The 120495-nt window shown below is 41.6% G+C and overlaps 3 protein-coding genes across 4 annotated transcripts; 2 read left to right on the top strand and 1 right to left on the bottom strand.

The window, feature by feature from the left end:
- Positions 1 to 30506: 30506 nt before the first annotated feature.
- Positions 30507 to 51448, bottom strand: LOC105025951 (BTB/POZ domain-containing protein KCTD16). The gene is made up of 3 exons (XM_010897035.4): positions 49959 to 51448; positions 30918 to 31136; positions 30507 to 30762 (listed from the first exon to the last, which is right to left on the bottom strand). Exons 1-3 carry the CDS (start codon positions 50785 to 50787, stop codon positions 30518 to 30520), a joined length of 1293 nt encoding a protein of 430 aa, XP_010895337.2. The 5' UTR covers positions 50788 to 51448; the 3' UTR covers positions 30507 to 30517.
- Positions 51449 to 58498: 7050 nt separating this feature from the next.
- nr3c1 (nuclear receptor subfamily 3, group C, member 1 (glucocorticoid receptor)) lies at positions 58499 to 102661 on the top strand. Of its 2 annotated transcripts, none has more exons than XM_010897048.3 (10): positions 58499 to 58829; positions 59598 to 59927; positions 60119 to 61119; positions 98666 to 98847; positions 99616 to 99732; positions 99833 to 100108; positions 100362 to 100506; positions 100838 to 100968; positions 101740 to 101897; positions 102215 to 102661. In XM_010897048.3, the coding sequence occupies exons 2-10, from the start codon at positions 59736 to 59738 to the stop codon at positions 102365 to 102367; spliced, it is 2355 nt and encodes a 784-aa protein (XP_010895350.2). In that variant the 5' UTR covers positions 58499 to 58829; positions 59598 to 59735; the 3' UTR covers positions 102368 to 102661. The 2 variants fall into 2 exon arrangements, with proteins under 2 accessions (XP_010895350.2, XP_010895358.2); XM_010897056.3 differs by having other exon boundaries at positions 58499 to 58845.
- A 9270-nt stretch (positions 102662 to 111931) lies between these two features.
- On the top strand, positions 111932 to 119681 carry fgf1a (fibroblast growth factor 1a). The gene is made up of 3 exons (XM_010897082.3): positions 111932 to 112282; positions 117526 to 117629; positions 117941 to 119681. The coding sequence occupies exons 1-3, from the start codon at positions 112108 to 112110 to the stop codon at positions 118139 to 118141; spliced, it is 480 nt and encodes a 159-aa protein (XP_010895384.2). The 5' UTR covers positions 111932 to 112107; the 3' UTR covers positions 118142 to 119681.
- Positions 119682 to 120495: the final 814 nt, after the last annotated feature.

The following is a 120495-nucleotide window of genomic DNA, read 5'->3' as shown; positions in this document are numbered from 1 at the left end:
TTTAAAAGGGTATAGTTATTTCTCTCTCCCTTCATATTTTGTACGTGGGAAATATCTTAATTTGAAATGAACAGAAGCATTGTGGAGTATTTAATATAATTATGTCGACTAGTAAAGGCTGTATCTGTTATTAATAAAAATGCATACAGGCAAAAATATATCTGGATAATGAATAGACAAGGATCATGTTTAATATTATGTGAATCGTCAGACACAAGACTGTCTTTCTGTGTCATGTATCATGTACGCCCTCTGGTGGTGCGCAGTAACCAGAAGCCTGTATTATTACCATCTCTTAAAATATTATCATGAGAGAAAAACATATATACATACAGCATATAACATATATATATAAAAACTCAAACACGCTATTAAATATGTTTTCTTAAAAATAAATGTCTCTATCTGTAGTTCTAATACGATTACGATGATTATGATAGAGACATCAAGGGTTGTAGATGAGGTAAAGATGAACCTCATTAACTTATAATAATACATTTAATTCAACTGCAACTTTGTTTATTTCCATGGCTTCAATACCATTCACACGCTTAACTCCAAACCCCAAAATTCCCTTTCTTTAATCCAAAGGATAAATAATTTACACATATTGGCTATGTACTGAAAGTTCAGGACATCCATTTAAATATTTGAAACAACCATAAAACTTTTATCTCTTCTGCACGTCAGCAGAACACCATCATGGTAAATTCTTAAAATATAGCTTTTAAAAAGAAAGAAGGTGAGTGAGACCGAGGCAGGGAGATGGACTGAGAGAGGTGGAGCAAGAGAGAGGAACAGAGAGGAATAGAGACAGAGAGATGGGAGAGAGAGGAATAGAGAGAGAAATAGAGACAGAGAGATGGGAGAGAGAGGAATAGAGACAGAGAGATGGGAGAGAGAGGAATAGAGAGAGGAATAGAGACAGAGAGGTGGGAGAGGGAGGAATAGAGACAGAGAGATGGTAGAGGGAGGAATAGAGACAGAGAGATGGTAGAGGGAGGAATAGAGACAGAGAGATGGGAGAGGGAGACTTGCCATTACTTATTCACATGTTCATCTGTGTGTGGACGCAGGACACAGTGAATGCATTACAGCATGGAATGGCCCTCTAGTGAAAAGCTATACCAGGTATCATCATCATCATCACCTATACCAGGTAGAATGGGATAAATGTAAGACAGATGCGTATATTCTTTTCACTCAACACGTTGACTGTTCAACTGTATCCATCTTCTGTGCCCTCCTTGATTATTGGGACAGTAATCCTTTTTTTCTTATTTTAGCTCTGTACTTCAAAAGTTTGGATTTGAAATCAAACATGTACTTTGAAAGCTCAAGTAAGATTTAACGCTTTTTTTAAAAGTTATTTGTGGTATTATTGGTTTCCCTATTTAGAAATGACAACTACATAGTTCTCGTATTGCAGGGCACCAAAAGTATTGGGACAGTTGGCTTGACAGGTACTTTATGTTAGTCATGTGTGTTCTGTCACATAATTTGATCAAGCTTAGGAGAGCTGTCAATGTCTAGTCTTGGTTGTGGGATATGGCATTTGGAGTCTGCTATCAGTGTCTTTCAACATGAGTTGCTTATAAACATCGAGGCAGAAAAATCATCAAACAAAAATGAATCTGAAACATTGCCAAGAAGCGAAAGTTTTTCTAATTTAAAATCCCAACTTATGGAGTATTGAGGCAAAAGAAGAAAAAAAATTATATGCTATCCCAGTACTTAAAAGGTACCGTTGATGTACATTGCCTGTATTTGTAACACGTCTCAAGTGATAACTGATGAGTCCCCTCCTATATATATTTACTACACTGATATAATGGCCCTTAATAAGGACAAATCAGTAAAGCCACTTGACTCAGTCCAGCACAACTGGACAGACGAAGCTAAACTACCAGTTAAATGTTTTTAGTGTGTTGGGGCATTAACAGTCTTGATGATCTGTCTGATAGAACCCTAGGCATACCAAATGGTGTCCTATTTCCCTACACAGTGCTAGGGACACCATAGGGAATAGGCTAGCAGTTGGACGGCAGTCCTGATCTGCAGTCTGATACAGGGTGATGCTGGCCATGGTATCTCCAGGGGTTCGCTGTGAGCTGTGAGCGCTGTCTCAGGAAATATCAGGCCCTGTCACACACTGCAATATGAGGAGGAGAGGATGAAGAAAGGATGAGAGCCTCTGACTGGCTTTCTTTTCTTTCTCTCTCTCTCTCTTTCTCTCTCTGACTTTCCTCCCTGCTGCCTCTCTTGTTTTTTCGGTCTCTGGGTCTTTTCGCTCTCTGTTTCTCTTCCTCTTTTTGCCCCCCCCTCCTCACCACCACCACCACACACACACACACCTCCCTCCCTCCCTCTGTCCCTGGCCTGCATGGCTTTCATGTTTTATTTAGCCTCCTGTCTAACTCAGAGAGTTCTGCTGCTAACTCATTGAATGTAATCTGTTTTAGCAATGCCTCTCTTTCTGTGGGAAAGTGTGTGCGTGTGTGTGTTTTAAATCTTGCAAGGTGTCACTCAGGCACTATAGCTAATCCTGCAGCGGCAGTAGTCTGAAGGGGATTAACAATAAACAGCTCTTTAGGTGCACGAAGGCCAGGCAATTAACTTCTCCTGTTCTGTTCAGATAATCCCTCAGTCTCAAAGTGACATTCCTTCCTCTGACAGATCCGAATCATTCTGAGGTATTCGCTGCTGGATCAGATGCATTGTGATGCTCATGTCTCCATTTCCCAAGATCACATCTGATTTGCTTTGATAGGAGTCACTCCATATAAATAAGATATTAAAACTTGCTGTCTTTCTCTCATTCTCTCTCTCGCCCAAAGTAAATATTTTGGTACAGGCATGGTTAGGGCTCTAAGGAAACTGGTTTTACCGCACCAACCCAACCTGAATATCTGCATTGTACATAGTGTGTGTCTGTGTGTGTGCATACGTGTCTGATGGTGAGTGCCAGACTGCGTTTACATGCTCATGTGCTGTGTTCATTCCCAGGTGAGCACTCCCTTGCCCCTCCCCTGCAGAAGGAGTCAGGTTCCTGTCTCTGCCGACCAGGATACAACAGAGCATTGTGCTGAGGGTTTGCAGTAAGTTGAATAGTCACTCCTGGCCCAGTTAATCAGGCCTGTCTGAAAGCCATGCCTGCAATCTTATTTGGAAAAGAAAGATGTGTCAGGCAACGGGTTGAGTGGAGGGGTGTGTGTGTGTCTGTGTGTCTGTGTGTGTGTGTGTGTGTCTGTGTGTGTGTGTCTGTGTGTGTGTGTCTGTGTGTGTGTGGGGGGGTGGGGGTTGGGTGGGGGTTGGGGTGTGTGTGTGGGGGGGTTGGGAGGTGGCTACATCCAGCTGCTTCCCAATTTAACATCAACCTGGAGTGGAGTGATGCAGAGCTGCTCCTTAACTGTTTCACAGTGTGTTTTTTCTTTCTCCTTGAAGTTGCTGAGACAGGTAGAGAGGGAGAGAGGGAAGCAGGTAGACAGTTAGAGAGGGAGGGAGGGAAGCAGGTAGACAGGTAGAGAGGGAGGGAGGGAAGCAGGTAGACAGGTAGAGAGGGAGGGAGGGAAGCAAGTAGACAGGTAGAGAGGGAGGGAGGGAAGCAGGTAGACAGGTAGAGAGGGAAGGGGGGAAGCAGGTAGACAGGTCGAGAGGGAAGGGGGGAAGCAGGTAGACAGGTCGAGAGGGAAGGGGGGAAGCAAGTAGACAGGTAGAGAGGGAGAGAGGGAAGCAGGTAGACAGGTAGAGAGGGAAGGGGGGAAGCAGGTAGACAGGTCGAGAGGGAAGGGGGGAAGCAGGTAGACAGGTCGAGAGGGAAGGAGGGAAGCAGGTAGACAGGTAGAGAGGGAGGGAGGGAAGCAGGTAGACAGGTAGAGAGGGAGGGAAGCAGGTAGACAGGTAGAGAGGGAGGGAGGGAAGCAGGTAGACAGGTAGAGAGGGAGGGAGGGAAGCAGGTAGACAGGTAGAGAGGGAGGGAGGGAAGCAAGTAGACAGGTAGAGAGGGAGGGAGGGAAGCAGGTAGACAGGTAGAGAGGGAAGGTGGGAAGCAGGTAGACAGGTCGAGAGGGAAGGGGGGAAGCAGGTAGACAGGTCGAGAGGGAAGGGGGGAAGCAAGTAGACAGGTAGAGAGGGAGAGAGGGAAGCAGGTAGACAGGTAGAGAGGGAAGGGGGGAAGCAGGTAGACAGGTAAATAGGGAAGGGGGGAAGCAGGTAGACCGGTCGAGAGGGAGGCAGGCAGACAGGTAGAGAGGGGGGAGGCAGGTAGACAGGTAGAGAGGGAGGGAGGCTGGTAGACAGGTAAAGAGAGGGAGGGAGGCAGGTAGACAGGTAGAGAGGGAGGGAGGCAGGTAGACAGGTAGACAGGTAGGGATGCAGGTAGACAGGTAGAGGGGGGCAGGTAGACAGGTAGAGGGGGAGGGAGGGAGGCAGGTAGACAGGTAGAGAGGGAGGCAGGCAGACAGGTAGAGGGGGGAGGCAGGTAGACAGGTAGGGAGGGAGGGAGGTAGACAGGTAGGGAGGAGGGAGGGAGGTAGACGGGTAGGGAGGGATGCAGGTAGACAGGTAGAGGGGGGGCAGGTAGACAGGTTGGGAAGGAGGGAGACAAGTACTAAACAGGTAGACAAGGAGGCAGAGAGACAGATGGAAAAAGGAGGGAGGGAGGCTCTCTTCTGGCAGTGTGTTAAATGTGTGATCAATATTTTACTAATAATGATATGATGTGATGAATAAATGGGACAACCAGTATGAAAGAGAAACAACAGACCCTACAGTCATTCTTACATACTTGGATCTTTTATCCCAAATGGCACCCTATTCCTGATGTAATGTAATTAAATTGAGTGTACCCTGTAGGGAATGAGTTTACTCTACAGGGAATGGGTGCATAGCTGTGGGAAGATGTTTTGATCAGGGACAGTGATGGGAAGTTCGACTCTTTCTACTGACTCAGATCTTGCCGAGTCGTTCAGTAAACAGTTTGAATCTTTCGAGTCATTTCATTCGAGTCAGTAATGCCTACTGAGCTGGAAGCCAGCGGTCGTGGTAGAAATCCGCTGGCAGACGTTCAAATGAACGAAACAACTGTTCAATTGAACGATAAAACTGACAGAGTCAGTCGTTCACAAGTGTTTTTACTTAGGCAAAGGCTCGGTGCAGGATTTCATCTGTTTATCATTACAATAAAAAACAACTACCAAATTAATTCTTTTTGACCTGCCATGTGTCCAATTATCTGTTACAAACATATCTTTATTATGCTTCTGCCTTGATCTATTTTTCTTTGCGAACGTAAAACTAACAGCGTATTCCGTGGTTGGGTAGAACTCCGCTGGCAGACTTTCAAATGAACGAAACAATCGTTCAACTGAACGATAAAACTGACCGAGTCGTTCACAAGTCTTCCTACTCAGGCCAAGGCAGCGGCTCCGTGCTTGTTTTCCTCTGTTTTTTTTTCCTGACATCAGTAATCAACTAACTATATTAATTATATTCTGCGTTCAATTATCAGTTATAAACATGTCTTTATGATGTTACTGCCTTGATCTATTTTTCTCTGCGTATGCACATGGAAGTTGATCAGAGAACTGAGCTGGAGGACCGGGCATGAAGGAAGTGATCATGTTGTAGAATGAACGATACAATTGAACAAATCACTAGAAAAAAAAGATTTGTTCAAAACATACAAATCATTCACAAACTGCACGTCACTAATCAAGGGGTGCCGACAACGGTCCGAGTATGCCCATCGTCAGCATCGGGCCACATCCCATCAACGATTGGACTGAATCTCATCAAGGGGTGCTGAGGGCTACGACATGTTTGGTGGGGCTGCCCTACCACTACTTCTGTGGGTGCCATTTCGGATGGAACTATCACCAATCGGTGTTCAGTTCAGTCTATCTCCTTCTAGCTTGGGGGACACATTTCACACAACCTGCTCCAGATAATGTTGTTGGACCTTTCCCCAAACGGCACCCTGTGTTGAGCATAGAAAACGGTGCTATTTCAAGCCCAACCTGATTCATCATGTCTCCGCGGTGACCTCCCCCTGTGTGCAGGGTGTCAAGCCATTGTTCCCTGCATCCATTACTCTTTCAAGCATCGTCAGGACAGAGGCCGTTTACATTAACGCTAACGTGACTTAACGCTAATGCGGCCAAACGGGACACCTTGGCTCTGATCTCGCACACATGAGCACACAGACACACACACACACACAGACACACAGACACACACACACAGACACACAAACACACCCACAGACACACACGCTCTCTCTCAACCACCCACACTCAACGTTCTTGTGCACCCACCCATCTCTAAACTCACTTTGAACGCAGTACAAGCCTTAGCCCGGTGTGGACCGCGGTGCTGCAAACAACCCCCCCCCCTCCAGCGATGGCTGTCTCTCTGTCTCCGAGCGCTCCAACAGCTGTCTGAGTGGGAGACGTATGTGAGGGAAACTAAAAATAGGGACGGCACCTCAGAGCCTGCCTGCCTTTCTCGGCCTCTGGGACCGCCTCAGCTCCTCTACTCTGTGTCCTCATCCTCCCTGGTTTAACCAAGCTGGGCCTGATCCTGGATCAGTGTTGTTTAGTAATCCCGATGGGCCCATTTTGTGTTAACCTTTCGAAGATGTTTCCACTTCTATTTTGTTCATTCTGTTTTGTCAGTGACTGATATAGACCTGGTACACCTAGTGGTGGGGGGGGGGGGGGGGGGGTTATCAGGTATTAGGTGGACCTAAATAGGGGAAAAATGCGCTTGAGCATGGACGTCGCCGCCGACAACATTTTGATGATGTCAGCTGGATAGGAGTTCCGACTTCCATAGACGATCCATCCTGATAACCTAATTGGTTTTGTGATCACGACTCCAACCAGGTCATTTGGACAAATTAGTAAGTTGGACTATTTCGACATGGAGGTGGCCTCTAATGCACAACCCATGATGCTACACATGGTATAATCTGAAATGTGCAGAGATAGGACGTCTGTCCAGGGTAGAACAGAAAACCAGAAGGCTTTCCGTGCCGTAGGATCGATCCAGGGCTATCAATAACTGTCCTGATCCTAGCTCATATAGCTGTTTTGTCCTAGGCCAGTGTTCTCCATCGCGAGGCCCCTGGTGGACGCCTGTGCGGCCATAGATGTGTCCACCATTACATTAAGGGTTACATTATTTTGTCTTGTGGCGTCCCTCCAACTGATGTTTTATCAACCAAAGTGGCCCCCGTTGGAAGATTTGTGATGATCATTTGACAGCGTGCAAGGCTTTATTATAAATCTACTGTTTCCATCGCTTTAGAGGAAGGAACCTAGCACTTCAATCCAACAATGATTGGCTGTCTTCACACAGGCAGCCCGTGTTTTATATTTTCTTCAGTGCGGCTCCGAAAAAGATATATAAAAATACCAATTAGTGGAAAGAATACCAGAATACATCTTTCTGTGTGAATGCATCCTGCAGTACGTCTTCAATAACTTTTCCCCCCAGCCATTCCTGACATGCCCCTCAAAGCTATCTTTGATTGTGTTTCCTAGTACTACAGCCTAGAGAGTAGCAGTCAAAGGCAGCATGGGGTGATGTGATTAGTGGCATCTTCAAGGGCTAGAAACCCCTCAGTGGCAGAATGCAGTACTGCTTATAAGAAAGAAGAAAACACACCTGTTTGTCATTCTACAAGACATTCTACCACTGAACAACGGATGCTCTTTTTGACTGAATATAAAAAGAGGTGTAACACGATTATTATGGCCGGTCATTATGTTTGTGTTAGGAAAGTCGCTGTTTCAATCCCAAGTGGCGCTCTACTCCCTATGTAGGCACAACTATTTACCAGAGACCATACAGGGAATAGGCTGCCAATTAGGAGGACAAAGACATTAGCCTGTGTAACGACTGGCAGTGTTTCCTTCACTCATCTCCCATGGAATAAACACACTCAATCACCTCCTTTGATGTGTTTTGTGTGTCTAATTCCTTTTCAATGCGCAGCTTGGTGTATTTGACTCTACTTTGCTTCAGTGTGGGGGTTTGGGAGGTAGAGGCGACAACGAATCAGGCAGCTCGTTCTGCGTTCTCCATGGGAATCTGTGGCACAGAAGATACACATTACATTCTGCTTCATTCTCTCTGCTTCTTTGTATAGGCGCATCTCTCTCTCGTTCTGCCAATTGTTTCAGGCACATATACTCAGTAAATGAAGATAAAAACACATCGGCCTTTTGTTGTAGACAGACACGTAGATGTAGTTGTGAGCTTTGATACTGGCGATGCCATTCACAGCAAGGCTTTAGGTCCGCCATCAACACTCTTCACTAAGTGCTGGCTGTGACCCCGTGGTGGTGAGCGGTTTGTCATGACAGATCATGGTGATGCAGGGTGTCATTCAGAGTGGGCCGAGGGCGTTCTGTCGCATTGAAACACATCTGTATGTATTGAACACACACACATACACATATAGTATACACACACACGCGCACACTGTGACAGAAACAAACCAGGAAGTATATGCACGTAATACATATCAAAGGTACTTTTTCACTTGAGATTTCACGTACCGAAAATAAATCGCAGATTTTTCCGACACATTGTCACAGTCTACTGAAACCAAAAAACACGCTTATGTTAAATTGCAACTCTGGTCTTGGCACGTGCACTGTAGCCAACAGCTTGCAGATACTGTATGAGTTGGCTACATAATGAGATTATTACAGATAACAGGAAGATTATTTTTGTTTGTCAAGCAGCAGCCAAACAAGCAGTTATAATCGTGCCCAGAAAGAAATTGTCAATATTTATCAGAGAGCAGCGTCAAGCTCATCATCTGGCGCTTTCACCACCACCTTTTGAAAGTAAATCAGTTCATCGAATCTCTATGCTAATGAACTGGTTTGCTCTCCCAAGTCGTAGTGGGAGGATCACACAAATAATTCTGTAAGTTTACTTCAATATGATGGATGTTATATGAGAATTTCTGCATTTAAGGTGTTTCGTATTACATTTCTCACATCATCTATTATCTTTATCATCTTCATTGACAGTTTATCCTGAACACAACAGCTCATGAGTGGGCAACAAGGACCAACCCATAACCTTGGCATTGTTTCATTTGGCTCCCTACATTGTGAGTCTCGTCTCTGAGTATCTGAAACCTGTCCTTGTTCCAGAAGACACACACACATACACACACCGACTCATACTTGGAGTCAGGCTGGTCATCAGATCTCCTGACTGCTCCATCTAAAGCTAATCATACGCTAAGCTGTCTTCTAGCCGTGGGCTGGAGCCCAACTCTATGGATTAATGCCTGGCTCCAGCTCAGAGACGCTCAGCCTCGCACCCTTCTGAGAACCACGTCCTTCAAATCCCCCTCTCCCCCCTGTTACTCTTTGAAATGGCTCCCCTTGTCAATACACTGGAGCGCAGTACTTCAGACCCATAGACATAGTCTGTGTAGCTCTGGCCAAAGGTGGTGCCTTATTTAGGACATACAGCATATTCTCTCTCTCATAGAAGGAGGCACTTGTAAGGCAGCCCCAGTGTGTGGAGACTCCCAGTCTTATGTGGAAAGAACAGAGTCCTATATTCATTTGTGGAGAGACTGAGACTCAATTGAAATATGATCAGTCATCCATTTAAAATGAGACATCCAGTTCCTCTAATAGTGTATAACAACCATCCCCCATTATCTAAGGTGTGACATACACTACGTCCAATAGAAAGCTCTATTTCTGGGTGTTCTGGTCAAAATTGGTGCACTATTTAGGGACTATAGAGTGTCATTTGGGTCTGAGTTCCTGTCCCAAAGCTTCAGGTTCTGGCTTTTTTTGGAATGTTTGATGAAAGGCATTAACACAGTGATTGTTCTATTCCATTCTGGATGCATGGCTACTGGCTACTTCCTGGATGGATTCCAAATAGCGCTGTAATAGGAGTCACAGGGCTCTGGTCAAACGTAGTGCCATACACAGGGAGTAGGGGGCCATTTGGAATGCAGGGCAATTCTGCTGTAGGATGAGATAAAGACTGATTGCCCGGATGGTAATGTCATGGAACTTGGTTGAGTCCTTCTCCATCTCGTGCTAATGGCTACCTCTGTTCCACGGTGAGGGATGATAGGCTCTCCTACTGTTCACTGCTTCCAGAAAGTGGTCTGAAGATACTCTGATGAGTTTCCCCACCACAGTCCTTCTCACTTCTCACAGTCCATTAATGTTCAGTATATAAACGTACAGGCACAGACACTCAGACACACAGAGTGCATAGACATGCATTTGAGAGCTTTTTTTTTAAATCCTCAAATAGGATTCAACATTACAAACAGCGCACACAGGCGTTTGTTTTCGTACAGAGACACAATACACACACACTCATATACCTTCAGTCCACTTAACATGAGGTAAATATCATTTGTTTTCTGTCTGTTTTCCCGATGGCTGGACTATGGCTCTAGGCAGGTGGGTAAATGAGGTTCCTTGGCCGGTGTTGTGGTAATCTAACCCTCTATTCCTACCGGTGACATGCACCAATAGAGATTAATGTGAGTGAACGGGTCTGAAGCTCCTCAGCACCAGATAACCACTGAAGGGCAGCAGATTGGACCCTCTGGTTTTTGCCTTGTAGCATTACACTAGCGTAGCAGTCTTACAGCACATCTAGGGCTTATTAAAGCAGGAAAGGTGTAGTAACAGTGTTTGGACATTGAACGATGTCCAGACATGGCACCGACAGTAATGTGTCTGTCTATGCGTTGCAGTAGCCGTTTCCCCTTATTAATCCCTTAAACACTAAGATTGATAATGTAGACGCTTTATATCTATATCTACGACGATAATGAGATAGATAATGTAGACGCTTTATATCTATATCTACGACCATAATGTGATAGATAATGTAGACGCTTTATATCTATATCTACGACGATAATGTGATAGGTAATGTAGACGCTTTATATCTATATCTACAACGATAATCAGATAGGTAATGTAGATGCTTTATATCTATATCTACAACGATAATGTGATAGATAATGTAGATGCTTTATAGCTATATCTACGGCGATAATGCTTAATGGTTTACATTGGAGTGATCATACATAACTAATTATTACGACTAATTATTGGGCTGTACAGTATATCCTCTAACTGGTGGTAAAAGCCACTCCAACAGGGTGCATTTATGTTATTGATAAGTTGGTTGTATTCTGACCAGAGATATAGAAAGATACATTTGAACTGGGAGGTGAATAGAACATTTTCCACTCGTTCTAATCAAATTCTATGAACAGTATAACCCATATTGTGTATTCAAATTAGAAGAATCAGAACCAGCTTTATTAAATATATTTACAATTATATTCAGTGTTATGGTGTTGCTAGGGGTGACAACATACAGACAGAATATGCAAATTCATACAATTCATTCAATTATATACAAATGGGAGGTGAGCATTTAAGATCATATGAGATATAAGGGGCAAATATATAATATACAAGGATCTACTACTGCAGTGTAGAGCAGCCTCTGCATTTGGTTTAGTGGACAGTTTGAAAGAGGCTTCATGTGGTGAGCACAGTCTCTATTATCTCTATCATGATTGGTCTCTGTGGGAGTAAGGGCCAGTGGCCAAAAGGGCATAGAAAGTGTTCAAATACCAAGATTTCTGGATCATGATAGAGTTGTGTTGCCCACATGCCCTCTGTCTGTCAGAAGATCACAGGAGTGGAGGGACTAGGAGGGGTCAGCGATGATTTTGTCTGCACGCTTTCTCACCCTGGAGCCGTCGTCGGTCCTCGATGGAGGCCAGGTGGCAGACGACCACGGTTTTGTTCATTATTTAAAATTTAAAGAAGGCAACAGATTGCACAACACCCATTCAGTTCACAAGAGGACATTTTTCTAGATAAGAATGTGTGCCCATTTATAAAAATAAACTGAAATATCTCATTTACATGCTGTTAGTATTCAGGCCCTTTGTCATGGCAACCCAAGTTGAGCTCAGATGCATCCTGTGTCCTTTGATCATTCTTGACATGTCTCTAGAACTTGATTGGAGGCCATCTTTGGATGATTTAGAAAGGCACATACCTGTTTATATAAGGTCCCATACTTCAGTACATGTCAGATCAGAAACCAAGCCATGTAATCCAAGATACTTTCCATAGATATTCAATATATAATTCTGACGAGGCATGGATCTGGGGAAGGTTAAAACAAATTCTAAAGCATTAGAAGTTCCCAAGAGCACAATGGGCTCCAACATTCAAATTATAATGAAAGACGTTTGGAACCACCAAGCTGAACTAACCTAGAACTGTCCGTCCAGCAAAATGTAGCCAGTAAGAACACAATGGTCTCTCTAACAGAGCTTCAGAGTTTCTCTGCAGAGACTGGAGAACCATCTCTGTAGTGTTCCATCAATCAGGCCTTTATGGTGGAGTGGCTAGAAGGAAGCCATTCCTGAGTAAAAGGCATCCAATTTTAAAGACTCTGAGAGGAAGTGGGAAAGTCTGGTCTGACAGAAATTGTACTATTGGGCCTGTCAAACTCTGTATCAGGTGAAAACAAGGTACTGCTCATCACCTGGCTAATACCATGCCTAGGGTAAAGTATGGTGGTAGGAGCATTATGCTATGGGGATGCTTCTCAGTGGCAGCGACTGGGAGACTTCAGGATTGAGGGAAGGATCAACAGCACAAAATAAAGAAAGCTCTTTGCAGAAAAATTCAACTTTCAGTACAACAACGACCCAAAGCACACAGTCTAGACAAGGCTGGGATGGCATGGGGGAAAGTCTGTGAATGTCTTTATGACCCAGCCAAAGCCTGGGCTTGTACCACGTTAAATCTATGGAGGAGGCCTGAAGATCAAAACACTTCCAATACAATGAGACAAAGCTTGAGTGAATTTGTTTAAAAGAATGGGAGAAACTGCCCAAATCCAGCTGGAAACTTGAAGCTGTGAAACTTGAAGCTGTGATCGCTGGTTAAAGCACTTTTACAAAGTACTGAATAAAGGGTCTGAATACATACTATATGAGATATTTCTGCTAAAAATATTATAAAAATGATTGGGAATTGTGCGGCAAAAAAGTTATCAGTTATAAATTAAAGCTGAAGTACGTATGTTTTTTGTTTTAACACCTCACTGTTCTATTAATCTGGATCGTGGATTAATACCTACCATATCACAAGGTCCCAGGCCTGCATCTGAAAAACCTCTGTGTATGGTGTACTGCCCCAAATGAATAAAGTGGTCAGCTCACACAGTGGCGGTAAACCTTTTCCTGCACACAGGAAGTGATGCAATTGATGTATCAAACAAAGAGCTGAGGCTGATTTTTATTTTATTTTGTGGATCAAGCAGCAAGACACGCTAGCCAATTTTATTTAAAAAATGAAGAAGTTCAGAATGTAATGGTACCTAAAAGAAATAAAAAGAAAGCAAATAGGCAGATAAATACCGTTCGAAAACACGAGTGAACATTGGTGCAACTGCCTATCCAGGATGGATGGAACTCAAGAAGGAAAATGGATTACACTGCGACGCTGACGTGGCAATTCTTTTGTTAAATAAGTAAGTAAAGTTAGCTAAAACACTAGCTACCTTGCTAACCTCACACTGTTGTTAGTAATTGCCCTATTTGTGTTAATGTGGCTAGCTATACAGACAGAGCAGACATGGCTAAAGTTACTGACTGTACATCTATCCAGCAGACATTGGTTGCATTTTTGCTACTACTAATACTACCAGCTTCTAATAACGGCAGCTTGCCAGCAAGGACAATGTTAGCTGCCTAGAATAACCTCATACTGTTGTTAGTATTTGGCTATAACTAATTACCTGGCAAAAACAATTGGCCAATTTGGTTAACTAGGTAACTTTTTTTGGATAAAGAGGCGAGATGCCAAGGTAATTATGTAGCCCTCTGTACATGCTGTTTGTTTGCCAGCCCAGCTAGTAGTATTGTAATCGGAAAACATTACCAGGACGAGTATAGACTAGTAGCTAGCTTAGGGTGACCAGATGTTCCGGTTTGTAAAACACTAAAATGTCCCGGTTTCCGACATTCACTACCAAATTGTCCTGGTTTTCACCACAATTATAATAATAATAGTGTAATGTTTCCACCAATGAGTTGGAGCCAAACAAACCACTGCGTAGAACAGCATAGCAAAGCAACAATTCTCTTTAAAGCTCAAAGCGCCACCCGCTCCACCAACCACAAGCACGCAAGATGACCAACATGCGCATGACGTGTGGTTACACAAGGGTCCCGGTTTGAGGGTTTGAAAATGTGGTCACCCTAAGCTAGCTATTCTTACGTTTCCTTATTTATGCTACATCAAATACATTTATTATAATTAATTTTAGTATAAAAGATGATGAGCTGAATAAAGTGAATAGATAACGTGTGAGGCTTTAAGAGTGAACTAACGTTACCCCAGAGACAGGCGAGGGTTCTGGGAAAATTGAAATACCTCCAGCTCTTGAAAGTTACATATTTCAGCTTTAAGTGTGTAGCATAACTAAATGTGGAGAAAGTGAAGTCTATACTTTCCAAAGCCACTGTACCTTATAGGTGTTTTGGGGTGCATTTACCTGGTTAATCTGATAATTATTGTGTTGTCTGTGCCGAATAAACGTCTCAGTCATTGATTAATAGATACTTTCAAACCATAATCACATTATGATTGGTGTCTCATTCAAACGACTAAATTAATGTTTTTTTTTTCTTTGTTAAACATTAAATTAACTGGATCTATTACTACTTCTAAATAATTGTCTACTATTAGGAAGCCAGCCATAAACAAATTTCACTTTGAGTCTCACCCTCATCAAGTGACTAGTGTGAAGGATAATTAAACCTGAAACATTAGGCATTACAAATTTTAATTCCGCCTCCGAGTCAAATTGATGGTTCTGTTTCGGTGTCCAGGCGACTTCCCTTTTCCCCTCTACGGTAATAACTCAGTAATGCATTCCGTTCAGGACATCATAGGGAATAGCGTGCCATTTGGGATTGAGCCTTTAGTTTCTCACTAGGCGCTTATTAATGGCCATGAAAGAAATTTACAGCAAACGCAGTCTTTATCTCTATCACACACTGCAATGGGCTAAACAGCAGAAATTTCTCTGAAGCTATATAAAGCAACATTTATTAAAATGACGACAGCTTTAGGTATGGTTCGGGAATGCAAGTCTTAATTGCGGAGCAAAGAGAGAGTGTTCAAAGGAATTAAGATCTCGTTCTGCTACTTGGGTCTTAAATACAGCCTAGTCCTAGTTTATTTGCTTCTTTACAACAACACAAGTGAATATGATGTAACTAGCGCTCTAACAATAGGCCTTATAAACTCTCGTTCAATTCACTGCATTGTTCAAGGCAAAGCAGGTATGATATTCACAAAGCTCGTACTAAAACGAGACAGGCAGTTACATGCAAAGACACACATACACACAGATGGTCAGTGGTAGGTGTCAGTCCAGCTTGCTGACTTCAGCAGGTGTTGGGTGCTCTGTGGTCTCCTTTTCTCAGCACTCCATTGACACTTCTTCTCTTCTCCCGTCACCACATTCCGTTGGCGCCAGGCAGAGTCTAGGGGTACGATATAGCAGACAATCATTCATCTCCTCAGAGGGCTTGGACAGCCACTTTGCTGAGCTGTAGTATGTGACATGCTGGCTGGTTAGAACCGGAGTGGTAGATTGACAGACTGCTTATCCAGCACGAGGACTAAAAGGTAGAACAGACAATCCCTCAGATCCTCTGCGCAATCAGACAGATGGCCAATGCACTAGTGTAGGAGCAGTTTGTCTTGAGTTATCGCTCAACGGGAGTTTGGGACTACTCAGACTTCAACTTTTGTGCAAACATTTGCAAATGGCAGGAAGACTTTGAGATGGCTACATGAAAATCTGTAAAGAATCAGGCTACATCACCTTGACCCAAAACACTGAACGTTTTTGCCCAACACAATGTCTAGACTTGACTGTGCTGCTATACACCTCCCCAACTTATATTATCCCATGAACCTTTGTACTGTAAAGAACTGTGCACACAATTCATCCTCATGAATAAAAAATAATGACCACAAATGACAGTAAATGTGGATATCAACTTCACCACTTTATTTTATAGCACAGTTGATGCCATTGAGTTGTGGGCCAAAATGTTGAGGGTTATTCAATCGCAATAGAGCTCACACGCTCTGCACCCTCTTTACATGATTTCTGGAAGTAGAATGGCCTAATAGACATTTAGTTAACATTGCCGGTTACAGTGCCTCTTGGAGTTGAACAGGTACAAACATCTTTGTGTATCATTAATTAAAAATATTTTCAATTGCTTAAAAATCATGCAGGAATGGAGGAAAGTAGTATAATTTTTCTGGAACCTTTCTTTTTGATGAATATGCAATTACTCATCTTTTAAATTAATGGTTCGCCACATGCATTCTCGTATCTTTTATGAGTTTGAAAACACTATAACCAGCAATATTTCACAAACCACTGAGTGGGCGGAGTTTGCGAGCCCTTTCAAACTGTCTTGTTTATTCGCTTGCAAGCTCACTAATGGTGCTAGTTAAAACATGAGGAGAGGAGTGTAGAGTTGAGAAGGAGGAGGAGGAAGAGAGGAATGTGATTTAAAGCCCTAGCGTCTTTGCCTCGTCATTTTCCCCCTCATTACCTGATCCTTTCTCAAGGACTGCCCTGGAGAATATACTCAGTGAAGCTTTCTGACCACAAGTCCCTCAGGTCGTAAATCACCTCCAAGGGCTACTGATCAAGCACTGCCACAGCTCATTGTATAGTCACCCACACACACACACACACACATACACACACACCCTGTATAACAAGGAGCACAATAACTGAGAGGGTCAGTGCTACACTAACACACACACACCAACACACACATGCTGAGAGAGCCTATGCATCACAGCTGCACAGAGGTCAAAGGCTACAGTGCATTATAATCAAGTGGGTGGAATACAGATGCTGTATCACAGATGGGACCCTATTCCCTATAGTCAAAAGTGCACTACAGGCCCAGTACAATGGCATTTGGGCAATACTTGGTGAAAGCCAGTAGAAAATGAAATATGGCAGAACAACCCAGGGCAATACATCCAGGATTCATCACTGCGGTCATTAATGGCAATTCTCTATGATATCAGACTATAAAAACAGCCTGGACAGGACAGAGAAAAGCAATTAAAGTAGTTGACAGGTGAAGAGGAGGCATCAATTTTTTACATTTCAGTCATTTAGCAGACGCTCTTATCCAGAAAGATGTACAATTACAGTATTTATCATAAAATAGCTAGATTGGAACAACCACACAACTCGGTAGAAGTATGTCCTACTCAAAAAAGTAACCATCAGCAAAGACAGTGGTATTTTTGTTATAATTGAGTGAAATGCAAGGTAGAAATGTAAGGGTTAGGCCCCTAAAGCAATAATAACCCATTTAATATATGTTAAAAGGGTCTTTTCACAATCCTTAATTGGTGCAGACATGTTTTGGAATTAGTCAGATGACTGTCTCTGCTTAAAATCCATGGCTTTACTCAGTAAATGAGTAAAGTCATTACAATTTGTAGATGATCATTTGTTCTTACTCCAACATGTACACTGCCATTCAAAAGTTTGGGGTCACTTAGAAATGTCCTTGTTTAAGAAAGAAAAGCATATTTTTTGTCCATTAAAATAACATGAAATTGATCAGAAATACAGTGTAGACATTGTTAATGTTGTAAAACTGGCTTTTTTAGGCAAGTTCAGTACCTTAAGTATCAGCATCTGTGGGTTTGATTACTGGCTCAAAAATGCCAGAAACAAAAAACGTTCTTCTGAAACTCGTCAGTCTATTCTTCTTCTGAGAAATGAAGGCTATTCCATGCATGAAATAGCCTAGAAATGGAAGATCTCGTACAACATTGTGTGCAACTCCCTTCACAGAACAGTGCAGACTGTCTCTAACCAAACTAGAAATGGGAGTGGGAGGGCCCAATGCACAACTCAGCAAGAATACAAATACATTAGAGTTTGAGATGCCATTCATAGGTCCTCAAATGGCAGCTTCACAAAATAGTTCCCGCAAAACACCAGTCTCTATGTGAACAGTGAAATAGCTAGGAACAAGGATGCTGGCCTTCTTCTTCTGTCCAGTGTCTGTGTTCTTTTACCCATCTTAATCTTATCTTTTTGTTGGCCAGTCTGAGATAAGCCTTTTTCTTTGCAACTCTGCCTAGAAGGCCTGCGTCCCAGAGTTGCCTCTTCACTGATGACATTGAGACTAGTGTTTTGCAGGTACTTTTTAATGAAGCTGCCAGTTGAGGACCTGTGAGGTGTATTTGATGTTGTTTTAGTGGACCAAACATTTGCTCTTCTTTCAAAAACAAGGACATATCTAAGTGATCCCAAACATTTAAATGTTAGTATATGACAATATTCTGTCTGTATTGCTGAGCCTGACCAACTCAATGAACTTGAGTAGCTTAATTTCTTCACTTCTATCAATACATTAGTTTTGCTAGCAAATCTGCATATGTTTATCGCTAAAACCATTGATTATTTACAGTCAGTGTAAATATTTAATTCAGATGGCAAATACATTACCTTGTCAACCCATCTGACTGAATCAAATCAACTGAACTGAATCGACTCTAAGCTGTGGCTTCCCCGTTAAGCCCCACACTCTTCAATCCCTCCATCCATCTTTGTGTCATTTCCACCTCTGGTTTAATTTGAATCCCTTCTGTTGATACTTTCACACATCGGACTTGGCAGAATAAGGCCACACTAATGCCCCCATAGTGCCCATAGGCTATGGGTCTAATCCTGCATGTCACCATTAACAGCTTGGCCGCATGTCAAATGACACCCTATTCCCTATGTAGGGCACCCAGCCTGTCTCCACTAGCTACAGTTTATTTCTCATATTACTTGTAAAACAGAGTGCACTATGAAGGGAATAGGGCTAATTGTCCCTTTGAATGACATAAATGTTTATTCCCTGGAGGACAAAAGAGCATTCCTATCCCTTCTCAAATCACTCCCATTTTCACAGCCTCCCTTTTTAATTGGGAGCCACGAACAAGGAAAGGAACCCTATGTTCTGTTAGTTATAGGCTGCGTTCGAAAGGCTCGAAACAACTCTAGGAGAGTGACGACTGACTGATCTACAAATCCCCATACGCTAGAAACGACTTCAAACTCAAACAATGCATTATTATTTGTAGATCAGTCAGTCGCAGTTTACCAATGATACATTGCGGTTTTGATACTCTCAAACAGCTGCAGGGTGTGTCACAAATGGCACCCTAACCCTATTAAACTACGGAGCACAGGCCCTCTGGGGCACCACACAGTGTAGGGAAGGGGGCCATTTGAGACAGTCCTTTTCTGGATAAAATTGTTTGACTTTCTGTATGATGCAGCCTCCTGTAGGCCCCGGAATCATCTAAAATTAGATTTAGTACAAAAACACACACACACTGCATACATATGTTAGTCACATAAGACTAGATGACTAAGCACCAAAATAGCATGCTAGTTTTTATCTCAAATGATTCTATAATAGATAGGGGGCCGTTTGGGATGTTATTTCCTCCTGTCTATTTATGTCCATCCTGCAGGCTGCAAGGCCTCTCCTCATTATGCAGTCAACATTCAAGATGTTTTTCAGACCAATTTAATGAATTACATAACTGTTGATTTGATGTTTTTGTAAAGTGTGTAGCGTTTTTGCCAGTAGTTGATGACCTCTTCATGTTCCGACAGCAACAGCATTATGGTGCCTGAACAGCAGTCGGAGGGCATCCCAAACTGCACCCTGTTCTGTATCAGTGGGCCTTTAGGTTCATGGTCAATGTTAGTGCTCTGAATAGGGAAGTGCTACCGTTTGGGGAGTATCCTATGACTGACTGCCCACTCATTTTACATTATAACCTAACAACAAACTGACACAGGAATAATGGGGTAAACTATAAATAGGGTTGGGGTCAAATCAACTAAAATATTGTTTCTATTTCAAAAGCATAAAACAAGAAAAAATGGATAGTTGGCATTGGAATATAATGTTTTCCTGAATTGACTTGGAATCGATCCCAACCCAGATTGTTAGTTCTGTAGCATCCTTATCCTAACTTTGTTTTCTCCTATTTTTATTCCCTAACAGCTAAATCTGGTACCACAGGAATAGCATGTCTTCATATTACATAATATGATGAATCGTTGCTAGAGTACACCTAGAGAATATGTACAGTAGTATTTTGTAGGTTACTTTGCTATTTTCATGCACTAGTCATTAATCTTCCAGATCCCTTTCGACTCCGCACCCCTTCATTTGTTATAAAGTACTGTGTCCCTCCATTGTGGAGCCTGGAAATGATGTCCATAACAATAAAATGCTACACAAATAATTTTGTCATGTTGGCACTGACATAAAATGTGCAGGGCGAGGCCGGGCTACTGCAACACCCCAGACTAGATGATGGCATTGTAGGTGATTAAATGCAATACCAAGGAATATTATGTCCTCACATAGATTTATTGACATCTCAATCCAACCACGCCAAATACCAAGCCGTGCTAATGGCCATACTGTATGAGGTCAATGGTTCTGCTGGTAATATACTACATGGTGACAGTACCAGAATGGCTATACCAGAATTCCCAGCGGGCCTGTAAAACTATGGGCTGGTATCAGGCCCGCCCCTAAGCATAAGCGACATAAGTGGCCGCTTAGGGCCCCCGACTGCCAGGGGTCCTCGGACTGCTAGTGAGCCCCACTAGGGGAGAGAGGGCCCCCAAATAAAATGTTGCTTTGGGCCCCAAAAAAGGCTAGGGCCGTCACTGGCTGGTGTTTATTGTTTGTCCTGGCCCAGGTCATTTCACTTTGGCAAGGACTGAGGGCTCGCTGGGCCAAACCAATTGACTGACTTTGACTCTGGTCCTGGCTCATTGGACCATTCCTCCCATGGCAGGGTCCCATAGGTTTTACCAACTAAGAAAAACAGCACTTCTAGGATGATCAGACACAGGATGCATCTCAGCTCAATATGGATTGTCAAGGAAAACCGGTCTGAATATTTATGTAGATGAGATATTTGAAATTCAGCGAACTGGCACACATTCCTAAAATGTGTTTTTGCTATCGTCATTATGGAGTCTTGTGTGTAGCATGAACATTTGGCCTTTTCCTCTCACATTAAAGCAGGTGGTGAGTAGAAAAACAAGACCAGACTGATGAATGATTTCAGTTTTCATGCACATGTTTTCATGCTATATTATTCATTGGGGAATTTGTTGTATTCCTGTCTTTTCAAAAGCAAACATAAAGAGGTGAAAAGGTAAAACAAATACTTACATGGGCTCATGGCCCATCAAAAATAAGATTATTAAAACCAAAACGGAACTCAAACTGTTAGTGTAGAGCAGTTACAAAAGTTTGCTCTTTTCCAGTGTGTGTGGATGGATTCTGTGCAGCTCCCAAGATCTCCAAAGTTTCTTGGCTTTCCAGCCTGAGGGTGTTTAGATAGGGCAGAGACAAGACAGTTGTTAATTTACAACAGGTGAAATCAATTGTTCTCTGCCCTGCTCACCCCTAATCCATTGTCCCCGGGAAGCCGTTTCCTCAAAGTAGATTGATAAACATAATCAATTATAAATGGGCTGGTTTGGCTCAAAGTCTAGGGACGTTTTTGGTCCCAGTCCATCCATAGTGATATGAACTGTAGTGATTAATAAGTGCAGGAACAAGGATGAAACAATATAAGGAAAAGCACTCCTAGGGCCAGGGGACGGGTTTGTGGGAGAGGCCAGTGGGGCCGTCCAGTCCCATTGTCATACCCAAGACATAAGGGATCAAGACCAGGTTTTTGATGCTGATAGATGGGTGTATTTGTTATGCAAAATCAGAGGCATTGATTTTCCATCATGGCACCCAGGCTTGGAGTGAGGTTGAAACAGCACTTGTGATGACAGATTAGATTAGATTCAACTTTATTGTCATTGAACAGTACAAGTACATAATGAAATGCAGTTAGCATCTAACCAGAAGTGCAAATAGAGGAGGGCAGGAAATGTACAAGTATTAAGTATAGTATGTGTTACAAATGGAATGTAAAGATGTGCCATGAAAGCAAATACAGCGCAAATGGCAATGCTAAACGAGCAATGAAGGCAAAAAGGGGAGGGCAGAAAAATATACAAGTATTAAATATATGTATGTACAAGTGGGAAATAAATAGTTTTGCTATGAGGCAAATGCTAGTACAAATGACAATTCTGACTGTGCAGAGACCCGTACCGCCTGCCTGATGGTTTGTGGCATGAATGTGAAGGGTCTCTGTTGATACTGTCTGCCCTATGCAGACATCACTTGCGCTAGATGTCAACGATGGCTGGGAGCTGGGCACCTGTGATATGTTGGGAGATTTTCACCACCTGTTGTAGGGTGTTTGGATGGAGATATAGTTTCACAGATTACATCAGAAAATGATGGTTTCATCTGAGTCACACTGGCATTCTAATTAATAGAATTACAACTTGTTTCCAAAAAAGTTGGGATGCTGTGTACAATTTGAATTAAAACAGAATGCAATGATCTGCAAATCATTTAATCCCTATGTTTAATTGAAAATAGTACAAAGTAAAATGTTGAACCAGAGAAATGTTATTGTTTTTGGAAAAATATATGCCCATTTTAAATTTGATGACAGCAACACTTTTTAAAAACGTTAGGACAGGGGCATGTTTATTATTATGTTGCATCTCTTGCAATGCTCTGTAAGCGTTTGGGAACTGAAGAGACCAATTGCTGTAGTTTTTGAAAGTGAAATGTTTTCCCATTCTTACTTGATACAGGATTTCAGCTGCTCAACAGTTCGGGGTCTCCTTTGTCATTTTCATTTCATAATGTGCCAAATGTTTTCAATGGGTGACAGGTCTGGACTGCAGCCAGGCCAGTTTAGCACCCAGGCTCTTTTACTACAGAGCCATGCTGTTGTAATACGGGCAGAATGTGGTTTGTCATTGTCTTGCTGAAATAAGCAAGGCCTTCCCTGAAAAAGACGTCGCCTGGATGGCAGCGAATGTTGCATATGGCTGCTGCTACAGGCTTCCTAATACTGATGTGAAATATCTCAATATCATTTATAAAATGTTGGATACGGTATCAGTTGAAAACTGGGAAATATACTGTATATGGTTGGTGATGTGAAAGTTGATTGGTTTAATGCAGAATCTTTTTTTAGGGATGCTTATTTGAGATGAGGGGGTTAAATCCCTGCAACAAACAATTGTTTATTTTGACTCATCGCCATATCTGTGATTAAACTCCTAGGGAACATTTGTTTTTGAATAATAAAAAAATATTGCACCCCTTTTTCCTCCGTTCTCCAGTTTTTTCCTAACTAATTGTGTGTACTTCCCTGACTGGTTATGTCCATGCCAAGACACAATGCTTTTCCGCAACCCGGAAGTCACAGATGTCTGAGGCTTTTGATGCTTGATTACAATTAGAACAGGACATTTGTAATGAAATCCCCTCCCTTGCAACGCTGGCCGATTTCCATCATCCATGAGTCTTCCCAGCATCTCGTCAGCTAGCAGCAGAGTCCTGATGGTATAAAAGAGTGCCATAGACCATTGCAACACTTGGGAGGTCCCAAAACTGAGATTATGTAAAGCCACCAATAGAAACTAGCAGTTAGCATATCTGACCAGTCAACACATTTTTGCTGGATCAAATCCCTGAGCTAGATGTGGAAAATTTGTAATTCCAATCTTGAGCAAGACAATTAACCCTCATTGCTCCCAGGCATTCAATCTGGCCGCCCCCTGAACCTCTCCAATTTTGAGGGATTGGGTTAAAAACAGAATTACATTTTTACTTAACACCAGACCTTTTTGCAGCCTTTGGTAATCAGTCATTTCAATGTCCTTATCCTACATCAAACTATTTACCCACCCAGGCCTCAGTGAGAGACAGAATGTTAGGGTTTGTTTGCATCCAGACTTAAAAAATTGGCATTGTGATTTGTATGTTTAGTTCAAACCTTCTATGTGCTTAAAATTCAGCATGGGTATGTATTTGAAATTAGGCAGATCTATGTTTGTGTTTAGAATTTCCTGTGATTTAATGTGTTGACTGCAACGGTCCCAAAAACTAGTGAGAGCAGAACAGACTAAGCATTCGTTTAATCTCAGGTGGAAGATGCTTTGGTGTAAATTGGCCATTCTGATCTGGTTAAGCGCTTGGTGTTGCTCAGTCTGCCATGTTAAGATTCCTGATTCCAAGAAAAGCATATGTCAGGGGGCAAATGTGGCTGTTCCTAATACACTTTCTAGGTGAAATAGATATTCCTGTTATTGAGCATTTCTCCTTTGCCAACATAATCCATCCACATGATATCTGATTAAACAGCATGCTCATTACACAACACAATACCACATATGTCTCAGGGAGTGTGCAACTGGTGTACTGACTGTAGGAATGTCTACCAGAGCTGTTTCCAGATCATTTCAAATAAATTTTTCAACCATAATCTTCCTCCACCATTGTTCTAGAGAATGTGGCAATATGTTTAACCAGCCTCATAACGACAGATCACGTGTAACCTGGCAACCCAGGACCTCCACATCTGATGTCTTCACCATAGGGATTCGTCCAAAACCAGCTACACAGATGGCTAGCCAAACTGTCAAACTGTCTCAGGGCAGTTCAGCACTCATCCACCGGACTCAAATTAAAGACTTGATGATAGGTTGATTACGTCAATCAGGTGTGTCAGTGCTAGGGCAACATTTTTATCAGGTGTGTCAGTGCTAGGGCCAAAACAAAGACATACACCCCTTGGCAGCCTCTGTGTATGGCATCAGGAGAGCAAAGGTTTTGCTGATGTCAGCGTTGTGAACTGAGTGCCCCAAGGTGGCGGTGGGGTTATGGTATGGGCAGGCAGGGGTGTAGCACAACATTCTGGGCCCTGTACATAATCGGTCTCTGAGGGCCCCTCCCCTCTTTATTCAAGATTCAAACATTTTCGAGGGCCCCTCTACACGTTAGGGCCCTATATACTTAGTACCCATGATCCCCCTGGTCCAACGCCACTGTGGGCTGGCATAAGCTATGGGTGACCTTAAGGTGAATTTAATTGATACACAGAAATGTAGATCCTGAAGTCCATTATGATGCCCTTCATCTGCCCCTGTTACCTTTTGTTTCAGCGTGATAATACAAGGCTCTTTACTCAAATCCTAGAAACTGAAAGTATCCCAGTTCTTCCATGGCCAGCATGCTCACCTCACATCACCTGTTATGAGAATGTATGGATCCCCTGGATCAATTTGTACAATGGCGTGTTTCAGTTCTCGTCAGTTTCTAAGAACTTCCCACACCTTGAAGACGACAACATACCACAGGCCTCAATCAACACTCTGATCAACTCTTTCTAAAGGACATGTGGCGATGCATCAAATGGTGTTCACACCAGACTGACTCATAAAGGTAAGATAATTATTGATTCCAAGACATGACATTTCATTTTGTAGATTTCTATTTTGCTCCTTGGGGTTTCAGGCTGGGTGTTTTGTAAAAGCACTTTGTGACAACTGCTGGTGTAAAAAGGGATTTATAAATACATTTGATTGATTGATTTTTACAATTTTCAAATTAATTTGTCATATATTTTCTTGTATGAAGATTTCTCATAAAAACCTCTGTAGGTGAACCTCTGTAAAACTTCAAAAGAGCACCGAACATATACTAATCTTACAATGTTGCTTTTTACTACCAGTGGAAACCAAAATGAAAGACTACAACCAGAACATTTTTATTTCTCTAAAGCTGCTGTGAAAACAGAACTGTTTATTATAAAATTTGAATGTATTACAAAATCAGTCTTTTTTTTGCATATGATGTTAATGATACAGTATGTTTGTGAAAGACCCACTGAATCATTCTTAAAATTTTAAAAATGTCTATCTTGATAAAATTTATTGAATAAGGATGTGACATTTTATCACCAATTTATTGGAATTTCTTTAGCCTTTCCTCCATCAAGAAACGCATTCAGGACATAGCAGTAACATAATCAAGTATGTGTGGGCAAAATGTGTTGACTGCGGGGGCGGAGCTTAGCTTTCACCCTCATGGGTGCAAGGCCAGTGTTCACCTGTGTGTACATTCTGACTGTTGCTACCTTATGTACCACATCAAGCAAAGGGAGAGGACATTGCTTGTTAATTGGCAAATTAAGTTAATTCTACCATGACGATCAGAAGCTTGTATTGGGCTACAGAAATACGTACCTGCAGTTCCAAGTTCTCACCAATGCTTTGGCCCCTGGATCATCACTGTCTTCCCTCCCTTTCCTCACTTGATGCTGCCATACTGCCGCTGTCATTGTCACTGTTAGTGGACATACTAACATTAGGCCTATCAATCTTCTCATGCTGCTACTCAACAGATTTACTGAAGACATTTATCAAGGGCACATACTGTCTTTTCCTGTTTTGAGTGCCAGATATATCTACTTATACAGTGTCTGTTACGTTACGTTAGCTATCATACTAGCCAGCTAGATCTGATGGTACATCCCGGGGTTCACAGATAGGTCAATCCTAAACATGCATTATATCACTTATCAATAACCATTTTCTAAACTAAATACCAAAATAACAAAAAACCTGCATATTGCATTTTCATTCTGTTTGAGATATTTCTTTTAAACGTTACGACAAATGTTTGGCCTCTCTTAATTGGCGGCCATTGGTGCCAATCACCTATCGTACACACTGAATCTGTGCCTCTGGTTGGCTGTTCAGTACTTCACATACTCCCTAGATGAACTAGCCTTGGCCATTCACATAATAATTGACTAGCTTGTTTTAAATTAAAAGTGGGTCTTCCCTAACTCTATCTCCCAAACTGCTATTTATTTCCTGAGTTCATTAAAGATGGAATCCACAGTAAAGAAAAAAGTGCAACTGTCAGAGTTATTGCCATGGTTATAGCTATAGTTCTTTGACAAGGAGCATTTCATAATTTGGTAGAATATTTTCTGGAAATATTCTGTTGTTCTATCACACATGCTATGAAGTAAATAGTGTTTGTTGTTGACAGTAACATATTTTCGGTTGTAGTGTTGCAAATGTTACCGTTGTATCTTTACCGTTAAGGATTCCAGCTTTAATGGTTTCTGCACATCTCAATAAGGGGTTCAGGTTTCCTATTACATGCCGTGGCAATTTACTGTTTCTACTTATCTATTTAGATTTTTCAACAGGAAAAGTACAAAAATAGCTGAAGAGGGACTTTAAGACATGGTTTATAGCCAGGAGAATACGATTCAATATTCCTTTTGTTATTATCCTGTATATCTCAATTTCAATAGAAGTTCATGAAGCACAACTAGGAGAATTAATCCCATGGAATATATAAGATGATTTTTCCATTTTCCTTCAAAGCATCTGCTGCATATAAAACAGATGTATTTGTGAATCCTTCGTCTTTTGTGACTGGGCGTACGTGAATCCATTGAAATGTATCGTATGTGTTAAAGAAAAGAACCTTCACTCAAAACTTCCAATTTATAAGGCTACAGAACCTCTTTTTAGCTTTTGTCCCTTTATAAGTGTAGCTTTTGCCCCTTTATAATATAAGAAAAGTAACAGAACTCATTTAACGTAACATTTATTTTATGAGACCAGAAAATAATTATGCTGTACTTTCTACTTTCCATGTTTGACCTTAAATAGCCATCAAACAAAAAGCTTTTCTCCACTGAACTTTTGTTGGAGGACAAACATTGTCATGGTTTCCCCAAGAGAGATACAGGACACACACATACTGTATCCATCAAACACACCGTTTTTGGGGCTGCGGTTCTGGGGTCTCTGAGTCTCTTCCTTAGTGGAGGCAATGTGGCGACACTGCAGAATCTATTACCAGCTAAAAATAGTCCCATCGTAGAAATGAGCTTTGTGACGGATCGTCCTAAACCGTCCCCTGCTACCTCTGTAGTGCACCACCCTAAACCAGAACGCAAAGGGCTCAGGTTAAAAGTAGTACACCAGCCTAGAGGGGAAAGTGTGTCATTTGGGATGCGGCCTACATCTTAATGTTTCCCTGCAAACCTCTCAAAAGTAAGAGAGAGTTAAGATGTCAGGAACAAAGGATCTGTTCCACTTCCTCAGAAATAAAATGTGGAGGGAAGAAGACAGAGTGCAAGTCTAGGAAGGGAGTGGGCGGCAGTTCGATGGGAATCCAATGGCATAACTTATCAGGAGAAATTAGGGAGGAACTTTCCAGACTTTGCCTCATTGTCAGGGAAGAAGCCTACATAATCCTCCTCGGTGCATTTTCTATCATCCCAGCTAATATTTATTCTGTTAACTCAAATCTGACAGTAAGAGGGGGAGCACAGGGATAATGGAGAAAAAGACTCTGGAAAAGGTGCTGATATGAAGTAGACCCTGAGCTGTATTTGAAATTACATCCTATTCCAGGGGTGGGCAAAATACAGCCCGCGTGGCTGAGCCAATTTAATCTGGCCTACAGTAGGTTTGAGTAAAAACATACAAAAAAATCACACTTCAGGCCAACGTTGAACCTCTGAAACCAACTTCACAGTATGTAGAAACAATAACGGACCAATACGATTTTCAGGCTTCTCAAATGGATTTTGAAAATGAAATAAAAACATTTGCACCCCATGAATTGCAATATCTGATGTGGCCCTCAAGCCAAAACATTTGCCCACCCCTGTCCTCTTCTTTCTATTATTGTACACTCCTCACAATAGCCGTCACAAATAATACCCTGGAGGGAGCAGGGGGCCATTTGAGATGCAACTCTGTACTAAACTCTCACTGTAAACTCTAAAAACACAAGTACCCAATCACCTATTTAGTTCAGTCACTGATTGTGTCACTGGGTCAAGAGAGTCACACAAGTGATTGCATTTTCAACTCAGCTCGTTTAATTAGATTTTTTTTTGCACACTTACAATCAGGGGATCTTTGAACACCCATCAGCATTAAATACTGTAGCCTACTTACTCGACATGTCTATCCTACCCTACAAAATAAATGGCATAATGACACATTCAGACAAAATGTTTACAATAGAAAACCAAAAATCCAAGCAGTGCTCTCCTCGTTGAAGTTGGCCTCAGTCACAACGACGTACAGCAATGGGTTGGATCCCAAAATGGCACCCTATTCACAGTGAAGTGCACTATATAGAGAATAGAATGCCGCTTCAGAAGAACCCTTGGATTTTTTCCAGCACAAATAACAAATTAATAGCATTTATTTGATAGTCTTACTCCATCTTACTCTAATCCATTTTAAAGGGGTGATATGACATGCAGTGCTGTTGTTGGATACAGTGAAGTTTCATAACGAGACGTGACCTTCGCGAGTCCATAGTCTCTTTGAGAGAAGTTCGATCAGCACTAAATCACAGACCCATTCAGAGCCATGCATTTAGCGTGTTGTGCCAATGCAGTGTGATGCATTTATATGAAACGTAAACATTCTATGGCAGCCTTTTTTGCTCCCCATTAAGTCCCTGTAGACATTAAAAGGGGAATAAGTGAATGTATAGAATGAACATTAGGATGCATTACATGACACTAGAACATTCTATTGCAGCCATATTAAATCCCTATTAACATTACATGGGGAATATTTAAAGAATGCTTTACAACTGAATGTCTGCAATTATTACATCATTCGATATCGAAATTATTAATTTGGTCATCTCTCTGAATACTTGACTCTGGATACGTCTGTTGAAACACTGTGGCTAAAAATGAATGAAAGTTGCTGCGATGGTCCTTTAAATGTCCAATAAACACTGATATATATATCCATAAAAAACAGTAACACTGTGGCGTGCTAACTCGTCCACTTCAAACGCTAGGCTAGCTTTTACTGCAAATGTGACCAAGCTTTGTGAGTGGATTAAGGTGTACCTTGTCACCCCTGAGTTTGGTTTCGTTGCTTGAATTGGTTATGTAGCCTTTAGCTTAACGCGGAAACTATTACTTTCTTTTGAAGGAGTGGGGCTGAAGACACACAGCAGTGACCAGGATTTTGAACCCCTAACAGCAGTGACCGGGTTAACACGTGCTTATCCCACAAACACACAGTGCACATTTCAAACAATTGTGTGTTCCGGTTTTGTGCTAGTTTCACTGTGCACTGCTATTCATGCTGGCAATAAAATGTCCTTCATTTCTAAATTTTCACTAATACAGTACATTATCTTTGAGTGCTGCAGTCTATTAGTCTTTATCTACTGCCCTGCAAGGGAAGTGTATACCATCCCATTCTAATCTCTCCCTGTCTCCCTCCCTGCACCTCTCCCACTCTGCTATCTCTCCTCTACCTCTCATCTTCCCTCATTCCTCTCTCCTGCCCTTCCGTCCTTGTCCCCCCTCCCCTTCATCCACCCCCCCCCCCCGCCCGGCACACCCTTCCTATCCCTCTCCAATCAGAGACGGTACTTCCTAAGCAGCTCTTGTTGCCACAAGTACTTCCTCTCTGGGAAGCGCTCCGGAATTCTGATCCTGCGGAAGTCCTGGATGCACCTCTCCAGCTCCTGCTCTGGTGTTAACTTCTCCTTGTTTGCTTTCCTCTTGGCCGCTGCCTCCCGGTGCTCCCGTATCCCAGTGTTCCGAACCCGGAGCAAGTCCGTCTTCCTCCTCATCTCCGACGGCTGAAGCATCTGAACGGGACCTAAAAAGTAGGGAGTAGAAGATTTTATTTTCGGAAGCCTTTCACCTTTGAAATATATGTGCAATGAATCCACAGCGTCAGTCAAAACATCACAGGAACTCAAACGGGGTATATGTTCTAAGGGACAGGTGACAAGAGGAAAAGTACACCCACACCTGTCTTTGGCGGCCGGTCCAGGGTCTGGGCAATTGGGTGGGGCCGACGACTGACGGGCCCGCGTATGATTGTTCCCTGAGGAGAACTGGCCTCTGATTGGGTCTCAGAGCAGGAAGTGGACAGCTCGTTTAAGGAGGTGCCGCTCTCTCCTCCACGTTCACTCTTGTGGCTCTTACAGCAGCAGTCGCAGTGGGACGAAGACCATCTGGGCGAGCCACCTGGAGAGGACAAGCGTGTAGAAAAACACACACACACACACACACACACACACAAAACATTGAGTTTCACCCGGACTGTGCAAATCCCTGAAAAACAGAAGTTACATCGACAGCATCGTCTACTGTTCACGAATAGCAGACACTAAATCCATCAGTTATCATAGAAAGAATACATTAATGTGACAAGAAAATCCTCACACGATATGTTCTTATTAGCTAAAGTTCCCGTGGGGATACTCTGACAGACCTATTAGTTAACATTCCCTTGGGACACTCTGACAGATGGATAATCAAAGAAGCCAATTACTGAACAGACAGACACCGAGAAATGGCCATAGTCCTGGTTCAATGTCATCAACATATATTTCAGAGGAGGTGAGGATGGCGGTGGTGTGGGGAGAGACTGAAGAGGGAGGAGATACGGGGGCATCACTGACATTTCATTGTGTGTGTGTGTGTTTGTGTGTGTGTACTTTTGGGTGGCTGGGTCACAGAGTTCAGCAGGGTTACAGTAGATGGGAAGGACAGGTTATTGAGGATAAGATTAGGGTTAGGTCAAGGTTAGGGTAAGAATTAGAGAAAGTCTTACAGTTACAGTTAGGGGCTAGGCTGTAAGGGAGTATCGATTATTTTATGGGTAGAACATTTACTTTGATAGCAACTCTGTTGTGTGTGTACGTGTGTATGCATATATGTATGTATTTCTTTGTGTATGTGCATGTGTCTTTATGTGTGACTTAGGGCTTTGAGGTGAGGACACATTTTCCCCAGGAACTGGGAACTAAGGGAAGAGATTGGCTAGGCTGTGTTGTAGCTACTGCTTTGAGCTTGGCTCCTTATTTAACTAAGGGAAATGTGTAAAGTCACCCACCCACCCCACACACTCTTTCTCGCACACAAATGCTATGATCTGATATTTATTCAGTGAACATTCCAAGGTAAATTGCGACTGTGTCATCTGAACCTGAGGCCAGACTATGTATGAAGTGGAAAGCCAAGGCAATAGGAGGGTAGCAGGAAGACTATGACTGACTGGTTCAGAGATACTGCTGCTGTAGCTGAGCTCCTTTACACAATTTGTTTTCATAGTCATCCCACAGTCATTCACCGGAATAATTACATGGACAAGGAGAACCTGATCCTGAATCCGTATTTCTTCTCACCCATGATTTGTGGACCCGGGACTGGTTTGAAAGGCATGTCTCTTTATGGAAGAATTCAATGGGTCATTTCTTAATTTTTTTACTTTTTTTGGTATTCACTGGCATGTTGTAAAACTTTGCATTTGCCCTGAAAGAAATGTTCTATTTCAATGTTCTGACATATGGTTTTGAATTTCCTGTGTGCAGGGTGGATATCTTTGGAAGTCCACTCACTGCTTCATCCACTCACATACCTTAATAAAACAATATTAAACCCACAAGGAAAAAAAAACTCTGCCAGTATAGAGTATACAATATACGTAACAGACATCCTCTATATAATAGTTTTCCCGATACCAGGCCCTAGTCTCAACAGCAATAAAATATCACTAAGAGCTGTTATTGGGCCATATCCTGGATACACATTCTATGTCCCAAACAGCTCCCTGTATAGGGCCCTGGTAACGAGCCCTATACAGGAAACAGTACACAATTCAGGACACGCACGTTAAGTGCATAGCATACGTCAACAGAAATGGAACGGGGGGCTCAGTTCAACAGGGATTTGAGCCTCTCAGCACACTGATGTAATAACTGCCTTATCTCCCCATGGCGATTTGATTGCATTGGTCTGGTAAAGGAAAGAGACAAGGAGAGGGGATAACAGCTTTTTAATGGCCATATCTGTGTCCTAAATGGCACCACCTTTCATATCTAGTGCACGAGTTTCAAATGTCAGGATTATGAGCTCTGTGAGCCCTGGTCAAAAGTAGTGCGATATACAGGGAATTGTGCTATTTGGAATCCTCAGAGAGTAAATCAGAATACCAGTGTCCCTCCTCAGAGAGTAAATCAGAATACCAGTGTCCCTCCTCAGAGAGTAAATCAGAATACCAGTGTCCCTCCTCAGAGATAAATCAGAATACCAGTGTCCCTCCTCAGAGAGTGAATCAGAATACCAGTGTCCCTCCTCAGAGAGTGAATCAGAATACCAGTGTCCCTCCTCAGAGAGTGAATCAGAATACCAGTGTCCCTCCTCAGAGAGTAAATCAGAATACCAGTGTCCCTCCTCAGAAAGTAAATCAGAATACCAGTGTCCCTCCTCAGAGAGTAAATCAGAATACCAGTGTCCCTCCTCAGAGAGTAAATCAGAATACCAGTGTCCCTCCTCAGAGAGTAAATCAGAATACCAGTGTCCCTCCTCAGAGAGTAAATCAGAATACCAGTGTCCCTCCTCAGAGAGTAAATCAGAATACCAGTGACACTCCTTAGAGAGTAAATTAAAAATCAGTAATTCTGGGCTAGGCCCATCAACAAGGCAGAGGGAGAGTGTTTTATTGGAGAGAAAGAGGGGTGGGAAAGGGGGGTAGAGGCAGAGACAGGCAGAGAGACCAACAGCAAGATGCATGGTATAAACAGACAGATATAGTGAGTAGGTCGACTGGATACCGGGCTGGGCTACTTTAAAAAAAATCTCTGCAGCATCTGACTTTGTCCCTGAATAGAGGTTTGGAAATGACTGCTCAAGGTCATGGAAGTCTGAAATAAAATATTCAAAAGGTATAAAACATCAATGTAAAATCCTGGGTGCAAACATTTCCGCCACATTTACCCACTGTGAATCTTAAGGATATCGTACAACCTAAAAAACTAAGCATAAATGTCTCATGGACGAGCACTCAGCGTCAGTTATTGGAGAATTCCACCCACTCGCTCCAACCTTTGTAGCATGTTACACTCTAGACTATCAGCAGTGTGTCCATTCAGGGAAGCCATTGATTGTGAAGTCTTTTCTGAGACCTGTCTATATAGGCTCATACAGATCATATTCCAGCACCATTAGAGGCTGCTTGCATGAAGCTCGTCTGCAGAGTGCACACTCCCTGACTGACTGGGTACACAGTCATAAATAACAGAGAGGAGAGGGCAGAGGAGTTTTGTAACGGGAAGAACAGAGACTGGCATGTCACAAGGGCATTTGCCACCCCCTCCATCTCTTGCTCTCAGACTCACACACACACACACATACAAACATGCTCATTAGTGTTTCTCCTCTCTCTCTCTTTTACTCGCACGCATACTCACACGCATACACACAACAGCAAATTATTATGATTTTATGTCTAGGAGTGGTGGTAATTTTATGGAAATCCAAATGCACAAGAGCTAAATGTTCCCACATGTTTTGTTTTTTCTCCCTTGCTGTGAAAACGACTTTCACCCACGACACTGAACACCGCTGAGGGAAATGAAGAGGTGGTGTGTGAATTGAAGTGGAGACAGTGGGTGGATAGAATACTACATCAGGTCTATTCAAATCCAGTCCTGGAGGGCCGAATCCCCTCAATTAACTACCAGGTAGAAACAAAAAGAACAAGTATTTGACTTGAATAGCACTCGCGTAGCATGCAAATGCCAGCTGCATCTGCTGGAGAATTACATTTCCTAATAATCAATTTCCACCATCTCTGCCACTTCATTGGCTCATAGCAGCTTAATCAGGAGAGTGTTTTTGACATATGTAGTCTACTGCTTCTTCATCAGTCTGAAGCCTTACAGACACACCCAGACACACACACATAGTCCAGTATTGCAAAAATACAAATTCCATGTTCCTTAAACTTGACCCTAAACTTAACCTGTAATGCATAAACTTAACCTAGCCAACACCTAACCTCTAACCTAATTAGAGGTTTCACCCTAAACACAACCCCTAAGCCTAAAAATCAAGTTCATAGTGGGGACGTCCCTATTAAGTTATACTTTACTTCTTTTAGATCCTAGAAGGTTAATAGAACATTTCCACACACAAACACACACAGAAGCGTCAGCCAGCCAAAGCACCCTGCCCTTCAGTGTTTCAGTTTGAATGACATCTTGCAGTCTGCACTCTGTGGTCAAATGCTAAGCAATGTTTAACAACATAAAGCTGCCTTGACCGAGTCAGGGGAACATCTCGCAGGACTTTCTGAAAACAACAAACATGTTTATTTGTTGGTGATCACATGCTGGTTGGGTTTGTTGTGTGACCTGGTTGTGAATAACCAAAGCCCGTATAGATGGCTCAGAGGCTGTAAAAGCTGTTTGTCTTGGTGATGGCGCAGCACTTCAGTTTATGCATGACTTTGACTTTAATAGAAATGCCTCATACATTCTGGCACCATCTCCCTACCAACACAAAAACACTGGTCCCCATACCAAAGCTGAACTCAGATAACAAATGGGGTGAGTCCCAAATTACATCCCAATCCCTATATAGTGCACCAGGGTCCATTGGGGTCCATTGGCATTTTGTTCTGTTTGATGATTTATTTTAGAACCCTGAAAATCAAAGGAAATTGTTGTAAGGTGACATTGCTTTAATGTTGGGAATATTTGTATGGAAACATTTATATGCTGTATATGTATTCAACCCCACTTATTATTTCTTAGTACAGCCAGCTTTCAACTCCATAATAGTTTTAAGTATTTTGGGAAAAGTATGTATCTTTGCACCCAAAGTAAGTGTGATTTTGGCCCTTGTGGAACTCAATTTTCTAAAAGTGTCGCAGATTCTCAGTGAGACTGAGATCAGGACTTTTTTGGGGACACTGTGGGACTTTTTGTTCTTGACCCACAGTAATTGCTTTAGCCTTGTGCTTGAGATCATAATCCTGCTGAAAGGTACATTTCCTCACATACTTCAGTTTTTTAGCATACTGAAGCATGTTCTCTTGCAGTATTTCCCTGTATTTTTCTTCCTTTCATCCATTCTTGCTTCAATTTGAACAAGACGTCTAGTCCCTGCTGATGAGAAGCATCCCCACATCATGATGCTGCCACCATACTCCCCTGTTTGGATGGTTTGTCTTGGGACTGGGGTAGTATTAGGTTTGTGCCTCACATAAAGCCAAAAAGCTCTATCTTGGTCTCCCTTGACCTTCTTTCACTCTTACATTACCTGAAAAACAGCAGAAAAATACTTTCATAGGTTACTTTTTGAGTAATGGCCTCTTTCTTTCCACCATCCCATAGAAACACATTTTAGGCAGAGCTCTTGATATGGTTAACTGGTGCACCATTATGTCGCTGACAGTGACTGAACTCTGTAGCTCCTTCAAAGTAGTTGTTCTCTCTGTGCCTTCTCTCATAAGCATCCTTCCTGTTTGAGTGCTGAGTTTTGAGGGACAGACTTTTTCTTGACAGTGCCAGGGAGGTGTGATGCAGTTTCAACTTCTTAATTATTGATCCATCGGTGCTCACTGGGTTATCCAAAACCTCGGATATCACTTCATACCCTTTTTCTAATCTATTTATTTGTATTACTTTTTCTTTGACTTTTTTTAAAATGCTCTGTGGTCTTTATTTTCCTTCAGATTTACAGTTTGATCAATGATTCTTCAACAGGGTTTTGTTTTCATCCAGAAAATGTGACAGCAACTATATATACATACAAACGCGTGCACACACACACAGAGGTAAAGCACACATCTCTCTCAAAATCGAACACCGCTGACACACACACTCAAACACACACGAGCAAACACAGACATTCTCTGACTTTTTCTGTCTCCAGTGAGTTTCCGAGATTGACTTTTTACTGCCACCGCCTCAGGACAAGCCTCGTTTACGTGCTTGTTAAGTCACAAATTAGGCCACAGCGTCCTTGCAGGGGGATGAGCTAGCTGCCCTGGCAGACACAGCAGGCAGGAGACAGAGAATAAGTAGAGAGAGAGACCAAGCCAGAGAAATATAGATTTTGAATGATCTGAAATGATGTCAACTTTGGATTGTGACAATGTTACATGGAGAAAAAGGCCCACAAAAGCAATTTGAACTCAGAGAAAAGGAGAGAGACACAAATGAGAGAGACACAAGTAAAGAGAAACAGGGACAGGGAGAGGGTGACAATGAAAGTGAGGGAACCCAGAACAATTAGACTGAGACACAAAGTGAGTTATATCGATAGTGTTTCACTAGGACGGCTGATCTAGGATTAGGTCCCATCTGTCTGTCACCGAATCAGAATGTAAGATGATCCTAAATCCACACCAGTCTAACATAGTAAGAGGGGTACTCATTTGAGAAGGCCACTTTCACGGCCTGATTTGTGGCAATACCATCATCAACATCAACATTATATTACCAGGTTTAATGAGGCCCATAATATTGCATAGATTAAAACATCTGAGTTGTAAATGGCCTAGTTAACCACCCACCAGCTTTCAAGAGTTACCCTTAATCACGCAGACACACGCACTAATCAGGACACATAATGAGAGAAACAGCTGATGGAACGCTGAGATGATTCTGAAATTATTCACTTTGACCTTGGGGATCTACCACCAGGGATTGATACGATTTAATTTGGACCTTACTCTACCAATTCAGGGACACATTATATAGTTGGAGGACCAACAGTTACAGTATTCTGGGTCTGAAATCTATTGCTTGCCTTGATGTCCACAGGACCAAGTCACAGTAACGTCTGTCTGATTGACAAGAACTGGGGGAAAAAACACACTTATAGTGTTGTTTGGTTGGCTGTTGCCTACTGACTGGAAGATGAAGCAGCAAAACATAATTCCTTCCCCATCACTGGCTCCCCATCTCCCCTCCTCTCCATCCATACCTCCCCAATAAGCCCAGCTCCTCGCTGACGAAGTGAGATGAGGCAGGGAGAAGGGTAAAGAGAAAGAAAGAGAGGTATGGAGAGATAGAGAGCGGAAGCAATATCAGCCAGCGAGAGAAGGATCGTGTCTGGAGAGTTTGGAGAGCTCATCATCTCATAAATGGTGCCCCATGGGAGAGGGACAAGAGTGAGAGGCTTTCTCTCTTACACACACAAGGAGGATAGCACTATACAGGGAAAAAGGAACCCATTTACAATATTGTCTTTATTGAGAGCCGAACCCACTCCATAAAGATCTACTAATAACTTCCAAACACATCCATTCTGAAAACCCAACAATTGATTGTTGCATCCAAACTCTGCATTTCCTCTAGGCAAACCCCTCACTGGTCATTCATTCAAACAGAACATGGTGGGATTCCGCTTCCAGGTGAAAACAGGCTGATTACGATCACCGTCTTTCGGACCAAGGAGACCAAGGACCCCGGGCTCTGCTCAACAGTAAGCGCACTTTGCAGTGAACAGGTTGCCATTTGGGACGTTGATGCAAATAGTTGTTGGTCCAAGAGGTGGAGGAGGGGGGGGGGGGCGTATCTGGGAATGTAGGGAACGGCCTGGAGCCAGCAAGTCGTTTCGCAGCTTCTTTTTAGTGGTGATGAGATTCAGGGGGGATGGATTTTCACTGGATGGTTTTAACTTCACTTACGGATGTGCAGGGTGATACGAAGGTGAGGGAGGGAGCTCACTGCTTTCCCCAAGTCCAGTGTCCCTTTAAGCACACCAACACATCGGATGCCTGTCGGAACCACCCCCCCCCCCCAACACACACACATACACAATAAGGCCCTACATGTGTCCCTCCCATTGTGCCGTAATGCTTCTATCAGTGACCCTGTGGCTCATGAGGGAACATAAAGGGGATTTTGTCAGTGAATGGGTATTATCAAAATCCACACCTCCTGTCAACTCCTCACACCTCCTCACCTTTTTATCCACAGGAGGAGAGCAGCAAAGCCATGCCAACGTGGCAGGTTTTGGGTAGTGGAAGTTACCCACGTGTTGCACTCAGTATGATAATCAGACATAAATATGAAGACATGTCGGACCTAGAAATGTAAACCAAATAAAAATAACAACAACTAACGACACTAGTTAAAAATAAAAACATTCAATACCACTAGGATGATGAGTATACGCTGTTGAGTCAACAGAGGCAGACCACACGACCCTGTCACTTTCTCAACAGATGTTCCCCCTAACCCTGAGGGTGCCTTCTGGATCATTTGACCTGACCCCTATTTACACAGGTCAAAATAAATGATTTATAAAGGGAATAGGTTGCCATTTTGGATGAAGGCTGACTTTATGCAGAGAATCTTCATCCATCTCCTGTACAGAAGCATAGTGCCAATCTATCCTGGATCCATTCGCCCAGGCTCCATGACGGCCCGGGTCAGCCCAATCTCAGACTCTATCACTGGGGAGCAATTGATTACCTCCCTGCAATTGTAGCTCATCATTTTGGGCCTCCATTTCCCCTCTCAAATCCATTGTTCACAGATCCATTACTACCACAAATCATTCAGAGCCATAATGAATGGGAGCACACATAGTGTATGAGCAGTGTTGTTCTTGAATTTTGCTGACATTTCAAATGTACATCAATCAACTAATATGGTAGTGTAAGGCATTTTGGGGGATTTTGGAGGCCGTTTAGTTATAATTCCCAGGGTCAAATGAACTTGTGTATACCATTTCTATTTCTACATGCGCAGTTTAAAGGAAGTTGCTATTTACTGTAGCACTGATGCAACTGATAACAGGTATTACCACATTCACTGGCAGCCGACACCATGGACTTCCAATCATTTTCAACTTCTTTCAAATTGCACACAGAGGCATAAAGATTTTATCAATGAGTTAATCTGACTCTGGGGAAGTAAATAATTGGAAAATAATTGGAAAAGAGCAAACAGTGTGATAAAAAGTAACCTGTCCTCCTGTAGATATCTGACTCTGGTCACTCCTAAAGCCCACACTTCCTCTGGTGATTCTTCATGTCACTACGCCACCGCCAATGACTGGAACATATTGCAAAAGCCCTTTAAGCTTGGCACTTCCATCACACCTCACTCTCCAAAAACCAACCAATCTGCTATCTGATCAATGCACCTGACAAATCTGTCAAACCTACAGTATCAGTCAAAGGTTTGGAGACACTTGCCCATTCAAGTGAATGAGTAAGTGTGCATAAATCTACTTTAATGGGTGTGTGTCCAAACCGGTACTGTAGGTTTTACAAATGTGTATATATTTATATATTCATGTCTCGCTGTGTAATATGATGTTTGTTGTTTATTCGTTTTCATTTATATGCTGTTATTTGTATTTATTTTTAACATTATATATGTGGTTATGTGTGTTCTTAATCTGTTTCAATTGAAAGCCTTTGGCCATGTCATCACAGAAAATGAGAATTGGTTCGATACTGAATGGCCTGGTTAAGTAATGGATAAAGAAATAAGATCATCTGCAGACGCCAGCACCATTATCAGCCATCTACTTCTGTTTATATTTATCCCCTCAAGCCATTATGACCTGACCCTCTCCATCTTTGGAGGATGCCGAATTACTCCTGTTTCTTATTAGAGAAATTATTTCAGAACACTCTGAGATGGTGGGTGTCGAAATCCTCTTGCTTCTGCTTTCTGAGGGGAAAAGGGACTCCACTTGAAATGGCAGGTTATTCACTCTACTGTCCTACTTTAATATTGCACTATGGCGCAACACTCAAAAGCAAGTTTATTAGGTAGCCCCATGTAGTACTGGGACAGCCTAATTTGCATCCAGAGCAGTCTGAATTCTTTGGGGCCTGAGTTCTGCAGGGTGTCAGATACGTTTCACAGGGGTGTTGGCCCATGGTGGCATAGTGCAGTTGCTGCAGATTGAACAATGGTACATTCATGTTGCCCCTCCCATCTCACCCTGAAGATTTAACAGTGGTACATTCTACTGGGTTGAGTGGTGAGGAAATAAACAGACTTGACCTTCATCAGACTAGGCAGTGTTTTTCTCCTTAACTGCCTAGTGTTGGTGATGACTGGAGCTTCTTCTTGATTTAGCTGATTGGAACCCAGTGTGATCTAATAGAATGTCTGTGACAAGGACCGACCACTTGTGAGTTCCAAGATGCAGTTCTGCACTCCACTGTCGTAGAGCTCCTTTGTGTGCCTGTGTATGGCTCACCTGACTCGACTTGCGCTATCTGCAAGCAATTCTCCTTCAATCCCTTTCATCAACGAGCTGTCACAGGAATGCCACCGACTGGATATTTCTTGCACAATTCTTGGTAAACCTGACACTGTCAAGCAGGAAAAGCGAAGGAGGGCAGACAGTTTAGAGAGAGTAGAATCAGTGTGCCTGGCACTAAAGATCATACCATACTCAAGGTTACTTAGGTCGACTATTTTGTCCATTCTAACGCTGCCCATTCGAACAGAAACTGAATGCCTTGAGATAGCAAAAACAAAAAAAGAGAAACATTGATTTACATTGCTTTAAACAGCAAGCCCTATGACACTGTCTGTGGGTGCGTTCTATTTTTGTGAACATGGTGATGTACCTAATAAACTATCAACTGGAGGTGAGAGAGATGCACATCCATGTCTTTTCCCAGAAGATCTGTTCTTGGCAAAACAAATATATGGGAGATGGCACAACCGGCACAACAGCTCATGCTTCTCTCAGTGCTTTATTTTAAACAGGGACCATTTTAGATTCGCAGCATTCTCTCATCAAAATGTCCCCAAATACACTATTGATAAGGGTTTACAAGTCTTGGTAACAATGTACAACTCCTGATAATGATGTAGAAATCTCCAGTGTTTCACGAGACCTGGAGGGTAATATTTAGAGTGCTCAGATTGCTTTTTAATTGGAAAACATTCTAAACATCCCCTGAGGTAATCAGCCATGTTGAGCCTGCATTCGACATGGCACTGTATTCTCCACTTCAGCTCACTACTCTCGCTCAGTGCCCCATGGTCCATTGTAAACATTAATGCACAATATAGGGAATAGAGTGCAATTTGGGATGTGATTCTGGTCTCTAATTAAAAATAGTGTAAGTTACATCCATTTATCCCTAGGGCAGTAATCATGTTGTCACAACCAATCTGAGACCCCTAGGTCCCCATTAAAACTAACAACCTGTCTTCTCAATCTCAACAAAGGCACTCACACTGTATAAGACAATTTGGGTCTCTAACAATGGACTGGCTCTTAAAGTGACACGTGTCAGGGGGATATACACTCTCACATACACACGCATGTTTGATTTTCTATCCATATAGGGACCAGAGAAACGATGAACTCCATACCCCAACCTTAGCCATAACCTGTTACTGCAGTGGACTGAATAGTGCTTTTCTGTACCCTGTGGTGACTATTCTAAAACAATCCCCTCCAGAGATTTCCCAACATCTTGTAATCATGTAGCCCAAATATTTAGAAGGTATCTTATCTAAATCAAATCAAAAACAGCATCCCCTAGTGGTCTGGCTGGCTGATTTATTTTCTTCTACTTACGTAAAAACACCTCAAAGTTCCGGCTGCTCAAATGCTATAGACAATTTGGCATAATAATTTATTTACGTCTATCAGTTTGCTTAGCGCTACTGCTGGCAGAACAGCTGAAACAGTTATACCATCTTCATTGCTTTACTATGTTCCCCGCCTACCTTAGGGTGTTAGCCCCTTGGAGGGGTCCAAGACTGTTGGGCAAAGTCTTGCATTGCAGCTTTGTAGCCACGGGTGCCTCCCTTGTGTGTTGGTTTTTCAGCCTCTTTGGAATGGAGGCTTCTCCTCTTGGTAATGGTCCAGATCTGGTAAATGTTCGTCAGGGCCCACGTTGATCTCTTTGCCTCCATGGGAAATGCACACAGGTGCCGTACCTTAAGGGTAGATGAGAGCAATCCTCTGGGAGTGGACACTTTCGCACACGTGACCGCAGACTCTCCTTAACGCATTCCCACGTGTAGCTCTAGTCCAACCCTCCAACTGGACAAAGTGAGACCCTCCTTGTTATGGCTTATCGCTGGCCCAAGGAGCTGTGTTTTCCAAGGTGTATGTCGCATGCATGTTCCCCATGCTGGCACCTTGTTCCCTTCCTCAAGGAATAAAGGTAATAAACATTATCGAAGGATCATTACATGGTTTTCTATTAGTTTTTGCACTTTACTCAATACAGTTCGGAGGCCAAGCGGTCAAACATACTCTTTCTTAGCAACAAGTGCCAACAGGTTTGAGTGTTCCCCTAGCAGATGAATGCCAGTTGAGAGTTGGGATTTCCGAATGTCACCATGCTCTAGCAACCCCCCAGGCAACTCACACATTGACCCATGTGACGCCTTATCCAAATAATGGTAGGGTACAAATAAATATTGGTACAAAAATCTTAGTTGAACCATTTATTCTAAATATTAGAATACATATAATTCATATATATACATATATACACTCACCTGAAGGATTATTAGGAACACCTGTTCAATATCTCATTAATGCAATTATCTAATCAACCAATCACATGGCAGTTGCTTCAATGCATTTAGGGGTGTGGTCTAGGTCAAGACAATCTCCTGAACTCCAAACTGAATGTCAGAGTGGGAAAGAAAGGTGATTTAAGCAATTTTGAGCGTGGCATGGTTATTGGTGCCCGACGGGCCGGTCTGAGTATTTCACAATCTGCTCAGTTACTGGGATTTTCACGCACAACCATTTCTAGGGTTTACAAAGAATGGTGTGAAAAGGGAAAAACATCCAGTATGCGGCAGTCCTGTGGGCGAAAATGCCTTGTTGATGCTAGAGGTCAGAGGAGAATGGGCCGACTGATTCAAGCTGTTAGAAGAGCAACTTTGACTGAAATAACCACTCATTACAACCGAGGTATGCAGCAAAGCATTTGTGAAGCCACAACACGCACGACCTTGAGGCCCCACCTATTACCACTCATCTCCACTACAAATAGGAAAAAGAGGCTACAATTTGCACGAGCTCACCAAAATTGGACAGTTGAAGACTGGAAGAATGTTGCCTGGTCTGATGAGTCTCGATTTCTGTTGAGACATTCAGATGGTTGAGTCAGAATTTGGCGTAAACAGAATGAGAACATGGATCCATCATGCCTTGTTACCACTGTGCAGGCTGGTAGTGGTGGTGTAATGGTGTGGGGGATGTTTTCTTGGCACACTTTAGGCCCCTTAGTGCCAATTGGGCATCGTTAAATGCCACGGCCTACCTGAGCATTGTTTCTGACCATGTCCATCCCTTTATGACCACCATGTACCCATCCTCTGATGGCTACTTCCAGCAGGATAATGCACCATGTCACAAAGCTCGAATCATTTTACATTGGTTTCTTGAACATGACATTGAGTTCACTGTACTGAAATGGTCCCCACAGTCACCAGATCTCAACCCAATAGAGCATCTTTGGGATGTGGTGGAATGGGAGCTTCGGGCCCTGGATGTGCATCCCACAAATCTCCATCAACTGCAAGATGCCATCCTATCAATCCTTTAGGTGAGTGTATATATATATATATATATGATATACAGAGAAAAAGGTTAACAAAGAGGGACTGAATCCAAGGACTGACTTTTACAATTACCCCAATTGATTCATTCTCAATCATTCAGGACAGTAAGTAAATTGGCAATCAGATGCTCTGTCAATCGACACATGCCAATGCGGGTTCTAGTGTCTGTTGGGAGTTTTAGTTCGTTTTAGATCAAAAGAGATGCTCAGAGGACAGAAGATGACTCGGCTGAGTTTGCACGAGAAAACTGCTTTCGTTTGAATCCTTAGTGGTAAACTGTTATACAAAAATATTATTTACTTCAAACAACAAACTGGTTTTACTTCTTCATCTGAAATCATTGCAAGCACAGTAAAACAGCAGCATGCTGTATGTTCTGCAAAATTTTTTACCTTAATGTGAGACGGTCCCCAGCACTCACCCACTTCTGCTTCGTCTACAAAACAAAAACAATAACAACTGTTTCCCTCCACTGCAAATTCCATCTTTAACAAGAGGGCTATAGGGACCAGAAAGACAGGTCTGCACAAAGCGCTCCCACTGAGTTATCCTTCCCAAATAAAATAGACTTTTAGAAGCTACAAGGAAAGATAGAAAACATTTAGTTAATGACAGAGAGAGAGAAGAGTAAGCAGGCTGGAGAAGAGAGAGAGGGCAGGACTGGTATATAACAAGGAAAAACAGAGAGGGTGAGTACAGAGTGTTACAGAAAGTGTGAAAGAGAGAAAGCAAAGGAAAGATTAAATTGATGTATGAAATTATTTACACCCTTGACAAAGATTAGCAAAAAAGACTGTATGAAATAAACAATGCCGATTATGAGCTGCATTGTAATTTTCCAACACGTGAAATGCATACCACTTCAATTAATGAAGATTCAAGGAAATCACATTTGTCGAACAATAAAAATATCACTGAAAACATTGTCAAACTTAAAGCATAAAAAATGGAGACGATGAGTCAACATGCTTTATTTTCTTAATGGTTTATTTGACATGGATAAAAATAACATCAAATGGAAGCTAAAAGTGTACACTTTCATGCCATATATATTGCATCATTTCAAATCCAAACCTCTGGAATACAGAGCCAAAAGAAAACAGTGCGTTACATAATGCTCTCTCTTTCTAAGAAACTTTTAGAGTTTCTAAGAAACTCTAATAAAGAATTTTCATCCAAAAATTTTATTCAGAAGCATGTGAGAAACAGTTATTGACAGCCCTGCATTTATTACTTTGTGCACACTCCCTTTGCCAAGATAACAGCTCTGAGTCATCTCATATAATGTTTTTGATGAGGTGTGAGAACACATAGATATAAAACCCTTCCTCCATACAGAAACTCTCTAGATCCTTCAGGGTCCTTAGTCCATGGCTGTGGACTCTCTTCTTCGGCTCACCCCAACAGGTCTTCAATGGGGTTTAGGTTAGGGGACTGTGATGGCCTATGCAAAAGCTTGATCTTATGGTAAGTGAATCATTTTCTAGTGGATTTACACTGATCAGCCATTACATTATGACTACCTACCTAATATTGCGTAGGTCCCCCTTTTGCCGCCAAAACAGAACCGTGACCCGTCGAGGCATGGACTCCACTACACCTCTGAAGGTATGCTGTGGTATCTGGCACCAAGACGTTAGCAGCAGATCCTTTAAGTCCTGTAAGTTGGGAGGTGTGGCCTCCACGAATCAGACTTGTTTGTCCAGCACTTCCCACAGATGCTCATTTGGATTGAGATCTGGGGAATTTGGAGGCCAAGTCAACACCTTGAACTCGTTGTTGTGTTCTTCAAACCATTCCTGAACCATTTTTGCTTTGTGGCAGGGCGCATTATCCTGCTGAAAGAGGCCAATGCCATCAGGGAATACCATTGCCACGAAAGGGTATGCATGATCTGCAACAATGCTCAGATAGGTGGTACGTATCAAAGTAACATCCACATGAATGGCAGGACCCAAGGTTTCCCAGCAGAACATTGCCCAAACCATCACACTGCCTCCGCCGGCTTTTTGTCCCCCATAGTGCATCCTGGTGCCATGTCTTCTCCAGGTAAGCGACGCACACACACCCAGCCATCCATGTGATGTAAAAAAAAACATGATTCATCACCTTCTTCCATTGCTCCGTGGTCCAGTTCTGATGCTCACGTGCCCAGTGTAGGCGCTTTCAGCGCCACACAGCGATGCACTGTGTGTTCTGACAACTTTCTATCAGTACCAGCATTAACTTTTTCAGCAATTTGAGCTACCGTAGCTTGTCTGTTGGATTGGACCACACGGGCCAGTCTTGGTTCCACATGTGCATCAGTGAGCCTTAGCCGCCATGACCCTGTTGCTGGTTCTCCACTTTTCCTTCCTTGGACCACTTTTGATAGGTGCTGACCACTGCAGACCAGGAATATCCCACAAGGTTTGCAGTTTTGGAGTTTTTTGGATGCTCTGACCCAGTCCTCTAGCCATCACAATTTGGCCCTTGTCAAAGCCACTCAAATTCTTACGCTTGCCCATTTTTCCTGCTTCTAACAAATCAACTTTGAGGACAGAATGTTCACTTGCTGCTTAATATATCCCACCCACTGACAGGTGCCATGATAACGAGATTATCAATGTTATTCACTTCACCTGTCAGTGGTCATAATGTTATGGCTGATCGGTTTAGATGTATGCTTTGGATCGTTGTCGTTCTGGATGATCCATCAACTTAGTTTTAGCCTCCTGGCTGAGGCAGAAAGGTTTTGGCCAACAATCTCTAAATACTTGATGGATTCCATGTTGCCATGTACATCCTAACAATGTTCCCAGGATTTTTCAGAAGTAAATCAACCCCACAACATCACAGATCCATGATTGTACTTCACAGCAGGGATTAAGTTATTTTCTACTTGACCACGGCATTTTTTACAACTCTGCTGTTTGATGCCAAAAAGCTATATTTTAGTTTCATCAGCCTAAATAACCTGTTTCAAATCAATCTACCAATGGCATTTGGTAAACTCCACATGCTTCCTTAAGTGGTTTGTTTGTAGCTGCGGCTTTATTCTGGCAAACACTGCTAAATAACTTGTTGGCATTGAGGTGTCGTTTATTAATTGTTTTTGAGACTGCAATTCTCCAACTAAGAATATTGGAGATTTGGTTGTCGCCTGAGCCAGCCTCCTCACTCTGTTTAGGGCAAAATACACATGTTATCTTCCTGGCAGGTTCATTTGCATTTATGAATTATTAGGACATACTCTTAAAATGTTCATCCAACACAGCCAGAAGAGGACTGGTCACCCCTCCAAGCCTGGTTCCTGTCTAGGTATCTTTCTAAATTTCGGTCCCTCTTAGGGAGTTTTTCCTAGCCACTTCTTCAACACTGTTGTTGCTTGCTCCTTGGGGTTTCAGGCTGGGTGTTTTGTAAAAGCACTTTGTGACAACTGCTGATATAAAAAGGGCTTTTTCAATTTTATTGATTGATTGATTGCATGCTCCTGCTGTTTTACATTTCTGAAATATTGCCATAATATTGTTTATGGGTATTTTCAGACATGTAGTTATCTTTTTATACCTATTGCCTGATTGGTGGATGACTAAGAGAGTTTAGCATGTGTGTCACTTCCTATTTATATCCCACTGCCACAGGATGTCATGGATGACCACTTAAGAGTCCCCAGCGAACTTTAAAACGTAAAATCTTAATCGGGAATATACATCTATTATATTTCGTTCGTAAAATGTTCTAGGGGTGTCAATGACTGTGTCACACGTATTTGAAAAAATATATTTCAAGTGAATAGGTGTGTCCAAACATTTGACCGGTACTGTGTGTGTGTGTATATGTATATATACTGAAGCAGAAAGAGCAGCCAGAGAGATGGATGGGATGGCACCGGCTGATTATAACATTCTGCCCCACAGCCCTGCAACACTCCTCATTCAAGAAATCTTGAATTGGATTTTAAATAAGACCAAAAAGGTTCACATAGTTCATAGTTTGATGACGTAATATACAAAACATTTAGGGCATGTTTTGGCTGGGGAGCATTAATTTGATAACTAGCGCTTGAAATTATACAAAAGTTCAAGAGTCCCTTTAACTGTAGTTGTAACGTTTTCCTTTCTTCTATACCTCAGAGTCTCTGTGATGAACAAACTGGAACATCTCGCTCATTCTAAATTTTGTTTTGTGTTTCCTCACTTTCTCAGCCTTTCTCACTCTCTCCTCCATTTTTTCATACTCCTCTTTGTCTTTTCCCCAATCCCTCTCTCTCTTTTTTCTCCCTCAGTCAAGTAGCATTAAGGTTAGACAGAAACTTAGTCTCAATCTCTCTCTCTTTAGGTCTCCTCTTATTCTGCCCCATTAGCCCTCTCTTCCCTCTTGCTTCATTCCTTTCCTCAGCGTTCTCTCTCTCGTCTCCCCAGTCCAGTAACAATGTCTGTCAGTAAGGCCAAAGGTCATCTGTCATCCCCCTCACTGTACTCCCTACCTCCAGGCTTCACAATGGCTCAGTAGAAACACCCAGTAAAATTGGTGTTAGTAGGTCAACGTCCACCTATTCAGTTATAATTCTATTAACGAATCGACAGGAAAATCCTCAGCCAACCATGTGTCTTCCTTAGCCATTGTCATCATCTTCATCCACCACCACCCAAACCCCCAAAATTGACCCGCCAAATGGATTTCTTTCAGGATTCCAAAGGGAACCATTTGGATCTACAAAGTGTCTCTTAACTGGCCATATGGTGGAGCGTTTTCCTCTCCTGTCCCCAAACAGAGAAACCAAGGGATGATTGAGGCAGACAGCAAAGGAGATGGTCAATGTGTTACTAATGAAGGTAGTTAGCGTAGGCAGTCTCTTATTGGTCAAACTGGGCCTTTTCTTTGGCTATATGGCTGTATGGTTTGGACCATGCATGGAAGGAATGTTATCACTTTTGAGCAATGGGATCCACATACACACACATGTCAATGTGGTAACAGATTGTGGGTTGATGTTGGCTGGTGCAGTGGTGCTATTTTATTTATGATACAACCTTACCTTAGCTCTTGTGTTTGTGCGTTTTTAGATGAATTTGTGTGTGTCTGTGTCTGTTTGTGTTTGCATGTCTGATTTGGATAGGGTTGGGATGGCTGTAGGGTGACAGGGTTGATGGATGTTTAACATCTTGAAGACTGACCTGGCCTTAATAGCCACACAGTCTTCCAGTCTCTACCTGTCACAGACAGTACTGCAATGTTCACCCCATGGGAGCCCTGGTTCCTTGCTAGGTTTATTCCTAGGATTCTGACTTTCTATAGACTTTTTAAAAGCCTCATTGCTTCAAAATCTGCATAACTTGCTCTTATAGTTTTAGACTGAGTATCTGTTCAAGCACTTAAATAAAATGTTACCGACAGAGTGACTAATGGATTGACTGATAGCATCAACCAGGTGGCCTTAATGGAGCGGGTATTGAGGGGATAATGTGGGAAATAAACGTTCACTTACGGTAGAAGACGTACTGCGTGTAGTTGGACCAGACTTTGTCTGGTGCATAATGGCTGATAGAGGACGCGGTGAGAGAGGAATTACAGGCGACAATGTGGAACCCACTCTCCGACAGCATGTCAAAGGCTCGCTCCAAGTGACGGAATCGCAGGAAAAACCGGGATGTGTACCGGTCTTCGGGTCTGTCCGCATCTCGGCTCTCATTCAAGGTGTCTCCGAACACTTCTTTGGCGAGGCCAATCCTTCCGCAAATGAAGATTCTAGGTACTACTTTTTTGGATTTGGGGTCAGTCTGTCCGATCTTGCCCCCTGGTGTCGCGCATGTGCCTTTGAAACCAACCGTGATGTATCCATACCTCCGATCCAGAGAGTAAGAGGAATATATCCTCTGATCGCTGTCTAGCGACGCGTCGTCGAAGTCACCGTGGAAAGGGTCGTCCAGAAACTGTTTAGACTCATCGTAAGACAAAAGTTTGACCAGTTTGGGGAGTTCAAAGTATTCAGCTTCCCGTTTAAGCCGCCCTTTCTCGGGGAAGTGGTCGGGAAGGACGATCTGTTTATCTCTCAGGTAATCCAATACATAGCGGAACAGAAAACCATCTCTATCGATAAAATAACGTCCCCGGAGGTCCCGCGCCAAGTCGTTCGATGACCCCTTCTTGGTCGAGAATAACCGACCCAGCAAGGAATTGGGGACGCTTGTTAAAGTAGGAAGGCGAGTGTAATACACCTGCCCACCTACGTTTAGTTCAATAACATCAGACGGCGGGTTTTGCACGGACCCTGTCTCTTTAGCAGGCTGTGTTTTACAGTTTTCACTTAGTGCCATGTTTAGGTAATGCACAAAACCAAATCCCAGTTACTGCAGCGCGCAGATGTTCTCATAAAGTTTTCAATCTATGTGGGATGAATTTCCGCGGTCTTCCGTGTGCTCACTATCCTACACACCAAGGACACATTTGATCCCTATTACAAATCCTCTCATTATTCAAGACAAGTGCTGTAAAAAACCTCAGGTGCTTCCTTTAAGCTGCGCGTAAAATGCTTGCCGACCAAGGTTGTCTTCTGTTGAATGAAATTGATCACCATATCCAAGGCACGCGTAATGTTGTACGCATCCATTGCTAGTGTGCTGAGAGTCCATAAATTGAAATCCTGGGGTGAAATAATTTTAAAATAACCATAATTTCACCGTGAGTATAAAACGCGCATCCTCCAATTCAGTAATTTCTTAATAAAAATCTATAAGTTATTTGATTCTGCAAGGCAAGCTCCTGTCCTTGCAGATTGATTTCAAACGGTCCAATGTAACTTCATCGCCCCGAATCAACCGCACCTTCGCTGTTCACGGAGACCGTGCTGAAATTGCCATGCGCGTGCTGTTGGATTTTTAAAGTGAAGATGAATCCGGGCACCAGGGCAGCGCGCGCCCATCTCTCTGTCTCCAAACTGTTGTGCGTACAGGAGAGCAGAATAACTGGTCTGTTTGGCAGGGCTGTGAGGACAGTTAAGATATGTTTCTCCAGTGTTCCACGGGAGAAATAAATTGCATTGGGTGTAGGCATAATGTCCCATCATCATCTTAAAGGAAAATTACATTTAAAAACATACAACGTATAAGAGTAGTCTAGATTCTGAATTGTGAATTTTATAGAATATAAACATTCCGCAAACTACGATACCCAGGCTGAGATGTTATAACAATAAACGAGATTTTTCAATATTGAATGTTATATACGGATGTTATATTTTTCTAGTCAGTATTTCTAATTAGAGGATTATTTGGCTAAAAGTGTAATTATAAAACAGCTGACTAATTATAAACCATTGAACGTAGGAAAGGCTTCCGTGGTATTTTGCAAAATTCTGTAATTACGAATAATACTGTCCATAGGCCTAAGTCTGCCTCCAGTTTTTACGGATTTGTAAATTGTTCGGCCTTTGGGAGACTGCGTGATTGGACTGGATGAGTGCGCGTCACTTCAGAACCATCCAGGTAGTCCTGATCGCTCTTTCGGTTCCAAGTGGCCATTGGAATAATGAGCAGCCGGGCTGAGCCTGCGTTGGCTTTCAATTGAATCCATGCTCTGGTGGAATCTAACAAGTACTTGTCACAGCGATTATCTTTAAATAGCTCATATGTTGCAATGTCCGTCGTCTTTTCCCTCGTTGTACTTACCAAATGTGTTCATGGTATTATCTTGTTTGCGCTTTTTCAGGGATGGTTGAGAGCGATTGTCGGCATATAGCCTAGATTTAAATATAGTCTGTGCACTTGTTTTTGTCTGTAACATAGTGTGGCAATTCCAATATTAATACATTGCACATTGTAACTTTCCACATTCCCTAAGGGTAATGCAACTAATGTGACCATCTCCTTGCAGCATGCACATTGCATAGGCTGACCCTTCAGAGCCCTTTGCTTACGTTGAAAGCAAACCATTCAGAAGAAAGCACCACTCCTTTGAAGTAACATATGCACATCATCCTTGTGCTCTAGGCACTAGTGGTTTTAGTCTTTGTGGAGTACTTTACAACCTGTATCATTTGACTGTTTCAAAGTCCTGCAAATGCAAATTATTTGGCAAATAAAGATGATTGAATATGAGGCCAGGGCGGTGGTCACACTTTACCATAGTAATTTTCTGTATTGTGTTGCTTCTGGAGGGGTTGCTAAGCAGCCACAGAAGGGGACTAGCTTTAGTGAGTGGGATTCTTGCAGAAGGGATTTCATGTTTGCTAGTGCCACTGCTGTTACTGATTTTTTCGGCATGCATAAATGTGAGATTTAGATTTCGTCCTTATAGAACACTGCACTTTTGTGTGTTGTGTCTGGTCTTTGGTCAAATCTGTGGTGCAGAGAGTGTGTATAGGTTGTACTTTGCTGTTTTGAGTTGTGCTTTGGATATTCAACCCATTTCATAATGTGTTATGAAACAGCATTGGAAACAAATAAATCCTAATGGATGAAATATTTCAGAGTGTGTTGGACAGGCTACTAATGACGACAGCAGATGCCATTAAATCTGATGCAAAGAACCACTTACTTCCTATTTTGAAAACCAAGCTGTTCCAGTACAAATAAATCAACAAACATACTGCTAATACTTTATTACTTCTAATCTCTCTAGTTTGTACAACACCACCAGTTCCCGATTTTTAGGACTTGAATTTCATGCCAGTTCAGCATGAATAATGTAAGACAATACGAGTCCCCAGCTGAAAATGACGTAAGAAATGCTCGAAGTAGCATGATGAACTGAAAGGTTCTGTAGATCTCTCTTGTTACCCTGACAAGCCAGTGCCCTCCAAATAAGAAATGTTGTGATAAAAGCACACCATTTGTCACTGCTTGACACATTAAAGCAAATAAATAGGTCAGGCGTGTCAAATAACGGCATGACTATAGACATATTGCTTTGTGAAATAATTTGAATTCCAAACCTTGTATCTCTGAAAAATCACATCTAACATTACTCACCCTGTCTCTCATATCTCTTATAGTCTAAATTGAGAGCTGTGTCTTGGTGCTGATTTGTGTAAGGCAGTAGAACAATCAAGCAGGGCGTTCTGTCATACAGTATTATTCAGGCAGTGGAACGACAGCAGGCTCAAACACCTCAGTCGCTGCCTATCGGTTATTATCCCAATCCACACAGACACTACACTGACCCAAATTCTCTCTAAAAATTCCCTTCTCTGACACATTTGAGACAGTCATCCACTAATTTCACTACAGTGGTAGGAGAGAGAAAAAAGTGAGAGAAGTGAAATCTGCATATCCTTAGAAATGTGATTGTATTTTTAACATTTTGTTGGTAAGCTAAATGTAATGTAAAAACTCTCCTCTTGAGTGGTGAGGCCTCGTTGATTCACGATGCTTCCCAGAAACCATGTAATTATGTCCAGGATCTCATCAAATGTCCTTGTTCAACTGATGAGACAGTCAGTGTTTTTAATCACTGTTTGTGTTTTTGTTTTCACATGCTTATTAACGTTTAAGATCAATTATAAATACTAACTTTTCACAAATAGCTATTATTAAATCAAATTATGCTATGAAAATAATTATTAAACAGTCCCAGTGTGGAACTGCGAATTGGTCCAATGTAATTAGGTCCTGCCCAACCAATACATCTTGTGAAGAGCAATATTGCTTGCAATCCTGTGTAACTGTGTGGTGAGCTTATTGCGATCAAGAGTAGTGTTGGCGTTCTTCAGTATTCAAACAAACCCATTCACTATGAACAGTACCAAGGTCAGCTACTAGAGGGAAGTGTTTAGCAGAGAATAAAAATATTGACCTATGGTAGAATCTTCACATTACCAGCTAAAATATAACATGTTCCTTATTCATGCGGGTTGGGTTTTGGCATTTGACTAACAAAAACATTGTTAGCTGCGATATGACTGAGATGCATATGAAAATGTTAAATGTTATGATATAATACAGATCAGCATTACGGGTTACGCGTTTAGGCCAGGTTAAGTTTAGGCATAAATAGGTTAAGTTATTGAGGTTAAATGTTAAGTAATGCTTAGGATTAGGGGATAGGTAACATGGATTTCTCAGTCCTTGGTTCCCACAAAATAGTAAAACCTGAAAATGTGTTCTGAAAAAAACAGAAAAAGATTGTATGGCAGGTCCTTATAAGAAATGTGATCTCCAGCTTAGGAAATGTAGTTTTAGTATTGGAGTTATTTTTTAGACACACCAATTAGGTGTAGGGTTAAGTTGTTGAGTTTACGGTTAGGCTTAGATTAGGGTTTATGTTTGTGTTTAGGTTAGGGGATAGGGAGCATGGCATTGTTTTGTTTACTGATCCTCAGAATTGTGTGTGTGTCTGTTGTGTAATTCTGTTGGTAGGGCATGGTGCTTGGGTGGTAAGTTAAATTCCCATAGTGGATAATAGATAATAGTGTTGAGCAGCTAAGATATGTGAGTCCAGTTGTGAAAGACCGAGATAACGTTTATGTTGTACTTTAGTACACTTCAACTTTTTAAAATAGTATTGAGATACTATTTAAGTTCTTTAGGATACATGATTGGAAATTTTAGAACACTAGATTTTGTAATTTATTTAAATACATTATGTGTCCTCTGTGGGCTATTTGTTGATCATCAATGTTGCATAAACAAGAGAATGTAACACTACTAATAATAATAGTCTGATTGAACTTCCACATTCATTTTCAAAGGATTTCAAACTGCTTCAAGACCAATATCAGAGAAGGAATGTATAATGACAGGTCAACCAATATATGCCACATTTTATAATGTGGCATACTCCAAAGATTGACGGGGTCAGATAATGGCTTAAGGTAGAGAGTAGAGCGGTGTTCAGAGTATGGTAGATAATGGTGATGGAGCCTGCTCATGATCTTGCAGAGGACAAGTTTGGGATACAGCCTGAATCGTATAGCCCTTAACTATATCAGCTCTAACCTTAACTATACCAGCTCTAACTTTAACTATAATAGCTCTAACCTTCACTATACCAGCTCTAACCTTAACTATACCAGCTCTAACCTTAACTATACCAGCTCAAACTTTAACTATACCAGCTCTAACCTTCACTTTACCAGCTCTAACCTTAACTATACCAGCTTTAATTAACCTTCACTATACCAGCTCTAACCTTCACTATACCAGCTCTAACCTTCACTATACCAGCTCTAACCTTCACTATACCAGCTCTAACTTTAACTATACCAGCTCTAACCTTCACTATACCAGCTCTAACCTTAACTATACCAACTCTAACCTTAACTATACCAGCTCAAACCTTAACTACAATCTCTAACCTTCACTATACCAGCTCTAACCTTAACTATACCAGCTCTTACCTTAACTATACCAGCTCTAACCTTCACTATACCAGCTCAAACCTTAACTACAAGATCTAACCTTCACTACACCAGCTCTAACCTTCACTATACCAGCTCTAACCTTCACTATACCAGCTCTAACCTTCACTATACCAGCACTAACCTTAACTATACCAGCTCTAACCTTCACTATACCAGCTCTAACCTTCACTATACCAGCACTAACCTTCACTATACCAGCTCTAACTTTAACTATACCAGCTCTAACCTTCACTATACCAGCTCTAACCTTCACTATACCAGCACTAACCTTAACTATACCAGCTCTAACTTTAACTATACCAGCTCTAACTTTAACTATACCAGCTCTAACCTTCACTATACCAGCTCTAACCTTAACTATACCAGCTCTAACCTTAACTATACAAGCTCTAACCTCCACTATACCAGCTTTATTAACATTCACTATACCAGCTCTAACATTCACTATACCAGCTCTAACTGCTCTGATTATCTCTAACTGGAACCAACATGTCATTTTGTCCTAGACCTGCATAGACTCCTCACAGACAGTCTAAATAATTATTTGAATCAAGTTAGTCATTGCAATGCAACAGGATGTGTCTTTTGTCTGAAACACTGACTTGAAGCCTGACATGCAAGAAAATCAAAAGTTTGCTGGTCTAAGCTGGAATTCCCAACAGGAAACTAAAAAACGGGTACTGTCCAGATGTATTACATAAACTTCTATAGCTAACCAAGCCAAAAAGAGTTGAAAAAACAAACAGATGCTGCATGCAATAAAGCTAAATTAGCAAAGATCAAAACAACTGTACATAGTTAAAATAATTATGTAGGCTATGTCTAATAAAATACATTTGGGTAACAATTCCTGTAGTGCCAGTTTGTTTTTGATTAATAACAGAAATATCCAGCTAAAATAAAACATAGTTAGTGTCTTGACGTCGGAAATCGCCGCAGAAGAGCCCTGTGAAATCTAGTCGTGAGAGTAACTAGAGTGGCCGTGAAATCTAGTCGGAGAGTAACTAGAGTGGCCGTGAAATTTAGTCGTGAGAGTAACTCTCACGCCAAGATTTCACCGGCTCTTCTGCAGCGCGTTTCGACGCGGCCGCCGGAGCTGAACGCGGCCACTCTAGTCAATGCTTGTGATTCCACCATACGAGCCGCGGCGCGTTTCAGAAGCGGCTCTCTGCTCTGCTTCGCTAAAGATAGGCGCCTTATCTATTTTTGACGGACGCCGCGTCCAAGTCAGTTCAAATACAAAAAGTCAGTACTATAAGTACTATACTATACAGTGAGTACAGAAAGTGAGTACAACAACCTAATTATCTTCTTTATAATAGACCTACGTGATTTTGAAAAGTAACCTACTTGTATAGAGCCATTCAGTATTTATGCATCTTGAAAACCCATTAAATGTTCAGTAACCTTTCATTACACAGGACAGGACCTGTGATATATGATTTGCTATATCAAGAAATAATTACATATGTTTGGAATTATAGAATAACTTTGAAGAAATTCATAGAAATTCTGGAACTATAGAAGAACTTCATTGTAGGGCCCCCCAAATCAAGGAAAAAATACGAAAACAAAAGGAAGTCAACGTCGGACATGCAAAGTAGTTTATTGCTGTTTGTTGATCTCGTGATCTCACCAATACAGCCGCCTCGCTGCGCTCTGCTTCTGAAATGCTCCCAGTGGGGTATGACACTGCGTGGAGGACGGAACAAAACCTCATCGGAGCCGGAACGCTCCGCAGAAGCGCCCGGTGTAAATCCGGAGTAAAAAACACAAAAGGTCACCACTGTTTCTCAACACATCCTCTTGCTGCCACTAGTCTTAATCAAATACAATTTTCTCTGTACCATCACACATGCTCAGCCAACTATTAAAAACATTTTCTTCTGAATCTTATTTTAAAGACTGCTGGGATTTAAAATGTTGCCTTATTTAAATGATAATAAGTTTAGTTTAAATGTGTCAAATGACATGTGAGGAAAAGGTAAGTGGTGTAAAAAAACAGGGCCAATTCTTTAAAACCCTAAGGCATTATGTTCTATTGGGAGAAGATTCCCTGGGGGCAACTAACCCCATGGGGGGAATCTAACCCCATGGGGGACATCATATAAAAAAATCCCTACAGGTTAGACATTGATCTTAGGGGGGGTCTTACCCCAAACTACCTTACATACTTGTGCAATAAGGCACTAGCTATGGCAACTATAGAAACGATAGTATGTGCTGTGTCTGTGTAGACATGGGACATGTGCATGGTGTGAACAAGGTAATGGAAAGAGACAAGCCAACTTACTCCAAACAAAAAGACATGATAATACTAATGGTAGTTACATTGAAACGTGTTGAGTCTAACCTTGCTCCTGTACATCAAGCAAGGTCAAGCATGTATTCGCAAATAATAAATAATTTATCTTCCTATAGATGTTTCAAATATAGCCTATATTTCAAAGAAATGTATGGGCCACGTTCAATTTCTCTTCACTATCTATTCTCAGATAGGCTAGTTCTCGTGCATTAGCTAACTCAGTAAAACATCCAGGATACACCTGACATCATATCCCACTTTATATACCTATGTTATGCAGCCAGTATTCAATCATGTTACTACGCTGTAGTTATTGTATAGAGACGTATCCACAGCAGTACACAAGTTGCTGTACCTTATCTCTGACGACAGATGGCAGTGGGTGTTGTAAACAGGCCAGCCACGGGCGTTTAGCAATGCTACATCTCCATTTTGTATGTTTTTCATAGAGGTTAGAACCTACTTTCCTTTTCGCTGTGTGCGACACAGTCAAGTCAGTGCATTTTGGATGCAATTTCATATCTAACATATTATTGGAGTGGACTGGATGATTCAATCGATTACTTGCTTATTTGTTACCTGCAGTAAGCAAGCAGAAGTTTTCAGATTGCTAGCCAGTTTGCAAGCAAAATAACCCCAAACGAAAACATGTCAGACGATGCATGGAGTCGCACCAACTACCAAACGTCAGAGGGGTACAGTAGACAAATGGTTTTAGTTTTTTAAATTTCAGTTTTAAACTCGTTCGTTTTGCATTGATAGCTAGAGATTGATTATGTTGCTAGATGGCTAACTAGCTTGCTGTCACTCTCAACATTTACAGGGCAGAGAAACGTATTTAGCGAGCTAACTGATGAGTACTAGCTAAATGTAACTTCCAGTAGATTAACTCGCAGATTAGTAAAGTTGCACAAGCAATTCTAGTTATGTTAATAACTACGTCATTCAGTTTGTGTTGGACGATTTTGTCACTTTCAAGAAACTGTCAAGCGAAGGATAGTTCGCTATTTAGCTGCTAGCTAACTAGCTTGTAATGCGTCACCAAGTGCGCGCGCCCTAGCAGCAGAGGGGCCAAGCAACTTCGGAGATTTCTGTAAAAAAAAAATCGTGGAGCTAGTGAACTAACTATTCACTACTCAGTTTGTCAGCAATTATGCGGATTAAGTTCGTACAGTTTACATGCACACGTCACATCATCACAAATGTAAGGTTATTTTTACCTGCCGCATTTTGAAGTGCAGTAGATATTGTTAATTGAAAACTTTATAATAGTTGGGGAAGTGTTTGCAAGATGATACACCTTGCTAGGTAACTGTTATAACCTGCCTCTTCACTTGTGCAATATTGTCTTTGTACTCAGACGTGCTTAGGCAGGCTATTTGATGCTTTATCTGGGAAAGACCACCAATGTTATCACCACAATATACTTTGCTAACTCTGCTTTCTCTCTCTATACATATCAGGATTGAAAGATGAATCAAGGATGAGTGAAGAAAAGCAGGAATAACAACAGATATGACGTCCATCTGAGTAGCTCCTTCTTGGAATATAGCGATAACCACTTTGAGGGAATCGTTCTCACCAGCGCTCCCCACAGTGCCATGTCTGTTTCCTCTGCAACCACCACCTCTGTGTTTCTTCCATCCAGCCCACTTATGCAACCGGGCGACGTGCCCAACGGACTCAGCAACCCTCCGTCACGTGAAGACGTCACTTCAGCCTCCATAACGGCCACCGCATCTGGGGGGCTCTACCTTGAAGACCCAGAGACTCCAAACATAGAGACCCCCAAGGTACTGCTACTCACAGTTTCAGTTCAAGTCAGTTTTGGAAGTACCCTGAAATTAGATGTTTTTATCAGGAATGGAGTTAACCACAACCAAACAGTTGATTGTTGTTTTTTTGTCTTAGCCCCTGCGATTATTTGACAAACCACTTATCCATTAGATATTAATAAAGTATTTCTTATCTAATCCAATCTAAGGTTAGTACCAAGGACCAGCGAGCTCAGGCTCAGAATCTAGTGTTCCCGCCCCAGCAGACCAACACCTCCCTGGGGTTAGGACTTTTTACTCTTGGGGAGACCTTCTCCTGCTTGGAAGCTAGCATCGCAGACCTCAACCGCTCCTCACCAAGCATGGATTCCCTGATCGGGGGCTCGGACCCCAACCTTTTCCCCATGTCCACAAGGACGGAGACAGACTTCAACCGGGACCAGGACCCTATGGATCTGGACCAGGATGGGTACATTGGAAAAGATCAGAAGCTGTTCAACGACAACACCATGGATCTCCTCCAGGACTTTGAGCTAACAGGCTCCCCCTCAGACTTTAACGTTGGGGACGATGAGTTCCTTTACTCCCTGGCTGATGGGTCTCTCCTGGGGGATGAGAGCCAGGATCGTGGGATTCCAAACCCCAGCTCCAAGCAAACTACTACAACCAACATTGGGGGTGGTATTTTAAGCGGTTCCAACAGCACCACATTGAATGGTAGTCTACTAACACGTCAGGATGAATCCAGCTCCGGCACGCCCGCAACCGGCAACAACCCTGCCACCCCATCCGCCACCTTCCCCATAGTGAAGATGGAGAAGGACACTGGGTTCATCCAGCTGTGTACTCCAGGTGTGATCAAGCAGGAGAAGAACTCGACCTCGCATAGCTACTCCTGCCATATGACCAGCGGTACCGGGGGATCCGCTTCCTCCTCAGGGCTCTCCAGCAACAGCCCGATCTCAATCTGTGGTGTGAGCACCTCCGGAGGACAGAGCTACCACTTTGGAGTCACCAGCAGTAGCAACCCCCCCACTGTCAACGTCTCCGCTTCTGACGCCGCCGGAGCTTCTCAACAGAAGGATCGGAAGCCACCTGTGTTTAGCTTGTATCCTTCGCTGGGGACTGCGGGCGAGGCCTGGAACAGCCGGAGTTATGGGGACGGAGGCCTCTCCAGCCTGCCCTCCAACTTCTCCAGCAGCTATGCCAGGTAAGGAGGGTTTTAAAGAACTTCGCTAATAAAAGCAACCTTGTAGTTGGTCTGGAGGGGGTGTTGGTGGTCTGGTCAGTCTGTTGTGGGTGCATGGGTGTGTGAGTGCTATATTTAGAGGAAATGTGGAATAGAACTAGCGTAGTGCACACGGCTGGGGAGACGGGATAGGGGAGAGATCAGAGAGAGGAATATTTATGGAACATAGAATTGGCAAGCAGGTCTAGAACATTTTTAGAACCTCTTCTTGATTCTTTTTTTTTGCCTCAACAAATCAACTGTTCTGATGGTTAGGCTAGGTTTTGAAACAGGAGAGGTTTATCCATTGTTATTTTTTTCCTTAAACCTCTAGATGTCAAACTGCCAGACACTGTCAAATAGTGTAATAGTATTTCGGCTCACCAGACCACCACATGTTTTCCTGCCCTCAAATCTGTTTACAGACAACATAATATCTAATGGCTTCAGAAATATTTGCCAAATAATTACCACATCTCTCTTTCTGCAGTCCTAAATGGCACCATGTTTCCTATATAGTGAAGTTATTTTAGCCCAAATTTACAACCCCATTGTCCAGAAAGTTGGGACGCTGTATAAAATGCTAATAAAAACAGAATGCAATGATGTGCAAATCATTTATCCTTATATTTAACTTAAAATAGTACAATATTTAATTGAAAATTCTACAAAATGCAGGTTTTGTTACTTGAACATGATGCCTTCATATATGTGCAAGTCACCCATGCCATGTGCACTAATGCACCCCCATACCATTACGGATGTTGGCTTTTGAACTGTGCGCTGTTAACAATCCGGTTGGTCCCTCTCCTCTTTAGTCCGGATGACGCGGCGTTCATGATTCACAATAATAATTTCACATTTTGATTTGAAAGACCACAGGACACTTTCCAACTTTGCCTCAGTCCATCTTAAATGAGTTGTGGCCCAGAGAAGGCGGCGGTGGTTCTGGATCTTGTTTATATATGGTATCTTCATTGCATTTGTGGATGCAGCGACATACTGTGTTCACAATGTTTTTTCGGAGACAATCCTTTTTCGAAAGTGTTCCTGAGCCCGTGCAGTTATTTCCACTACAGAATCGTGTCTGTTTTTAATGCAGTGCTGCCTGAGGGCCGGAAGTTCACAGCCATTTAATATTGGTTTTCGGCCTTATCCCTTGCATACAGAGATGTATCTGTATTCTCTGAATGTTTTAATGATATTATGCATCGTAGGTGATGAGATCTCCAAACCCTTTGCAATTTTACATTGAGAAACGTTATTCTTAATTTGTTGTCACCACTTTTACATAGTGGTGAACACCTCCCCATCCTCACTTTTGACACCCATTCTGCTCTGGAATGATCTTTTAATTTCATGTTACTGGCCTGTTGCCAATTGACCTAATTAGTTGTGAGATGTTTCACCAGGTTTAGTTTTTTAGCATTACGCAACTTTTTCAGTCTTTTGTCCCAACATTTTTGAAACCTGTTGCTGGCATCAAATTCCAAGTGGGCAAGAAACAATAATATGTCTCAGTTTCAACATTTGATATGTTGTCTTTGTACTATTTTCTATTGAATATAGGGTTTAAATGATTTGCACATCATTGCATTCTGTTTTTATTTACATTTTACGCTGTGTCCCACGGAAATGTGTTTTGTACAATGTGAGGTTGGAAATGTGGTTGTAGAATGTAAGGCACTATATAGGGAAATGAGTGCCTTTTGGAAAGTACAGTGCTTCAAAGAGCTACGAGGACAAAATACAACAATCATTTTCTCTATAGACATAGGCCCTGCTGGGGGAATTCCACTTTCACCCAAGTCTCAGAGGCTTATACAGGAAGCCCAATTCAGATATTTTTTCCACTAAGTCACTTCAGGTCTTTTCACAACAGATCCTTTACATTGTAAATCTGTCAACCGGCCACTCAGCGGAAAAAATTGTCAGATTCGGGCTGTCTGTGTAACACAGCCATGTATTTCTGACTATAGGCTAGCTGTAGGTGTGTAAAGTTACAGCTCTAGTTACTGTATGTCTTTTACAATGCAGCTTGTAATGCCAGGGACTGTTTAAACATTGACTACTTTTTACAGAAGATAAGTCTGTTCAAGCTGTATTATTTAGTTGAGTTGTGTTAGATGCCTGCCCTCTTGGCTGATGATGATATGAATAGATGAAGGTTTGTTATTGTCCTTCAGAAGGGAAATTATTTCCTAATAGGAAATCAGTTGACAAAGACTCTCTGATGAATAACTCGGCCTGCACCAAATGTGCCATTGATGTTATGTTATTATACTTTGTCTATTCATAGTTTTTCTGTTTAGCAATATATTTTTTTAGGTCATAGAAATACCTTTTCAACCGTGGTATGACCATAGAAATGTAAAATCACCACTGAGAGGGTTTTAGACATTTCTATTAAATGTGTTTTTGCATTCTTTCTGTGTTGCTGTGCCATGCATAACTCTGATGTAGAGAGACCCAGTGATTTGTTTCCAGCAGATCAAATTAAATGTATTTGTAATACATTCTGGAACAAATTTAGGAAATGTTTTCTGTGAAAATGCACAATAACCTGTTACTACTAGCAATAGAATGATTGTCGAATATGAACTCAGCCAACGCAGAATACCGTCAGCCCTGCGCTCAGAACGTGTCTCATGAGTAGGAGTGGAGATCTAGATCCCATCTTAATAACGTTATTCATTGTGATCTAAAGGCCAAAGCCTGTTGTATCTAGGTCGTCCTACTGATAGAGGCTTTAGAAACACATTTAGATGATGGTAGATCTTGCACCTCCGACATCTTCTCTGATGGACATTCTCTAGGGACAGATGGAGACACAACACAGGTCCCATCTTCTGCTTCCCTAGGGATCTAAACACACTGTGTGGGCTTCTCTGTCTGTGTGTTGTGTGTGGCAGTGTATCGCATATCACAATCTGTGTGTTTGAGGAGAGGGAATCGGGTTTCATTTGCCTGCAATGCCGTGTGTCTCAACCTGTGTGACATTTAGCGCCTTGCAGTGAGCCGTCATCCTCTAAGCTTGGCAGCAGGTCTCATTCGCTCGTTTGGCCTCACTCACTCACTCTCCCTCCCTCTCACTCTCTCTCTGTCTCTCTCTGGCCTTGTCACGCAACGCTGCTAGCTGCTGATCCACTGATGGACTGTGCCTGGCTGGCTTTGTGGGCGCGTTCCCAGTTGACTTCATCTGAGCCCCATTGACAGTGCGTCTCAGAAGATGATTCTGTCAAGTTAATGTGGATCTCGCTCTTTTGATGTTTTTCACTCCATTTGAAATGAGCTGCCTAAAGCCAGTCTGGAACTCACGCTTAATGTAAGACGGACCTGAGGGTTTGGTGTTGTTCCTAAATCTGTAATGAGTCCGATGAACTGCACAGCTGTTAGTAACGACAACCTGGAACACACCCATGATCCACCCTTTGTTTATGCCTTAGGGTTTGGTACTGATCTCTCTGGCATTAGAGTGATGATCTGTACAGCTGCAATGCACATTTAAAGGTGCTCTGAAACTTTTTATTTGGATTCTGTGTCCTTGACCTGTGGTGGAAGGAATCCCTGTTAGTAGTATTTGTTTTGTTTTCGGGCCACATATGTCAAATATGCTCTATAAAATCTTTAATTTGGAGAACACAGCTGGTCGGATACAGAAAATCCAAACATAAAGAAACACAGAAGAACGTGCTTGGTTGAATGTTCATGCAGTAGATTAAATGATGGTGTATGAGTGATTGATCATAGGGTGGTAACACATAAATTAAGTGATTTAACTGTCTATTCCACCATTCTGTTAGTTTTATATTTTTTAATCGTCAGCCTTAAATGTTATGTTTTGGTATACTTTTCTGACTGGCTACATGATATGAAGAGTAAAAAAAGTCTAGATTTTTGGAATCCTGAAAGTAAAATTAATAAAATTGTATAGTTGGAATATAGTGGGTAGCACATTGAATTCATGGTTGTTTCACAAGTGGATGAATTAACAAATTATAAGGAACTATTTTTTCAAGATAGGAGCCAAATTATTGGTCATTGTTTCCTAGGGGACCATAATAGATAATACATCATTAGTTTTATTTTACAACAGGAATGCAACATTGCCAAGACTTCTGGAACACATGTATATGCAGTCTCAAAAAACAGGCCAGATTTGGGAGTTTCACAAGTCAATGAAAGCTAAAGGCAAAATGTAGATTTGAGACTTACTTGTCTTACATTATAGTTATAACTGGCATTACTAAAACTATGTGAAAATGACAAACTGATATTTTTATGTCACAGGTGTTCCTGGATTTTAGATAAAACATCTTTGATTTTACTTTATATAGCTAGCTAGGTAATATATTTATTCAGAGACATACTGATTTAGGCCCACATCAGCATTATACCACACTATTACTGTAGTATTAGCCGTTGTTAGTTAAGTTTGCTCAGATTGCATTTATTATATGACATAGCTAACTAGCAGTTAGCTTTATTGGCTTAGACAATGTTTCTTAGTCAGAACTTTGTTTGGCACATGCAGAGACCTAAAAAGCCTATTAAAGTGTGTGCTTGTGTAGTTGTATCTAGAAAATTCCCTAAATATGCCAAGCTGCTGCGTAGCTCAGTGGTTTGAGCACCTCTCTGCATCTAAAGATAATGAGTTTGTGGCCAGGTTGAGGCTATACTCCTGCCTACTCGTTCAAGACAACAATGAAGTGTACCTCAACTGTATAACTTATGTAGTAAATGCATATCCCCAGTGATCTGAAGTTTTGATACTTAGTAGGCTGCTATGGAGAATTGTCATTACGATTGAATGCAGTGATGTTTTTTCTCATACTTTAATATTAAATTGGATTCAGTAATGTAGCACATTGTGACAACTTAGGTGATTGATTTTCCTTAATGTTGAAAGCCAGCATTTTCAAAATTACATTGGTTGGCAAGCAAAGCTGTTATAAATTAATTTACATGTGTGCTTGCATGTTTCTTTGTCTTGGTCACAGAGGAAAATGTCTTGGTCACAGAGGAAAAACGCTAGTAACACATTCTGCCATTTCACAATAAACTGGAATCAGTTGTTGGAGTGAATTCTAATAAAGGTATAATGTTTTGGTTTCTTAGTTCTTGTGCCATGAGGGCAATAGTTTCCTTCTCAAGAATAATCTTCTTGCATTAAAACATTGCCAGCTAGCTTTTTAGTGTCCAATGTCTCCTTGTGTAATAATTTGATATAGCAAGAAATAAATGTACCCTGGTAAATATCTTTGTACTTGCAGTTGTAACCTACAACATTACCCCAGTTTGATATGTTACTTGAATGTTTTCACTCATCATCAGCCAAAAATAGAATGTCATCATCTTTTGAAAAAGGGGGTGGGGGGAATGTCTAGCTCAGGTTCTACCATTTCACTATAACCTGGATAAAGTCAGTACTACTAAAATAACTTTTTCAGGTGTTCAAATGAAGATACTATAAAAATATAAATGCAACAATTTCTGCGATCTTAGCACATTGTTAAAGTTAAAACAGGGATTCAACTGTGAAGAGTGAAGTTCTCTAGTACCAGTGAGCATTTTCCAACAAATCTGTTACAATACTGAACTGCAGTCTGGTCAAAGACGCTGGTAAGGATAAAAAGCATTTTACACTCACCTAAAGGATTATTAGGAACACCTGTTCAATTTCTCATGAATGCAATTATCTAATCTACAAATCACATGGCAGTTGCTTCAATGCATTTAGGGGTGTGGTCCTGGTCAAGACAATCTCCTGAACTCCAAACTGAATGTCAGAATGGGAAAGAAAGGTGATTTAAGCAATTTTGAGCGTGGCATGGTTGTTGGTGCCAGACAGGCCGGTCTGAGTATTTCACAATCTGCTCAGTTACTGGGATTTACACGCACAACCATTTCTAGGGTTTACAAAGGATGGTGTGAAAAGGGAAAAACATCCAGTATGCGGCAGTCCTGTGGGCGTAAATGCCTTGTTGATGCTAGAGGTCAGAGGAGAATTGGCCGACTGATTCAAGCTGATAGAAGAGCAACTTTGACTGAAATAACAACTCATTACAACCGAGGTATGCAGCAAAGCATTTGTGAAGTCACAACACGCACAACCTTGAGGCGGATGGGCTACAACAGCAGAAGACCCCACAGGGTACCACTCATCTCCACTACAAATAGGAAAAAGAGGCTACAATTTGCACGAGCTCACCAAAATTGGACAGTTGAAGACTGGAAGAATGTTGCCTGGTCTGATGAGTCTCGATTTCTGTTGAGACATTGAGATGGTTGAGTCAGAATTTGGCGTAAGCAGAATGAGAACATGGATCCATCATGCCTTGTTAACACTGTGCAGGCTGGTGGTGGTGGTGTAATGGTGTGGGGGATGTTTTCTTGGCACACTTTAGGGCCCTTAGTGCCAATTGGGCATCGTTTAAATGCCACGGCCTACCTGAGCATTGTTTCTGACCATGTCCATCCCTTTATGACCACCATGTACCCATCCTCTGATGGCTACTTCCAGCAGGATAATGCACCATGTCACAAAGCTCAAATCATTTCACATTGGTTTCTTGAACATGACATTGAGTTCACTGTACTGAAATGGCCCCCACAGTCACCAGATCTCAACCCAATAGAGCATTTTTGGGATGTGGTGGAATGGGAGCTTCGTGCCCTGGATGTGCATCCCACGAATCTCCATCAACTGCAAGATGCTATCCTATCAATATGGGCCAACATTTCTAAAGAATGCTTTCAGCACCTTGTTGAATCAATGCCACGTAGAATGAAGGCAGTTCTGAAGGCTTAATCTGTCTTGATGGCTTGTCTCTTTACATCTTTTGTGAGAATCTTATGTGGATGTGTAGGTCCTGATCTGGCATGATGTGTGGTTATGAGGCCAGTTGGACATACTGCCAAATCCTCTACAACATCTGATTTCCGTAGGGAAATTAACATATTATTTCTCTGCCAAGTGCTCTGATGGATAAATATATGTTTCTTTGTGCATTTGGAATAATAAGATTTTTCAAAGGTACCTTTTGTTGGTGTAACAAGTGGAATAGGTTTTAGCTGTGGATTATTTGTAATTCAATTGGTATTCTAAACTATGTGGTTCTAATCCTGAATGCTGATTGCTATGCGACCTGCCTAACAGCCCTTGTCCAAGGTATGTTGGCCATGTACCACACCCCTTCATGCAACTGAAGTACGCTTGGAAGATTCCACAACAGTCCACATTTAGTTTTTTCCTCTGCAAACAGATGAATTGGAAAACCAGACAGCCTCATAGTAGGAAATTAAATATGCTTTTTTCTAACTTTTGTATAGCTTGGTTATATATTGCTGTTCTGTTTGAGAGAGTCTATTTTCAACTCAATATTAGCATTTTAGGTTTGGTCCAACAGAATCGTTGATATTGATTTAGATCACATTCTTCATTATAGATCCCCACAAGCTCAGTCAGATTGGATAAGGTGTGTCAGTGAACTGTGGATTTTGAGTCTCCCCACAATGTTCAAAACTGAATTTGATTAATACTTGACATTTTGGTGTCCTACCAATTGCTCCATGTGCACTTACCATCATACATCAGCCACATCAGTAATAAAATGAGACAAAGATAAATCATGTCAGAACATTTTCCTCTTTTAATGTGACCTATAATGTGAACAATTCAATTGAAAAACAAACTGAATCATTGAGGGGGAAAAATGAAAAAATAAATAAAATAAAAACCTTACAATAACCTGGTTGCATAAGTGTGCACACCCTCTAATAACTGGGGATGTGGCTGTGTTCAGAATTAACCAATCATAGAAGTCCTTACACACCTGCCATCATTTAAAATGTCTCTGATTAATCACAAATGAAGTTCAGCTGTTCCGCAGAGAGCTTCCAAAGCATCAGAGGGATCCCATTGTTGAAAGATATCAGTCAGGAGAAGGGTACAAAAGAATTTCCAAAGCATTAGATATACCATGGAACAAAGTGAAGACAGTCATCATCAAGTGGAGAAAATATGTCACAACAGAGACATTACCAAGAACTGGCCGTTCCTCCAAAATTGTTGAAAAAACGAGAAGAAAACTGGGGAGGGAGGCTTCCAAGAGGGCTACAGCAACATTAAAGGAACTGCAGGAATTTCTGGCAAGTACTGGCTGTGTGCTACATGTAACAACAATCTTTCGTATTCTTCATATGAATGGGCTATGGGGTAGGGTGGCAAGATGGAAGCCTTTTCTTACAAAGAAAAACATCCAAGCCCGGCTGAAGTTTGCTACAACAAACATCAAGTCTCCCAAAAGCACGTGGGGAAATGTGTTATGGTCGAATAAAACCAAGGTTGAACTTTTTGGCCATAATTCCAAAAGGTATGTTTGGCGCAAAAACAACACTGCACATCACCCAAAGAACACCATACCCATAGTGAAGCATGGTGGTGGCAACATCATGCTTTGAGGCAGTTTGTCTTCAGCTGGAACCGAGGCCTTAGTCAGGGTGGAGGGAGTTATGAACAGTTCCAAATACCAGGCAATTTTGGTATTTGGAAACTTTCAGGCGTCCATTAGAAAGATGAAGATGAAAAGAAAGTTCACCTTTCAGCACGACAACGACCCAAAGCACAAATCCAAATCCACAAAAGCGTGGCTTCACCAAAATAAGTTTTGGAATGGCCCAGCCAAAGCCCAGACCTGAATCCAATTGAACATCTGTGGGGTGATCTGAAGAGGGCTGTGCACAGGAGATGTCCTCGCAATCTGACAGATTTGGAGTGCTTTTGCAAAGAAGAGTGGGCAAATATTGCCACATCAAGATGTGCCATGCTAATAGACTCCTATGCAAAAAGACTGAGTGCTGTAATAAAATCAAAAGGTGCTTCAACAAAGTATTAATTTAAGGGTGTGCACACTTATGCAACCAGGTTATTGTGAGTTTTTTATTTTTCCCTCTCAAAGATTTGTTTGTTTTTCAATTGAATTGTTCACGTTATAGGTCACATTAAAGGTGGAAAAGGTTTTGACATCAGGGGTGTGTAGACTTTTTATATCCACTGTATCATGAATCACCCACAAGTTTGAATGAAAACAAGTAATGGCTTTTACTGCATATTGCGCAGCTCTATCTCCAAGATACCCTAACATCTAAGCCTACATTATATTCACTGTTTATCGATTTTCTGGACATAAGATGAATCAATAAGATTCTAACTTGGTACAAAATCACATTTGGGATCCAGGTAATGATTTGCCAATAGGTTATGTTTTAGGGATTTTTTTTGGCGTTGGAATTTATATTTTAGATGTTGTCAACATCATATACTTTTAATAGATCTTTTAGTAGAATTTAAAGGGTATGCTTAAAGTGAACTGTTTTTTCTACATAAAATGTACTAAAACTCTTGAAACAAGGAAACCCTTTCCATCACTCCAGAGAAAACATTCCCACACGCACACACGTTTTAAATTGTCATTCAGAAACCGACCAACCCCCAGCGGCACTGACACCAGCCCACAAGTTCATTGTGACCCAAAGATTTTTTTGCAGTATCACACAATATGCAAGCAGTGCATGCAAGCAGTCATCATAAAAAGTACTTCACAATGCATTATTTTAACTATATTTTAGGTGGAGTTTGCCATGACAACAAATTAAAAAGGCTGGTAGGAAACAGATTTATTCCGATTGCATATGCGGAAAAAAAATTGTGCACAAATTTATGTGCACAATTAAAAATTTTACCCAGAAAACCAACATGGTTGTAGTGTTTTTGCTCTTTAGATTCATAGTTGGTATGCACACAAACAACTACTGATACCGCAACTTAATGAGCCAATGTATCATAGTTTAGTCAGAGGCTGGAACTCCTTCGGGTATGAACACAAAGTCGAATGGCACACCATGGAAAGGGATGTTATCTGCTCTCTTTGCACATGCTTCATTGACACCATCCCTGCTGCTATAATATCATGCAGTGTAGGCCTGTCTCATCTCAATGCAATGTTGTAACAAATCTTAGGTGTATCAGACACACGCTGGCTCCCAGCTACTATCTAATTGATGTCTGCGTAGTGCACGTTGCATCATCAGATACCCTTCACATCCATGCCACAAACTGTTTGCCCTCCTTCCATCAGGCAGGCAGTACAGGTCTCTTCGTTCCCGCATCAGTAGGCTCAGGAACAGTTTCTTTCCATGTACTGTAACCTTGCTGAACTCTGTGACCCATCACTATCTATACCCACCCGCCCACCGCTTAGTACTGCCTCTCAGGGTCCTTGTTGCGCTACTCACTTGTACTACTGGACTCAGACACTGCCTTGCTAAGTCTGATAAGTATGTTTTCAGTTGTTACATGAACGTGTCTACCTCGGGAATCTCATTGCTGCTATACCTGCATTTCAGTTGCACATGCCATTTTGCACCTTCAATTTGTGTTCACATTTAGAATTGCCATTGTACTTGCATTTTTCAGTTGTTCCATGTATATGTCTACCTCGGGAACCTCATTGCTGCTCTCCCCTGTTTGCCTTCAATTGCTCATTTAGAATTGCCAATTGCATCTATATATTCTACTTGTAACATAATCTAATCAACGCATTAATTAAATTCTCAACCCTCTTTAGCCGTTATTGGCTTGAAAGCAAAACCTAACACGATGTTTTGCAAATTTGATTGCAGCAACATGTTTCAAAAAAGCTAGGACAGGGTCAACAAAAGATTGGAAAATGTGTGTAATGTTTAAAAAAAAAAGGTTAATTGGCAATAGATCAGTAACATGATTGGGCATAAAAAGGGATGAGTCTAACATGATTGGGCAACTCACATGGAATGAGTCTTTCAGAAGTAAAGATGGGGAGGCGTTCGCCATTCTGTGAAAGACTGAGCAGGCAAATAACGCAACAGATTTGAGAATAACGTTTCTCAACATCAAATTGCAAAGACAAAATCTGGAGAAATCTCTGTACACCAGGGACGGGGCCAAAAACCAATATTGGATGGTCTTGATCTTCGAGCGCTCACTGCATTAAAAACAGACATGATTCTGTAATGGAGATCATTGCATGTCGCTACATCCACAAACGCATGTTAAAATCCTACCATGCCAAGATGAAACCACATCTAAAAAAGATCCAGAAACCGCACCGCCATCTCTGGGCCTGAGCTCATTTAAGACGGACTGAGGCAAAGTGGAAAACTGTCCTGTGGTCTGAATATATATATATATATATATATATATATATATATATATATATATATATACACTCACCTAAAGGATTATTAGGAACACCATACCAATACTGTGTTTGACCCCCTTTCGCCTTCAGAACTGCCTTCATTCTACGTGGCATTGATTCAACAAGGTGCTGAAAGCATTCTTTAGAAATGTTGGCCCATATTGATAGGATAGCATCTTGCAGTTGATGGAGATTTGTGGGATGCACATCCAGGGCACGAAGCTCCCGTTCCACCACATCCCAAAGATGCTCTATTGGGTTGAGATCTGGTGACTGTGGGGGCCATTTCAGTACAGTGAACTCAATGTCATGTTCAAGAAACCAATGTGAAATGATTTGAGCTTTGTGACATGGTGCATTATCCTGCTGGAAGTAGCCATCAGAGGATGGGTACATGGTGGTCATAAAGGGATGGACATGGTCAGAAACAATGCTCAGGTAGGCCGTGGCATTTAACGATGCCCAATTGGCACTAAGGGGCCTAAAGTGTGCCAAGAAAACATCCCCCACACCATTACACCACCACCACCAGCCTGCACAGTGTTAACAAGGCATGATGGATCCATGTTCTCATTCTGCTTACGCCAAATTCTGACTCAACCATCTGAATGTCTCAACAGAAATCGAGACTCATCAGACCAGGCAACATTCTTCCAGTCTTCAACTGTCCAATTTTGGTGAGCTCGTGCAAATTGTAGCCTCTTTTTCCTATTTGTAGTGGAGATGAGTGGTACCCTGTGGGGTCTTCTGCTGTTGTAGCCCAGCCGCCTCAAGGTTGTGCGTGTTGTGGCTTCACAAATGCTTTGCTGCATACCTCGGTTGTAACGAGTGGTTATTTCAGTCAAAGTTGCTCTTCTATCAGCTTGAATCAGTCGGCCCATTCTCCTCTGACCTCTAGCATCAACAACGCATTTTCGCCCACAGGACTGCCGCATACTGGATGTTTTTCCCTTTTCACACCATTCTTTGTAAACCCTAGAAATGGTTGTGCGTGAAAATCCCAGTAACTGAGCAGATTGTGAAATACTCAGACCGGCCCGTCTGGGACCAACAACCATGCCACGCTCAATTGGAGATTGTCTTGACCAGGACCACGCCCCTAAATGCATTGAAGCAACTGCTATGTGATTGGTTGATTAGATAATTACATTAATGAGAAATTGAACAGGTGTTCCTAATAATCCTTTAGGTGAGTGTATATATACACAGTGGGGAAAACAAATATTTGATTCACTGTCACTTTTGCAGGTTTTCCCACTTACAAAGCATTTAGAAGTCTGTCATTTTTATCATGGGTACTCTTCAACTGTGAGTGACAGAATCTAAAACAGAAATCCAGAAAATCACATTGTATGATTTTTAAGTAATTAATTTGCATTTTATTGCATGACATAAGTATTTGATACATCAGAAAACTTAATGTCAGCCTAAATGACAGTAGAACTTAATATTTGGTACAGAAACCTTTGTTTGCAATTACAGAGATCATATGTTTCCTTTAGTTTTTGACCAGGTTTGCACACACTGCAGCAGGGATTTTGGTCCACTCCTCCATACAGACCTTCTCCAGATCCTTCAGGTTTCGGGGCTGTCGCTGGGCAATACAGACTTTCAGCTCCCTCCAAATATTTTCTATTGGGTTCAGGTCTGGAGACTGGCTAGGCCACTCCAGGAACTTAAGATGCTTCTTACGGAGCCACTCCTTAGTTGCCCTGGCTGTGTGTTTGGGGTCGTTGTCATGCTGGAAGACCCAGCCACGACCCATCTTCAATGCTCTTACTAAGGGAAGGAGGTTGCTGGCCAAGATCTCGCGATACATGGCCCCTCCATGCAGTGCAGTTGTCCTGTCTCCTTTGCAGAAAAGCATCCCCAAAGAATTATGTTTCCACCTCCATGCTTCACGGTTGGGATGGTGTTCTTGGGGTTGTACTCATCCTTCTTCTTCCTCCAAACACGGCAAGTGGAGTTTAGCCCAAAAAGCTCTATTTTTGTCTCATCAGACCACATGACCTACTCCCATTCCTCCTCTGGATCATCCAGATGGTTATTGGCAAACTTCAGACTGGCCTGGACATGCGCTAGCTTGAGCAGGGGGACCTTGCGTGCGCTGCAGGATTTTAATCCATGACGGCGTAGTGTGTTACTAATGGTTTTCTTTGAGACTGTGGTCCCAGCTCTCTTCAGGTCATTGACCAGGTCCTGCCGTGTAGTTCTGGGCTGATCCCTCACCTTCCTCATGATCATTGATGCCCCACGAGGTGAGATCTTGCATGGAGCCCCAGACCGAAGGAGATTGACAGTTTTCATATCTTCCATTTTCCAATAATTGCGCCAACAGTTGTTTCCTTCTCACCAATCTGCTTACCTATTGTTCTGTAGCCCATCCCAGCCTTGTGCAAGTCTACAATTTTATCCCTGATGTCCTTACACAGCTCTCTGGTCTTGGCCATTGTGGAGAGGTTGGAGTCTGTTTGATTGAGTGTGTGGACAGGTGTCTTTTATACAGGTAACGAGTTCAAACAGGTACAGTTAATACAGGTAATGAGTGGAGAACAGGAGGGCTTCTTAAAGAAGCATGTCATGCAATAAAATGTAAATTCATTATTTAAAAATCATACAATGTGATTTTCTGCAATTTTGTTTTAGATTCCGTCTCTCACAGTTGAAGTGTACCTATGATAAAAAGTACAGACCTCTACATGCTTTGTAAGTAGGAAAACCTCCAAAATCGGCAGTGTATCAAATACTTGTTTTCCCCACTGTATATATATATATATATATATATATACACATAAATAATGCCATTTAGTTGTTGTTTTTTTAGTATTGGTAGTATTAGTCATAATAAAGGGAAAATACAACTAAAAACTGAATTTAGGACCATGTAAAACAGAATACAGAACGAAATATAGGGCTCCATTTAGAGTAATTCATGTACCCAGGTATATTGATAGAAAATGTAGTGCAGTACATTCTTTTGAACAATAACAACATAGGGAAAATTGCAGGGGTGAGTGTAATGTAAGTGATTGAAGCAAAAAAAAAAAAATTGTGTCTCATGAAATGTTGTAAATTTTGTTCTCATAGCCAAAACGTTTGGAGACACCTGCACACATTTATGGAAATAGAGTTTTAGCTTTCTGTTATTGTCCATAATTGTTGTGGTTAAATTGTCAGCACTAGTGAGAATTTTTGTTTTATAATGGATATTGGTTTATATTGGATTTGGTGGATATTGTGTTTCTAATCAATAACATAAAATATCCTAAAACTGCTTCATATGTACAAAAAGCTTTCTCTAATTTCGTGCCGAAGTGTGTTCACATCCCTGTTTTTTAGTATTTCCCCTTCACCAAGATAATTCATCCACCTGACTGTTACATATCAAGAAGCTGATTGATGAACTGATGAAATTGTGGGGTTTTGCAACCAAAGCATTTCAGCACAAACTGTCAGAAACCTTCTCAGGCAAGCTCATCTGTATGCTCGTTGTCTTCACCCAGGTCTTTATCTGTCTGCCGTTTGGCAAATGCTCACCTTTGATGGCCATTGGAACGCTGGGAAAGGGTGCTCATTATGGTTGAATCCAGGTTTTACTGTGGTATTGTACCAGGCAGTACCACAGTAAAATCTTTGAAATTAGTTAACACTGAGTGAACCATGTAATATTTTTGACAAGGTTTTGCCATATTCTGCCATGGTTAAATTTGTAGTGACCTTTCTAGTTGCCAGAAACATTGTGCCATGGTTCGTCTATGTACTTAAGGAGATGACCATGTCTTTGATGCCAGCGGAAGGAAGGGTGCAGTTTTCCAGTTAATGTCATGTGTTGTATAGTGGAGGAAATGGGCCCAGGCGGGACTGGAGTTCAAATACAGGATCTTTACTCACAGGAACATAGTAGGTACAAGCAGCAGCATCATAGAGCCGTCGTCATACAGAGATAATAACGACTAAATACATTCGACAAGCGCATACACCTGAACAGTGCCTAATGACAAACAGAACTGCAAATGGTCCTGTTCGGCAAAGACTGTTACATTTAGGCTGACATCAGAATACAAAGTCTTCGTTTTAGGATGTGCTATTGTATTCACCCATATCAATTCTGGGTTAATAATTATTTTGAATCTATAATTTAATTAATGCTGCAGATAGAGTGAGAGAATAAAATTATTTGATCCCCTGCTTATTTTGTATGTTTGCCCACTGACAAAGAAATGACCAGCCTATAATTTTTATGGTAGGTTTATTTGAACATTGAGAGACAGAATAACAATCCAGAAAATTTATTTGCATTTTAATGAGTGAAATAAGTATTTGATCCCCTCTCATTCAGAAAGATATATTGCTCCCAGGTGTCTTTAATACAGGTTAACGAGCTGGGATTAGGAGCACACTCTTAAAGGGAGTGCTCCTAATCTCAGTTTGTTACCAGTATAAAAGACACCTGTCCACAGAAGCAATCGATCAGTCAGATTCCAAACTCTCCACTATGGCCAAGACCAAAGAGCTGTCCAAGGATGTCAGGGACAAGATTGTAGACCTACACAAGGCTGGAATGGGCTTCAAGACTATCGCCAAGAACCTCCTTCCCTCAGCTAGGGCATTGAAAAGGGGTCGTGGATGGGTATTCCAGCATGACAATGACCCAAAACACACGGCCAAGGCAACAAAGGAGTGGCTCAAGAAGAAGCACATTAAGGTCCTGGAGTGGCCTAGCCAGTCTCCAGACCTTAATACCATAGAAAAACCTTAATGACTTGGAGAAGATCTGCAAAGGGGAGTGGGACAAAATCCTTCCTGAGATGTGCGCCAACCTGGTGGACAACTACAAGAAACATCTGACCTCTGTGATTGCCAACAAGGGTTTTGCCACCAAGTACTAAGTCATGTTTTGCAGAGGGGTTGAATACACTCACTTTGTGAGTGGGCAAACGTACAAAATCAGCAGGGGATCAAATAATTATTTCCCTCACTGTATTTTGGACATTTTCTGATACTAGTATTAAAGATGACAAATTTCTCCTTTAAATCAAAATGTTCTCCATGTTCTTCTTTTTTTAATTGTGATATTGCACAGATATTGCAATTGTGAGCAGGTATAAACAAAAATAAAGCATACCAGGAAACGGTATGTATGATATTCCGTCCAAGCCTTACACACACACACAGACCTTCTGTGGAACTACTTTATCACGCCATTGTACCTTATGACTCCACTGCCTGAAATGGCACCCTAATAACAATTTAGTGCACTACCATGGAAAGGAACCACTGCCAGTCTCCTGGAAGTCTGATACTGACTCGCATGTTAATAATGTGTGTTGCTGATGTGGTTTATGATATGTTAATAGGCTTAGGCTATGTCAATTTCTTCTGTCAGCCACTCCCTTCTTGTTAACTTCTTGCCAAACCCTGTTGTGATCTCATTGACACCACACAACCCAACAAATGGTTTGCATGGTTGGTGCTTAATTCCCTGTAACTTGAGGCCTAAGCACACTTTCTGTTGTCTTATTCTTTATCTTACTAAACACAAACCCTCATTGTGAGCTCATTATTTCTGGCACCAACATGACATGACAAGTTTGACAAGGAAATTGTTGAATATTTGGCATGGCATACATGCTTATTAATTTCCATTGAATAATTACTGACTTAAAGTCTCGTCTTCACAAACTTATTAGTGACACGACAGGAACTCGTTGACACTGAAAGTGTTGCATAATCTCCTTGGCAACACCTTTTATTACTAGTACAAGATTGGTTTATTTATGAGATAGTAGGGCCTAGCCAAGCCTGGCACATGTAGATATTAATGACAAATCTCCTGTCTCTACACGAAGCCAAAACCACCCAACCATTCTGTCGGCTGACCAGACACGCATCCTATATGACTTTCTGATAGACCTGAGCATTGCGTAATAAAAGCAATGTTAATGAATTTCCTTATTGTTCTTTGCTATACAGAATAGTTGTCTTACAACTTTATGATTGAGCCATATCCCTTCTACATTCTGTTCATAACCCCCCTGTCATCAGCCCAACTCCCTTTTCATTAATTTCAACTGGACGGCTGTAGGAGACATAAAGGCCGGCTGTAGGAGACACGATTTTTTTTCTCATTTTCATACAAGCGTGCGTATGTACTTCCATTTCTGTGTGGCCATCGGCAGATCATGTGTCTCATGGACATGACTTTCTAAGGAATAGGAGAGTTGGAGCTGGTTGAAAAGAGCTGTTGATAACTCTTTCTGGCTTGGACAAAGAAGTTCTGTGTGGTATCGAATGATGACACGTCGAGTCTTATTAATAACATGAGTTTAAGATGTATAGCCAGACAATTTATGTTTTTGTGGGGCTTGATCTGCAACTCCGTTTCCAAAAAAGTTGGGACGCTGTTTAATATGCAAATTAATCAGAATGCAATGATGTGTAAATCATTTATCCGTGTATTTAATTGAAAATAGTACAAAGACAACATATGAAATGTTGAAACTGAGAAATTGTATTGTTTTTGGAAAAATACATGCCCATTTTGAATTTGATGCTAAAAAACATGTTTTGTTTTTTTTGGAAGTGGGGTTGTATGGTTGATAATTGATGAAGATTGAGGTGGGCTTTTAGAGAAATGTGTGCAATATTGATGTTGTTTGGGTAGCTCCAAAACACTAATAATAAATAAAATAAAAACATCAAACTGACATCATCTATTTCAGTTACATGACTAGCAAGGTGTTATCATATCATCATTTCTATGCTCCTAATTTGTTAGACCGGGTCTGTTAAACTGGTCAATTTACGCATAAGTAAGAGGACTGCTGGTATAACAACTTTAGTTAGCTTTGGGGCAACAGGGCTGGAATGTTAGCTTGTTTAGTTTGTTACAGTTCGTTATGGTTTGTAACTATAAAGGTATTCTCATGTTCAACTGTTTTAATTGAGAAACCTAATATAGTAAGATAAATCCAAATAATTGCAAAGAAAATGTAATGGGACTGCAGTTGCTGGTCATTGTTTTCAGGATAGCTCCATAATCTGTTTCTTATTTGATATGTCAAATAGTGTTTTTAACATGGTCATTTTGAGACCCAAACCTCTCTCTTTCCTCTCTCAGGTCTATATGGTGTTATTGTCTCTTTCAGGCCTATATTCAGCCTTATTCCCTCAGAGAGGGACTTATTTATTCTTTACACAGGCCTATAAGGTCTTATTGACTCTAACTACTCAGAGATACTTTGTATTCTTTACACATGCTTATAAGGTCTTATTGTCTCTCTCACTACTCAGAGATACTTAGTATTCTTTACACAGGCCTGTAAAGTCTTATTGCTTCTCACTACTCAGATATACTTAGTATTCTTTACACAGGCCTATAAGGTCTTATTGTCTCACTCACTAATCAGAGACTTAGTGTTCTTTACTTAAGCCTATCAAGTGTTATTCTCTCTGTCATTCTCTACTCAGGCTTATGAGATCTTAACTTCTCTCAAGGCCCTTTCTATTGGCATGGTATTTTTCTTTTAGCCTCTTGAATAGTTATTTCCTGCCACAACAACGGACAAGAACCTTGACTATCAGTGAAGGTGGTAAGCTGGGCTGGACAATGTAAATCACTTTGCTACCACTGATGTGTGTGTGTGTGTGTGTGTGTATCTATCTGTGTGCGTAGTGTAGGTGAGTTCTTTGTGTGTGCACATGTCAAGCACTTTAGTGCACTAGGGCTGGGTCCCAGTGATTCACAGTACCGTATTTCAGTGCCAATTCTTGTGTGTCATCTGCATTCTACATGTATTGTAATTGAATACTGGGATTTTCTTGAGATGCAAGGTTTTAAACACAGCTAACCGTATAGAGTACCAGTCAAGTTTGGACACCTACGCATTCAAGGATATTTATTTGAACTATTTTCCACATTGTAGAGCAGTAGTGAAAGATATCAAATTACATTTATGTTTTACATTCTTCAAAGTAGCAATTTTTTGCCTGGACAGCTTTGCACACTCTTTGCATTCCCTCAACAGCTTCATGACATAACCACCTGTAATTATTTTCCAACAGTCTTGAAGGAGTTACCCTTTATGCTGAGCACTTATTGGCTGCTTTTCCCTCTCTCTGCGGTCCAACTCATCTTAAACTATCTCAATTGGGTGAGGTTGGGTGATTGTGAAGGCCAACATTTGATGCAGCACTTCATCACTCTCCTTGGTCAAATAGCCCTTACACAGGCTGTGTGTTTTGGGTCCTTGTCCTCATGAGAAAGAATTGGTGGTCCCAATAAGCGCAAATCGGATGGGATGGCGTTTCGCAGCAAAATGCTGTGGCAGCCATGATGATTGAGTGTGCCTTGAATTCTAATTACTTATCTTACTTATTCTCACAAAGACACGGGGATTGGTATGAAAATCTCAAATTTTAATTAATCAGACCAAAGGACAGATTTCCGCCACACAAATGTCAATTCTTTATGTTTCTTGGCCAAAGCAAGTCTCTTTTTCTTTATCAGTGTCCTTCAGTACTGGTCTGTATGCAGAAGTCTGACCATGAAGGCCTGATTTTTGCATTCTCCTCTGAACTGTTGATGTTGAGATATGTCTGTTACTTGGTTGCAGTTGGTGGGTGTCCCTTTGGTTGATGCCTGGCAATGTGGTTGGATTGATTTCCTGCCTGTTGGGCCCTGTCCGGGGCCTCCCCCGAGTAGGGCCACAGTGTCACCGGACCCCCCCGTCTCAGTTCCAAGGTGTTACGCTGCTATATTATTGTGCTGGGGGATATGAGGGAAGTACTACTAACTTTTCTCAGTTTCCTCCAGTTTTACATTTTAGAAGGAGATGAGGTCCTGGTCCACACCTGCGGATTACCTGGTTTGGGGCGCCTGTTGCTGTCCCTGTCCTTGTCCACCTGGTCATACTTCTGACCTAGTCAAAATTCAAATAGACTCTGGATTTAGCCCAGATAAATGTATTTATTATTCCAATTGGACTCTTAATATCTCACCCGGCACAGCCAGAAGAGGACTGGTCACCCCTCTGAGCCTGGGTCCTCTCTAGGTTTCTTCCTAAAATTCGACCTTAGGGAGTTTTTCCTAGCCACTGAAATTCAACACTACTGTTGTTTGCTCCTTGGGGTTTAAGGCCGGGTGTCTCTGTAAAGCACTTTGTGACAACTGCTGTTGTAAAAAGGGCTTTATAAATAAATTTGATTGAAATTTGATTGACTTGAACTCTATGAAGCGTTTATTTGGGATGCAGTCTGAGGTGCTGTTTATTGCAGATATCTGAGGCTGATGACTCTAATGAACTTTTCTTCTGCAGCAAAGGTAACTCTGGGTCTTTCTTTCCTGTGCCTCATGAGAACCAGTTTCATCATAGGACTTGATGGTTTTTGAGACTACACTTGAAAGTCATTGACATTTTACAGACTGACCTTCATGTCTTAATGTAATGATTGACAGTTTTTTGTCATTTACCATTGTATGGATTAATATAGTACAGACATAATGATGGTCTTCTGTATACCAACCCTGTTAATGGAGATTCATTCCAGGTGACTACCTCATGAAGCTGGTTGAGAGAATGCAAAGAGTGTGCAAAGCTGTCATTATGGCAAAGGGTGGCTACTTTGAAGAATCCAAACTAAGAAATGTATTTTGATCTGTTTAACACTTGTGGTTGCTACATGATTCCATATGTGCTATTTCATTATTTTGATGTCTTCACTATTATTGTACAATGTGGAAAATGGTAAACCTAAAGAAATACCCTCTAATGAGTGTGCCCAAACTTCTGACTGGTACAGTATACATATGTCTGTTGCAGAGGGACATAAAAACCACAAAAAGAGGAGTGTTGTACAGTTATGGAAAAAACTAATTGGCTCCTTTTATAGAAGTTAATAGAGAAACATCCATGAAAGAATGTTTTCAGTACAGCCAGCTTCCGTCCCCCAAAAATTAATGTTGTGAGGTTGTCAAAATTATAATATACAGTATATAGTTACTGTATAAAATATATAAAATAATATAAATAATATTGCGATATGTAATAATTTATTAGTTGCTCAACTCGTTTGTGCATATGGACTGTGTGGTGAGTGTGTTTGTGCATATGGACTGTTTGGTGGGTATGTTTGTGCATATGGCCTGTGTGGTGGGTGTGTTTGTGCATATGGCCTGTGTGGTGAGTGTGTTTGTGCATATGGCCTGTGTGGTGGGTGTGTTTGTGCATGTGGCCTGTGTGGTGAGTGTGTTTGAGCATATGGACTGTGTGGTGGGTGTGTTTGTGCATATGGACTGTGTGGTGGGTGTGTTTGTGCATGTGGCCTGTGTGGTGGGTGTGTTTGTGCATGTGGCCTGTGTGGTGGGTGTGTTTGTGCATGTGGCCTGTGTGGTGGGTGTGTTTGTGCATGTGGCCTGTGTGGTGGGTGTGTTTGTGCATGTGGCCTGTGTGGTGGGTGTGTTTGTTCATATGGACTGTGTGGTGAATGAGTTCATACTTATGGACTGTGTGGTAAGTACGTTTGTGCATGTGGCCTGTGTGGTGAGTGCGTTTGTACATATGGACTGTGTGGTGAGTGCGTCTGTGCATGTGGCCTGTGTGGTGAGTGCGTTCATACATATGGACTGTGTGGTGAGTGCGTTTGTGCATGTGGCCTGTGTGGAGGGTGTATTTGTGCATGTGGCCTGTATGGTGGGTGTGTTTGTGCATGTGGCCTGTGTGGTGGGTGTGTTTGTGCATGTGGCCTGTGTGGTGAGTGTGTTTGTGCATATGGACTGTGTGGTGGGTGTGTTTGTGCATATGGCCTGTGTGGTGAGTGTGTTTGTGCATATGGCCTGTGTGGTGGGTGTGTTTGTGCATGTGGCCTGTGTGGTGGGTGTGTTTGTGCATGTGGCCTGTGTGGTGAGTGCATTTGTACATATGGACTGTGTGGTGAGTGCGTCTGTGCATGTGGCCTGTGTGGTGAGTGCGTTCATACATATAGACTGTGTGGTGGGTGTGTTTGTGCATGTGGCCTGTGTGGTGGGTGTGTTTGTGCATATGGCCTGTGTGGTGAGTGCGTTCATACATATGGACTGTGTGGTGGGTGTGTTTGTGCATGTGGCCTGTGTGGTGGGTGTGTTTGTGTATATGGACTGTGTGGTGAGTGTGTTTGTGCATGTGGCCTGTGTGGTGGGTGTGTATGTGCATATGGCCTGTGTGGTGAGTGCATTTGTGCATGTGGCCTGTGTGGTGAGTGTGTTTGTGCATGTGGCCTGTGTGGTAAGTACGTTTGTGCCTGTGGCCTGTGTGGTGAGTGCGTTTGTACATATGGACTGTGTGGTGAGTGCGTCTGTGCATGTGGCCTGTGTGGTGAGTGCGTTCATACATATAGACTGTGTGGTGAGTGCGTCTGTGCATGTGGCCTGTGTGGTGAGTGCGTTCATACATATGGACTGTGTGGTGAGTGCGTCTGTGCATGTGGCCTGTGTGGTGAGTGCGTTCATACATATAGACTGTGTGGTGAGTGCGTCTGTGCATGTGGCCTGTGTGGTGAGTGCGTTCATACATATGGACTGTGTGGTGAGTGCGTCTGTGCATGTGGCCTGTGTGGTGAGTGCATTCATACATATGGACTGTGTGGTGAGTGCGTTTGTGCATGTGGCCTGTGTGGAGGGTGTATTTGTGCATGTGGCCTGTATGGTGGGTGTGTTTGTGCATGTGGCCTGTGTGGTGGGTGTGTTTGTGCATGTGGCCTGTGTGGTGAGTGTGTTTGTGCATATGGACTGTGTGGTGGGTGTGTTTGTGCATATGGCCTGTGTGGTGAGTGTGTTTGTGCATATGGCCTGTGTGGTGGGTGTGTTTGTGCATGTGGCCTGTGTGGTGGGTGTGTTTGTGCATGTGGCCTGTGTGGTGAGTGCATTTGTACATATGGACTGTGTGGTGAGTGCGTCTGTGCATGTGGCCTGTGTGGTGAGTGCGTTCATACATATAGACTGTGTGGTGAGTGTGTTTGTGCATATGGCCTGTGTGGTGAGTGCGTTCATACATATGGACTGTGTGGTGGGTGTGTTTGTGCATGTGGCCTGTGTGGTGGGTGTGTTTGTGTATATGGACTGTGTGGTGAGTGTGTTTGTGCATGTGGCCTGTGTGGTGGGTGTGTATGTGCATATGGCCTGTGTGGTGAGTGCATTTGTACATATGGACTGTGTGGTGGGTGTGTTTGTGCATGTGGCCTGTGTGGTGAGTGTGTTTGTGCATGTGGCCTGTGTGGTGGGTGTGTTTGTGCATGTGGCCTGTGTGGTAAGTACGTTTGTGCCTGTGGCCTGTGTGGTGAGTGCGTTTGTACATATGGACTGTGTGGTGAGTGCGTCTGTGCATGTGGCCTGTGTGGTGAGTGCGTTCATACATATAGACTGTGTGGTGAGTGCGTCTGTGCATGTGGCCTGTGTGGTGAGTGCGTTCATACATATGGACTGTGTGGTGAGTGCGTTTGTGCATGTGGCCTGTGTGGTGGGTGTGTTTGTACATGTGGCCTGTGTGGTAAGTACGTTTATACACATACAAAATCCCGAAAGTCTCTGTGTTTTAAACTTGAATTGCTATCAAGACAAAGACATTTGTGGAAAGTCCTCACATTGACAATATAATGCTTGAGGCTTTGAGTTCGCTTTAGGGTAATGAATGACTGTTCCTCACTTCAAATGCAATTCCGGGTTTGTGTATGTGTTTGACGTCCATGCTGTAACATGCGACTGACCAGAAGCCGCTGTTCTGAAACACTCTCTCCCCTGACCTACTTTCTCTCAGTCTTTCTCAAACAGCTGGCTCAGGGTAAATACTGCGGATGTGATGCCTGCCATTCTTGTTGTTTTCACATTATTGAAGACTTCTGGCATGTTTAGATGCTGTTTTTGTTGTCTATTGGGTTTTTCGTGTTGTTTTTATAGTTTTTGACTGAGGCACTTTGCTAAGAGGAAGTGTGGTTCCGGCATTTGGCACAGAGTCTTCGTTGAGTCAGCAGAAATCAGAGGACCCACAGTGTTAGTTTTACTCCTTCATCCAGCGGTGGAATGCAGAATGCACTGAGTGAACTTGTTAAAGCTCCACACATACACAGTCAAGCATAACTGACAGCAGTCATCTTGTCTTCAGGGCCTATATTAATAAATCTGAGTAGGAGTGCTGATCTAGGGTCAGGTCCTGCCTGTCCATATCGTCTTAGTTGTTAAGATCTAAAAGGAAAAAGTGATTCTAAATCAGCATTCACACGGCCCTAGTTCTATACCACTAGTTTTCCTGACGCCTACACCCACTGACCTCACCATGACCAGTACGGAATAGAGGGAATTACTGTCAGTCAGTCTGTTTGTAGAGGGTCTTCATCCCCATGAAGCCTTGACTGAAGCCATAGGCTTGCTGCCTCAACACACACACACACGCCTTGACCAGGCGGTGGAATTCAACTGTATGTGAGATGAGTTGGTCAAGCAGGCGTGAAGAAGCAGTTAGGCAGTGCTATAAACTCACCAACTGTAGTGACGAGAGATGGGGATGTCACAGAGAGAGAGAGAGAGGGAAAGAGCGAGAGATGGGGCTGTCAGAGAGAGAGATGGGGGTGTCAGAGAGGGTTGGAAAGAGAGAGATGGGGTTGTCAGAGAGGGTTGGAAAGAGAGAGATGGGGTTGTCAGAGAGGGTTGGAAAGAGAGAGATGGGGTTGTCAGTGACAGAGAGGGTGGATGGGTTTTGGAGAAAGAAGGATAGAAAGACAGGAACGGACAGAGAAAACTGTGTGTTAGAGCTAGGAATATGGAGATAATACTGCCAAAAAAGATTAATAAACATGTTATCTATCTCAACTATTGGTGATGGTCCAAATCAATTTGTTAGATAAGAGTGGTGTTTAGCTGAAGGCTGGCGTTTAGCTGAAGGCTGGCGTTTAGCTGAAGGCTGGTGTTTGGCTGAAGGCTGGTGTTTGGCTGAAGGCTGGTGTTTGGCTGAAGGCTGGTGTTTGGCTGGATGCTGGTATATCATTGAAGGCTGGTGTTTAGCTGAAGGCTGGTGTTTGTCTGGATGCTGGTGTTTCTCTGGATGCTGGTGTTTCTCTGGATGCTGGTGTTTGTCTGGATGCTGGTGTTTGGTTGGATGCAAGTATTTTTCTAAAGTTTTAAAACATTCACAGCTCCGTCCTGTTGTTATTTAGACATTCCATATGATTAATCAAACAATAAGCACTTTTAGCTGCGACAGAATTTGTTAAATAGCCCTACCTCGAGTAACTTATTGCTTTTATTAAATGTTACCAAGATACTGAAATATAAATAACTTATATTGTAATGGCATTTACATTGATGATAGCAATTTTTGCTTTGTTCAGATAAAATATCTTGTTTTGTCTGCACTGTGCACACTAGGCCATGGCAATGTCTGGATTTACACATTGTCCCAAAAACCAATACACACTCCAATACAAGGGCGTTAATAAACCCTTACAAAAAACCTAGTTGTCATTAACTGCAATTGTATTTCCGAAAGCCTTTTGCACGGCATGTGCACAGTGCTGCCAGCAGTGTTGCGTGGGATCGCAATAGATCGCCATCGATTAAACGTAAACTTTGAAAACATATTTTTGTGTGCTTGCAATAATTCACAACATTTATGAACTTTTTTTCATGACTGTAGGTGTAAGTACACCCCCTGGTGTGTTTTTTAAAATATGTTTTCCTCATTTGGACACATGGGCTAAATTGCAATCACGCAAGGCATGGACTAAATGCGTCAGTGTTTTCTTCAACATTCGGGTCCTTTTGCTGCTATATCGTAAGTGCGGTGAAGTTATATCTATCCGATTTAGATGAGATGTTGTTGAGAAGCTGTCAGTTGTTGTTGGGGCATGCTGTCACCAACAGTTTGGCTCTCACGGTGCTTTCAGATGGTTCAACGTTGTGCCTGGAGCACTGCAGTGATTACTGTACCTTCATTCTACAGGCATTTCACAACGTTGTCATTTAATGTCTCTAAGTATTGACAGCAAAACAGGACTTGGCTGCTGTCTCCTCTATTTTTGGACCAGAGGGACTGATAATTTGTCTTCGAAGACAACAAAAAACGTGCAGCTTTAAGAACAAGCTGGTAAGAGTATAGACAGATTGGCCACCAGGCAGATTAATGCTCAAAATACCAAAAACTGAACACACTGGTGAGCACCCAAGCCAGCATGAAGGAGTTAAGAGGAGTTATTGGTATCTTTTATTTACTTTATTTAAAGACTTATTGAAATGACTTTTCCATGCCTTTTTATTCTAGTGTCTACAGTAGATTTCTGTAAGAAAGCAAATAATGGCGTGTTCTAACTGTGAACTCTGTGAAGAAATTAAATTTTTTGGATACTTTCTAAATTTGAATAATCCCAATTTAAAGGTTCACACCCTTAATTAAAGGTGAAGTTTTTTTTTAAATCCCAGGCACAAAAGTGGTCTCATGAATTTTGATAGCCAAAACTTAACTAAGACTGGAGAAAGAAGGAAGAATCGTAAAACTGGCCAACCTAAACTGAGAAACATAGCATTTTGAGAACATTTCTCTCAAGATTAAAGCTGTATAATGTTTGGGCACACATCTAAGCTCTTGTGTCGTGTGGTTGTGTAAAGATGATTCAGACTGATTGGACCAGTTTGTCTATTCTAGTCTGGTGGATTTCACTTCAGGGAACAACAATAATTGTTTTATTTCTGCTTTTCCTCTACCAACTCAACTCCCTCTTTTTTTTCATGTCAGTCAAGAAGGTAGCCACGCTGAACTTTATCAGCTATGAGTTCTATTCTCGGTGTAGTGCACTACTAGGGTAAATAATGTCTGGGAGCTGGGATGCCTGAAAATACAGCCCAAACTTCAGTGGGTTAACCTAAAGGGAGCCCATAGGCCTTTAGTTAAATGCTGTGCACTAATGTGGGAATATGGGTCCCTAGTCTGAATTAAGGACCCATGCGCTGGCTTGTTAAGATGATTGACTTGGTAAATACCAGAGCTCTGGTCATTTTTTTGTAGTACAAAGCTCTGGAAAGTCTCTGAGCCGGTTGAACAGTCAGCAGGGTGAGACTGGTTTTTCTAAGGACGTTAGGTTGTTACATTTTCTTTTCCAGTGTCTAAACCAAACCCACTTACATCACTAGGCCTGCTTTTTCAGACAGTCCAAGCACTTCAGTGCTGGTTGGTGATATTCGTGTTTGATTGAAACTTTCTCTGTTACGTTGTCTTCTTTCTGGGCTCTGTCTTGCCCTCTAATTTGATTCTGTCTGTCTTTTTAACTGTCTGTCTCCTCTCTGGTCTGCCCTATTGCAAACTAAAAGAATGTTCTAGCTTCCTGCAGTATAGCAGCTGTGCTGTGGGCTAGCTCTGGGCAACATACCGTTTCACAAAGAGGAAATTGTCTCCCCACGTTGTCATGCAACCCTTTATCAACCAGCGCCAAAAAACCATTTTGTGTTTGTTGCTTTTCATCTTCTGACATCGGAGTGGCATCTTATTTCCTATGGGTCCAAAGTAACTGCACTCTGTAGTAAATAGGTGACTGTTTCGGATGTAGCCTGGCTCTGGCCCAGATTACGGTGGAAGTGGATTCCAGACCAGTACAGGTCAGCTCAGCGGCGTGAGCTCAAAGGTAGTAGGAGGACACAGTCAGAGTTAAACCCAGTCTGGGCAGTTTGCGGCATCTGGTTCCAGTCCGTCAGCTTGTCCTTCCAGCCCGGCCCATTTTGGCTTGTTAAAAAAAGGCAGGCAGAAGCTTGTTCATCCCTTCGGTGTGTCCTGGTTGTTTTGTAATAGACATTGAGAGTCCATGCTGATTCATGGCATTAAAAATCTATAAATAAGGCAAGTCACCAAAATATGACAGAAAGAACCAGGGCTATTACCAGGAATCCTGGGCCCCCTCACTTTTATACGATATTGATATTATTACAAGCGGGCCATGGCCCTGCCAAGCCATGGGAATCATACCCAACGTTCCCCGTGTTTTCTACGACCCTGGAAACAACTATACCTCTGAAATATTTCTCTTAGAAAGAAAAGAAGGGAGGAAGACCGCTTCATTGGTGACTGGAAACCGTTGGAAGTAAACGCAGACAGGCTGGTAGATCTTTAAAACCACTAAAGGTAAGCCTAATAGAGGTTACTAAACCCTGGCCTCAGACAGATGGCCTCATTCTCAAACAGCCAATGGAAAAAGAGCAGTGCTGTCTTTGTGAAAACCTAGTGAAGTGGTACTAAGGTTTTGGGGCGACATGCCCTGTTTGTATCTGCATGCGAGTGTGCAAATTTTGGCTGGGAGTATGATGGTCAATTTGTGTGTGTGTGTGTGTGTGTGTGTGTGTGTGTGTGTGTGTGTGTGTGTGCATGTGCATATGCCTTTCGGTGATTGCGTGTTTCTGTCCTGTGTTGAAAAGACCCTATAAATCGACCAACAGATGGTGCTGCGATGACATCACTTTGGCAGCTATGTGTTTGTGTTTACTAGAAGACAATTGCATTCCTAACGGATGGAATTTACGTGCGCATGCACACACAAACACACAGCCTGGGGCACGCACAAACACATACAAGGGCTGGCTGTTGGCAGAATGAACGTTTTAACGTTCTCCATTTTAAACCCATCTACATTTCAATCAGTACCACGGTAATGGCTGTGTGTGGGCTCTAAAGGAAATCTTGCAGCTGCTTTTTTATTGCGATTAAGGGACAGAAATTGCAAACAAACAAAAATCGCTGGCCCACTACTGACCAATACAAGATAGCACCGCTAAGTCACACGGCTGTGACAGATTAGGTCAGTGGAAGCCTGGGGGTTGGAATACGTACCAAGCTAGATGTACCCAGACTTTATATTGTCCGGCTTGAGTTAGTTTCACATTCCAGCTTCAGCTGCGCCACAAGGGTGAAAAATGCTCGCCCGCCTGTCTCTAACTCTTGCTGACTTGTGAATGGAGTTTCACATGTGGCTAGTCGAACACCAAACTCTTCATTGAGACAATGCTGAACCATCAGTCCATGGCCGTGTTTTCATTTGTACTGAATTCAAAGTGCATAAAAACATTTATCTTGCAGATTCTGATGGCTACGGTGTGAACTATGTAGTTCTGCGTTTCTGCTTTTTGTACATGTAGTTATTTTTGTGTTTGTGCTTTGGTACATGTAGTTATTATTGTGTTTGTGCTTTGGTATATGGTACAAAACCATAGCTATTGGTGATTTGGTTCTATACTCCAGTGCTTAGGGATTTGAAAGGATACAATGACAAAAGGGGGTTGAAGTACAGACTGTCAGCTTTAATTTGAGGGTATTTCCATCCAAATCAGATGAACCGTTTACAAATAATAGCATGTCCCTCTATTTATGGGGCCCTAAAGTATTGGGACGATTGGCTTCACAGTTGTCTCTTATTAGGCATGTGTGTTTGCATAATTTTTGCATCTATGGGAGCTGTCAATGATTTTCCTGGAGGTAGATGAATGTGTCAGCCAGTACCATTCGCATAAGACTACCCCAGCCAAACTAGAGGCTGGACTTCAAAGAGCATAAACACCTCAAAAACAGGATGGCCTACAAAATAAAGAACCTATAAATACTTCTGGAAAAAGATTAGTCAATTAGACAAATGTTAGGCTTACCATGTACCAAAGTAATGGCAGGAGAAAAGTGCTCAGAAAAAAGGAACTGGCCGGATACCGACTCATCTGTGAAATAGGGTAGAGAAGTGTCTTCATTGGTGATGTAACTGCTGACAGTAACGGCAGGGTTAATTCTAAAGTGCACAGAAACATCTTGTCTACTCAGATACTACCAAAACCTCAAAACTCATCGGATGGCACATCACCGTGCAGTGGGAGAAAGACTGCTAAAGGAATGTTCTTGACTGGCCAAGTCTTGCACTACCAGAATCCTATTGAGCATGCCTTTCACTTGTTGGAAACAATACTAAAGGCAGAAATGCCCTGAAACAAACAGGAACTGAAGAAATCTGCAGTACAGATCTGGCAGAGCATCACCAGGGAAGATGCCCAGCATCTGGTGTTGTCTATGGGTCACAGCTTCTCATCAAATCCAAAGGATTTGTGCCCAAGTACTAAATATGACAATTTAATGTAATATTATGGTAACTGGCAAATTTTTGTCTCCTAAAATTAGGGAGATTATCTATAAAATAAAATAAAAAGGCTGTAATGCCTACACAGTTTATGGTTTGTCGATTTAAAATTCTAATTCTGCACTTTAACCTGTTAGTCATTGTTTAATTTAAAATCCAGTATGCTTGAGTACAGAGTACAATAAAACTTGACACTGTCCAAATACTTACAGACTGCACTGTAGGTCCACCTCTATTAAACACACAGTACATTTTCCCCCATTCCTAGCAATGAAGTACGTCATACAAATATTTTACTGTGTTTAATGCAGTAGGTATTGTAGCATTATTTTTTATTTTTTCCCCTACTTGTTCAAAATAATGATGACAGTCTTAAAACAAATGTAGGGACTCAGAAATCATTGGTCCTCAGGCATTTTTACTCAGGGTGGAAATAAGTGAGTGAATATGCCCGGAGCTCTAGGAGATGCTGTACGTTGCCATAGAAATGTACTAGACTGCAAGGTACGTCACACTAGTGGGTCTGGTGGGCTGGCAGGGTGTGTACATATGTGATATTGTCCTGGTTAGGAACAAACATCTCTGCAAGGATAGTAAGACATTTTGACATCAACAATTTCATACCTCAATTAGCCAAGTGGTTACAGATGTTTGGCTTGTGACCCATCAAATCCTTGAACCAACTGTCTTTCTGCCCTTGAGAAGGGAAACATTGTTCTAGGGTAGTGTGTCGAAGCCACCTTCTTGTATCCACATTTACCGCAGCACGAGGTTCAAATCTGTCTGACTGCCCTTAAGCAAAAACTCTCCTCTGTTTTCCCCCACTGTCTCTATCAACAACAAAATATGCCTACATATAGGAACTAAAATGGCTGATCCTTTGGCTCTGACCTAACTCTCTGAAGATGCATCTGGGAGAGTGGAATATGCAAAAACATTTCCGATAGGAACTACACTCACCTAAAGGATTATTAGGAACACCTGTTCAATTTCTCATGAATGCAATTATCTAATCAACCAATCACATGGCAGTTGCTTCAATGCATTTAGGGGTGTGGTCCTGGTCAAGACAATCTCCTGAAATCCAAACTGAATGTCAGAATGGGAAAGAAAGGTGATTTAAGCAATTTTGAGCGTGGCATGGTTGTTGGTGCCAGACGGGCCGGTCTGAGTATTTCACAATCTGCTCAGTTACTGGGATTTTCCCGCACAACCATTTCTAGGGTTTACAAAGAATGGTGTGAAAAGGTAAAAACATCCAGTATGCGGCAGTCCTGTGGGCGAAAATGCCTTGTTGATGCTAGAGGTCAGAGGAGAATGGGCCGACTGATTCAAGCTGATAGAAGAGCAACTGTGACTAAAATAACCACTCGTTACAACCGAGGTATGCAGCAAAGCATTTGTGAAGCCACAGCACGCACAACCTTGAGGCGGGTGGGCTTCAACAGCAGAAGACCCCACCGGTTACCACTCATCTCCACTACAAATAGGAAAAAGAGGCTACAATTTGCACGAGCTCACCAAAATTGGACAGTTGAAGACTGGAAGAATGTTGCCTGGTCTGATGAGTCTCGATTTCTGTTGAGACATTCAAATGGTTGAGTCAGAATTTGGCGTAAACAGAATGAGAACATGGATCCATCATGCCTTGTTACCACTGTGCAGGCTGGTGGTGGTGGTGTAATGGTGTTGGGGATGTTTTCTTGGCACACTTTGGGCCCCTTAGTGCCAATTGGGCTCGAATCATTTCACATTGGTTTCTTGAACATGACATTGAGTTCACTGTACTGAAATGGCCCCCACAGTCACCAGATCTCAACCCAATAGAGCATCTTTGGGATGTGGTGGAACGGGAGCTTCGTGCCCTGGATGTGCATCCCACAAATCTCCATCAACTGCAAGATGCTATCCTATCAATATGGGCCAACATTTCTAAAGAATGCTTTCAGCACCTTGTTGAATCAATGCCACATAGAATGAAGGCAGTTCTGAAGGCGAAAGGGGGTCAAACACAGTATTAGTATGGTGTTCCTAATAATCCTTTAGGTGAGTGTATTTACACACAATCTAATTTTCATATTATTATATAAAAAAATGTGTGGAATTAAGTTCCAAATAGTGCACTAAATAGGGTAAGACTGTTCAGCTGTTGGCTTGTGGACCAGTTCTGGGCCCGGTTTCCCAAAGCACTAAGATGCACGTAAGTGCCTCATTATTTAATCAGCGCTCCGGACTACTCGTTAGTCCATCTTAACAGATCTTAACAGGGACTTCAATGTTTTTGTGAAATTGCGCCTCCCTCAACATGCGAGTAGTGATGGCAAACAGTTAATATCAAGGCAATAGAACAAATAAAACAGTTGATTCCGACCAATTTATTTGATAATAATAATTTATCAAATTGAATGCAATTGGTCAACTGAGGATAAAGAAAAACATATGTAAAACAAGAAATAGGCTAATTAAGAAAAAGTGTTCAAAGTGAACTGTTCACAAGTCTGAAACCCCACATTGTACTGGTACTATATTTAATGGATAGGTGCTGGTGCCTGTACCTCGTCAACAAGAACATTGATTTCTTCAGCTCAGAATGCATGTTTTCTCTTGGGTTCCATTTGTATTCCAAACAATTAGAATGGATTTTTCCAACAATGCTTTATATTCCCAGTTAACTAATCATGTGTTGATTAATATGTGATTTATGCAACATATATTCTATATAGCAACCGGAGGAACTGATAATTGGATGTCACGTGATTGATTTTGATTGGCTGAAGTCCATCCCATTGGTTGCAAACAAGTTTCGTCCACCATAAATGTCACTACTTCTTTGAGTTTTACATTGTCTTATTGATGCCTAGTAGTAGTTTAATACATTGCCAGCGATTATTATATGCTTCTGATAAGTAAGCAAGCTCTATCGAAATGCAATAGGCTATATTTCAAAACGTATTCATGGCATAATTCCATTCCAAGCCCCAAAGATGACCTTATCCCATTCCAAGCGGCCGTAACGTGGTACTTACGATGCACTTTATACAGAGCGACCTGGCGTAGGTCCGTCGTTACAAAGTCCATGTTAATGCTACGTGTATCGTTAAACCATCGTAAGTGCTACGTTATCGGCAAACCGGGACCTGTACTGTTTAATTTACAATGGTCCCTTCAGCAATTCCAAACCTGAATGAAAACTGAATGAAATAGATTAAAAATCTATTTAAAACCCACAAAAATGCACTCACATTCAATATTATTCAGTAAAGAATGTTTAACATGTTGAGTTCTCCAAAACCAACCCAAGAATATGTTAAACAAAAGGGAACTAACAGTTGCTGACAACCAATAGGAAAACATTTTTTTTAATGAAACTTGAGTGTTTGCTTGCAACTAGCACACGTGCCACAAAATATACCAACCATGAATGTCCTCAGAATTACCTCAGAATGGGAAGCGATGACTAAAATCAGGGCATAGCAAAGAGGCCAACAAAAACGACAGGCTTGTATAATCTCAGTAAATGAAGGAATACTGCATGCGATGCGTTGTCCCTCTTATTTCCACTGCATAGCACAAAAATATTAGCTGTCCCAGCCCAGGTGAATGACAGTCAAACTAATGAGGGAAACCGCACAGGTGAAACACGTTCTGACTAACAAGGTGATTCAGAGCCCAATTAGATTGCAAAAAACAGTCTTATCTACTTGGACATAAAGGTGGCAAAGCACATGTGATTTGGTGGCAAAGCATATGTAATGCTGTGCAGAGAGTAGCCTATGTAAACTGGTAGTTACTTTACTCTGAGATGGCCATCATACAGAGTGCCTTCAAAAAGTATTCAGACCCCTTTGCATTCTCCGTATTTTATTGTTGGAGACTTCATTTATAATTGATTTTAAAAGAATATCAATGAATCTGCACACAGTGCCCCATAATGACAAAGGAAGAACATGTTTTGAAGAAATGTATGTCAACGTGTTGACAGCATTTTCTTTGCTGTTTGCTTTGGGTGATTGTTGTGCTGGGAGATGAATTGGTATTCCCAGTCTGAGGTCCTGTGCACTCTGGATGAGGTTTTCTGCAAGGACCTTTGTTTTTTGTTCTATTCATCCTCTCCTCAGTCCTGACCAGTTTCTGCCACTGAGAAGCATCCCCATAGCATGATGTTCCCAACCACCATGCTTCACCATATGGCTGGTATTATCCACGTGATGAGCAGAACCTTGTTTCCGCCAGTCATAGCGCTTTGCATTCAGGCATAAGCACTCTACCACACAAACGTACTCGTAATGCACTGAATTACTAAAGCACTTAAAAGGAACTTTTAACAGCGGTTACATTTAAGTGCTTTACAAGATGACTGTTTTTGTTTCATAATACCAGTTTTAGGAAGTGTGATCCCATATAGAAAATGTCAAAGATGTTCCAATCTTTGAGAATCTAGTGAATATGCAGGAGGTAGTGATACAGGATCCATTTGGGCGTCCCGTGCACAGTCTGGGCCAGGTTCGAATTCAGCGTCAAAATGGAACTGTTGTAATTACGTACCTATGCTTATGGAACTCAGGGTTTCACACTGCAACCATTTAGTCTCAGTTTGCCACCTTTTTACAGTAAATCATTTTGAACAGTTTGTGGATTCTGCCTTTCTCTGATCTTCTCCAGACTATAGGTCTGTGCTACCACTCATCCCTCTGCAGTCCTCAGACCCCATGGCAGAGATTGCACATCTGTGGCTAGTGTAGCATAGGCTAGGACTTCCCACTTAGACAAGTCATGCAGCAAACGTGTCTGTCTTTTTTTCTTTTTTCTTACTTTTAACAGTAAGCGAGTGAAGTGCACATGAGTATTTAAGCAGCATAACAAATGTAAGACACAGACAGTTTCTATTTTCATAGTCACTGCGAACATTGGCCGACAGACTGGGGCAATGCGAAACCATCTCACCCACAGTCAAACTCTGTGCAGAACCCAATCCAAACATGCACAGAAGCTTTTGGCTCCTCGGAGAGAGAGATCTGTTTTGTCAAAGTCTGAGAAAAGCCAGATGGGCGGCCTTTAATATTATTATTTGAATCAGTGTGGGCGACAAATTCCACATGGCCTCCTGGGGGATGCAGAATGTTTGTCTCAACCAGGATAATGTATCATCCTCATGACTCCTTTAATGAGTGTCTACTTGCTTCTGTACCTGTGAAAGAGGATAATAAATTGCTTACATTAAAAAAAAATGTTTTTTGGATCTCTCAGGACTATAGAAGTGAGTGCCGTTTAGAAGGGTATGTTGTAGTCCTGTGACAGTGCAGCGGAGCCCTGTGTTCTCAGGGCTAGGTCCATAACTCCTCTTAACTGACTGACAAAAGAGGTTGCAGCACATTCTGGAAGCACCTGAGAGGGCCGAAATGGCACCAAACCGGCTTTCATTCGAGCCGCTGCCGCTGACAGACAGACAGGTTTTTCTGGCCTTCTCTACTCAGGCGTAGGGGATGTGTCCTCACCAAGAGCGTGCCTCTCAGTCTCTGTGTGGGCGTAGCCGAGACCGGGCCTGCATGTTAATGCAACCCTATTCCCCATGCATTCGCTTAATAGGGTATTGCAAAAGCGTGTCGTCTGAAAAGCTGCCGGTGACTTCCGGAGGGTTCAGACCAGATAAAGCTAGGCCAGATGTCCGTGTCGTCGTAGTACCGGAGTGGCAGACAGGTTTGCTGGCCTGCTCTGAGATGTGGCTTGCTAGTTTTACACAGTCTGAGTGCAGAGCGATGTGGGCGCAGCAGCCTCTGCTCAGCTTTAAACTGGAGCGAGGGGGCGGAGACCTGAAGTAAAGAAAGTAGCCGTCCATTACTGCAGCGGGGCACGGCTCCACCTTGTGGCAGGTTTGGGAAAGTGCGTCGCCAAGAGCGGCGTTCAGTAATGACCACATTGTGGGAGTTCCAGTGGGTGTCCTAAACAAGCCTCCGGCTTGTAGAGTAAGGAGTCATAGTAGTTCGATTCGTGGTGTTTCTGTCTTCATACATTATCTATGATTTTTATAGAATTCAGAGATTTGTAAATCTGGCAACAGTTAATGTTTGAGTTGAGGAGACCGTAATATTACAGGTTCTTGGCAACTAGGCAAAAGAGTAAAGGTTATGATGGATTTCTATAAAAGATAACAAGGCCAGTCACACGCATGTTCTTATAAGTAGCCATGATGGATTGTAGGCCAATATCTTCAATCAGACCAAAATATGTAAGTGTAGTTAATGAACAGGAACACCAAATCCTATGGCTTGTTTGTAATCTGTGTATGTTTAGACCTTTGTTTGGGAACTTTAATACCTCTAGGATAGTGTTTAAAGTTCTGCGACGCATTTTGTATAATAATAATTACAAAATATTCAGGGTGGTGTACACATTAGGTAAATGGAGATTTATTTCTAGATTTCTAGTAAATGGAGATTTATTTACTCAATCAGTGGGGTAATAGTTAAAAACTTCTATTTGCATGACCCAGTATGTTATTATTTTATATTTTATCGATAGACTGTTATTTCATTGATATATGGAAGTGGATATTCAATTTGAAATTAAGTCAGAATAATGTAATTTTTACAGAGAAGTGTCTCTTTTTTTAAGTCTGCAGATTTAAATATTTCAGTGTCTTCTACAAAACCTTTTTGGAATAACCCCAGAACCCCTAAGCAAGGGGACTAGAATTGGCCAAACTTCCAATTTAATAAACAGTGATCCAAAATCCCAAAATGCATCATGGTCATGTCTTTTCTACATGAAAGGGGATGTTCAGTTGCCAGAGTGATGGGATTTTCTTCTTTCACCCCTGAGCCTATGCTGAGTACTGACCCCAGAGGCGGTGAACCTTCTAGAAAACATTATTTTCAGGAACAGAAGGATGTGTTTGATCTCACCCCCTGTTACAGCTTTACAAAGAGTTAAATTCTCCTCCTCATACTTACATAGCTGTTACATAATGACAAAAATGTGTTAAGCTATGGGAGTGCTGCTGCAGTGCTTTCAATAGTCTGAAGCATTATTATGTTCAGTATTTAGTGCTCAGTTTGCCTGTTTTATTTGTTTATTTTAATTCATAGTCTTATTTTGTATAAAACCAGACTGACGTGTGTAGGCCTGTAACCTTCCATGACTAACTGGCAATTCCCCTCCTCTCCCTGCAGTTCCAATCCCAGACAGGATGGCGGGGCTTTGACGAATACAACAACCCAGGCCAAAGCCGGCACCATCCACAAGATCTGTCTGGTGTGTTCGGACGAGGCGTCTGGCTGCCATTACGGGGTTCTCACATGCGGAAGCTGTAAGGTGTTCTTCAAGAGAGCCGTGGAAGGTACGCTGGCAAGGGGTGAGATGGTAGCGCGGTACTGCTGACATGGTTTAGTGTTGTCTACAGTTAGCATGACATGGGACTTGTGTATGTGGTGTTTATTGCATGAAAACGTTTCAGTGCTTTTTTGAATGAAGACACAGTGGGCGGTCTTGGTCTGACTGCATGTTGTGGTATGGAATGTGAAGGCTCACGTGTCCATAGTCAGATTAACCTGATCACATTTTAGCCTGGCACTGAGCAGCAACCAGTGTGAGCAGAGTAGAGCTCCCACTTCACATTCAGTTTTCGATCTTTGCACCCAAGCCTACAATAAATTGAGTACTCAACTTTCTTTTTGTTATTGTAATCTCTTGTTTTTAAAAGGGGCTACATTTAGAATAGATTTTACTGCTGTAAAAGTGGAATGATAAAGTTTTACAACATTTACACAGTACAAGTTATGTGGTTGTATACAAATTCACTTCCTAAAATGCAGAGTTTCTCTTGGTCAATAGAAGGCTTACAGGCAACACAAAGCCATCCAGTTATCCCCCTCTAACAAGCAATGGCTGAAATCCCTTTCTGGTTGGTAAAAACTGACACTGTTTACTCATTTTCTGTTCAAGAAAATATGCAGTGAATAATATAGGCAATCATTGTGACTTAAATAGCTTTTAATATTTATAAAATATTTTTATGTTGGTAGACCAAAAGGGGCCGAAATGCCGTGCATGTCAAGACTATTTAACTTTCATCTATTGCCAGATCGCTCATTTTAAAGCAGGATTTTTTTACCTTGTGCAGGGCAGCACAACTACCTGTGTGCTGGGAGGAACGACTGCATCATTGACAAGATCAGAAGGAAGAACTGCCCAGCGTGCCGCTTTCGCAAATGTCTCATGGCGGGGATGAATTTGGAAGGTAAACACAGTGCCAAAGGCAGGTACACAATCCTGTCCTTCACATTCAACACGATCCCCACTATCTGCCCCCACCCCATCCATCTTTCCCTTCCTTCCAGCTCGTAAAACGAAGAAGCTGAACCGTTTAAAGGGGCTTCAACAGCCCGTGGAGCCGGCGCCCACCCCCCTCCCAGAGGCCAGGTCGCTGGTGCCCAAGTCCATGCCTCAGCTCATCCCGACCATGCTGTCTCTACTGAAGGCCATCGAGCCGGAAACCATCTACTCCGGCTACGACGGCACGCTGCCCGACACCTCCACGCGTATCATGACCACACTCAACCGGCTGGGGGGGCGACAGGTCATATCAGCCGTTAAATGGGCCAAGTCCTTGCCAGGTGAAGTCCTCAAGTCGACTCGTTCGCGTGTGTTAGCGCGTTACTTTTCAAACGGGACAGTTTTTTGGGGTGGCGCTCTGCTGCCAGAACGGCGTTCATACATTCTGAATCTATTTAGATTAGGAAGGTGTTAATACAAGGGAAGGGTTTCCCCCGTTGTGGTGAACAAAGGTCCGTGGTTCTCTGTGGGGCTTTCTACGTTATGGTATAAATTGATGGTTTCGGTTCTGTGCTGGATGGTTCCATCTTCCAGGTTTCCGGAACCTTCACTTGGATGACCAGATGACCCTACTGCAGTGCTCCTGGCTGTTCCTCATGTCCTTCGGCCTGGGCTGGAGATCCTATCAGCAGTGTGACGGAAACATGCTCTGCTTTGCTCCAGACCTCGTCATCAACGAGTATGTCTGTCCAATGATCTGTCTCTCTATCCCCTCATGACTATTTCGTCTCCGTTTCTATCACGCTGTAATTCGGAATTCTTTATTTGCGTTAAATACATCTAGTATTTTTAGTCTAAAGCAGGGAAGTGGCACAGCATTTCAATAAATACAAAACAACAAGGATAATAAAGTGCTGCTTATCAACATGTATCATTGGTCATTTCCAGTTTTTTTTCTGTAAACCGGGACAAACAGCAGACGAGTAAGGCAGCGCTTGATTAGGACGGTGCTCTGAAGGTGAGCTTCGTCACTAAAACCTGGTTTGTAACACCAGTCTCTCTCTCTGCAGGGACCGTATGAAGCTGCCCTACATGGCGGACCAGTGTGAACAGATGCTGAAGATCTCCAGTGAGTTTGTGAGGCTGCAGGTGTCTCATGACGAGTACCTGTGTATGAAAGTGCTGCTCCTCCTCAGTACAGGTGAGTCTCCACACAGCCGCTCTTCGACCTTTACCGGCAGGCCAGTCCGAGCCTTTTCCATAACACTGGTGCTTTTGTTCAAAGGCGGCCTTAGCGAGGTCGTGTAGATGCATGCAACCAGTAATCTGCGTCAAGCGAGAGCGCTGAAGTGCGACGAGAGAATTCTCTGCTGTTTTGGTCCTCCGGCTGCTGCGTCGGGCAAGCGCGAAGCGAACCGCGCACACGCCCAGTGGCTGCGTGTGACTGCGTGAGAGAGGAGGCTCAGTACCCGCGGCGTGGCACGTGGCGACGCCATTTTGCCTAGCTGACCTTTAAAGATTTATGTAACATTAATGAAGCGCTAACGTGGCGATAACGCGATAGCATGTTGTCGACTGAGGTAAATGCATCATAATGCCCAACTCTGAATAGATGTTTGTGCCAGCCTGTTTCCTGACTGATGCTGTGTGTTCCTGGCTGTGTGCTTATTTTTACGTGAATCCTGGCTCTGAGGAGAGCAAATGATTCCTGTTTGATCTTGTAGCGTTTTGCTCTCCGTTGCCCATTTTCAACGTATAATGGAGGAGGTACTACATAGGCATAGCATGCTGGGTTATTTAAGGCAAGCACATTTCCTGTTGTTTCCCTTTAGTGCCAAAGGGTCACGTCGTTGAGGGAGGTTACAGGAACATATTCTCAGCCCAATGCCAAATTATGCTCTGAAGAGAGAGAGAGAGATAGCGAGAGACACACACACACACACACAGAGGTTGATGTGTTGTCTCTCCCCAGTGCCAAAGGATGGTCTGAGGAGCCAGGCGGTGTTTGATGAGATCCGTATGTCCTACATCAAGGAGTTGGGCAAGGCCATCGTCAAGAGGGAGGAGAACTCCAGCCAGAACTGGCAACGTTTCTACCAGCTCACCAAGCTGCTGGACTCCATGCACGAGGTACACCCGATTCCTCCTCGGTGCTCCCTGTTATGAAGCGGCGGGCCACATTCCTTTCTGCCAGTGACTCACTCACCGAGGATGTCCAGAAGTTGTAGCAAGAACGCCTCCTGGTGGTCTGAACTGGAATGTAATTCATTTAGGACTATAAATGGGTTGGGGTATAGTTAAGCATAGGTTATATAGCGCTTTGAGTACTGACAGTTCAGAACCATACTATGCTGATGCATTTCATGCACTCCCGGCTGCTTCTTTTAACACAGGCTACAGTGTGGCATTACGTTCATTTGCCCTGAATGTTTCTTCTTTCATTCTAGATGGTTGGTGGACTGCTAAACTTCTGCTTCTACACGTTCGTCAACAAGTCCCTGTCGGTCGAGTTTCCAGAGATGTTGGCAGAGATCATCAGCAACCAATTACCAAAATTCAAAGCTGGGAGTGTCAAGCCCCTCCTTTTCCACCAGAAATGACTGTGTGGCGCTACCACAGCTGGCCTTAAAGTCCCACCGTCTCACCCCCGATGGAGGGCGACAGGGAAATGAGAGGAGGGAGAAAGATGTTATGCAACGTACAGGGGTTTACGGATTTCTGGGGGGGAAACCGAACGAAAGAAGGCGAGACGGAGAGAGAGCCCAGAGTTTTTTTTTAGTTTTTCTTTTTTAGCTTTGTTTAACATGAATGGTCTATGATAAAGTATAACCATAGGAATAAACGTGTTCATAAAGTTTAAAGATAATCAGAGATTAAAATAAACTAACCATTCATGTCGTCTCAGGTGTTTGACCCTCAGAACTGAACAATATCCAGATCTCTATATACAGATTATTATGATGCTGATATTTTTTTTTTACATTTCTCAGTTTCTGCTGCCACAGTTTATACCGTTTATTGTAAAGGTAATTTCTTATCTTAGCCAAGGTAACACTATAACAAATTCATTCTATTATTCAACAGGTGTATTCCTCTCTCTACTATCGTTTTTTAGGGGGGCTGGTTGCGTAACAATTAAGTATGTACACATGTAACATCTTGCTTTGTTTTATTTCTTTCTGCGTCTCATTTCAAAAGCATGTGTATATTGCTTTTTAAAGTCAGGCTTGACATGAGGAATTTCTTGTTTTTGTAATGAAATACAATTCAGATCTCTATCTCCTGTAGGCTATCTGCTACTATAACAACCAGTTAAATGCTCACCGACGGTCAAAAAAAGGGAAAAAATGTGCCTTTTTAGCTTGAATTAAGTCTGATTTTAGCCACTCTCATGTCATCGGTCTGAAGCTAGGTATTATTCTTTTTCCATCCTGGTTGACCTTCCATGTATGTGTATTTTTACATGACATTCAGTTGCAGTCAGTTCTCCTTCTTAAAATGGCCACGTGTTGTGTTTCTGGTGCTGTGGCAGCTCTGCTACAATCTTTAACTACAACAAGTGATGCTTATAGTTAGATGGAATAATGCTCACTCTGCTTACATTACTCTCCTCATGATCTCATCTTTTTTACGTCTAATTTTTAAATACTATAGCCCCCCCCCCCCCCCCCCCCACACCTCCAGGTAAGGGTGACTAAGTCACTGGCTGGATAAAAGCATCTGTTAAATTGTAATTTTATTATTTAAAATTAATAAGATTTGGGGTAAATTCCATTAAGCTTCCAGGCAAATCTGGAAGTGTACTGAAAGTACCATTTTGTTCACTGCTTTTCAATCAGGAACATTTTGATTTTGAATTGAAGTTTCCTGAAATTCTTTGGAATTGAAATGGCATTGACCTCAAGCCTGTGTTGCTGCTTTAAAAGTTTTATCAGCGTCAGTGACAGTTGACCATCTTCATGGGACAACAACCAGGTCTATATAGAAACCAGCAAACGCAGGGGTCTTGAGAACTGTCTGAGGGGGACCTTGTCTAGAATGTCACACTTGAGTCCTAAGTGGACATGATATTTAATCCAGAGTCCTTTCCATCCCCAAAATGTGCAAGCCCTACTCTACTGTGGCCCAAATGGCCTGGGCTACTCAGCGCTCATGAGAAGAGCTCTGCTACCTTTCCTCACACTTAACGCAGACCAAACTCTGAATATTATGTTCTGTCAAGCAGTCTTTTCTATGGACTAGGACAAGGTTCTGGTTATTTTATGAACATGGTTGAAGCACTTCTGAAACCATGTTTGGACAGTGTCATTTGAGTGTCCAGAGACTGTGCACAGTAGAGCAGGAGCCAATGGAAGTGATCCATTCATTATTTCTTAGAAATTATACCTGCGTCGGGCAGTACCTTAGACATTTAAGAATGGCCCCTAGCCTGACTTAATATGTATAATATTGAGACACCTGGTAACAGAGCTCAACCTCACGCAGCTCTTCACAAAGTCAATCATTGTTTAGCCCCCACTTAGCACTTTGTTACAACGTCTCAGCACGTACGTGTGCGTGCGTGTGTGTGTGTGTGTGTGTGTGTGTGTGTGTGTGTGTGTGTGTGTGCGTGTGCGTGTGTATACATCTATGTGTGGTCTGATAACTAAAACATTTTCTAGCACTTATGAACCTCCCCCAGTGAAGTACTTACTAACCTGTCCCGTTATCTCATCCTCCTAGCCAATTGGGACGCAGATTGTATCAGATGGTGCTGAGGCAACGGTCCTTATTCTCCTCCAGGAACACTTTCAGTGCCAAACCTTCACCTTTCCTCTGTCTCCTTTTACTTCTGGAAAACTGGCCTCATTTAACAGCTGTCAGTGTTTTACTTCAGAAAATGAAAAGGGGGATCAAAATGCAACGATTTGCTGTGCTGATGTCCACAATGGATTTAATAGATTGTTGAAGAGACCTTCGGAGGTTTTATGGGAATTCATAGCATTATTACAGTTAGCAAGATTATCCTCTGGTTTAACATACCCTTCTCTGTGCAACTGTATTTTGGTTTCAGTTTTCTACAATGTTTTTTATTTTCTTCATCATGTTATCAACAAGCACATTTCCCAGCTTTGTTCATCTGCTCTGTCAACCCTCTTTGAGTCTCTTCATATTAATTTTTTGAAACACAAACCAACCCAGGTATCAGATTCAGATCATAAATTATTGGCTTGAATGACATGGCCACTGTTGCTAAAAAATTGTGAGAATGTTAATGAATCTATAGAAAATAAATGTGAATCTCTGTACTTAGCAGGGTGAGGGGAAACACTGGTGAATTGTGTCTGCCGCAGAGATTGGTAGAGAATGCATCTCGCTATACATTTCCCAGGATGGAGTGTCCACGGGCAGTGTCATTGAGGACTTCCACCATTTTAATTTAGTTTACCGGGTCACACTTGACATTATAGACTGAACCCTCCTGCAACTCGGTGATCAAGAAGAATTAGCCAATTACTCAGGAAGTCCTGTGTTCGAGTGCAGATCCAACCAGATCCGTCCTGTACCCATCTTTATGGTGACTGCTGTTTTTCTTTCCTACTTCCAGGCATGTAATTGAACCATTAATGGCATTGGTTGCTTTGAGAGGGCAACAAACCTGGTTTAAATCAGGCTGGTTCATTGGAAGAGAAAAACCAGGGGTCCCATGAAGGACTGGGGCTTCCCCCCACACTCTTAAAGAGAAAATATTGTATTTTTTACTGAAATGTACATGTATGGTGTGACCACACTATTCATTTTAGAGAAATTGGAGAAATAATTGTTAACCCTCAGACCTAAAGCGTTTTATTTTATCAGTGTTCTAACTTTATACAGAATTTGCATAACAAAATTGCAATGTTGGTTATTTGTGTGTTGTCAGTCCATTTTACATGCATTTGAAAAATTATCTCGCTTTTCTTTTCGTACACTATGCCAACATCAAATATGAAGCTATACATTAGTGAGGATTAAGAACAAATATACCATACTCAGGTTGTCAGCGCTGGTTGAAAATGAATGTGGTCGTCTATGTTCACCTATGAAACTGTATAAAACCAAAAACATTCAGTTTTGATTCCCAACAATGCGTGCCTGTGTGTTTTTGTAAAATGTATTCAATGTTTCATAGTCGGGTAAATTAAAAGCTTGCCTGGCTGTTCAGGTAAGTCATTTTCAGGTGTGTGTATACTGAGCATGCCAAAGTAATTTGATGCTCCTCTCCATTTTGTTTGCCATTGAGTGGGAACGTAACAATCCAAAAAGGAAAATATTGTTTCAACAGTGACCCAACATACATTTTAATGATCTCCATTATCTAAACTGCTTCTGGCTTACTTTCACATTCAGCGTGGCTACAAATATCCCACTGCTGTTGGCTTTCACACAAGTTATAAAACCAGAATCTAACTCCTTGTACAAAAATGTACTGTTCTCTGGAATTGTATTATGCAGTAAATTTCTGACAAGGAAAGTATGCAATAGAAATTAAAATATTAACACTTGATAGATGTGCCATTTGTTTTAATTTCTGCCCCAATATAAATTATTTTATACAGAACACGTTTAGAACTGTTCTGTAGGGGAGATTGGTGTACCATAAGCTGAAGTATTAGATTACCCCTTTTTGTGATTGTACATTTCAGTTATTTTACAGACACTTATATCCAAAGCTACTTACATCTAGTGCTTTTTTGGTAAACTATACATAAATTTAAGCATACAACAAAATATTTAGGAAGCATCCATTTCAAAGTAAGGAAACCACAGTGGTTAGCCATTTACAAAATATGATTTTCATGGAAATGATTTGGTTTTGAAGTTTCCATGATTCTTGTATCCAAACCAAAGTTGATAAGTGTTTTACATCGATTGTGTTATCTATTAGATACTGCAATTGTACTTTAATTATATTCATACTGTATTTCTGCAATGTGTCATGCATTTGTATAGTTTCAGAGAAGATATGACCCATGCATACTGATGTAAAACCATCAGAGTTTTGGCCCCCTTGAGGTACTTGAACAAGCAAACAAGGAATTGTGAGTAGGAAAGTCCATTAAACCATCAGAAAGGGTTTTAAAGAAATATAGCAAATTACGCTAAAGAGGGATAAGATAACAATTTCCTTGCAGGACAGGTTTTCAGAAAGCATAGGTGTCAATATATACAATTTACCATTACAATACTGAATTTTCTACCAGGTGACCAAATTAAATCTAGGCTCAAAGTTCAGCATATTTCTGCAAATTGTCTTTATCTCAAGAAAAATGTACAGGACCTATTTTGTCTACTAATACTGTGAATAGTTATAAGTGAAAAAAATGTTTTTGTGAAAGTAATAAACCAGTGGGAACTTGGCAATTTGCACTACCCCAAAATATTTTAAATGCTATTTTGTATAAAACATGCAGACATTAACTTCTGGAACATTATCAACGGCAGAATTATCCTTCACTGGTGTATCTTTGCTTGTTTTGCTTACATGTATTTTCAGTTATGTACATAATACAATGGTTGTATTTTCTCCATCATAATAGTTTTCTACATCCTCTTTTCTTTCTCCATGGTAGTAACTTCTTTGCTTTTCAGCCGTTCAATGCCAGTTAGTTGTTGTCTTGTTTGTCCTTGTTCTGTGGTACTTTTTAAAACGAGGAGATTTAAACACTCTCCGAAAAATAAAAATGGTCACCTTAAGATACATACTTTTAATTATGCATTTCTATCATGAAACATATTTGCTTGGTGTACAAAAAATGTTGTATGGCCTAGGACCTGACCAAGTCAGTCCACTGGCCAATTACCTAATGACTCAGATTTGACTCAATCACCAGGCACTACACTGGTATAACTGATAGGACTGAAGAGACAGAAATGTTTTCATATTCATTGCAGTCAATAAGTATTTGGACAATGACAGAGCTTTTGTTTTGGCATTGCACTTTGAATGTAAAATTATACAATGGAGATAGGACAGAAGTACAGAATGTCAGCTTTAATTTGAAGGTATTTCCATCCATATCGGATAAAACATAACGGTAAATGCAAGTCCTAAGGGAATTAGTGGGGTCACCATACTTCGATAACACTATGTACACACACTCGTGACTATAATCATCTTCAGAAAGATCATTTGATTAACTATTACATATCAAGATGTATTTTTTATTTAAAATTATCTTTGATAATCATAATTCACTACAATAAATAGCCTAGTCTGCTTATGTTGATTTTAGAGTTACACACTTGGCACAGACAATTTATCAAATGCGAATTGCCTGACATTGAAAATTGGTGCTATAATTGTGATCTGCTGTCCATGTTGGAATACTGATCTTGAAAAAAGTATTTTTGTTGTATTTATCATAGTCTATGTTAGCTGCTTTTTTGGTCTATTGTTTGACTAGGCTAGTCTCTGTGACAGGTTTGTGGATAAAAAGTAATGTAGTCAACATCTGATCAAAATTTTGCAAAAACAAAGAAAGGCCGAATGGTAAGATTGAAACATTAGAGAAAAATATGCACGATAACAACCAAATGCAGCATGATGACAACTGGAACGGTATCAGATATGCTTCTGAAGACATCTCGACATCAACTATCCAAGTCCACTTGGAGCTGCAGCATAGAAACATACCCTAAATCATGAAATGTATATTACACAATTGGGAATAATTAATGTTATTGTTGTACAAAAAATGTAGATAATCACACAGTATAAGCACACTGATCCATTGCTAATTGCCTGTTGACATGTACCAACACTGATGGCTCTCATCAAAATACACTGATTCAACAGGAAAAGAAAAAAGACTAAAGTTGGCAGTAATGAAACAGCAATACTGCAGTGAGACCATTACAGGTCCATGAGCAAAACCGGCAAAGATGGAGTACTGGCATAGAAATTTAAGTCTGGTGTATTTATTGCCATGACCTTTCATTGATGATGAAGAGGGCTGTAACGCAACTTCTCAATATGACCAGGAGGGGGTGTCAAAGGACAAGACGCCCAAAGATTCCTCAAAATGTGTATACTTCTCTTCCAGGGGCATGGCTGGGAAGTCAGGTTTAGGATACCATCCCAAATGCCTTCATGCTCTTCCTAAATGAACTTGCCAGGTGTAAAATGTAGTCTGCAAACCAACATAGGGGGAAATAAGCTTGCAAAATCAGCTCCACGTTCCCAACAAAATGTGACATGGTCAAATGCAACAGAGCTAACCAAAGGGATGTTAAACCATCAAGGAGAGGCCCTTGACTGGCTCAACACCTGTTTGGCCTTGAATCTTCAGTTCTGGTGAATTTGGGTTTTGTCCCCTAGTTTTTTGTAACTTGTTCACTACCTCAGGGAACCAATATTATATCCATTAACATTATATCAATGTTTCTTATATTCTAAGAAAAAAATGGATAATTGAATGGAACATTATCTTGTTCATGCTTGTTCTATTTTACACAGACCAAACTATCAACTTAATGAATAATCCAAAAATCACAGGCCTACAGCCTACCAGAGCTGAGCAGCATTTTTGCATGTTTTTATGTCTGATCTGTTTCCGCACACTTCAGAAATCCTCCTGTTGTCTACATGATCAAATGAAAATAAGTCAACCAGTTCCAGTTGCAGCCATAAATTCCCCAAACCACAATCCATCCCCCTTAGTAAGGGCCGGGTCAAGTTTACCGCTTCACACAACATGCATATAAGGAAACAGTACAGTCTATCTTTCTGGCTAGCTGTCAAAAATACATAATTTTTAGTAAATCTTCATAGTCTATTAACTAGCTCAAACCAGTTTGTTTGCCTCCACGATAATATCAGAAATAGGTTTGGCCAACCTGCCCATACAAATGAGTGCAACGAGCGGTTCAGTTGATTAACTGATTACGTAGCTAAATCAGATGTAATTCGCAGAAGTGTATGTGCGTTGTTGGTTTGATTAGGTGAAGGTCGATCCAATCGCAAAGTTTAACTTTTCTGAACACCCACACTTTCCAGGTTTCTCTTTAAACGCCCATTGGTGTGAGGAAAGGACTCGTGGTTGCATACATTTTACTATAACACAGCTGGATTTATATGCATCTAATTTTATTAGCCCATTATGTGTTACTTATTTCATCTTCAGATTATTTCATTTGTTTTCTGTTCATCTTAAAACAAAATACGGTCAAACGTTTTAAAACACACACATTGTTCCTGTTTTTATTGATATTTAAGCATTTCAAGTCCAGTGAATAACCTAAAATGGTACAAAGGTAAGCGGCAAACTGCCAGAGGTTAAAAAAAGTTTAGGTGACTAAAAACTGAAAGATAATGCACATTGCAGAGTTGGATAGTATTGTTCTGCAGGGAGTACTGTATTGCAGTCATAATGGTGAGAAGGCAATTAACAAAGGAGGACATACAGACCATTATAACCCTTAAAAGCATAGGGCATTCCTTTAAAGAAATTGCAAAGAAAGCCAAGGTGCCAGTGAGTAGTTTCCTACACCATCAAAAGACACTTTGAAACTGGAGTAAACTCTGACCAGAAGAGGTCTGGCAGACCCAAAGCCACAACAGAATCAGAAGACAGGTTTCTGACAGTCAACCGCTTTCTCATAAGACAAAACTTCAAGCAAAGCTTAACACTGCAAGACTCACTTTCAACTGTGATGAGAAGACCTTGAGCTGCAGGTTTGACAGGTCAAGTGGCAGTAAGAAAACTGGAACGGTACAAAATAAGAAAAAGAGGCTTGTCTGGGCAGTAAAGCACCGCCAGTGGACTACTGAGGACTAGAGGAAGGTCTTATGGATTGATAAATCAAAAGGCAAATAGATGATTCCTCAGTGTGTGACACCAAGGAAGCTTAATGGTCTGGGGCTATTTAGCTGGATCCAGAGTCGGCGACTTGCCTTGAACCAAAACACAACCACAGCATTTGGTAGCGCTATGCAATACCCGTTGGTGTATGCCTAGTTGGTCAAGGGCTTATCCTACAGCAAGATAATAACCCAAAACATACCTCCAGGCTATGTCAGAACTACCTTAGAAGAACAAGACAGTACTGGCCAGCACAGTCTCCAGACCCCATGGAGCTGATTTGGGACCAACTGGGCAGAAGGGTGAAATCAGAGCAACAAACATTTGTGGGAACTTCTGCAACAGTGTTGGGAAGAACTTTACAATATTTGATTTCCATTGTAGAAAGAATGCCACGAGTGTGTTCGACTATTATATCTGCAAAAGACGGAAACTTTGATGTAAAAAATTTAGATTAAATTGTTAAACAAAATTATTCCATGATTTATTTTGTTTATTTTTTTCTATTCTTTAATTTCAGAGTTGTACAATAGAGGAGTTCTAAAACTTTGGATCGTCTGTGTAGATTCTGGCATTTATCGGATATTTATCTGATGCTAGAACTGAAAATAATTAGCCCCCTTGCTGATTTAATCTAACCCATCATTCACTTTATCCTGCAGTCTGCCCTGGCCGGGACCATAGCTTCTCCTTCAATGTCAGCAACATAAAGGAGAGGATTGTAAACTTTAGGAAGCAGAGGATTTGCCAAATGCACATCAGTTTAAGTGGAAAGTGTCAAAAGTACTTGGCTTTCAAATAGCCAAAGACGTGTCATGGACTATCAATGCCACCAATGTGGTCAAGAACGCAAGAATGGTTCTTCTCCCTAAAACAGATTTGGCATGGCACCCAGTCAAATACTACCTTTGCACCATTGAGGGCAGTGATCTGCTTTATCATGACCTGGTATGGGAGCTTTCACTATAGATTGATGTTCTTTCTATTTACTACTGTACAATTTAAACGTCCCCACTCCCCAACCGAATACAAATTTAAATAGTGCAAATTCTACTGTAGGTCCAACTTGTCACTTCTTGATTTGCGTGGCATTGACTTATATGTATTCATCAGTACTACTCTGTTGTTTGTATAATTACATTTTAACGTAATTTATTTAGCCGTAGCCCATGTGCATTTTTGTTAAACTGTGATAGGGGAACCGGCAGTGAACATCGTAATTTTCCATACCTGGTGGTAATCCTGTTCATGACTATTACAAAATCGAAACAGCTGTTTAATTAAAGGACAAAAACGTGCACGCGCCTTTGTGGTCAGCGCGTGGCCGCACAGATCATTTTTTGCTACTACGGGTGACTATTAAGTCCAAACATGTCCGTTCACCACCAATCGCCGGTTCCCCAAGTCGTGTTGTTTTTGTTCTTATCGCAACCGCAGTGCGCGCATCAGGTGGTTTAATCAGACAGCCAAGTCTGCCCATCAGTGGGAAGGTTATAGTCTATAGCGCATCAAAAAGAATGACGAATGCAAAAATTACGGTTTTACCCGCGGAGGAGGCGAATGTGAGATTCGGGAGCAACCTGCTCGACTTTAAAAAGCTGACTCGTCTGTACTGCAGGAATGGCGGATATCATCTACAGATTCTCCCAGACGGGACGGTGGGGGGCAAGAGGGACGAGAATGACATTCACAGTAAGATTAGAAATACTTGTTCAGTGGATAGTTTTCGAATTGGAAATACACTGTTCGTCATAAATACTCAACTCAGTGCCACTATTTCAACTATTTTATTGATGGAAATGTTTAGCCAATCAAAAACATTTAAGACGTTTATATCTGCATAATTAAAAAGTATTAAACATCAGTAGCCTACTTTCGTGTTGATGGATGCTCACATTTTATTTGCACATTTTCAAAGTGGACATTCAGCCTTTCAAGGATAAACTTCAGCAAAAGATAATTATTAATCCCTCCGTATAGGAAGAAAGGCTACCACACTGTAGTGGCCCATTTTGTTACCCTGGTTTTATAATAATAACATTATTGATAGAATAGCCCATTCACCTGTGGGACAAAGCTAATTCTCTTTGGTGTAAAAGCGTGGACTTTGCTGTCAATGTACATCTGTCTAGAAAAACGACATCTAAAATTGAAATTCATCATACTGAACCAAAATATGAATTCAACATGCAACAATTTCAAAGATTTCACTGAGTTACATTTGATATATGGATACCAGTCACCTGAAATAGAGTAATCTATGGTATCACATACCTAAATATTAAATTGAAAAGTACATGTTCTCTCCGAGTGAATGGTATACCGTATATATACGGTAAGGTACGAAAATACACTCACCTAAAGGATTATTAGGAACACCATACTAATATTGTGTTTGACCCCCTTTCGCCTTCAGAACTGCCTTAATTCTACGTGGCATTGATTCAACAAGGTGCTGAAAGCATTCTTTAGAAATGTTGGCCCATATTGATAGGATGGCATCTTGTAGTTGATGGAGATTTGTGGGATGCACATCCAGGGCACGAAGCTCCCGTTCCACCACATCCCAAAGATGCTCTATTGGGTTGAGATCTGTTGACTGTGGGGGCCATTTCAGTACAGTGAACTCATTGTCATGTTCAAGAAACCAATTTGAAATGATTCGAGCTTTGTGATATGTTGCATTATCCTGCTGGAAGTAGCCATCAGAGGATGGGTACATGGTGGTCATAAAGGGATGGACATGGTCAGAAACAATGCTCAGGTAGGCCGTGGCATTTAAACAATGCCCAATTGGCACTAAGGGGCCTTCTATCAAAAGTTGCACTTCTATCAACTTGAATCATTCGGCCCATTCTCCTCTGACCTCTAGCATCAACAAGGCATTTTCGCACACAGGACTGCCGCATACTGGATGTTTTTCCCTTTTCACACCATTCTTTGTAAACCCTAGAAATGGTTGTGCGGGAAAATCCCAGTAACTGAGCAGATGAAATACTCAGACCAGCCCGTCTGGCACCAACAACCATGCCACGCTCAAAATTGCTTAAATCACCTTTCTTTCCCATTCTGACATTCAGTTTGGAGTTCAGGAGATTGTCTTGACCAGGACCACACCCCTAAATGCATTGAAGCAACTGCCATGTGATTGGTTGATTAGATAATTGCATTAATGAGAAATTGAACAGGTGTTCCTAAAAATCCTTTAGGTGAGTGTATTTGGACACTGACAATTTTCATAATTTTTGCTCTGCACGCCGCCACAACAGATTTAAAATGAAACAACTGAGATGCAATTGAAGTGCACACTTTCAGCTGTAATTCATGCGGTTGAACTTTAATATCATATGAAACATTTAGGAATTGCCACCATTTTCATACCCAGTCCCCTTATTTCAGGGTGCTCAAATGTTTGGACAAATTAGCACAATCATAAATAAATTGAGAGACTGCACTCTAAGCCCATATTCATTCTGTCACTGTAACTTGAATATATTTTTGGTAAACAGCCAAAATAACTAAACTTGCATCAGTGTCCAATTATTTCCAGACCTAACTGTATGTCTGGGGTCTTTCATTTCAACTTGTGTAACATGTGACCAGCACTTAAAATGTTGCATTTATATTTTGGTTCAATGTATTATTTACCAATATTCCATCAAAGTTAAGATTTTGAGAACATTTGAAAAAATGAAAAATCATATAGAGTGAAATCCATAAATATTTGTACACAATGGTGTTGTTAGGCCTGGGCTTTGGGTGCTCCAGTCCCTGGTATTTTTGGTTTAGCCATGGGAATCTTTTTTGTGTTTGCATAATCGCATGCAACACACTAGCACCTTTGAATACTGAGAAACACATTTTTACTATGAGGATACCGAGGTACAGATGTAACTCAGGATTTTTGCACAACAGTCTGAGAGCCTGATGTGAGTGAGGGACCAGAAACAGATATACCAGGAGTCCACATCAGCAGAGCAACAGATAGCAGCTATAGAAGTAGGCAAATAGAGACAAATCCAGTGATGGCAGATAAACAGTAATGTTAAAATGGTACTGAAACACCTGCCATGTCTACAAGCATCTCCCAAACAGGCAAAACCTCCCTGGAAAATGTGATCCCAACTGATAAATAGATAGATAGCAAAAATAAACATATTGCTGATATTACTGATTATGCTACCAATTTCAACAAATGCAAATTTAATCAAAGACAATATATTTTTTTTAATGTATTTAAATAACAAAATACTCCAAAGTAGCACAAAGACCCATTCACCTTTTCCATATTTTATGTTACAGCCTTATTTGTAATTGATAAAAAAAATATGTCCTCAACAATCTACAAGTAATACCTCCTAATGACAAAGTAAAAACCAGTTTAGAAATGTTTGCAAGTTTATATATAAAAAATAAATAAAAGGATTCCGACCCCTTCACTCAGTACTTCATTGAAATACCTTTGGCAGCCTCAAGTTTTCTTGCGGACGCCCACAAGCTTGGCACACCTGTATTTGTAGTTTGTCTGCAGATTCTCTCAAGCTCTGTCAGGTTGGGGAATGTTGATGCACAACCATTTTTAGGTCTCTCCAGAGAAGTCTGGCCGCTGGCTGGAACACTCAGCCTTCACAGACTTGTCCCTAAGCCACCCCTGCATTGTCTTAGCTACTCTACCAACGCCTGATTGGTAGAGTGCTGCAGAGATGGCTGTCCTTCTGGAAGGTTCTCCCATCTCCGTACAGGAACTCTGGAGCTCTGTCAGTGGCCTTCGGATTCTGGGTAACCTCCCCGACCAAGGCCCTTCTATCCCCAATCTCTCCCCAAAACATCAAGGATGAGCAATGGAAATTGGATGTACCATAATTCAATTTTCAGTGTCAGATTTCTATAAACATAATTTCTTTTTTTTATTTTACAATAAGGCTGTTACACATAGAATTTGTGAAGGTACATACATCATGCAGTGTGCTGGAAAAGGGACAGATTAGACAAAAAACTACTAGATGGGAAGACCACCTTCCACCACAATATGGCAAATGGGTTGTTACGGCTTGCAGAATTTATTCAGCTGCTGACGGTGTTCAGAAACATCTTGGCTGCTTTCATAAAACCAGTGCCTCTAAACTTATTGGTTGACTGTTCATCATGCAGCAGCACACCGATTCCAAACACTACCAAAGCTACCAAAGAGTTTTTTGGGGTCAAACAGTGGAACAGTCTTGACTGGCTAAGTCAATCACCAGATCAGAATCCAACTAAGCATGCCTTTCAGACCGAAGGAAAAAGGACCCGAAACAAACAGAAGATGGCTGCAGTACAAGCCTGGCAGAGCAGGCCACTTAAGATAGCCTGTCTCTTGTGATACCACTGGGTCTCAGAATTCAGACAATCATGAAATGCAAAGAATATGGGACTAAACATGACTACTTTATAGTACATATGCTAATCTGTCCAAACACTTCTGGTACTTGAAAATGGGAGACTAAGTACAAAACATGCTACAATTTCTACATGTTTCTTCCAGGGTACATAAAAAAAATCCTCAAAATAAATGGGGATGAAATGTAACTAGCTGGGTAGCCAGCTGACATACAGTTGTGCTCATAAGTTTGCATACCCTGGCAGAAATTATGACATTCGGGCATTGAAAATATGATGCCAATGCCGCAAAAAAGCCTGCTTACAATATGCCCGACAACACCTTGACATGCCTCACAGATTTTGGCACACTTTAATTTGGAGTGACGAGACAAAAATAGAGCTTTATGATCACAACCATAAGCGCTATGTTTGGAGAGGGATCAACTAAGCCTATAGTCAACATAATACCATCTTCACTATGAAGCATGGTTGAGGCTCATGATGTTTTGGGGGTGTGAGCTCTAAAGGCTTGTGAAAATGTATGGCAAGATGAATGTAGCATGTTATCAGAAACTACTGGGAGACAATTTGCATTCTTCTGCACGAAAGCTGCGCATGGGACGCTCTTGGACATTCCAGCATGACAATGCATGACCGTAAACACAAGGCCAAGTTGATCCTCCAGTGGTTTTAGTAGAAAAAGGTGAAGGTTCTGGAGTGGCCATCACAGTCTCCTGACCTTAATATCTTCGAGCCACTCTGGGGAGATCTCAAACGTGCGGTTCATGCAAGACAACCAAAGACTTTGCGTGACCTGGAGGCATTTTGCCAAAATGAATGGGCAGCTATACCACCTGTAAGAATTTGGGGCCTCATAGACAACTATTACAAAAGACTGCACGCTGTCATTGATGCTATATTACCAAATCCCCAAGGGTATGCAAACTTTTGAACACAACTGTATACCACTGAGATACACGCATGAGAAATGTTTTAATAAAAAAGACAACCTTTCAATATATTGTTGTCCAAACAATATATTATACAACAGCAAAAACTGAAAAGACTAGAAAACATGTTTACCAAAGGAGATCCCACATTTCCGGTATGAACCTAATGGAGGGCCATATTAAGAGACCATCATGTGTGGGATGAATTCCATCCAAAAACAACCAACTGCTTAGTAAGCTAACATTAAAATACAGGACAAAATAACAATTTGAAATCAGACATACCTTTCTTTCCTGCAGAATTATTTTTTGTGAAATGCTACAGTTATTAAAAGCTCCTGGTTGTGTAACATCTATTCATAGTAAGATTCTTATTTTTTTTTTTAAAGAATGTTACAAATAGCCATGACAACCATAATACAACAACAGATAGCATACCCCAGTGCCTCAAATGGTAACTAACCTCATGATGTCTACGGTTTGTCTCTAATATCCCCATCTATTCTCCATTCGTTATGTGAAAAAAAGATTTTATGGATGGTTGGAATGTTTAAATGTTAGTGTGTTAGTGTGTGTGTTCGTGTTTGTATTTCTTATGCTGTGCTGCCTCATTTCCTTGTGCAGCGGTCCTCAGGGTGAAATCTGTGGACCATGGTGTGGTAGTCATCCAGGGGACAGAGGCAGGACGTTACTTGGCCATGAGCGACGACGGAAAACTAAACAGCTTAGTGAGTATCAAACAGCCTGTATGACTGTAGTCCATCAGTCCTTATGGTGACCCCTTCCAATCTCCTGAATTAACACAGGACTTTGAAGGAGTTTAACATTGATGTCAACATAACTGTAGAAGGGGATATTTTAAACACACTGACATTCAAATGAGGCAGCTTTCCTTTTTTTGCATTCAAACTGTGCAGTGAACCTTAGCAACACATCTATGACAGGGCCTATAGCCTTTGACCACCCCCGAGATAAACGAAACAACAATGTGAGTTTCACTATGACCAGTCAAACATGGGTTTGGTTCTCTCACACGCAGCTGACAATAACCGATGAATGTTACTTCCTGGAGAAGATGGAAGAGAATCACTACAACACATACCAGTCTCAGAAGTACAAGGACAGCGGTTGGTATGTGGCACTGAAGAAGAACGGCAAGCCCAAACTAGGATCCAGGACCCACATAGGGCAGAAGGCCATCTTCTTCTTGCCCCGTCGGTTGGAGGGCCCTGGGGAATGAGTGGTAGAGCCCTATACTACACACAGATTACACCTGCGCATTTGCACTTCTTTTGCTGTGCAACCCAGAATTGCAATATAGCAATCTAGGTTCACAGCTCAAATAATCTTCCTTTGTGTGGCCAAAATTAAAACATTGGCACCAAATGCACCTTGAGGAAAAAAGAAAGGGAAACCTGAGGGATGTCTGAAATGACAAAATGTAGCACACCCGTGTCATTTTAAACATCCGTTTCAAGGTGATCATTGGGATGTCCTATAGTCAGAAAGGTGAAAGATAGGTTTAACTGTATTTGAAATGTATTGAAGCACTCGGTTTATCATAGATGTTATAATGCTTTAAGTAACCTGATAATAGACGGCGTCACCTGTATTACACTGGTATAGTTAAAACAATCTGCTAGATACATGCTAAAACTTGGCAGAATGAACTCACACTACGACCACATTACACCTTATGCTGCTAGCTATAAACCAAGCAGTTATGTTTGCTTATGTGATAACACTGTTCTTCACTGTGAAAATAATCCCAAGTAACATAATATTAAAAGACTAATAATACTTACATGTATATAATAATGGACTATTAGCCACTCTTACTAGCCAATTGTTTCTGAAACCTGAAGGATAAAATCAAAACACTGGGCATATTTAAATCTTACTCTACGAGCTCTGGAGACTGATGGCTTTACTGTTCAAGTTGGTAATACATTTAATCCGTCTGGTGTTTGATCAGTCATTTATTAGAGGGAAAAGGCTGTACGTTGAAAATTATTAAAACCTATAGTACAATAAATGTCGTGTCTGTTCATCTTTCACTCCACATCCTACTAAAAGCAGTAAAAACCTTTGGGAAAGCTTGCACACAAAACCTGGAAGAGACATTCAATCTCACTTTCAGAAGTGAAATTTATTAGACATGAAGCTTTGTACAGTTTTAAACAACATCTTATAACAATAAAAGCCCAAGGATGCAGCTGATCTACTTGACACAGATCAGAGGTGTCTGGGAGTTTAGATCACAGTCCTAGCTGTGCTGTACCAACCCACTTGAAAAACTGGTTTAAAACAAAGACTCACATACAGGTGTTTGCTAGAGCACAATTGAGAGAATTGACAGGTAAAATGCCAACAATATCCAAAATGTACAGTTACAAATTATGCCAATTAACATGATCAAAAGAAAGACTGACAAGTAGACCTCAATTGCTTGAGTAATTTTCCCTAAATGTAATATTTATGGCCATTTACCACTTGTAAAGCACTAGATCACTCATAACTACTAATAAAGCGCAATTTGACTCTTATGGAGGCTCCATACTCTGAAACACTACAGGCACTACCATTTGGTCACGAATAGTTGATTGGATAACATGTGAGTATACATAGGAAGAGACTCCATGGGTTTTTATTGGCATATTTCTAAAAGTGCACCTGCTTACAACATTCTTTGATATTATAATAGTTTGTTTCGATACCTAATACGCTACAGTACTTCTCTACACTCCCCAGAAAAATTTCATTTTTTCCCCCATTACATACATACAAAGAAGAATTAAAACCGCATGACTGATTCAGCAAAACACTTTAGACAAAATCTGTCACCTCAGATGGCATGTATGTCCTCTGACATTTGAGGTACACGTTCATATAAAATGTAGGATTCTGCCTAATGATGTGTATAAACCCAGGATTGCTAGTTGTATGGATCAGCCACTGAGTGGCATTGGAGCCACCAGTCGACCATTTTGGCACCCCTAGTAAGAGCAGTTCTCCACAGGAATGAATGGAATTTCAGTGATATTTTTCCAAGGACAAAATTACAAATAGTTCAGCCAAGTAACACACAGGTGTCGTTACTACCTAGGAATTTATGGACACTGTATAAAACCAACCCAGGCTTTGCTGAGTTTCACAATTTATTTCATATAATGTCAAATTATTTCAAAATAAAAGGTGGAATATCAGTCCCAGGACAAGCAGTAGGGCAATAAGATAAGTCATCTTTAAAATGTGCACTATACATAAGGAGGCATATGGAAATTACATGGGGGTTTTTCTCCTTTTATTTTTGTATTCCTTAATTCAGAAGTATGCATTTAGATGTGGGTAATGGAATGAAACGTTGTATAGTTTCCAAAATACTATTTCCACTGGAGGAGGAGTGCCAAGATGACTGTGCAGGAGCTTCCATACAGCACCTCCTATCAGTCACCTAGTGTTAATACGTCATTGACTCTGCCACAAGAATAATCCATGATGCAAAATGTAGCAAGGAACTCTGCCCTCTACTGGCTAGAAAGAATAATTTAACACCATTTAAAAGCCAACAGGTATATTGCCTATTATAACTCG

The sequence above is a fragment of the Esox lucius genome, chromosome 4 (assembly GCF_011004845.1).
Source record: "Esox lucius isolate fEsoLuc1 chromosome 4, fEsoLuc1.pri, whole genome shotgun sequence".
In the NCBI taxonomy this organism is placed as follows: Eukaryota; Metazoa; Chordata; class Actinopteri; order Esociformes; family Esocidae; genus Esox; species Esox lucius.
The sequence above is the reverse complement of the archived record's forward strand: the minus strand, read 5'-3'. Positions and strand labels throughout refer to the sequence as shown.

What these genes read in the sequence shown, in the direction of transcription:
- nr3c1 (XM_010897048.3), top strand. Translation starts at nt 59,736, where the DNA reads ATGTCTGTTTCCTCTGCAACCACCACCTCTGTGTTTCTTCCATCCAGC. An exon ending in GGAAGGTACGCTGGCAAGGG is followed by an intron (nt 98,848 to 99,615) that starts GTGAGATGGTAG and finishes TACCTTGTGCAG; the next exon opens with GGCAGCACAACTACCTGTGT. An exon ending in CCAGACCTCGTCATCAACGA is followed by an intron (nt 100,507 to 100,837) that starts GTATGTCTGTCC and finishes CTCTCTCTGCAG; the next exon opens with GGACCGTATGAAGCTGCCCT.
- LOC105025951 (XM_010897035.4), bottom strand. Translation starts at nt 50,787, where the DNA reads ATGGCACTAAGTGAAAACTGTAAAACACAGCCTGCTAAAGAGACAGGG. An exon ending in CACGCAGTACGTCTTCTACC is followed by an intron (nt 31,137 to 49,958) that starts GTAAGTGAACGT and finishes TGTCCTCTCCAG; the next exon opens with GTGGCTCGCCCAGATGGTCT. An exon ending in GGACCGGCCGCCAAAGACAG is followed by an intron (nt 30,763 to 30,917) that starts GTGTGGGTGTAC and finishes CCTACTTTTTAG; the next exon opens with GTCCCGTTCAGATGCTTCAG.
- fgf1a (XM_010897082.3), top strand. Translation starts at nt 112,108, where the DNA reads ATGACGAATGCAAAAATTACGGTTTTACCCGCGGAGGAGGCGAATGTG. An exon ending in GGACGAGAATGACATTCACA is followed by an intron (nt 112,283 to 117,525) that starts GTAAGATTAGAA and finishes TTCCTTGTGCAG; the next exon opens with CGGTCCTCAGGGTGAAATCT. An exon ending in ACGGAAAACTAAACAGCTTA is followed by an intron (nt 117,630 to 117,940) that starts GTGAGTATCAAA and finishes TCTCACACGCAG; the next exon opens with CTGACAATAACCGATGAATG.